General features: G+C 41.8%; 2 protein-coding genes and 1 long non-coding RNA gene across 5 annotated transcripts; 2 read left to right on the plus strand and 1 right to left on the minus strand.

Annotated features, from left to right (window-relative positions):
- The first annotated feature begins 9,297 nt into the window (after positions 1-9,297).
- SNX10 (sorting nexin 10) lies at positions 9,298-91,395 on the plus strand. 3 transcript variants are annotated; one of them, XM_024929575.4, is made up of 8 exons: positions 9,340-9,505; positions 63,528-63,574; positions 74,072-74,192; positions 78,025-78,111; positions 81,583-81,683; positions 82,094-82,192; positions 88,883-89,095; positions 89,553-91,395. In XM_024929575.4, the coding sequence occupies exons 3-8, from the start codon at positions 74,091-74,093 to the stop codon at positions 89,632-89,634; spliced, it is 684 nt and encodes a 227-aa protein (XP_024785343.2). In that variant the 5' UTR covers positions 9,340-9,505; positions 63,528-63,574; positions 74,072-74,090; the 3' UTR covers positions 89,635-91,395. The 3 variants fall into 3 exon arrangements, with proteins under 3 accessions (XP_034819724.1, XP_034819725.1, XP_024785343.2); XM_034963833.3 differs by lacking the exon at positions 74,072-74,192 and having other exon boundaries at positions 9,298-9,505; XM_034963834.2 differs by lacking the exon at positions 74,072-74,192 and having other exon boundaries at positions 9,320-9,552.
- LOC134730771 (uncharacterized) lies at positions 89,081-94,598 on the minus strand. The gene is made up of 2 exons (XR_010112731.1): positions 93,501-94,598; positions 89,081-89,630 (listed from the first exon to the last, which is right to left on the minus strand). It is a non-coding gene; the product is annotated as an uncharacterized LOC134730771 (long non-coding RNA).
- A 20,259-nt stretch (positions 94,599-114,857) lies between these two features.
- Positions 114,858-116,803, plus strand: LOC130541665 (WAS/WASL-interacting protein family member 3-like). The gene is made up of 4 exons (XM_057302741.1): positions 114,858-114,900; positions 115,172-115,527; positions 115,594-116,174; positions 116,399-116,803. The coding sequence occupies exons 1-4, from the start codon at positions 114,858-114,860 to the stop codon at positions 116,472-116,474; spliced, it is 1,056 nt and encodes a 351-aa protein (XP_057158724.1). The 3' UTR covers positions 116,475-116,803.
- The last annotated feature ends 27,376 nt before the right edge of the window (positions 116,804-144,179 follow it).

A 144,179-nucleotide genomic window follows, 5' to 3' on the forward strand; every position in this document is an offset into this window, starting at 1 on the left:
GCCAGGTGTGGTGGTGGGCACGTGTAATCCCAGCTACTCTGGAGGCTGAGCCAGGAGAATTGCTTGAACCTGGGAGGCAGAGGTTGCAGTGAACTGAGATTGCACCATTGCACTCCAGCCTTGGCAACAGATCAAGACTCTGTCTCAAAACAAAACAAACAAACAAAAATTATCCGGGCATGGTGGTTTGTGCCTGTAGTCTCAGCAACTTGGGAGGCTAAGGTGGGAGGATCACTTGAGCCTGGGAGGTCAAGGTTGCAGTGAGCCATTATTGTGCCACTGCACTCTAGTCTGAGTGACAGAGAAAGACCCTGTCTCAAAGAAAAAAAAAAAAAGAATACGACCTTCATTCAGTTTCTTAAAAGCAGGAGATGAAATTCTCATGTGAAAGATGCAGCATTTTTTTTGGGAGGCTGAGGTGAGAGGATCGTTTGAGTCCAGCCTGGGGAACATAGCAAGATCTTGTCTCTAAACAAACAAACAAACAAAACCCCCCAAAACCCCCACAGCATTTTTTTTTTTTTTTTTTTTTTTTGAGACAGAGTCTCGCTCTGTCACCCAGGCTGGAGTGCAGCGGCGCGATCTCGGCTCACTGCAAGCTCCGCCTCCCAGGTTCACGCCATTCTCCTGCCTCAGCCTCCCAAGTAGCTGGGACTACAGGTGTGCACCACCAGGCCTGGCTAATTTTTCTTTGTATTTTTTAGTAGAGACGAGGTTTCACCGTGTTAGCCAGGATGGTCTTGATCTCCTGACCTCATGATCCTCCTGCCTCGGCTGGGACCTCCCAAAGTGCTGGGACCACAGGCATGAGCCACTGCACCTGGCCACCCCCACAGCATTCTTATCAAGGATGGAAAGTTGAGACTGAGAAACTTCTGTACAGACCTTGTTAAAATAACTTTAACTGCTTCTGGGTCTTCATTTCCTTATGGGGGTTCCCATGCCATGTAAAACTTGTATTAAATAAACTTGCATGCTTTTATCCTGTTAATCTGTCTTATGTCAATTTAATTCTCCAGCGCAGCCTAAAAGAGGACAGAGGTGGAGTTTTGCTGCCCCTACAATACCTTCAGGGCTTGTCTCTTTGTGTATATAGATATATATATATATTTGTGTATATAAATAAAATATTTATAAATATTTATTTATGTACTATACTCTATTTTCTGTATAAATATATAGAAAATATATAAATATGTCTTATAAATATATACATACATATATTTATATCTTATAAATATATACATACATATATTTATATCTTATAAATATATACATACATATATTTATATCTTATAAATATATACATACATATATTTATATCTTATAAATATATACATACATATATTTATATCTTATAAATATATACATACATATATTTATATCTTATAAATATATACATACATATATTTATATCTTATAAATATATACATACATATATTTATATCTTATAAATATATACATACATATATTTATATCTTATAAATATATACATACATATATTTATATCTTATAAATATATACATACATATATTTATATCTTATAAATATATACATACATATATTTATATCTTATAAATATATACATACATATATTTATATCATAAATATATACATACATATATTTATATCATAAATATATACATACATATATTTATATCATAAATATATACATACATATATTTATATCTTATAAATATATACATACATATATTTATATCTTATAAATATATACATACATATATTTATATCTTATAAATATATACATACATATATTTGTATACCTTATAAATATATACATATATTTGTATACCTTATAAATATATACATACATATATTTGTATATCTTATAAATATATACATACATATATTTGTATATCTTATAAATATATACACATATTTGTGTATCTTATAAATATATACACATATTTGTATATCTTATAAATATATACATACATATATTTGTATATCTTATAAATATATACATACATATATTTGTATATCTTATAAATATATACATACATATATTTGTATATCTTATAAATATATACATAAATATATTTATATATTATATAGTGTATATAGAGAAATATATAGTATATATATATAGTCTGTGTGTGTGTATATATATATAAATATATATATATATATATTTTTTTTTTTGACAGGGTCTTACTCTGTCACCCAGGCTGGAGTGCAGTGGCACGATAACAGCTCACTGCAGCCTCCACCTCCTGGGTTCAAGCAGTCCTCTCAACTCAGCCTGCTGAGAAGCTAGGACCACAGGTGTGCACCACTGTGCTTGGCTATTTTTTTTTTTTTAATTTATTTTTTGCAGAGATAAGGTCTCACTATGTTGCCCAAGCTAGTCTTGAATTCCTGGGTTCAGGCCTCTGGCCTTGGCCTCCCAACATACTGGAATTACAGGCATGAGTCACCGCGCCTGGCCTGTTTATACATTGTTGAATGCACTCTACGTAACATTTGAATGGTTCAAAAGGATATGCATTAAAAAGCAATCTTCCTCTCATGTTTGCCCTTACCTCCTTATTTCTCCTCACCAAAGTTCATCCTTTCAGAGAAACTTCATACATATACATAGGTTGGTTGTTAAAAAAAAAAACTTAGTCTTGTGTATGTCCATTCACAGAAAATTGTATAAATGAGTATAAGTATACTTTCTTCTGCAAAAGTTGTCATAAAGAGATTTGGATATTATGCAACCATTTATTTAGGAAAGATGAGCTGTGCACTAAAAACAACGACATCAAAATCATGTTTATGAAGCTCTTTCCTACTCTGCTGCAGTCCTGGACTCAGTAATTTATATCTATTATTTCCTAATGACAACCCTGTTGGATAGGTACTGTTTCACAGATAAGAAAACTGAGGCTTAGAGACATGAAGTGACTTGCCTAAAGAATTTGGGGATTAGACAGAAGCTTTTCAGCGCTGGAGCCTGAGCCTTAACCACTGTACTCTACTACCTCCACATGGTTATAGACTATAATGCACCCAATATCCAGAACTAGTACCACATGTACAGGTAGTAAAGGCTATATGCAGAGCACTAAAGAAAACCAAACCCACCCAAGACAAAAAAATCCCAGCTTCTCCATGCAAGAAGATGGCTTCTCTGCTGGTCTCTTTTTCTTTGGTTGAGTGTTGGTGCCAATTATACCATACTGCAATTTATATCAAAGGCTTAGAAATTAGATGATTGGGAATGGGTTTATGTTTGATATGCTCAGTAATGGCTAAGGTTTGTTTTGTTTTTGTCAGTTTTAATCAACCAATTTATTTTTAGTTAATAAAATAAAATTCACCATTGAAACCAATGCTTTTAAAATGCAGCTTTTTTTTTCTTTTTCTTTTTCTTTTTTCTTTCTTTCTTTTTTTTTTTTTTTGAGACAGAGTCTCACTATGTCATCCAGGCTGAAATGCAGTGGCTGATCTCAGCTCACTGCAACCTCTGCCTCCCAGGTTCAAGTGAGTCTCTTCCCTCAACTGCCCCAGTAGCTGGGACTACAAGTGTGCACCACCACGCCTGGCTAATTTTTGTATTTTTTAGTAAAGATGGGGTTTCACCATGTTGGCCAGGCTGGTCTTGAACTCCTGACCTCAAGTGATCTGCCCGCCTCGGCCTCCCAAAGTGCTGGGATTACAGGCATGAGCCACCACGTTAGGCCTTAAAATGTAGCTTTTGATAATGCAAGGGCTTTTTTGTTTTTGTTTTCTCTTTCCCAGGAATGAGGTTACTTTGGTAGAGCAGAATGAGCAGGACATCACTGCAGAGCATCCCTTGGTGGTCCTGGGGAATATTGGGCAAGGTGCCTACCTCTGCTTGGGTGTGTGCACCTGTCAGTCGTGTAAAGCCAAATGAACATGTAGCAAGTCATGTGGTGATAATTCCCATTATAGACACTTTAGCATTTACAGTGAGGATTGGTCTTCTTACTTGCAACTTCTGTAAGTGATAAAATGTGAGGATGTGAGATGCCCTTAGTGCTTCAACTTTGAAACAAAAATTTCAACTACTCCTTTTTCAAATGTCTGAATTGTTACCATTTGCAAATATTTCTCTGAGTAGATTGGAATCTTGTTAATATTGAGCAATCAAATAGAAGGAAAAAAATGGGATGTTGAAACTGATAGGAGATTCCAACGATCTTTCACAAATCCCTGATTTCCAATCTTGGTGTTCAACAAAACAGTTTCCGATGGTCATTGATTTCTCTATAATTAGCAAATGCTACAAAATTGAATTCATCAGATAAACGTATAGTAATGGAATTGTGTTTTTCTTTGTTTTATAAATGGGGTTCATTTGAAGAAAGTGTTCTGATGCTAAAGGCGTTTGAAAAACCAGTAAATTGGATCACTGTAGAGAGGCTACTATAGGATTCTGAGAGTTGAGAGTGTCTGCAGGAGAATAGAACACAGAAGGTGAGTTCCACCATGATCTGGCCAAGATGAAATGTATGGATCTTGGACCTGAGTGGATCAAAGGAAGGGATTGGGTCAAAGGAAGTGCCGAAGTTAGCGTGTTTGGGGTGTTAACTGGGAGAACAGTAGTCCACTAACAAGAATAAGGAGGTGGGTGGATGGATGAGAAGTTAAACCCTTTCGTCTTACAAACAGGTAAGGTCGCTCAAAACGTTTTTCTAGTCTTTTTTGGAGAGGCGTGCATAGGTTAAATATTTTGAAAAACTATATAAGATTGATATTCAAGAGTGGTTATTTTATTCATCATTAATCTATATTTCATTCTTTTGAAGAAACAGTAATTATAATCACAAAATCAGAAATCAAAATCCAAATTGTCATTTGTTTAGATTTTTTCTTACCTCCGATTATTAGTTGCTTGACGAAAGATAAAAACTATCTTCCCTACATTGCAAATATTTCCTGTGACAGGTTTCCCAAGAAGGCAGAACCATTCATGTAAATGTAAAGGTAAAGTGTTTTTGAACACAATGTTATGTATATTATCAGTTAATTATAATTTCTGAACATCAAGTCCAGGCAACTTCCATTTTTACTCTCTGTGGATTTTGCAATTTTCCCAAGAGATGGAGGAAGGACAGGGGGTGGAGGTGGCTTTCCTTAACGTATGTAACTAAGTGCACTTAGCTTCGAGACAGGAGAGATTGGAGAAAAGGATCAAGTTATAATAATAGCTACAATTTACTGAACACTTACTGTTTACCCAGCACAAGAGCTTTACCCGGGTTATTTCATTTAAACTCCACAACAGCCCTATGAAACTGGTGTAGTAGTACATCTACCACAAATACAAGAAAGTAAAATGTTCCTGACATGCTCCCGTTACAGCCCTAAATACAAAGAACTGAGAAGATAGTCCATGAGACAAGAATAAAATATCTTTCCCCAGCATAAGGACATTATACCAAGAGAGGCAGAAATGATTATATATATTTTTTTCTTTTTTTTTGAGATGGAGTCTCGCTCTGTTGCCCAGGCTGGAGTGCAGTGGTGCAATCTCGGCTCACTGCAACTTCCCCCTCTAGGTTCAAGCAATTCTTTTGCCTCAGCCTCCCGAGTAGCTGGATTACAGGTATGTGCCACCATGCCTGGTTAATTTTTTGTATTTGTAGTAGAGATGGGTTTTCACCATGTTGGCCAGGTTGGTCTTGGGACTCCTGACCTCAGGTGATCTGCCCGCCTTGGCCTCCCAAAGTGCTAGGATTACAGGCGTGAGCCACCATGCCTGGCCTGGTCATAATTGTTTATGTGGTTTGTGTGTGTGTGTGCGCCTCCAAGAGTAGTTCTTGTGCACAGAAAATATTGTTTTGATGGTATTTTTAGAATATTTGATTTGTTAAAGTTACAAGTTTAAGAGTATAATTATTCCTTAGTTTTTAAAGTTTTCCTAACTCTGTGGAAAAAATTTTTCTTCTGCTCTCACTCCATAGTCAACATGGAAGGCTTCTGTGACCAAAGGTGTGGAAGTTTCTCCCCACACACCAAGCAACCAGTTAATTCTGCAGCTGTCACCAGCTGGGTGTTCTCCACCACAGTTCAATTCCTCTTTTTTTTTTTTTTTGAGATGGAGTCTCACTGTTGCCCAGGCTGGAGTGCAGTGGCACAGTCTTGGCTCACTGCCACCTCTGCCTCCCGAGTAGCTGGGATTACAGGCATGAGCCACCACGCCCAGCTAATTTTGTATTTTAAGTAGAGACGGGGTTTCACCATGTTGGCCAGATTGGTCTCGAACTCCTGACCTCAAGTGATCCAACCTCCTTGGCCTCCCAAAGTGCTGGGATCACAGACATGAACCACTGCGCCCGGCCCCGGTTCAATTCTGACACCACCTACCTGGAGACAGTGTCAGAGCCAACAGGTTGAGGGCTCAATCCCAAAAGATTGCCTCCTCCCACTTCTGATGACAATTGCAAGCTCCGCCCAGGCGGTTTTACCTGTGTTTCTGACTGATCAGCTATAAATTGGGGATCCCATGACCCCCTCCTTAGGTTCAAATAATTTGCTAGAGTGGCTCACAGAACTGTGGGAAACACATACGTTTATCAGAAAGATGGTAAAAGGATACAGATGAAGTGATGCATAAAGCAAGGCATGGGGGAAGGGGCATGGAGCTTCCATGCCCTTCTCAGGTGGACCACCCTCCATACACCTGTAAATGTTCAGCTATCCTGAAGCTCTCTGAACCCTGTCCTCTTGTGTGTTTATGGAGGCTTCATTATGTAGGCATGATTGATTAAACCATTGTTCATTGGTGATCAACTCAATCTTCAGCCCTTCCCCACCCCACAGAAATTGGGGAATGGGGCTGGAAGTACTGACCTTCTAATCAGGGTGTGGTCTTTCCAGTGACTAGCCCCTTCCTGAAACTACCTAGGGGCTGCCAGCCACCAGTCAACTCATTAGCATACAAAAAAATCACTTTGGAGATTCTAAGGATTTTAAGAATTTTATACCAGGAAATGGGGATGATGACCAAATACATATTTTACAATATCACACTTGATCTTATTCCATTTATAACTCTAGCAAACTTTAACAACCAAAAAGGCATTTGATTAATGTTTGATCCCATTAACTTAATCACCTCTAAACATTTTAAACTTCATTCGTGAATTTAATATATTTGTTTCCCTCGTAAAGGTCTTTAATTGTCTGATTAACAAGTAACTCAACATCTAATAAATTAAATTTATAAATGTGGTAAATCTTAAATTGTAGTGAGTGTTCCAACACTTTATTAAGTTAATAAGACTATCTTCAACTCATTAGTATCCAGCTATTAAATTACACATTTTAAAACTTAAAGTACAAGGCAAATGGTTACTCCAGTAGGCCAAGTTGTCTTACACATTAACATACACATAGAATTCCAAATGTGCCCAGATTCCTTAAAACAAAATATTAATATTTCAGGCTTGAATCTTTTACACATCTCATACTCAATTTTCAGTCTTCCCAGGATTAAAATGCTCATCTATTAAGAATTTTGATGTTTGTTTTTAAAAGCAATGTTTATGGTGATCTTCTCAGTAGGCAGGGTTTCTTTCTTTTTTTTTTTTTGTTTGAGAGAGAGAGTCTCACTCTGTCACCCAGGCTGGAGTGCAGTAGCGGGATCCTGGCTCACTGCAACCTCTGCCTCCCAGTGCAAGTGATTCTCCTGTCTCAGCCTCCCAAGAAGCTGGGATTACAGGCATGCACCACCATATCCGGCTAATTTTTGTATTTTAGTAGAGATGGGGGTTTCACCATGTTGGCCAGGCGGGTCTCAAGCTCCTGATGATCCACCTGCCTCGGCCTCCCAAAGTGCTGGGATTACAGGCGTGAGCCACCAGCCCAGCCAGTAGGCAAGGTTTCTTAACCACTGTAGAGTCCCAGTTTTTACCCAGTCCCATTGATGGTATAACAAAAATGCCACAACCTAAAAAAGGTGACCATCACTTAAGTTTCCTGGATTCAGGTTGCAAGTTACCAGTCTTAATAGGGTCAAAATTCTAACAGATATTCAAATGACTTTCAGTAGACTCTCCAAGGGTTTGTTGCTGCTTTGTCTACAGCTGTAAAGTCATGCTCTTGACAATAAGTTCAGAAAGATTTTAATTTTACAGAATCTCTTAGGATCTTAGATACATGCCGCATTTTGTTTTCTACTCAGTGTTTTTCTTTGCGGAGCATAGGGACAAGAATATAAAAAATACACTTTAATTTGATTTTCTTTCTTTTTTTTTTTGAGACAGAATCTTGCTCTGTCGCCCAGGCTGGAGTGCAATGGCATGATCTCGGCTCACTGCAACCTCTGCCTCCCGGGTTCAAGCTATTCTCCTGCCTCAGCCTCCCGAGTAGCTGGGATTACAGGCGCGCGCCACCACGCCCAGCTAAGTTTTTGTATTTTTAGTAGAGATGGCATTTCACCATGTCAGCCAGGATGGTCTCCATCTCCTGACCTTGTAATCCACCCGCCTCGGCCTCCCAGAGTGCTGGGATTAGAAGCGTGAGCCACCACACCAGCTTAATTTGATTTTCAAAAGTGATCATGGTTGCATTCACTTGTGTGTCATGACTTGGGTGCAATTTTAGGAAATTAAATACCAGTGATTGAGGGTTCAGCAATACAACTTCAAGATCCAAGATGTTAAGACACAACATTGTATATTTATACGTTTTGTTAGGGAGTTAATGTAGGTGTGGTGAACAGATGCATTTTCAGGTGGGCCTGGAATGGTCCCTGGAGGATGATCAGCGACAAGCTGTGTCTAATGGGAAAATTCATGCTTGAAAAATGAAATATTAGGCTATGCTTATTATTCTGTGTCATTCAGTCACTTAGCAGTTTAAGTGATGATTGTGGTTTCCCATGCAAACAGGTGTGGGGACCCAGCCTCAGGTGCCATTTGGGAAATGCTTTCCTCAGTCAGGTCCCTTGGCAGATCTCATTAGCTTTCCCCCCAAATGTTTTATTAAGAGACATTTCAAACATAGACAAAAACTGAAATAATTTTATATAAACACCCATAGCCCACCACCTAGATGCTATGAACATTCTGCCATTCTTGTTTATCACGTTATTTATCCGTCCTCCTCCCCATCGGCAATCCTCCCCATAACTGTGGGGTCGGGGTTAGGAAGCTTAAGGTGACTCAGGTGGCGAATTCCGAAGGGTGCTGCTGGAGCATCTCCAGCCTCAACGTCCGGACTAATGGGGGCATTTCCTCCGTAACTCAATTTCAGGAAGCAGGAGGCTAGCTCTGCAGGGTGGGGGCGCACCTGGGCTGGGCTGCGCGGAGGCGGCGGAAGCACTAGGCGCGGCGCCCACAGGCGGACTGCTGGCGCGGAGCGCGGGCGCGGGGCCGCTACGTGCGCGGGGAGCGCGGGGCTGCGCTCGTGTGCGCTCCTGGGCGCTCGCCGCCGCCGCTGCCGCCGCGCGCCTTTGAGTCAGCAAACTCCGCGGCCCGCAATCCCGGCTCGGCCCGGCCCTGCTCTGTTCTGCCCGGAGAAGCCGCCCGTAAGTGACAAGAGACCCGCTGAGGGGGCCTTCCCTGCACCGCCCAGGTGGGGACGGCGGCCCTTCTTTCCAGAGGCGCGGGCCCTTCCCGCTGTTCCTAGGTGCCCGCACCCTTGCGGGCTGGAAAGAGGTTTGGGTCCCTTGGGCTTGGAGCAGAGGAGCCGCCTCCTTTTCAGCCGAGGTGTGCCGGGCAGGGAGAAATGATCAGCTGGCGCGGTAGAGCGGGGAGATGGAGCGCGTCGATCCAGGGATTCTTGGCTAAAAAGACACCCCGGGGAGAGGGTGGGGCAGAGGTGGATTCTAGATTACGGAAGAAGTGCTGTGGCACCTCACACCAGGCCGGGTAGAAGGGGGTGGGGAGGTGGTTTTTTTTTTTTTTTAATTCATTCATTAACGTGTAGCCTTGAGTTAAGGAATTGGGAGGGGTAGGCAGGTTTATTCGTGGGATTGTGGGATTGAGGGAGAAGGCCCAGGGGAAAATCCATATAATTGACTGATTATCAGATTTGGTGACCAGGAAAGCAACAGCCTGTTTTTCAGTTCCGATGCATCATACTTTTCTCAAATTACACGGATTATTGAGGGGGATCGTCACGGAATGGGGAGCAACATGTCCTGCTGAAAGGAAGGGCTTCTATCTCTACAAGACACGTTAAAAATGATGGTATCAGAAAATTAGAACGGGGAGGAGGCTTGCACATGATCTCCATCAAACCTTTCATTTTACAGACAGGGAGGCTAAGGCCGAGGGACGCTGAGTGTTGGGACCAGGATCATTCAGCCAGATGCGAGCAGAACCAGGCCTACAACCTGGCAGGCTTCTGACTTCCACCCCGGAGTTATGTCCACCTCTGGGGCCTGGGAACTGGGTTTGGATTGCATAAGCTCCCCCTCCTCTACCGGGAGGGGGCTGGGCTGGAGGCTGAGGCCTTCGCCCGGTAGAAGCAGGGACTGCTTGGATAGTTGACCAGCTTCTGCAGGGGCTCCTCAGTGAGAGAATGGAGGTGAGGTCAGGGACTCCTGCCTTGCCTCTGCCATCACTTCCAGTGATGCCTATTCCTAAGGTAGGTACATAGCTGGACCTTCATTATTCTTAATATTATTTACTTTTTTCTTTTTCTTTTGAGACAAGGTCCTATTCTGTCACCCAGGCTGGATTGCAGTGGTGCGATCTTGGCTCACTGCAAACTCCACCTCCCAGGCTTCAGTGATCCTCCCACCTCAGCCTCCCTAGTAGCTGAGACCACAGATGCGGGCCACCACACCCCTGGCTAACTTCGGTATTTTTTTTGTAGAGACAGGGTTTTGCCATGTTGCCCCAGGCAGGTCTGGAACTCCTGAGCTCAAGCAATCCACCTGCCTCGGCCTCCCAAAGTGCTAGGATTACAGGGGTGAGCCACTGCGCTCGGCCTTTTATTACTATTTTTTAAACGAAGGGTAGACTTGAGATTGACTGATAGGGCAGTTTTTAATAAAAATACAAAAATAAAATACATTTAGAAGAAACTGTGTGAAGATGTGAAATATCAGTGATTAGCATGGACTCAACTGGTCGTCCTGTTTCTTCTGCCAGTCCGTTTCATTCTCACTTTTGATTACCATTTAACTGGGGAGGACATCAGTGTTGACAGTGGGACTTGCTCAGGCTGACACTGTGCCCCACCAGGGAGTCTGCCCTCCAGGCTGGTACACACTTCCTCTTATTTTACTAATGGGAAGGACCCCTGAGTTAGGTAACCTAAAGTAATAGAAATAAACACGTTCATTAAAAAAAAAAAAGTATGTTAATCAAAGAGTAACGTTGGTGTTCTACAGCAATTCTGCTGGGCTTTGGAGCAGTGGATATCTTTTCTCAGCCCTAGGATCACTACTTTCATTTTAAGGCTTCATTTTGCTCGTTAAGTTACTGGGGAAAATGACTTCTTTTTTCCGTTTTTAGTGACAGGGCTGTGGTTTCACAACCACTTGGTGAAAGGCAGACAACTGGTTGAGAACAGGGGCCAGTCTATGCAGATTTTCATTTCCTAGCATGGCGGAGAAGGGCTTTTGGCCAAGCTCATGGTTGACTCTGTGGGGAATCCCCCAAATTTAGCATTGTTATCTCCAAACATCTTTTTCTTCGTAATCTAGTAGGTATGAATTAGCTCTTCTGTTCTCTAAGCCCCGTTCAAAGAGGAAGGTATATAGTGTAGTGGTTAGAACTTGTGATTCCAGACCCATCTGAGTTGAAATCTTGGTGTAATAATTTTCTAAGTATAGTTTTGTTGCAGGGCACTTAACACTCTCTGAGTTGCCTTATTCAGAAATAAAAAAGGGCGATGGTAATCTTTGCCTCCCAGAACTGTTAATACAACAGCTGACATTTATCGAGCGCTTACTATATTCCAGGCATCGTGACATTATCGAGCACTTAATTATGGGCCAGGCATTGTGAAAGAGTTTTTATGTGGCAGTCTCATTAAGCATCACAACAGACTTATGAAGCAGATTCTGTTAACTGTCTTCAGTTTACCTCTGGGGAAACTAAGGGATCAGAGTATTTATGATTTCTCTAAACTCAGCTTACAGTGTTAACTACCCAACAAATGTGTGTCAGATTTCTGTTATAAGCTAATAGTTATCTAGGGCTTACTGTGTGGTAGGCCCTGTTACAAGTGTCCTAAGTACGTTAACAACCCTTGAGAATAGGTATTGTTTTTCTCCCCTTCTTCTTTTTACAGATGTGGAAACTGAGGCACAAAGCCCAAGGTCAAACAACTAGTAATGCGAGAGCCAAAATTTGAACTAGGAGCCTGGGTCTGGAATCAGTAGTAACTCTCAGCCACCCACCTGCGAACGTAAAGGGCTTAGCCAGGCTTCAGTCAAGGGCAACTCCTATTGATACTTACATTTATTTTTCCCTAAGTAACTACTCCTTGCTCCCAGTTTCTGCAGAAGAGATGCTTTTAGTTCTATAAGTGATTCAACTTTACTCAAGGCTTTGTGATTCAGTATGTATTTCTATTGTAGTCTCTGTTATTTTTAAAATCTTGTGCTAGGCCTCAGTGATCTTGCCTCTGGGGACAGGGAAATAGTCTTTATCAGATCTGTGAACCCCTTTCAAATATATGATGTCATTTTTACTTTTTTTTTTGATGCTTTTGTAGAGATGGGGTTTTGCCATGTTGCCCAGGCTGGTTTTGAACTCCTGAGCTCAAGTGATCCACCCACCTCAGCCTCCCAAAGTGCTGGGATTACAGGTGTGAGCTACTGTGGCCAGCCTGATTTCATATTCATCTGCCAAAGTGCATTATTCTGGGGGAGAGAATCTGTAGCTTTCTTCAGATTCTTACGTGGTCACCCATGGTGGAAAGAAAGTCATTATTCACCATTTTATTCTAATAATCTCATTTTACAAATGAGGCTACCAAGGCCCAATGGAGAGGCAGAATAACTTAATCTGAACTACACAGCTAATTAGAGGTAAAAACGGGACTCAAACTCAGGTTCCTGAACTTCCAGTCTCATATTCTTTCCATTATAGCCTGATAGTTCCCTGTGGATTAAGTGGTGCCAGATCAATCAATTATGAATTGCCAGAGACCCCCAGCTCTCTCACCAAGCTGTCCAATGCATGAGGCCAGCAAAGCTGCCTGGAAGTGCCTGTCAAAATATGACATCGTTTGGCATGTGATCCTGTTAGCTGAGCCACTTTACTCTGATTTGGTATGGGAATCTACAACTCGGAGAGATGTGAGCCAGGAAAAGAAAAGCTGTTTGGGGAGAAGAAGAGGAATGTTGCAGACATGCATTGGTTGAGGCACAGGCAGCCATTCAGACCTCTTGGTAGAATTGTCGTATTGGAAAGTTTTTGCTAAGAGATTTAGAAATTCAAACAAAATTCCCTGGGCCGGGTGTGGTGGCGCATGCCTGTAGTCCCAGTTACTTAAGAGGCTGAGGTGGGAGGATCGCTTGAGCCCAGGAGGTTGAGGCTGCAGTGAGCTGTGATTGCACCATTGTACTGCAGCCTGCACAACAGAATTAGACTCTGTCTCATAAATAAATAAATACAAATAACCCCCAAATTCCCTGAAGTCTGAGATTTTTGCATAGTATGTGGCTCACTGGGAAGTAAGCCATCTCCTGGCTGAAGGTTGATGCTCCAACGACAAAAGAACACTAAAAGAGTTGGGTTCTGGTGGCTCACACCTGTAATTTCAGTGACTGAGGAGGCTGAGGTGGGAGGATTGCTTGAGGTCAAGACTTTGAGACCAGCTTGGGCAAAAGCTGGGTGTGGTGGCACACACCTGTAGCCCTAGCTTCTTGGGAGGTCGAGGTAGGAGGATCACTTGGGCCTAGGAGCTGGAGGCTGCAGTGAGCCATGATCTCACCACTATACTCTAGCCTCGGTGACACAGTGAGACCCCAACTCTAAAAAGAAATAATAATAATAAGAAAAATAAGAAAAGCCTAAGAGGTAATGAGACCTTTAATAGTTTAGGCCAGACTTTTAACACGACTTAAATTTTACAAACTGATAATAATAAAGCTTACCTGGAAAATAGATTTGTACTTGTAGGCAATACATTTTTGAAAAAGAATATTGAGGAGAGGCTTGTTCAGCCAGCTATCAAAATATATCAGGTAGGTAGGACGTGGTGGCTCACGCCTGTAATCTTAGTGCTTTGGGAGGCTGAAGCTGAGGATTGCTTGAGGCCAGGAGTTCAAGACAAGCCTGGGCAACATAGACCCCATGTCTAAAAAAAATTTTAGAAAGTATATATCATTTGGGACTATGAATAGAAAGTCGAGAAATGGTTCCATTGTAAAGACAGGAATTGAGTGTATGATAAAATGGACTGTTACTAAGTCTTGGGAAAATTGCCTCTCAATTTGGAAAAGATTAGATCCCTGACTCATACCATTCACAAAAGTAAATTCCATTTAAAGATTAAATGTCAAAACCAAAATTATAAATATTAAAATATATGTAAATATAGAAGATGGTTTTAAAGAGCTTTTTGTTGTTGTTTTGAGACGGAGTCTCGCTCTGTCACCCAAGCTGGAGTGCAGTGGCACAATCTCAGCTCACTGCAACCTCTGCCTCCTGGGTTCAATAAGTTCTCTGCATCAGCCTCCCAAGTAACTGGGGTTATAGGCACCCATCATCACGCCTGGCTAATTTTCTTACTTTTAGTAGAGACAGGGTTTCACCGTCTTGGCCAGGCTGGTCTTGAACTCCTGACCTCGTGACCCGCCCGTCTCGGCCTCCCAAAGTGCTGGGATTACAGGAATAAGGCACTGCAGCTGGCCAGAAGATGGTTTTTAGAAATAACTTTGGTGTAGGAAAGACCTCAAGTTTAATAAAATTCAGAGACCATAAAGGAAAATATTGATAGACCTAATTTCATGAAAGATTATACTTCATGTCTAGTAGTTTATTTGAACATGAACTTTGGCTACATTTCCCATCTTCACAGCTCAGGCACCCCCAATCTGTCCTTCCCCACTGCAGACTGGCAGGTGGGATTTCCCCCAGGTCACCCTCCTTCCTTCTTTCCTCACATCTTTCTTCCTCTGCAGGAAACAGATTTTTCAGGGCCTTCCATACCTGCCCCTTTGTTTGTCTCTCCTTAGTTATATGTAATATTTTTAGAAATACATGTAAAATATCAAGAAACAATGGCTGCACCTCTGCCACCTCTCTCTCACCTCTTATTTCATAAAGCTGGCTCTATATGTTGCTTTACGTGTCTTAGTATATGCTTATGGATATTATACATATTATAGATATATATGTAACACATTTTTTAAAAAGTAAGGAAGAATATATTAATACCATAAACAAAGTTAAAAGGCAGATGACAGGGCTGGACGCGGTGGCTCACGCCTGTAATCCCAGCACTTTGGGAGGCCGAGGCAGGTGGATCACTTGAGGTCAGGAGTTCGAGACCAGCCTGGCCAACATGGTGAAAGCCCATCTTTACTGAAAATACAAAAATTAGCTGGGCATGGTGGCAGGTGCCTGTAATCCGAGTTACTGAGGCAAGAGAATCACTTGAACTCGGGAGGTGGAGGTTGCATGAGCCGAGATCGTGCCGTTGCACTCCAGCTTGGGCAACAGAGCAAGACTCAGTCTCAAAAAAAAAAAAAAGGGCAGATGACAAAGGAGTAAAGCAAATAGTTGCAATATCTATAACAGGCATGAACTCTTAGAAATCACTAGGAAAAACAATCCAGCAGGAATATGGGCAAAGGCTATTCATAGGTAATTCACATATATATGGAAAAATGCTTAATCTTATTAATAATCAGATAAGTGTGGATTAAAAACCATGAAACCTTTTTGCTTAGGTTTGTAATATCCAGTGTTGACGAAGGTGTGGGAAAATAGATTGTCACTATATATGGCGGAGAGCGTAAATTGGTACCATCTCTTGGAAAGGCACGTTAGCAGTATTTATAACATTTTAAAGTTTGCATACTTTCTGATCAGTACTTCCACTTCTAGGACCTTGTCCCTCTGAAATACTTGCCTACTTGAAAAAAGGAAGTTGCTCCAAATGAGCCAAAATGGAAAATGTTCATTATGCATTATGTTAGTCAGTTTGGGCTGCCATAACAAAATGCCATAGACTGGGTGGCTTAAACAACAGAAGTTTATTTCTTAGGGTTTTGGAGGCTGGGAAATGCAGGCTGATTTGTTTCCTACTGAGAGTTCTCTCCCTGGCTTGCAGACAGCCGCCTTCCTGCTGCGTCCTCACATGGTGGAAAAGGAGAGAAAGAGAACAAGCTCTTGGTATCTCTGCTTGGTGTCTCACCAGTCCCATCACGAGGGCCCCACCCTTTTAACCTCATCTAAACCTAATCACCCCATCAGAGGCCCTGTTTCCAAATACCAACACACTGGGGGTTAGGGCTTTACTATATGCATTTTGGCAGGACACAATTCAACCTGTACTGTATATTAAGTAACGAAAGCAAAGTGGAAGAACAGTGGGAGAAATACAATCTTATTTTTTGAAAAAATCTGGAAGGATGATATGCCCCTAATTGTAGACAGTCATTACCTATGGAGAGTGAGATTAGAAAGGGAAAGGGAATGGCATTATGGAGGATTTCAGCAATTTTTTTTTTTTTGAGATGGAGTCTCGCTCTGTTGCCCAGGCTGGAGTGCGGTGGTGCGATCTCGGCTCACTGCAACTTCTGCCTCCCGGGTTCAAGCGATTCTTCTGCCTCAGCCTCCTGAGTAGCTGGGATTACAGGCATGCGCCACCACACTCAGCTAATTTTTGTATTTTTAGTAGAGACGGGGTTTCACCATGTTGGTCAGGCTGGTGGACCTTGTGATCCACCTGCCTCGGCCTCCCAAAGTGCTGGGATTACAGGTGTGAGCCACTGTGCCTGGCCTCCAATTTTTTTTTCCAGCTCACTGCGACCTCTGCCTCCCAAGTTCAAGCAGTTCTTCTGCCTTAGCCTCCCCAGTAGCTGGGATTACAGGTGAGCACCACCATACCCAGATAATTTTTATATTTTTAGTAGAGACAGCGTTTCACCGTGTTGGCTGGTCTCGAACTCCTGACCTCGTGATCTGCCCGCCTTGGCCTCCCAAACTGCTGGGATTACAGGTATGAGCCACCGCATCTGGCCTATATTTCTATTTTTTTCCCCAAACTTTGAAATAATTTTAACGTATAAAAAGTGCAGGCTGTGTGCAGTGGCTCACACCTGTAATCCCAGCCCTTTGGGAGGCTGAGGTGGGAGGATTGCTTGAGCCTGGGAATTTGAGATCAGCCTGGGCAACATAGTGAGACCCTGTCTCTGTTTTCAAAAAAACTTTTAAAAAGAATAGAAAAGCCGGGCATGGTGGCTCACGCCTGTAATCCCAGCACTTTGGGAGGCCGAGGCGAGTGGATCTCCTGAGGTCAGGAGTTCAAGACCAGGCTGGCCAACATGGTGAAACCCTATCTCTACTAAAAATACAAAAATTAGCTGGGCATGGTGGTGCATGCCTGTAATCTCAGCCACTCGGGAGGCTGAGGCAGGAGAATTGCTTAAACCTGGGAGGCAGAGGTTGCAGTGAGCAGAGATTATGCCACTGCACTCTAGCCTGGGCAACAGAGCGAGACTCTGTCTCAAAAATAAATAAATAAAAATAAAACAAAGTGCCAAAATAATAATTTTTTTTTTTTTGGCTTAGGGGAGTAGAGACTGTGTCTTGCTGTGTTGCCCAGGCTGGTCTCAAACTCCTGGCCTCAAGGGATCCTCCTGCCTTGGCTCCCAAAGGGCTTAGGATTACAGGCATGAGCCACTACATCTAGCCCTAAATCTTTTATTTTTAAAGATAATAAGTCTGTTATCCTGAAATAAAATAATACTTAAAACCTGTGGGAAAAAATAACAAAATGATTTGAAGTATTAACAGGGCCCTCCTGCCTAGAGCCTCCCAGCTGAACTGCCTGGGGAGGGGGTGGTCTCTGCTAGAGTGGAAGACCTGGTCCTCTGAATTTCCAGGTGAGTGTTCCTAGTTGCCTTTTCTGCTACTTATTTTAAAAGGTTTATCCTAGCCTCCATCTCTGAAGGCAGGAGTTGTATGCAGCAAGAGTATTGCTTAATTCAGAAGGGTGATTCACCCTGGATTTCGTAGTCTTTAAGTGCTTTAAAAGAATTAGGCCGAGCATCGTGTCTCTCACTGTAATCTCAGCATTTTGGGATGCTAAGGTGGGTGAATCACTGGAGCTCAGGAGTTCGAGACCAGCCTGGCCAACATGGCGAAACCCCATCTCTACTAAAAATACAAAAATTAGCCAGGTGTGGTGGCGAGCACCTGTAGTCCCAGCTACTTGGGAGGCTGCGATGGGAGAATCACTTGAGCCTGGGAGGTGGAGGTGGCAGTGAGCCGAGATTGTACCACTGCACTCCAGCCTGGGTGACAGAGTGATACTCTGTCTCAAAAAAAAAAAAAAAAAAAAAAAGCTATCATCTCTCAGTTTAGTTGTGTTTTCTGAGTATAGCTTAAAACTAGTTATGTTACTTCATCATTGGTATTCATTGGTGTTTTCTCAGCATCACTATCCCTTCCCAAATCCCCCCAAAAACCACACACAGAGTGTATGTCTAACCAGGCTTTCTGGCATTAACAAGGCCAGATCTTATGTTACTCATTGGTATAGTTAAATGTGTATATTCTCTTGTGCTCAAGAAAGGTGGCTGGCAAGGCAGAATTTATAATGAACTACAGATGTCATGTCCTTGATTTTTTCTTTTCCCTATGCGGTCCGAATCCCTTAGGAAGATAGGAAAGGGAAGTCTTGAGCCCCTTTTTAGATTCAGGCTGGAAATGCCTACTAAATTCCTAATAGCTTCCAAGGTGCTGTGCCTTAAGCCTTGGATTCCTGGGGATGAGAGAACAAAAAAGAGGGTGAGGGGGAACCAAAGGGGGCACCAAAGGCCAAAGACAGACTTCACCCAGGACAAGTCCTGTGTCCAAGGAGTGTGACAAGGCTTTCTGACATGCTTCCAGGAACATTTTGTGTTTATTTGGCATGGCATGTTTTAGGAAGGAGATGGAAACATCTATTTAGTACTCAACCATGTACCACACACTGTCCTGGGTACTTCAGTTTACATTATCTCATTATTCCTGTGATATAGGAGATGCTACAGACATTTTCGACAATTCAGAGATATTTCATGACTTGAACAAATGGAGGAGACAGGATTTGAGCCACAGCTGTTCCCATACCCATTTTTTTTCCCAGTACTTTATTTTAAGAGTCCCACCATTGAGTTTGCTTTTAGAGCCAAAATGCACTCTCTCTGATTTAAAAGTTTTTTATTAAGGGAAAAATTTAAAAGTCATACTGGGTACATCATTAGGCATAGGACTCTGAGGTTACCACTTCTGATCCTCAAACGTAATCCATGTAGATTATAAAAGGCTGTAACTTGGGGACTGGGTCATACGTTTTTTCCCTTATACCATAGACAACCAGGGCTTTGTAAAATACCTCAGAGCATTTTAACTTTGACATCAGTGGTGTGAGGTTATTTTCATCTCCTTTTTTTCCAATCTCCTTTCCCATTTTCCATCTCAGGTGTACATTTTCCTTCTTCGTGCCTTTTTATGCTTCCTTGATTCTGCAAAGGTCCCTTTAGCATGTGGCCAAAGTTCTCTGGGTATCAGAGAAACAGAAAGACCCATCTCAAGCTGTGTGGGCCCAGAATCTTACACAGCTCTCATCAGTGTAGGGCACTTGCCCTGACGTGACCTTGAGAGCCAACTCCTTTGCAGGCAGGAGATGGACTCTACGCAGGCTGGCACCAGCAGTGACAATGGGGGCCACCTCTGCAGCCCCAAGACAACCCCACCTCAGCACTGTGTTTCCATTCACATGGTCTCCCTCTGTGTGCAGCAAGCCTCCTCTTTCACATTTTTGTACAGCTTCTCTCTTAAGCACAGTACACCTCAGCCTGGCCTACGTATTGCCCAGGACCCTCGGGTAATACCTTACTCGTCTTGTGTGTTGTGCACTCTTATTCTTTGTTTTCACCAGCGCGGCTGCTTTCTGCGGGGTGCACCCTCGGTTTCTGGTACTGCCTGCTCCCTGGTGACCACTTTTGCTGCATACCCACAAAGGCTGGGCTTGGAGTTCTGACCCCAGTTTTGCCATCTCTAGGCAAAATCTATTTCTGGCCTGGCAGGGTGGTTCATACCTCTAATCCCAGCACTTTGGGAGGCCGAGGCGGGTGGATCACCTGAGGCCAGGAGTTTGAGACCAGCATGGCCAACATGATGGGAGGGCGACGGAGGTTGCAGTGAGCCGAAATCACACTGCACTCCAGCCTGGGCGACAGAGTGAGACTCCATCTCAAAACAAAAAAAAAACAAAAAAAAAAAACCTGTTTCTGATGGTCTCAGAAATGAGAGAGAGAATGAGAGGACCCTAAAGGAAGGGAGATCAGAGGTAACACATTGATTAAGAATCCTCCTCAGCTAAAATCAGCTACTAAGAATTAGAATGCGTTAGCTTCAACTCTGTTGGTGGCAGATCCCCTAAAGTCTTTGAAAGGCTTTGTCATGATTCTTTCAAGATTTACAGTATTCTTGCAAATTCATCCCTTTGTGCTTCAGCTGTTGCTGGTTTTAAAGAAGAGAAACTTTCCTAAGTTAGCATTGGAGTTGGGGGCTTAATGTAAGGATACTGCAGACAACTCAAAGGCAACTGCTTGGAACTGCAAAGTCAAAAACTGAAGTTGCACTTTCACTCCTCTCCCAAGGCCCAAGGCCTCTAACTCCCCCTCGCTGTTTCTCTGGCTGGGGCTTCTCTACTTGCACATGGTTCAGTGTGGCCTGCCTGGCCCTGCCTGCACACGGCTTCCCATCCAAGGGCTCATTGCCCTCTGATGCAGTCTTTCAGGCTCCTCCGACCCTCTTTGTACATTTTTGTCTTCATCATGCTGAACTCCTCACCTTTCCTCTACTCATCTGGCCACTCTGCTCCATTCCCTTGCTTGTTTCTCTGGTTTCTCTGATTCCTCCAATTGACAGCTCCTTGGGGCCTGTTCTGAGCCCTCTTCTTTTCTCTATGTTTTCTCCCTAGATCTGGTTTTCCAACATTTCTGTGCATAGGAATTATCTGGAAAACTTGTTAAGGCAGATTTCTGGGTCTCAGTATTCCAATTCAGTAGTTCTAGGATGAGACCTAGGAACTTGTATCTTATTCCTGGGTGATCCAGAGGCTATGACACACTCAGGACAAGCTGGTTTCATTCTATGACTTTAAGTGTTGTTAATAAACTACTAATTCCCTGGTGTGGATATCTAGCTCTCTTGAGAGCTCCAGGTTTAGATATTTAACATTGAATTTGACTGTGGCTTCTTGGGTTTGTCACAGACATTTCATATTAACTTGCCCAATACTTGATCCTCTCCCCAGTTTTGTAAGGGCCTAACACTTACATAGTTTGGGGTCCTCTGTAAGAAAAGGAACATAGAATTGAGAATACAAAGCGAGATGTGGGAACGTGGTGGTGCACTGTGCAGATTAGGGCTTGGAAACTTGGCTTCTGTAGCCTTGGGTCATTCCTCCTCGGCTTGCCTACTCACCCCAACACCGTCTCCTCCAGCCTTCCCCATCTGAATGAAGGCCTATGCCTTCCATTTGTTTGTTTAGACCAGAAACCTAGGAGCCGTTTCTCATCTTCAGCCCACTTCTGAGCCCTCTGAAGGTCTTGCTTGATTCTCCAATTCAGTACCCCCTTGCCCCGAATCTCAGGTTGCCATTGTTACATTCCTATTAGCTTCTGATCGAGTCTCTCTGGTTCCACTTTGTTCCCCTCCAATCCAATTTCCAGAGGCAGACAGAGCAGTCTTTTAAAGTACATCAGAACGTGTCACTCCAGTCCTGCCACGTGTCCATAGAAATGGCTGAGTCTGGTGGCAGGGCCAGGGGTGTGGGCAGATGGGAGAGGGTCAGGGGGGATTACACCGCACAAGCTTGACCGTCCTGGAACCTTGAAAGAAGTGGGGGTGTGTCTGGGGAGGTATGCAAGAATTATCAACTGCACTTGTTTGTTTCAGTCCCACTGTACCACATTTCATTGGAAGAACTTGAGCTGTATAAGGCCTGTGAACACAAATGGGGATGGGTACTCCCTAATTCTTTGCTTTTCAGTGCATTCCTGTGGCATTTGATGCTAAATAGTGCAATCAAACTGTTTAATTACTTTTGGGGAAGAATCACACATTCTTTTTTAACCCCGGTGTCATCTTTTAACGCCGGGTTCCTTAATCTCCTTAGAGAGCTGATTAAGCTTGGTGAGAACCCACAGGTCCATGGCCCAGGGAAATCCAAAGCCCTGCCCAGGTTTTCTGCGAATTCCCTGGAGGAGGGGGTGGATGGGGGAGGCCTCATGTGCTTTCTTTTTTACCTTGGTGTCAGCCCCCACACAAACTCAGCCCCTTCCCTCATGGATGGAGAAATCCACCACCACTACTACCATGTGTTTTGTTAGTTGAGTGGACCTCACTGGAGTCCCCTGTGGGGCTCCTGACCTTGCATAGTCTCCTGGGTCCCTCTTTCCTCCTCTCATCCCTACCCCTCACTCCATCCCCCTCACTTGTCCGTGAGCTCCAGTCTTCTTCCTCTGTAACTATGGGTACTCCCCAGTTCCTCTCTTCAACTTACAAACCCAAGTCAAAGTACAGGGCAGAACAAAGGGCTTTATATGTAGGGAACCAACACTCCTTAGAAGTTATAAATACAAACACACACAAAAGAGTTTTCTATCACACTGTAATTATCTTCCCCTTTCTCACTGATGTAGCAGCTCTTATTGTAGAGTGGCGTTTGGAAGAGCTGGGGAGAAGATGTGCTCTTCCTGCTGCCCCCGAAGGTCACTGTCTGGGTTAGGGGGCCGGCAGTGTTACTGTAGCTCTGGGCTCTGGAATCTCACAGCAAACAACTTGGGGTCTCTTCATCAGCTTGTCTGCAGATGATCAGACCCTGAGAAACTGAGCTCTTTCTGTCTAAACACACAGGAAACTTCCTATGTTGGGAAATCAGCTTAAAGATTTACAACCAGGCACAGACCGGATGCTGCGATTTGCTAGTCACCTTGCTTCACTAGTGGTTGGGAAACCTTGAAAAACAGTGGCGTCTATTTTGAGGACTTTGCCAAACTGAGTCTGTAGACAGACACATGTCAAATGCCCTTGGATTACAGTCATTATTGCCAGCAAGTAAGAGTTTAAGAATAATAACTTTGGCATTTCACCCACTTCTGTTATTTTAAAAATTATTTATTTATTTTAGACAGAATCTCTCTCTCTCTCGCCCAAGCTGGAGTGCAGTGGCGCAATCGTGGGTCACTGCAACCTCTGCCTCCCAGGGTTAAACGATTCTTGTGCCTCAGCCTCCGGAGTAGTTGGGACTACAGGCATGAGCCACCACACCTGGCTAAATTTTTTGTATTTTTTTTTTTATGTAGAGATGGGGTTTCGCCAGGTTGGCCAGGCTGGTCTCGAACTCCTGAGCTGAAGCGATCCACCCGCGTTGGCCTCCCAAAGTGCTGGGATTGCAGACGTGACCCACTGCACCCGGCCACATTTCACCCACTTTTTAAAAGGACTTTCTTGTGTTACTTATCTTAGGCTTCTTAGATCAAGGCCAGGCATTGGACATCCGTGAGTAAATGATCCAACTCTTGCAGGGAGTGGCCACAGTGTGGCTGAGTTTCAGAGCATTTAGATTTAAAATATTCTGCTCCCTAAATATTATTATCCTATCTGACAAAAAAGATGCTTGAAGAGAATTTTTTTTTTTTTTTTTTTGAGACAGGGTCTTGTTTTGTCACTCAGGCTGGAGTGTAGTGATATGATCATGGCTCACTGCAGCTTCCTGAGCTCAGGTGATCTCCTACCTCAGCCTCCTGAGTGGCTGAGACTACAGGCACACACCACCATGCCTGGCTAATGTTTTTGTATTTTTGTAGAGATGGGTTTCGTCATGTTGCCCAGGTCTCGAACTCCTGGGCTCAAGTGATCCACCCGCCTCAGCCTCCCAAAGCACTGGGATTACAGGCATGAGCCACCGTGCCCAGACAGAAAATTTTTGTAAAGGAACAAATGCTCTGTGATCATGAGGAAGGCACCTCAGCATTTTTCATATTGGGGGTCCTGGGAAAGTCTGAGAATGAACAGTGACTGCAGCTGGCACAGTCGGAGCCAGGCACAGGCCTCCATGCTTGCTCATTTGATCTTTACAGTAGATCATGAAGCAGGCAGTTATCTCCTCTTACAGATGAGAACAATGAAGTACAGAGATGAAGTAATTTGGGAAAGGGCAGAATGTGAATTCACAACCAGGTGGTCTGGAGTCAAATGCCTCACACTACTTTTACCACTCACTGTGCTCATCCTGCTCACTTTAGGGGGGCATTCCCCTCTAAACTGCTCCTCAGCAGTGGATCTTCATGACGGAGGCACCGTGAAGGAAAGAGGGTTATTTCCAGTGAGTTGCGATGCTTTTCCTTTAGAAAAGAGAATTTCTCTCTCTGTTTAAAGGCAGAACATTAAATGTTGAATTTTTTTCTCTCATCTGCATCCCTGTATCCTTTCCTTATCTCAGCCCCAAGCTGCTCTCCAGACGCCTAAAGACTGTCTCTCCCGTCTGGATGTCCCCAACACCCTAACATGTTCCAGTTTCTTTCTTACCTCTCAAAACAGCCCCCCTTTTCCAACTTCCCCATTCTGGGAACACCAGTCTTCTTCCAGTCACCCGGCCTGTGAGTCATCCTTGACTCCCTTTTCTCAATCATGCCCTGTGTCCAAGTTTTTCTTGTTGTTTATTCATTTATTTGTATTCTTTGAGACAGGATCTCACTCTGTCACCCAGACTGGAGTGTAGTGGCACGATCTCAGCTCGCTGCAACCTCTGCCTCCCAGGCTCAAGCCATCCTCCAACCTCAGCCTCCTGAGTAGCTGGGACTATGGGTGCATGCCATGAAACCCAGCTAATTTTTGCATTTTTTTTTTTGTTTTTGTTCCAGAGATGGGGTTTTGCCATGTTGCCCAGGCTAGCATTCTTTTTTTTTTTTAATAGTCTTTATTTTTTAGAGCAGTTTTAGGTTCACAGCAAAAATGAAAGTACAGAGCTTCCCTGCTCCCCATAACCCACCTCTCCCATTATCAACATCAGCACCGTGGGGGTACATTGGTAACAGTTGATGAACCTGCACTGATACATTATCATCACCCAAAGTGGACAGTCTGTAGTTTACCTTCATCAGTCTTTTGATGAAGCTCATGGCTTGTAATTTCTCTCCCTGGCAATCCTTCCAACACCCATCCCAGATGAATCACTGCCATCATGTCAAGCTTCCACTTACTCCATCCCTGCCTTCCAACAGGATAGAAGTCCAAATTCCTCCTTTTGTTCTTCAGGGACTTCCCAATCCTAAAATGCTTACCACAGCCTGTGATATTATGCTATATATGTTGGTTTTGCCCACAGTTCCTGGCCCATAAATCCCATAGCCCTTGTTACAGTGTTTGGGTGTTTTAGGCCTCAGAAAGCAGTACCTCTTGCTGACTTTCTCCTGTTCTCCCTTCAACCTGCTCCTTTTTCTCCCCAAGGCTAATCTTCCCCTGTGTTTCCGTAAAGAAATTCTGACTTACCTTGTCTGATTGTAGATCATAAGACCCTCATTTCAGGAGGGGTTCTGCCCTTTACCCTGGGGGAAGCAATGTTGCACCAAGCGGCCCAGAAGAATCTGAACAGACAGGCCTTTCTGGGTTCCCCACTCAGTCTGTTAGTATTGGGTCTTGCCCTTTTTGTCTGATCATATTTCTGCATGGTTGCCCCTGCTTCAGTCATCCCTGTTCAATGAAGTCTGTGTAAAAGGCCCAAGAGGACAGGGTTTGGAGGGCTTCTGGAAGGCTGAACACGTGGAGGTTCCTTGGTGGTGGTGCACCTGGGGAGGTATGGGAGCTCCATACCCATACCTTGTCCTGTGCGTCTCCATCTGTGTCCTTTGTACTATCCTTTATAATAAACCAGTAATAAGTTTTGTGAGCCGCTCTAGCAAATTAATCAAACCCAAGGAGGAGGTCATGGGATCCCCAGTTTATAGCCAGTGAGTCAGAAGCACAAGCGAAACAGCCTGGGGCTTGAGATGGGCACTTTAAGTGGGGGCAGTCATTTGGGTCTGAGCCTCAACCTCTGGGATCTGATAATGTCCCCAGGTAGGTAGGGTCAGAATTGAACTGGGTTGGAGGACACCCAGCTGGTATCTACCGCAGAATTGATTGCTTGCTTGTTGTTGGGAAGAAGTCCCCACACACTTGGTCACAACAGTCTTCTATGTTGATCGATTGTCTTTGAGTAAGAGAATTAAAAAAAATGCTTTGAGTTTGAGTTTCTCAGACAGCTCTTCAGACAAACCTCCTTGTGATACTCTGCCAGCACAGCCCTCCATTCATGGGGGACTGGGCCCCTCACTTCTCCCAAACTCATTACTGCCTCTTAATCACCACAGGCTGGTCCTGTTTTCTCTGCCTGTCCTAATGCGAGCATCAAGACCTAGTCAAGCCTTGCCTTCTCCATGAAGCCTCCCCCTCCATTCTTCCCGTTAGCCCTGCTATCAGTGCAGTTCTTCTGGCACATCACAGTGAGCATTGCGTTAGAAGTGGCCTGTTTCATATCTGAGTTTGACATCTTTAGGTATTAGAACTCAAGGAGTGTTACTTAATCATCCAAAAAAAAAAAAAATCCCTCACCAGGACCAAACCTGGAACGCTCACCCAGTCGGTTCTCAGTGATTATGTATTGGACTGACTTGCCACTGTCCTCTGCTTAGCCTTAGGTGGCCCTTCATAGCTAGTGACCCTAACCAGGTCTGCCGAGTGAGTGCACTGCACTTTTCTCAGTATTACCTCTTTTCGGAAGATAAGTATTACGTCTTCAGGTATCCGGCTGTTGGCTTCTCCCGGGTTCATGTATGTGGGAAGAACTCTACCCCCAACCTTCATCCCTAAAGCATTTGAGCCGTTAGTAACTCAGTTTGGGTTGGTATTTTTCACTCACTGCGGTCTTTTAAGCATTTATTTCTAAGGGGGATGCTTGGGTGCCCTGTTGGATGTAGGGGTACCTTGTGGTGAGGGTGAGGGCTCCTCTGAGTCTGGCTGCCTGGGCCGCGATCCTGGCTTCTTCACTTGATCAGCTGCACAGCCTTAGGTGCCTTTTCCTTATTTGCAAAATTGAAGTAATAATGATACCTGGCTTCTGGGGCCCTTACCAGGATTAGATGAGATAATTCATGTTGCAAGCTTTGCACGGTGTCTGGGACATAGTAAACAATTTTTTTTGGTCTTATTGCTATTTTGGATTTTTAATGGCATAATTTTAACATTATTCCCCAGTCTCATCCTCCACAGTCCAGTGGAGTTAGTTTAGGAGGAAAGATAGAAAACAGAGGCCACTTCACTCTGCGTTGTTGCTGGCTAAATGCTTTCTTTCCTCACAAGACGAATGATTAACCATGAGTGGGCTCACAGGTGAGCTGGCCCGAGAGGCGGGCGACTGTCAACCCATCTTCCCTTCCCAGGTGGTTGGGCTGCTTAGAAACTTGATGGAGATGCAGAAATGGAGAAAACCAGCTGGAACTCATTCAATCAAATTTAATTTACTGCATATTTTCTGGGCACTGACAATATGCCAGGCACTGTGCTAAGTGCTAAAGTTATAAAGCATAAATAATTTGGGCAAGGTCCCTGCCCTCAAGGGACTTTTCAGAGGACATATAATCCTCAAGAAAATAGATTAATAGATAAATAATAAATTAATATGGACTGCGACAAAGTCCGAGGAGAAAATGAAAGGATAGAGTTCCTAGGGGAGTCTGCTTTAGTGGGTGGTTAGGGAACCCTCTTTGGGGAGGTGGCCTTTAAACCAAGATCTGAAGCTGGGAAGGAGCCACCTTGGTGAGTTGGGGGTGGGGAGCTGGAAAGGGGAGAATGTCGAGAGAACAGCAGCACGAGGGGCCTAAGGAAGGATCTGGCGAGGAACTTTTTTTTTTTTTTTTTTTTTTGAGACAGAGTCTCGCTGTGTCTCCCAGGCTGGAGTGCAGTGGCGCCATCTCGGCTCACTGCAAGCTCCGCCTCCTGGGGTTCACGCCATTCTCCTGTCTCAGCCTCCCGAGTAGCTGCAACTACAGGCGCCCGCCACCACGGCTGGCTAATTTTTTTGTATTTTTAGTAGAGATGGGGTTTCACCGTGTTAGCCAGGATGGTCTCAATCTCCGGACCTCGTGATCCGCCCACCTCGGCCTCCCAAAGTGCTGGGATTACAGGCGTGAGCCACCGCGCCTGGCCAAGCCGGGGAACTATTAATAGTCTGGTCTCTGTGAAAAGACACCTGGAGTGTGCAGAAGAGCTTGGCTGAGGGGGTGGCCAGGGAACCGAAGGGGCGAGGCTTATAGGGATTGTGTAAGTGCGTACCCCGTTATCTGGAACAGTGGTCTAACATTTTTAAATTAAATTCTTTTTATTTTTATTTTTGAGACAGGGTCTCGCTCTGTCGCCCAGGCTGGAATGCAGTGGCAGGATCTCAGCTCAGTACAACCTCCGCCTCTCGGGTTCAAGGATTCTCATGCCTCAGCCTCCCAAGTAGCTGGGACTACAGGCATGCGCCACTAGGCCTGGCTAATTTTTATATTTTTAGTAGAGACGGGGTTTCACTGTATTGCCCAGGCTGGTCTGGAACCCCTGGCCTCAAGCGATTCTCCCGCCTCGGCCTCCAAAAGTGCCACTGCACCTGGCCAGTGGCTTAAAATTTTTTTCTATCATTGACATACTTGAGAAGGCATAAGATACTCTTGTAGTGTGGGGCTGTTGCACTGTGGGGAGGGAATTGTCAGGGTGTGTGGGGTTGAAAAGAGCCCCTGGTGATTTGGACATACCTTGCCTTCCATCTCTTCAAATTGAGAAACACAGCTCTTCACAGAATCCATGGGCATCTGGGAACATTTACATCTCTTACTTTTCAATTAAATTTTGAAGGGTTATAGAGGCACACTATAGGAACATGGAATTCTGTCAATTGATGAGAACATTGGCTCAGCCCTCTGAGGCTGAGTCACTGTTTAATTGGATTACTGTGTGGCCCACTTAAATAAATACTGTTTTGGAATAGAAAAGTTATTTTATTTTGAAATTGTATGAACAAGACTTTGGAGACATCCTTTAAGATTTTCACGCACGTGGATGTTGCCCTTTTGTTGAGAGAGGCAGTGTCGAGGAGATAAGAGAACAGCTGGCATTGCATTTGTGTCTGCACCAGGCTCTGTGGCTTTGGGCAGTGATTTAACTTCTCTGGTAAAGTAGGACAAATAAGTCTTGCACTGCCTGCCTCGTCAGCTGTCATGGAACAGTGCTTTATAAATTACACAATATCAGAAAACGAAAGTTACTTCAAAAAAATTAAATTTAGTTTCTGTATATTATGGCCCATAGCACATTACAGCCATAAATTACACAATATCAGAAGACAAAGGTTACTTCAAAAAATTAAATTTAGTTTCTGTACATTATGGCCCATAGCACATTATGGCGAGGATGTAATTCATGACCATGGAACAGAACTTTTCACTGTTCACAGATGACTGGTCTCTAGAAAAATCTAAAGGAGAATATTTTTATAACTTTGGAGTAGGAGTGGTCTTTGTAAGGATGGTGCAAAGCCTGGAAGCCATAAGGAAAACCTTCATAAAATTCATTATCTAATAAAAAGTATTGGCATAGCAACCACCATAAGCAAAACAAACAGATTACAAACCAGAAAAATATACTTGAACTTTATGTTACGTATTAAGGATTAACTTCCCTAATACAAAAAGAACTCCTATGAACCAATAAGGAAAAGAACAGGAACTCTATAAGAAAATGATTGAAAGACATAAACAATTTGTATAAAAGAAAATAGTGGTGCCGGGCATGGTGGCTCAAGCCTGTAATCCCAGCACTTTGGGAGGCCGAGGCTGTCAGATCACAAGGTCAGGCGTTCAAGACCAGCCTGGCCAACATGGTGAAACCCCATCGCTACTAAAAATACAAAAATTAGCCAGGTGTGGTGGTGCTTGCCTGTAATTCCAGCTACTCAAGAGGCTGAGGCAAAAGAATCGCTTGAACCCGGGAGGCGGAGGTTGCAGTGAGCCAAGATCACGCCACTGCACTCCAGCCTGGGTGACAGAGTGAGACTCCATCTCAAAAAAAAGAAAATAGTGGCACCTAAACACATGAAAAATGCTTGCTCTTATGCATAATTGAAAAAAATGCTAATTAAATCACATTGAAATAAGCCATTTTTTGCCTATCTAGGATTGACAAAGATAAAACATTTTGCAAACGGATCATGTTAGGGAAGATACAGGAAAACAACCCACTCATTTGTAAATACGTTGCTTTGCCAATATCTTGATGATTCAGATGATCTGGCTTCATCCAGCAATTCCACTTACAGAAATTTACTCATGCAGGTATTCACTGCGTACTGTTCATAGTAGCACGAGAATGTCTTATCAGTGGGTGCTGGTGAAATGAAGTGTGTTGCATTCACATCATGGAATAGTACACAGCCACAGAAAGAGAACGAGGCTAACTAAAAACCATTTAGCAGATACCTGCCCCCACTTTTTAAAAAAAGAACATTTTATTGTGATTAGAATACTCACCAGGACACCTACCCTCTTAACAAACTTTCCAGTGTATAATACAGTATTGTTAGCCATAGGCGCAATGTTGTACAGCAGATCTTTAGAGCTGCTTAATTAATCTAGTGGACTCCTGATCTTGTTAGAACCTGTAAACTGAAGTCTTTCTTCCCGATGCTGTTGCTTCACTACCTGATGCACGTTTTTTGGCTGAGTTTGCTTAACTGAGCTTTTTGTGATTGTCTTGCCAGCATGGGAGGACCTACTATATCTGGGACTCCATGCAAAGAATATTCAGAGGAATGATATGCCTTTAAAGGCTGCCTGTTAACAAAGGGTTAAATAATTTAGGCATTAGACGAATTGGGGGCCCTGCCAAATGAGTGTGGCTAAAGTCTGTCCTTTTCCTGAACATTCATGTAAGAAAACCCCACCCCCTGTTTGTCCCCACATTCTCTCTCCTCCTAAGGATCATTGTTCCCTTGTGGCATAATAATTTAAAAAAAAAATGTGAAATTGAGCCGTCATCAGACTGGTAATGAAATCCTGAGTGCTGAAGAACCTGAATTTCTTTTTTCTTTTTCTTTTCTTTTTCTGAGACGGAGACTCACTCTATCGCCAGGCTGGAGTGCAGTGGAGGCGCGATCTCGGCTCACTGCAACCTCCGCTTCCTGGGTTCAAGTGATTCTCCTGTCTCAGCCTCCCGGGTAGCTGGGGAGGCTACAGGCACATGCCACTACCCCACCTAATTTTTGTATTTTTAGTAGAGACGGGGTTTCCCCATGTTGGCCAGGCTGATCTCGAACTCCTGACCTCAGGTGATCCTCCCACCTCAGTCTCCTTTCAAAGTGCTGGGATTACAGGTGTGAGCCGCCACGCCTGGCCCAAGAACCTGAATTTCTGACAGGTAACAAATACCATTTTCTTTTTAAAAAAGTTATTCCTTTTTAATCTTGTTAGACTGAAATGGCTTGTCTGTCAATATATTTTCAAAGGGTAGTCCATTCTTGTAAAGGACATAATGTGCCTACTGTTCAATTTTTTTTTTTGAGATGGAGTCTCACTCTGTTGCCCAGGCTGGAGTGCAGTGGTGGTATCTCAGCTCACTGCAACCTCTGCCTCCATTCAAACGATTCTCCTGCCTCAGCCTCCCGAGTAGCTGGGATTACAGGCATGTGTCACCATGCCTGGCTAATTTTTTGAATTTTTAGTAGATGGAGTTTTACCATGTTAGCCAGACTGGCAATATTTTTATATTATGACTAAGTATAATATGGGTCCTGTGTGGCTTGTTTAAAATACATTGCTCTGAAACCCTTGGGCTTTTAGTTGTTATATTGACTTGTGAATTTGCTGAGATTTAGCAACTATTTCCGTAGTATATGCAGTTCCCTTTTTTTCTAGTGGCTTTCAGTTTCATAGTTGAGTATCAAGAATATAGCCTGTGAACTGCATGGGATTCTGCATAAAGTATTTTAAGAAAAAAGAACAGGCCAGGCGTGGTGGCTCATGCCTGTAATCCCAGCACTTTGGGAGGCTGAGGCGGGCGGATCACTTGAGGTCAGAGTTTGAGACCAGCCTGGCCAACAGGTGAAACCCTGTCTTTACTGAAAATACAAAGATTAGCTGTGTGTAGTGGCACACACCTGTAGTCCCAGCTACTCAGGAGGCTGAGGCATGAGAATCACTTGAACCCGAAAGGCAGAGGTTGCAGTGAACTGAGATTGCGCCACTGTACTCCAGCCTGGGTGACCAAGTGAGACTGTCTCAAAACAAAACAAAACAAAACAAAACAAAAAAACAACCAAGGAAGGGACTAGAAAGCAGATTAAAATAGCAGGAAAAAGAATCAAAACAGAAGCCATATGTAGTGAAAAGAGTCCACCAAAATGAATCAGAAAAGCAATTTAAACAAAATGTATTAATTGGATTGGTCAGGAGTAAATAATGAATTTGTATGTTTGGGTGCACAGAAAACCCTATAGATGTGACCATAGAAATATTTGTTTACAAGAGTTGAACCTAGGAAGAAAGGCATTTTTCTAGATAACTATAATGCCATTATCATATCCTGGAAATTTAACTTTATACAGTACATTATCTAATAAACAGGGTCACATTAATCTATCCCCATTTGTCCCAAAAGTGTCATAGCTTTTTAAAAATCACAAAATATGGCTGGGTGCGGTGGCTCATGCCTGTAATCCCAGCACTTTGGAAGGCTGAGGTGGGCGGATCACAAGGTCAGGAGATAGAGACCATCCTGGCTAACATGGTGAAACCCCGTCTCTACTAAAAATACAAAAAATTAGCAGGGCCTGGTGGGGGGAGCCTGTAATCCCAGCTACTCGGGAGGCTGAGGCAGGAGAATGGCATGAACCCAGGAGGCGGAGGTTGCAGTGAGCTGAGGTTTCGCCACTGCTCTTCCAGCCTGGGCGACAGAGTGAGACTCCATCTCAAAAAAAAAAAAAAAAATTGCAAAATACTTGATAGGGTTTTAAAACTGCAAGATAGTGAATATAATACAAAATGAAGTGAATTTATATTTTCTATTAGAAAAGCAGTTTTAAAGGGGGTGCTTTCTTTTATGTAAATAAAATTGAAGCTGACAAATTTGAGATTTTATATTTTTATCAAATTTGTATTTAGAAGGTATCTTTTGCAACTTATTTGCTTTAAATTATACCTAGAGTTGGCTGGGCGCGATGGCTCACTCCTGTAATCCCAGCACTTTGGGAGGCTAAGGTGGATGGATCACGAGGTCAGGAGATCGAGACCATCCTGGCCAACATGGTGAAACCCCGTCTCTACTAAACAAAATACAAAAACTAGCCAGGCGTGGTGGCAGGCGCCTGTAGTCCCAGCTACTTGAGAGGCCGAGGCAGGAGAATGGCGTGAACCCCAGAGGCAGAGCTTGCAGTGAGCCGAGATCGCACCACTGCACTCCAGCCTGGGAGACAGAGTGAGACTCTGTCTCAAAAAAAAAAAAAAAAAAAAACCTAGAGTAAAAAAAATGGGATCTCATTTCCTTGCAGCAGATGACAACTTTGGATTCTTGGTCTAGCTTAATTAGTAAATTGCCTTAGAATCACATGATTTCAGACCTGACAGCAACCCAGGATTTTCCAGAAACCCAAGGTTATGGATGGGAACAATGAATCATTGGTGTGATTACATTATCCTTTAACCGTAATGGGTTTGCCTTGCATTAAGTGACCAGAGGGAAAGAAAGCACCTGTTCCTTAACTCTTGTGGCATTTCCACACTCATCTTCACTGAGCTTGTGCTAGTGGGGAAAACAAATGACAAACTGTAGTTCTGGTTTTTGGTTTTAAGCCTAATAATAATAATTAATGGCAGCAATTACTATGTGCTTGTTATGAGCCAGGCTCTAGGCCAGGTGTTTTATACATATTAACTTCTTTGTACCTTGTAATAATTATATAGAATTAGGTTCTGTTGTTGATCACTGTTTTATAGATGAGGATACTGAGGCGCACAGAGGGTAAGCAGGTGGACCGGGGTCACTTAGCAGGATTTGAGCCCAGGGAGGATGAACACTGGGCAGCCCATGCTTCATCAGTGCAGTGCCCTAAGCTGCTGAGTATTTCTGGGCACTTTTTTTCTCCATTTATTCATGCTGTCTGTGCAAATGTGTATGGAAAACCCATTACATACCTGATACTACTAAGATCGAGGCTGGAGATGCTAAATAAACAAGAATAGTGAGGAGCCATGCCATTTGTAATTTACGGTTTGGTGGGGCACAGACATTAATTCAGCATTTACCCAAATAAGGGTAATGATATTTTTATTCTCAGAACAATCTTTTATTCTTATGATAAGAGTTACAGAGGAAGATGATGGTACAAGGGAAGCTACCTAGGGAGAGCTGACCTTGTCGGAGGGAGTGAGAGCAAGCGCCCTGGGTAGTGAGATTGTAACCAAGATTTGAAAAGTGAGTAGGGTTAACTAGTGACAGATGGATTTGAATTCCAGCATTGCCCTTGAGCACGTTGGTCACTTTGTGGTGATGACCTTGAACAAGTTACTTTACCTCTCTAAGCCTTAGTATCTTCATCTGTAAAATGGGTGATTGTGAGAATTAACAACATAAAACATACTCAGCACAAGGCCGATACGTAGTCATCAGTAGTGGCAGTTTTTATTACTGTTGGCGTTTTCTGTTCATTTTACTGGGAACTTAGAAGAGACACTTATTTAAGTCTCTTACTCTGTAGCAAGGGCCACCAAATACCTGGGAATAATTAACTTGGAAAAATGGAAGCCTGAATGAATATTGAATATTTAATGGTGATCTTCTTTGATCTTCTTTTTTTTTTTTTTTTTTTTTTTTGAGACAGAGTCTCACTCTGTTGCCCAGGCTGGAGTGCAGTGGCACGATCTCGGCTCACTGGAACCTCTGCCTCTCGGGTTCAAGCGATTCTCCTGCCTCAGCCTCCTGCATAGCTGAGATTAAAGGCACATACTACCATGCCCAGCTAATTTTTGTATTTTTAGTAGAGATGGGGTTTCACCATATTGGCCAGGCTGGTCTTGAACTCCTGACTTCATAATCTGCCTGCCTCGGCCTCTCAAAGTGCTGGGATTACAGACGTGAGCCACCACGCCAGGCTTTCATGGTGATCTTCTAATAGGCCAAATGTCCTCGGCATCTAGGATATGGGAAAGGCCTTTATGGGACTGTTGGTTTGCAGACACATTCAGAATGGAGCTTACTTGAAAGAAATTGGAGTATGCCCAGAATATACTAGAATTTTAAGACGCAAATGTTAGATCACATCGCCTACATTTCTGATGGTAGTCAATCTTGAATAGCCAGGCTAACACATATTTCCTGTACCAATAGCCGTACACTATTTGCCCAGTGATTTTTTTTTTCCACAGTGTTTGCCGGTATATGTGGTTATTTCTTATAGCTAAGTGTGCAGGGATCCTTGTGCATCCTTTGAGAAAGGCGAGTCTTGCTTTTGTCTCTCTGGTCTGTGAAGATGTACATGTATATGCAGATATCCAATCCAGCTTTTTTATTGGAATAATATCGTTTTTTACACCTTCCATTGTTCTTATATTTTGAAGAAAAAAGTACCAATAATTCAGCCAGCGGTCATACTTATTTATTATTGTTATTATTATTATTTGAGACAGGGTTTCACTCTGTTGCCCAGGTTGGAGTGCAATGGCGAGATCATGGCTCACTGCAATCTCTGCCTCCTGGGCTCAAGCAGTCTTCCCATCTTAGCCTCCGGGGTAGCTGGGATTATAGGTGCCTGCCAAAAAAATGCTTGGCTAATTTTTGTGTTATTGTAGACATGGGGTTTTGCCATGTTGCCCAGGCTGCTTTCGAACTTCAGACTCAAGTGATCTGTTTGCCTTGGCCTCCCAAATTGCTGGGATTACAGGCATGAGCCACTACACCCAGCCCATACTTAATTTTTCTTGTATACTTCCTAAGTGCTTTAAGTACATTATCTGATTTAATCCTTCTAGTAGCTGTATGAAAGAGGCACTGTTTCTCCACATGAGATCCCTTTTTCTCCAAGAGAATATTGAGGCTTTCTCGGAGAGGTTAAGTAACTTGTTCAAGGTCACACAGCCATGAGTGGCATAGTTGGGGATTTGAACCCAGATATGAATGACTCCAAACCTGAACTCTAAACTTTGATGCTGCCTTTCAAGCTAGTTATTGAAGATGATCAAACCCATGTGTCAGTGGAGGAAGGGAGGTCTGTGTCAAGAGATTTATTATACTTCTGTGGTCATAAGAGTGGCTTGTGAACAATGTCGTGTCTGAAAAGCATTGGGAAGCTTGTTGAATTTAGATTTATTCACTGAATCAGTAGACATAGATATTGTAGCAGTATCTTTCTAGGCTATTATCTCCTCCTTGAGGAACTCTGGTATATAACAACTGAAAATTAAATATACTTATGAAATGTTAGGAGTTTATGTTTAAAATAGCATTTTTACTTCTTGCTCATTCTTGCCATTTCTGTTCTTCAGTTTCTATGTTAACTGCTTTGCCATTTTCAGGTCAACTACTGTTTGTTGCCTTAAATCTATCTGGGAGCTGCTTCAAATCCATTTGGAAGCAAGGGGAGGATACATTATAAATAAATGATATGTTCAGAGATGGGCAGAGTTGGAAAGACATTTCAGTGAGACCGAAGGCCAGTAAAGCTTTTGTCTATCAGCATCTGATACCACTACAAACATGTTGGTCTGGGCTTAGCTTGCTTCTAGACCATCTGGATTTATCTTCAGCTGAGCTAGACCCAGGAAAAAAGAAAAAAAAAACCCATTTGGATTTGCTCTGCAGTTCTTATTTTGTTTTTCTTCTAACGCAAACCCTGCTTCAAAAATTAAGTGTTGATTTTGACTGATGATAATAAAACAAAAATATAACCTGATGTGCTAGCTAAGGCAGGGGGAAATGACAAAAGCCTCAGAGAGCAGGAGCCAAGTGTTCACTTCTCCAGGACGTTTCCTTCCCTAGTACTGGTTTTTCCTAATTCAGCAAAAGAGGAAGAAAGAAGTGTGGGGCTCTTCTTTATTTTATATATCTATATGTATATATATGTTACTTGTATTTATATATTTGTTTATATTTTTAATTAATTAATTACTTTATTTTGAGACAGAGTCTCACTCTGTTGCCCAGGCCAGAGTGCAGTGGTGCAATCTCGGCTCACTGCAACCTCCACCTCCCGGGTTCAAGCGATTCTTCTGCCTCAGACTCTCGAGTAGCTGGGATTACAGGTGCCCACCAGCACAACCGGCTAGTTTTCATATTTTTAGTAGAGACACGGTTTCACCTTGTTGGCCAGGCTGGTCCCCAACTCTTGACCTCAAGTGATCTGCCTGCCTCGCCCTCCCAAAGTATTGAGATTACAGGTGTGAGCCCCTGCTCCTGGCCTATATTTTTAAATCACAAAAATAATATATAAAAAAAGGTTGTTAATCCTGGAATGTACAAAGTAAAAAAAATGAAAGCCCCCTCACCCATCCCACTTCTGTTTACCTTGGCATATATTTTCTGGAATCTTCTTTTTTTAATTTATTTTATTTTATTTTTATTTTTTGAGATGGAGTCTCACTCTGTTGCCCGGGCTGGAGTGCAGTGGTGCGATCTCGGCTCACTGCAATCTCTGCTTCCCAGGTCCAAGTGATTTCTCCTGCCTCAGCCTCCCGAGTAGCTGGGACTACAGGCGCCCGCCACCACGCCCAGCTAATTTTTGTATTTTTACTAGAGACGGGGGTTTCACCATATTGGCCAGGCTGGTCTTGAACTCCTGACCTTTTGATCCGCCTGCTTCGGCCTCCCGAAGTGCTGGGATTACAGGTGTGAGCCACCGCACCCAGCCTGGAATCATCTTCTATGCATACAAGCATGTATACACATATGTACACACTTAATGGAATCATGCTGCATATTGTTCAGCCATTTGCTGTTTCCTGTTTGTGCAGCATGGACATCTGTCTATCCCAGGATTTACAGATTCACCTCTTTCCTTTGAATTACAAGGTATTCCATGACTACATCCTGCTTTATTTAATCGTTTCCTTACCAAGGGGCATTTGGGTTATCTTAACTCTTCCAGTTATAAACATGGCTCAGTGAGCAGCTGACACATGTGGCTTTACCTCTGGGTGCTGATCTTTCTGAAGGATACCTGCCTAGAGGTAGGGATGCTGAGCCAAAGGTTATGTGAACTCTGGACTTGTCAGTAGCCCTGCGTTCGGATCAGGCTGAAAGTGTGAACATTGGCCTGTTTCAGATGGAGCCATTTCTTCTTGTGGCCATTTTCTGTTTCCATAAGGCAGGCCGAGTAGCATGGAGTTCACAGCCCGGTGTGTAGGCAGAGTTATTTGATGGGGATGACAATTTCTGCCTATTTCATCCTTTTGAAATTTATGAAGGTAAAAGCTTTTTCCTCTTGAATCTTGCTTCATTCCAGATGTACTCACAGAGAACTCTAATATGTTAAGTCTGCTCCTGGAATAAAGCCAGTCTTGGTTTTCTTTCCCACTCCCCAAGTGCATTTGTTTTCCTTCTGGATATTTTGTTCATCTTTGGACTTTGATTTACTGACAGGATCACAAGATTAGCTTTCTTTGAAGAAGACTCCTGCTGGCTTTGTTTAATTTGGTCAGTGTTGAGCCCTTCCCACTGAGCTCTTTCCTGGCCTGCCTGCCTTGGCCACGTGTTCCTTTCCAGGTCAGGTGCACTGCAGACTCTGGATGTAATGGCTTGAGCACTGACAGCTTCCCAAGGTTTTGTTCAGGCAGGAAATGAATCACATACCAGGAGGGAGTGAGTGAACCCTGCTGACTGCTGGACACCCTCCTTACTTCATTATCTTCTCCATCAGGGGCTGAGCAAATCATTAAATTTTTTCACTTTACCAGTTTTTTTTTTTCCTTAAGAGATGGGGTCTTGCTGTGTTGCCCAGGCTGGCCTCGAACTCCTGGCCTCAAGATATCCTCTTGAGTCTCACATCCTGAGTAGCTGGAACTACACACACATGCCACTGTGCCTGGCTCCCAAATGGTTTTAATATTGGGCTATGATACATATTAGGCCACAGCTTACCTTTGTCAGCTGCATTGCTCATGCCACTCTCCCATGCCTTTATTCCCCAAGTCCTTACTACCCTCCTTCCCATGATGGCAGACATCACTAATTGATCCTGTTCTTTTGAACATGATCCAGTGAGCCAGACAAGCCCTTGGGATCTTTCTTGATACCCCAGGCAGCCCGTCCTACCAGATTGGAGTTGGTACAACTAAGGGCCCAGGAAAACCGTTTCAGGATTCATACTTGAGAGGGGTTTTGGGGAATGCTGAGTGGTACCCAGATTTGTGGAATTCTTGGATTACTAAAATGTAAAAAAGAACATTGGGAGTCTTGCACAGGATTGCTAACTTTTTGCTCTTTATATGAAAGGCATTAACACCTCCCCAAACCTATCAGATCTACTCTCTGACATTTTATAAAAGAAAGAATATTTTGTCACCCTCCCAAAATAAGAAAGACATAATCTCAAAATAAAGGGGAGTCCTTTAAATTGAGAGATTCTAGCTACATAAAAAGTCCAGTGCATTGTCTTTCTTTTCCCCAATTTGTTATTAAAAACTTGGTCATAGACCTAAGTACTGTTTAGGAACCTGTGTCGTAAGTTTCAGACTGCCAGAGATTTTTTTCTTTATATTTTTACAAAGCCAAAATTTAATTCCTTGAATCCAGGTGATACTGCTTATTGGTGTTGATGTTGTGTACTCAGATGAACATTTTATTTTATTATTTCCACTTAATAGTACAAAATGGTCATTTTGCAGAATAAACAAAAAAGGTTTTGTATTCTTGGAGGTTGGAATAAAGATCTGTTCTCTTAGTGGCTCTCTTGTCCAGTGTTGGCGCATTCATTCTGCAGTTATTTATTGCCCACCTGCGATTATGTGCCGAGCACTGGGGCACTGCAGTGAAAAGCAAATGTCTCTACCCTCTTGGAGCTCACAATACAGGAAAAATAATTAAAAACAAATAAATAGTATAGATTCAGGTTGTGTTAAGTGCTGCTAAGAAGATAAAATAGTGGACCGGGTACGGTGGCTTATGACTGTAATCTCAGCACTTTGGGAGTTCGAGGCAGAAGGATCACTTGGGCCCAGGAGTTCAAGACTAGCCTGGGCAACATAGTGAGATATTGTATCTACAAAAAAATAACAAAAATTAGCCAAGTGTGGTGGTGTGAGCCTGTAGTGCCAGCTACTTGGGAGGCTGAGGTGGGAGGATCACTTGAGCCTGGGAGGTGGAGGTTGCAGTGAGCCAGGATCACGCCACTGCACTCCAGCCTGGGTGACAGAGTGAGATCCTGTCTCAAAACCAAACAAAACAAAACAAAAATAAATAAAATAGTGTAAAACTTAGGGGAAAAACTTAGGGGAAAAACGAGTTATGGTATTGCAGCAAAGATGACTTTGGAAACATGAGCTGAGGACACAGCTAAAAAACAGTCTAGGGAAAAAGCATTCCAAGAAGAGGGCATAGTAGATGCGAAGGCCCTGGGATGAGATGCACTTGGCGTGTGGGACAGCTTTTTGCTCTTTATATAAAAAGGGACAGAGAGAAGACGAGGCAGCGGAACACAGAGGAGAGGAAGAGTGGAAGGAGGCGCCCAGGAGGCGGCAGGGGTGGTTGGGGAAGAGGGGCCTTGTTAGTCATGGCAAGGTATTTACCGTTTATTTCTTTTGCAGTGGGAAGCCATTGGAGGGCTTTACGTAGAAAAGGGGTTTGATCTGAATTTTACCTTGAGAAGATCACTCTGAGTGCATGGAGAATGGATCGTGTGGGGCAAGACTGCAGAGTCATTAGGAGACTATCTTAGCAGTCTGGCTGATGCATGGTGGTAACCAGGAGTAGGGTTTCCGCAATAAAGTTGGTGATGAGATTTAGGATACATTTGGAAGTAGTGCCAACAGGACATGTATCTCCAGATAGCACCTGCCATGGTGCCTGAAGCAAATGAGTGCTCCATAAATAAGGGCTGAATGAGGGAATCCAGTTGGTTTAGAATGCAACAGAGGACTGCCATGTTCATGAAAGGAATTTGTAAAATTTCCTCCTAATAGTAATTATATTTTTGTCACACCCTCACTTAGGTTGAAATTTCTCTTGAAGTTTATATACTGCTCCTATAGGTACCTCACAAATACACTTTCTTTAAAATGATCCTGAAGCAACCTGAATGCTCAACAATACAGGTAACATCCACTCAGTTGAATAAGATAACCCCTTATCCAGAAACATGGATATTTTTGTTGTAATGAGATTGAAGAAGAGAAAATGTAGGCTTGTGAAAACACTTATGATTATATCAATAAAAAAATGTGTGTGAGAAAAAAACTGTAAGGAAGTAAAATTGTGATAATGATTGTTTATTGTGGTGGTTTATGGTTAAGGTGACCAGGAATAATTTATTATGGAAATAATGACACTTCGTTTGTTTCTGAGGCAGGGTCTTGCACTGTCACCCAGGCTAGAATGCAGTGGTGTGATCATGGCTCACTGTAGCCTCAATCATTCTGTCTCACGTGATCTTCCCACCTCAGCCTCCCAAGTAACTGGGACTACAGGTGCACATACCACACCTGGATAATTTTTTAATTGTTTTTGTAGAGATGAGGCCTCACTGTGGTGCCCAGGCTGGTCTTGAACTCCTGGCCTCAAGTGATCCTCCTGTCTCGGCCTCCCAACATCCTGGGATTACAGGTGTGAGCCACCGTGCCTGGCCTCAATCATAGCACTTCCAAGCACCGTTCAAATGACTGAGTGGGGAATGAAGGTGCTATGAATAATTATACATACTGTGATGACAAGAGAAAACCAAGACTGTCCTGAACAACCCAGGCCATGTGGTCACCCTAGTTATGGGCAATATTTTACTTCTCTGTTTTTCAAATTTCCTGAATTATATTATTTAAACATTAATTTAAATTTAAGAATACGTAAAAAGAATGATCTTGCTTTAGAATACTTGCTTTCAGAGGTCACAGAACATTTCTTTGGCTCTTTCACCAAGCACTTAAATGTCTCCTGCCTTTTAAAGTGGTAGGGATACCGTGGAGACATTGGTCTCAGAGGATGGGTGGTGTCAGAGGTTGGGGATAATCCAGCTGGGAGGCTTTGAAGCTGTGATCATCCCCCTCTGCTCTCTACCATTCTCATGAAAGAAGGGGCTAGCATAGCACCTACAGACTCCAAGATGACCTTTTTCTGTGACTAATAAGATTAGGATCCTAGTAGGTTCAAAATGTCCTAAGGATTTGCTTAGATCACTTGACAGGCCTGTTCTCCTTTGCCTTTCCCAAAGCAATGTTACAGTTGAAGGTTAGTTTGTGGGATCTGGATTTGAATTTTTTTCTACTGAAGTTTGCTATATATATATATATATATATATTTTTTTTTTTTTTTTTTTTTTGAGATGGAGTCTCACTGTGTTGCCCAGGCCAGAAGTGCAGTGGCACGATCTTGGATCACTGCAACCTCCGCCTCCCAGGTTCAAGCAATTCTCCTGCCTCAGCCTACTGAGTAGCTGGGACTACAGGTGCACACCACCACACCCGCTAATTTTTTATATTTTTGGTAGTGACGGGGTTTCACCATGTTGGCCAGGCTGGTCTCGAACTCCTGACTTCAAGTGATCCACCTGCCTCAGCCTCCCAAAGTGCTGGGATTATAGGTGTGAGCCACTGCACCCAGCCATCAAATATAAATTTGTTTGACGGATTTGTGTGTAGCTTCATGGTAATGGGGCATACAAGTGATAGTTTTATTGGCTCACATTTGAAGTATACGAAACAAAATTAGAGATTTTTTTTTTTTTTGAGATGGAGTCTCACTCTGTTGCCCAGGCTGGAGTGCAGTGGTGTGATCTCAGCTCACTGCAACCTCTACCTCCTGGGTTCCAGCGATTCTCCTGCCTCAGCCTCCCGAGTAGCTGGTACTACAGGTGTGCACCACCACACCTGGCTAATTTTTGTATTTTTAGTAGAGACAGGGTTTGCCATGTTGGCCAAGCTGGTCTCGAACTCCTGACCTCAGGTGATCTACCAGCCCTGGTGCCCCAAAGTGATGAGATTGCAGGCATGAGCCACTGTGCCTGGCCAAAATTAGAGATTTTAAAAATACGTTATGAATAGTCTTTTACAACTAAAACTGTATTAAAAGTAAATACCAAGGGGTCAGGGTGCCGATATTTATCTCCATGGACTGTTGGGGAGGTTATGCCATTTCGTTAACGATAAAACATCGAACAAATTATTTCTTCCCTTGCTTTTTTAGTTTTTCTACCTACAAAAAGGAGAGAACTAAATACCTTGGCTAAGAAAACAGTGAACACTTCCTTGTAACTGTTCACTACCTTGTGAAAGATACAGGCACTTTAAATCTCAAATAAGACAATCATGTGGTCCTGGACTAGGTGCACAAAGCCTCATGTCTGAGTCTATCGTTTCTCTAGAGCCTCATTTTCCTCTAACCTCCCCATCCGAGTCCAGTGAATCACTTCCTGATCCCACACATGGCTTGCACCTTCTTGCCTCCCTACATGGATCATATTGTACTCTGCACCTGGAACCCATGCCTCCCATATTACCTCCTTCATTAATGCAATGAAAGGTTTTAGTGATGGCCAACTGGGACACCAGAGCAAGGCTGCCTGGGTTCAAGTCCCAATTCTGTCGCTTAAAGCTATATGACCTTTGACACATTACCTGTTAACTTTTCCATTTCTCTGTTTGCTTCACTGTGAAATGGGAATAATATTAGTACCTATCATTTTTGTTTTTGTTTTTTAAATATAATTTTATTTTTGCATATTTTTTGAAAGAGATGGGGTCTTGCTGTGTTACCCAGGCTGGTCTTGAACTCTTCGGTTTAAGTGATCCTCCTGCCTCAGCCTCCCAAAGTTCTGGGATTACAGGTGTGAGCCACTGCGCCCAGATGAACTGACCATTTTTATGAGGATATATGTAAAATGCTTAGAACAGCGATTATCCTTTAGAAGCACTGTCTCTGTGTTAATTATCTTTTTTTTTTTTTTTTTTTTTTTTGAGACGGAGTCTCACTCTGTCACCCAGGCTGGAGTGCAAAGGTGTGATCGCAGCTCACTGCAACCTCTGCCTCCTGGGTTCAAGCGGTTCTTGTGCCTCAGCCTCCAGAGTAGCTGGGATTACAGGTGTGCGCCACCATCCCTGGCTAATTTTTGTATTTTTAGTAGAGATGGGGTTTTGCCATGTTGGCTAGGCTTGTCTCAAACTCCTTACCTCAGATGATCCACCTGCCTTAGCTTCCCAAAGTGCTGGGATTACAGGCGTGAACCACTGCGCCCAGGTCTTGTTAATTATCTTTTGAAGTGCAGCCCTTCCAGTAAGCATATATCCACTAGCCAACACAGGATTTGTGGCCTACTGACCTAGGTTTGAGTCTGAACCCTGCTACTTTGTGTTAGATGACGTGGGACAGTTATTCAACTTCTTTGAACGTTAGTGTCTTCATCTGGAGTGCAATATATCACCTGCTTGCTGGGCATGTCATTTGTGATGCTGTGTGAAGTGCACTGTTTATGAAGTGCCTGGTTTAGCACTTGACAACTGGTAGATGCTCAGCAAATGTTAGTTTCTTTGGTTTGCATTTGCCTCCCTTTGTAACACGGTGTTTGTTGCCTGATGCTTGTACCTGCTTGGTTGCATCTCCTCCATTAGGTTGAATATGTTTTAATTTTCTTTGTCTCTGCACATAAAAATTTTTTTGGTTTATTCATTGATTTCATCACTCATTTGTTCATTGTATTCATTCATGCATTCTTTTTTGTTTTTTTTTATTTTGAGACAGAATCTCACTCTATGCCCCAGGCTGGAGTACAGTGGTACGATCTCGGCTCACTGCAAGCTCCGCCTCCTGGGTTCACGCCATTCTCCTGCCTCAGCCTCCTGAGTAGCTGGGACTACAGGCACCTGCCACCACACCCAGCTATTTTTTTGTATTTTTAGTAGAGACAGGGTTTCACTGTGTTAGCCAGGATGGTTTAGATCTCCTGACTTCATGATCCACCCACCTCAGCCTCCCAAAGTGCTGGGATTACAGGCGTGAGGCACCCGGCCACATTCTTTTTCTTGTTTATTCAAAAATCATTTACTGAGCCACTTGCTAAGTATGTTGGGCCCTACCAATGGAATGTACCCTTCTTCCAGCTAGAGTCAAGAGTAGAACTGATGAGAGCTTGAACTAGGCCAGTGACACTGGAGGCTGAGAGACAGGAATGGACTTAGGAGGTATTTAGAGAGAGGACTGTAAGGGCTGGCTGACCAGTTGGGTTTGGAAAGGAATCAATGACAGTTTCCAGGATTCTTGCTTGAGCCACCGTGTGGATGCTGACATCATTAATTAAAATGGGCAACATAAAAGATAGTAGAATTGTCTAGGGTGTGGATGGGCAGGGAGAAGTTATCATGTGTCCACCAGCCTGGTTTGGACACAGTAAGTTTGAGGTGTGTGCAGAATGTCCGCATGAAGAGACCGCTAGGAGGTGTCTAGTTCACCCTCAAAGGCAGTTCTGATTCTGGACACCTTTGTACATGATATGGGAGTGGAAGTAGCCAAACCAGAGAATGAGTGTAGAGTGGAAGGGAAGAGGGCTGCCAGTGGCCCACTGGGGAAGTGCCCTGATTAAAGTGGAAGGCGACAGGGAGTCTGTAGCTTCTGCTAGGAAGCCACATGTGATGCCTCACCACTGAAACTGCCCATGTGCCCCACCAAGAATATGCCACTGCCTGTGCACTTCAAGGCCAGCCCTTGGGTAGGCAGTACAGAAGTGGGGAGAATGCCTTCTTTCCCATCATGGGCCTCGCTGCAGGCCCCAGGCTGCATGGAATGTCTGTCTCCTTCTCCTGCAACATGTCTCACAGAGAATTCTTCTTGAATGCATGCTATGGTTCCTCTCTCCTTGTAGCTGCCCATCCTCATTTTTCTTCCCTCCACTGGATAAGCATAAGTGAGGAAACACGCCAATACCTCCTTCCCCTTGTACACACCTCCACTGCTGCTTCTATGTCTGGACCACCATCACGTCTGGCCTGCACCATTAGTCATCTCCAAACAGGTCTCCCTGCTTCTGCTTTGGCCCCCTGCAGTCTGTTCTACACCCAGCAGCCAGAGGGATCCTGTTAAAACATAAGTCAGGTTAGGTCATGCACCTGCTGAAAGTGCCCCAGTGGCTTCCAGATTCCTCACTGTGGTCCACAGACCCGGCGTGACCAGGCCCACGTCTCTCTTTCTGAGATCCTCTCCCTCATCCCCCATACTCCAGCACACTGGTTTCCTTCTGTTCTCCAGATATACCAGGCTCTTTTGGCCTTGGCTTTGGCACACACTGCCCACTCTTCCTGCAGTGTTCCTTCCCCAGACTGTTTTGTCCCTGGTTTCCTTTCTTCTGTCAGGTTTCAGCTCAAATGTCACCTCCTCTGAGAAGCCTTCCCTGACCACCCACATATGAAGTAGTCCTCACCAAGTCCTGGTAGTCACTCTCAAAAACATCACCCAGTTTTGTTTTTCTCATTAAGCTTGTTCATTATCTTGTTCATTTATTTGCTTAGATGTTTACTTTGTGTTCTCTCACTATTATGTAAGTGATGAGTCTGCTGGGATCTTCTCTCCTGAACCCTGGATTCCCACTCAACAAGCGTTAGTTTGCTTAGTTTGCATCCTCCTCCCTTTGTAATGTGGTGTTTGTTGCTGATACCTTGTACCTGCTTGAGGAACCTGCTTGAGGAACAAGGCATCAGGCAATAATCACAGCGTTACAAAGGGAGGAGGATGCAAACTAGTAACCTGGTCATGGAGCCAGTCACAGACATGGCAGGATTTTTCTTCAGTGGTGGGCGGCACAGGAGAGAAAATAGGGGAGACAAATGTTAGGTTGATCCAGGTTCAGGGCCCTGAGAGTGTGGCAGTGGGACAGGGAGCTGAGGGTGCAGAGGGAGGGCATGTGACACAGTGGAAGGACGGGAGGTCCACAGGGAGATGGGAAGGGTGGGTCAGGGCTCTAGTGGTTTCATTCAAGTGGAACAGCCGATTGGGTGAGAATGAGGAAGTGCGATCAGGAAGGGCAGGCCCTGGTGGTCAGAGGGAACTTCTAGCCTTACATTTCATGGCCAGGGCTGTGGCCACATGGGGGTTGGTAAGCAGAGGGTTAGGTAACAGGAATGAAGGAGGTAGGCTAAGGCAAGATCCCGGAATGTTAGGGCTTTACTCATGATCAAGGCCCTCCTTGTAGGAGGTCAGGAAAAAGTGGGGAAGTCAGTGTGGAGGGGTCAGCAAAGCCACAGGCATGAGGAGCAGGAAGCTGGAGAGAAGCAGGTCTTGCTAGGAAATGAGGGGGAGGAGGTTGGTCACATTCCTAGGTTCTAGGTACTTCTTGGTAGGTTATTGTCTGGAGATAACAGTGACCAGGACAATTTGGGTTCTCCTGGTCCTGGGATAGAGGGGAGCACATGAGGGTTGAGCAGCCGGTACTTGGGAGAGTTACCAGGGAGGGGCAGGTGGAGAAGCCGGGGTGCAGCTAAGATGAAGCTGCTGAGATGGGTGTGAATTGGGGCATTTGCAGCCCTGGCATGAGTTCCCGAGGCATAGTGGAAGGAAGGGTTAGAAGAGGAGAGGGCGGAGGAAGGACGGAGTCAGATCCAGGTAGAGATGAGAGAACCCCAGAGGATGGATGTTGCTTGGAGGCCCTTCAGCCTGGGCAGACATTGTGGCTCATAGAAGGAGGGTGTTTTGGACATGAGGGTTGTGAATAAAATGGGTGAGGCCAGGCATAGTGGCATGCACCTGTAGTCGCAGCTACTCGGGAGGCTGAGGCAGGAGAATCGCTCGAGCCCTGGAGTTTGAGACCAGGCCGGGCAACATAGCAAGACCTTTCTCAAAAAAACAGAACTAAGCTGAGTGCGGTGGCTCACGCCTATAATCCCGATACTTTGGTAGGTCAAGACAGGAGGATCACTTGAGCCCTGGAATTCAAGACCAGCCTGGACAACATGGCAAAACCTCATCTCTACAAAAAAACTTAAGAATTATCTGGTCATGGTGGCATGCACTTGTAGTCCCAGCTACCTGGAAGGCTGAGGTGGGAGGATTGCTTGAGCCTGGGAGGTTGAGGCTGCAGTGAGCTGTGATCACACCACTGCACTCCAGCCTGGGTGGCAGAGTGAGACCTGTCTCTAATAAAAAAAGAGAACTAAAAAAAAAAAAAAAAAAAATTAGATGTATTAACATAAAGAAATGGGTTAGGCTTCGGGTTTCAGGTAGCATGTTTTTAAAACAGCTTTATTGATACATGATCCACATATAGTACATTCACCCATTTAAAATGTGCATACAGGCCGGGCGTGGTGGCTCACTCCTGTAATCCCAGCTCTTCGCAAGGCCAAGGCAGATACATCACTTAGGCCCAGGAGTTCCAGACCAGTGTGGGCCACATGGTGAAACCCTGTCTCTACAAAAAATATAAAAATTAGCTGGGCATGGTGGCCCATGCCTGTAGCCCCTGCAACTTGAGGGGCTGTGGTAGGTGGATCACTTGGGCCTGGGAGGTCAAGGCTGTTGTGAACTGTGTTCGTGTCACTGCACTCCAGCCTGGGTGACAAAGCTAGACCCTGTCTCAAAAAATAAATAAATAAAATAAAATATAAATAAAATGCATACAGCTCACTGGTGTTTGGTATATTCACAGATACGTGCACTTATCACCAAAGTCGCTTTTAGAGTATTTTCATGACCTCAAAAAGCAGCAACTCTGTACCTTTTGGCTATCTCTCCCCTACCCACCAAGTTCTTCTCCCAGTCCCAGTCCCAGTCCCAGTCCCAGCTGCAAGCACCCAGTAGTCTATGTTCCATCTCTGTAGACGTTTCTATTCTGGACTTTCATGTGAATGGAGTCATATGATATGTAGACTGTTGTGACCGGTTTCTTTCACTTATTGTAATGCTTTCAGGGTTTATCCAAGTTGTAACATGTATCAGAACTTCATTCCTTTATATTGTTGAATAATACTCCATTGAGTAGATATACCACATTTTGTTTGCCTGTTGATAGGCATTTGGATTGTTTCTACTTTTCACTGTTATTAATTATGCTGCTGTGAATAGTCATATACAAGTTTTTGTTTCTCTTGGATATATATACCCCGGAGTAGAATTGCCAAGTCAAATGGTGACTGTATATTTAATTGTTTGAGAAACTGCCAGACTTTTCCCAAGGGGCTGCACAATTTTTTATTTCCACCAGTAGTGTATGAAGGTTCTGATTTCTTTACCTCCTTGGCAGCATTTGTTATTATTTGACTTTTTAATTGTAACCAGACTAATAGGAGTAGAGTGGTATCTTACCATGGTTTAGATTTGCATTTCTCTGGTAACTAATGATATCAAGCATCTTTTCATTTGCTTATTCACCATTTGTATTTCTTCCTTGGAGAAATTGCTCAGGATCCTTTGCTTGTTATTGAGTGGGGTAATTTGTGTTTTTCTTATTAAGTTGTAAGAGTTCTTGATATAGTTTAGACACAGTCCCTTAGATATATGATATGCAAATATTTTCTCATTCTGTGGGTTGTCTCTGATGGTGGCATTTGAAGCACAAAAGTTTTACATTTTTATGAAGTCTAATTTACCAATTTTTTTGTTGTTGTTGCTCATGCTTTTGGTGCCATATCAAAGAATCCTTTGCCAAATCCAAGGCCATAGAGACTAACTGCTGTGTTTTCTTCTATGAGTTTTATAGTTTTTTGCTCTTACAAAATGGTATTTGATCCATTTTCAGTCAATTTTTGTATGTGGTATAAGGTAGGAGCTCAACTTCATTCTTTTGCGTGTGGCTATCTACTTGTCCCAGCACCATTTGTTGAAAGGATGATTCTTTCCCCATTGAGTGGTTTCGGTGCCCTTGTTGGGGAAATCAATTGACTAGACAGAAATAAACCTATGGGTTTATTTCTCAATTCTGTTCCTTTGATCTGTTTGTTTGTACTTGTGCCAATACCACAATGCCTTGAGTGCTGTTGCTTTGTAGTAAGTTGAAATTGGGAAGTGGGAATCCTCCTGCTTTATTCTTCTTTTTCAGGATTGTTTTGGCTATTTGGAGTCTCTTGCAATTCCTGTGAATTTTAAAATCAGCTTGTCAGTTTGTACAAAGAAGACATCTGGGATTCTAATAGTGATCGTGCTTGAATCCATAGATCACTTTGGGCAGTATTGCCATTTTAAGATGTTAAATTGTCTTCCAGTTCATGAACATGGTATGTTTTTCCGTTTATTTTGATCTCTTAATTTTTTCCAACAATGTTTTGTGGTTTTCAGAGTATACATTTTGTACTTCTTTTGTTAAATGTAATCCTAGGTATTTTATTCTTTTTTTTTTTTCTTTGAGACAGAGTCTGGCTCTGTCACCCAGGCTGGAGTGCAGTGGCGTGATCTCCGCTCACTGCAAGCTCCGCCTCCCAGGTTCACACCATTCTCCTGCCTCAGCCTCCGAGTAGCTGGGACTACAGGTGCCCGCCACTGCGCCCGGCTAATTTTTTTTGTATTTTTAGTAGAGATGGGGTTTCACCATGTTAGCCAGGATGGTCTTGATCTCCTGACCTCATGATCCGCCTGTCTCGGCCTCCCAAAGTGCTGGGATTACAGGCGTGAGCCACCGCACCCGACTATTTTATTCTTTTGATGCTATATTTAGGTAGTACTTTGATGGGAAGTTGTGATAGTACTTCTTACTCTTACCAGGTGAAGGGGTAGAGTGAGTAGAATTGAAAAAATGTTTTGTTGGCAGGAGAGAGGGCAGGGCATTTTCTGCTGTTCTTCAGGAGGTTGTGTTCTCAGGTTTTTCACAATCCTTGGGCAAGGCATCAAGGAATACATCAGCCTTCAAAGAATTTCATGCACCCAGCTACCAATGATTTCCCCCTTTTCCCATCATAATCAAAACCCTGTGTGGTGGTAAGGGATGACTGATGAGTGAGTAGCTGAAGATAGCGCCTGGTTAATACAAAGGCAATCTGATTGGACTAATTAACACTAATATTTAAATCACTAATACCACTCCCCCGGCTTCTGAGATTTATCTGCTGTTCCAAAAGATGAAAATTATTAGCACAAACAAATCACTAATTAAAAGAACCTTGGTAGCATAAGCAAAGTGGGAGGTGGGAAAAATGCTTTTGGATTTGGCCTGGGAGGTCAAGGTAGTTTTTTGTTTTTTGTCTTTTTAAACTTGCTGTATCATAGTTATATGTATTTTTGAGGTACATGTGACATTTTGATACATATGTACAATGTATAATGATCAGATCAGGGTAACTGGGATATCCATCACCTCAAGCATTTAAGGACAGTTTTTGAGGAGAGAGAATGTCACAGTACGAGTTAGGAAGCACCTGTGCCAGTGGTCATTTCCTCTCTCTCATATGCAATTTTTCACAGCTTCTTTCCTTTTATTCTGTTTAGTAACTGGGTTGCTTCTTAGTGTGAGTGAGTACAAAGGGAGGTGGAGGTCAGGGCCAACATGCACATGCAGGTATGTTCTCAGTGTCTGCATCTCAGGTAGCACTTTTTCAAAATGACGTTCAAATAATTGTGAGGTTAAAATTCTATAATTTTTTTTGTTTCTTGGATTTTAAACCCTAAATTTGGCCTACTATCAAGTTCATGACCGTAAATGGAACTTGTATGTCATAGAGATTAGCAAGTTAGTGGTTTCTTTGATTTATGTCCTATGAACCAGTATTTTTTTAGATTGCTATAAACTTTAAAAAAAGATGTGCTGTCATATCCTCTTTTTTTCTTTTGTGATGAATGGTGGAAAAACTTAAATGCAATTTTATTTGTGTTTCTAACTTTAACTGAATATCAGAGTTCTGCTGTTTTTCCATCTTGGTTTGCCTTTTCTAGTTCTAATCTGGGACTGAGGGAGACAATTTGGGCCTGGTTTGCAGATGGTTCTGCTTGCTCTGCAGGCCCTCCCCAAAAGTGTACGGCTGCCTGCCTTCAGCCCAGCTTTCATGTTTTGGTGCAGCTCTAATTTCTTTTTCTTTTTGTTTGAGTTCCTTTGATTGCCCAAACTGGGGTCACCTTCAAGCCACCTTGAGTAAAGGGATGCTTATGTTAAGGACACTGTGCACAGGGAACCTCAGAGATGCTGGACACTGAAGCCACTGGGAAAGTGGCCCCAGGCAGGCCTGCACACTTCAGCAACCAAAGCTGGCTCCTCTGATTCAGCTTGTCTGGTGGCCAATTTCTGTGGCCTTTAGTGTCTTTTGTCTACATCATGGCTCATATATACTTGTGTTATACGAGTATAACACAAGAACCTCTGGTCCCTCAGAACCCCAGCTGTGATGTCATTATCTCTCCAGTTTCTCTTTCATCACTTTCCAGCCTCCATTCTTAAAGAACCACCAAATGTAGTAATATTTCCTAGGTTCAAGTACCAGGAGGGAGCCATTGCCCAGCCCTTTCTTCTTTTTGTGCCAGGCTGTGCCCTAGGTACCCTCTAGCCTGTGGACTGACTTCTTTCGAGTCAGACATCCATCCCTGATCCTCCCTACTGTGTCTGGGGAGGGTCGTGACAGCCAGCCGCCTGTAGATCTGCCCTAGGAGCAGGACCTTGGTAGGCTCTTCCCCAGCAAATCTGGGAGGGCCCTGGCACCACCACAGATGTGTCCAGTGCAGAGCCAAGGGCATAGGTAGTATCGGGAGCAGATACGGGAAAACTTGGCACAGAACTAAACATTGAATTTAAAATAACCTCGCAGATGGAATATTCTTAAGAGATGAAAGTAAGGAGTCAGTGATTTTTTTATTTAAATAGAAAAATAGCTGAACACTGTGGGAGGAAATGAAACACAGAGTGAAATTAACTTGACTGCTGTTTGTTTTTTGTGGGGAAGGAATAATAAAAGTAACTGAGCACATTAGGTTTTACTTTCTTTTAAAAAACATGTTTTGTTCTTAAACTTTAACAAATGCACTGTAATCTTTTGGGGAAATACAGAAAAAAAGGAAGTAAAAATCAGTCATAATCCTACCACTCAGAAATGACTACTGTTAATTTTTAACTTTATTGTGCATAAGCTCCAGTTCTTATGTAAATATGTAAAAAAAAAAAAAGTGCTTTTAAAAAATCACTTAATAATACTGTTTGAGGCCGGGCATTGTGGCTCATGCCTGTAATCCCAACACTTTGAGAGGCTGAAGTGGGTGGATGACTTGAGGTCAGGAGTTCAAGACCAGCCTGGCCAACATGGTGAAACCCCATCTCTACTAAAAATACAAAAAAATTAGCCGGGCTTGGTGTGCACACCTGTAGTCCCACCTACTGGGGAGGCTGAGGCACGAAAATCCCTTGAACCCAGGAGGCGGAGGTTGCAGTGAGCTGAGATCGTGCCACCGCACTCCAGCCTGGGTGACAGAGCGAGACTGTCTCAAAAAATAACAACAAAAAATCAACAATACTGTTTGAACAGCCCCGATCATTTAATATTCTTTTATAACAATTTATAATGGCTATGAGGTAGTCTGTCATGCAGATGGAACATAATTCATTTTTTTTCTACTCCGCTTACGGACGTTTAGGTTTCCATTTTCTTTGATTGTTTCTTAAAAACACTGCATTTTGAACATTCTTTCCTGTACAAATATTTTGCACATGTAGCACTGATATTTTTTTAGATTGAGTTCCCAGAGGTCAAATTATCGAGTTAAAGAATATAAACAATTTATATTGTTGCTTTTGAAATATATGGCCAAATTATCTTTCAGAAATATTGAAATAGCTCACATTCCTACCAACAGTATTTAGTTCCCATTTCTCATGATCCTTGCCAGCAGTGGATATTATTACAGAAATTTCTAATTTTAAAGAAAAAAATATGGTACTTGTTTTTATTTACACTTCTGTTAATAGCAAGATTAAACATTTAAGTAGATTATTGACCTTCTTTCAAAAACTTTATTTTTAATTGTGGTAAGAAACACATGAAATTTGCAATCTTACCCATTTTTATTATTTTTTTTCACATGGTCTACACCGTACTAGTGTATAGACCTTACCACTTTTTAAATGTATACTTCAGTAGCGTTAAGTGTATTCACGTTGTTGTACAATAGATCTCTAGATCTTTTTCATTCACAAAACTGAAACTCTGTATCAGTAAACAAGAATGTTCCATTTCCCCCTTAAATGCTCCATTTACCCTTTCCTCTAGCCCTTGACAACCACCATTCTACTTTGTCTTTATCAATTTAATTTCCTTGAAAACCTCATGTAAGTGGAATAATAAAGGATTTGTCTTTTTATGATTGGATTATTTCATTTAGCATAATGTCCTTAAGGTTCATCCTCCTTTGTAGCATGTGGCAGAATTTCCTTCCTTTTTAAGGTTGAATGGTACCCATTGTATGGAGAGACCACATTTTGCTCATCCATTACATTTCATTGATGGACACTTAGGTTACTTCCACCTCTTGGCTATTGTGAATAATACTGCCGTGGATGTGGACCCACAAATAGCTCTTTGAGAGCCTGCTTTCAGCTCTTTTGGATGGATATCTGGAAGTGGAATTCCTGGATCATGTGGTAGTTTTCTGTAATTTTTTGAGGAACTGCTATACTGTTTTCAATAGCAGCTGCACCATTTTACATTGCTGCCAACAGAAGGGTTCCGACTTCTCCATATCCTCCTCAATGCTTTTTTGTTTTTTTGTTTCTTGGATCTATCCTAATGGGTGTGAGTTGATTTCTCATTGTGGATTAGTGATGTTGAGCATGTTTTCATATGTTTATTGGCCCTTTGCACGTCATCTTTGGAGAAATGTCTATCAATTCCTTTGTCCTTTTTTTTTTTTTTTTTTTTGTGAGACAGAGTCTCACTCTGTCACCCAGGCTGGAGTGCAGTGGCATGGTCTTGGCTCACTGCAGCCTCTGCCTCCCTGGCTCAAGCAGCCCTACAACACCAGCCTCCCGAGTGGCCTGGATTTCAGACACGTGCCACCATGTCTGGCTAATTTTTGTGTATTTTGTAGAGGTGGGGTAGTAACTTCCCAATGAGTTCACCTTGCCCGCTGCCTAGACAGAGCCAATTTATAAAGACGGGAATTGCAACGGCGAGAGAGTAATTTACGCAGACCCCGCTGTGTGAGAGACCAGCGTTGCTGTTGTTGTTTTGAGACTGCATCTCGCTCTGTTGCCCAGGCCTGGAGTGCAGTGGCGTGATCTTGGTTCACGCCATTCTCCTACCTCAGCCTCCCAAGTAGCTGGGACTACAGGCGCCCGCCACCACACCTGGCTAATATTTTGTATTTTTAGTAGAGACGGGGTTTCACCGTGTTGTTAGCCAGGATGGTCTCGATCTCCTGACCTCGTGATCCGCCCACCTCGGCCTCCCAAAGTGCTGGGATTACAGGTGTGAGCCACTGGGCCCGGCCGGATTAGAGTTTTTAAAGACAATTTGGCAGGTAGGAGCTTAGGAAGTAGGGAGTGCTGATTGGTCAGGTTGGAGATGGAATCATAGGGGGGTCAAAATGAGGTTTTCTTCCTGTCCTCTGTGCTTGGGTGGGATGGCAGAACTGGTTGAGCCAGATTACCACTCTGGGTGATATCAGCTGATCCTTCCAGTGCAGTTGCAGGGTCTGCAAAATATCTAAAGCATGGATCTTAGGTTTTACAATAACGATGTTATCCCCAGGAGCAATTTAGGAAGGTTGAGACCCTTGGAGCCAGAGACTACATGGCCCCTAAATTGTAATTTCTAATCTTGTAGCTAATTTGTTAGTTCTGCAAAGGCAGACTGGACCCCAGGCAAGAAAGGGGTCTTTTCGGGAAAGGGCTGTTACCAGTTTTGTTTCAGAGTCAAACCATGAACTGAATTCCTTCCCGAAGTTAGTTCAGCTTATGCCCAGGAATGAATAAGGACATCTTAAGGGTTAGAAGCAAGATGGAGTCGGTTAGGTCTGATTTCTTTCACTGCCATAATTTCCTCAGTTATAATTTTGCAAAGGCGGTTTCAGGATTTCGCCATGCTGCCCAGACTGGTCTCAAACTTTGAGGTCAAGTGATCCTCCCACCTCAGCATCCCAAAGTGCTGGGATTACAGGCATGTGCCCGGTCTTGCATATTTTTTAAATCGGATTTTTTATTTGTATAAATTTATGGGGTTCAAGTGCAATTTTCTTACATGCCAGGTTGCACAGTGGTGAAGTCAGGCATTTAGGGTTTTTTTCTTTGTTTTTGTTTGTTGTTGTTGAGCTTGATCTTTTTTTTTTTTTTTTTTTTTTGACAGAGTCTCACTCACCCAGGTTGGAGTGCAGTGGCATGATCTCGGCTCACTGTAACCTCTGCCTCCCAAGTTTAAGCGATTCTCCTGCCTCAGCCTCCCGAGTAGCTGGAATTACAGGGTAGCTGGGATTACAGGCGCCTGCCACCATGCCTGGCTAATTTTTCTATTTTTAGTAGAGACAGGGTTTCACCATATTGGCCAGGGTGGGGTCTCGAACTCCTGACCTTGTGATCCACCTGCCTTGGCCTCCCAAAGTGCTGGGATTACAGGCGTGAGTCACCCCACCTCGCCGATCTTTTTTTTTTTTTTTTTAAATAGTTGGTTCTGAGACTTTGATCTTGTCAAAAGAAAAAGTTACAAAAAATTTTGTTTAAAAATTAAATTGGCTTTTATTAGTGATTCATGAATCAGGGAGCACCTGATCTAAAGATTTAGAAAAAGTCTTTGCCGTTTTTATTTTAAATAATGATATAAACCGTACTTGTTATTCCTTATTTCATCATTTGAAAAAATATGTGATCCTTTCTCATTCCTTACATGTATAGTCCACAAACTTTTGGTCAGTAGTTTACTTGTCAGTGAGATCTCCCGTAGGCATATAGACCAAGCCTAGCATTGCAAATGTTTTGGCCTGTTGACCTCAGAAAGGTATTATTAAGGTATAGTATATATAAGTACTGAAGGCACAGTAATGGCTTGCTCTGTAGTAGGGGTCTGCAAACTACTGCCACCATTTTTTGTAGATAAAGTTTAACTGGAACCCAGCCATGTTCATTCAGTTAGGCATCTGTGAGTGCCTTTTCACTATGCACTACAGACTTGAGTAGGAGATGCAGAGACCCTGTGGCCTACAAAACCTCAAATATTTACTATCTGACCCTCTACAGAAAAAGATTGCCAAGTGGTACTTTATAGAATTTTATCTTTGCTTCATAGATATTTTGCATTTTATAGAAAAGGTATTCCAAGGTAGAAAATAGAGGAAGCTTTCTCCTCGAGTTTTCGGTTTGGGCAGATCTGTGTACCATGCTCTCAGGGCAGTGGGGTTGTGAAGAGATACATGAGTCTCTCAGATGAGTCTTCAGGACTGCCATGTTTCCCAGGAAGGGGATAACCCATGTGTCTGCTGCCTGTGTGTATCCAGCTGTAATGTCGCCAGCAGGTTTGAGAAATCATTCCTGTTGTTTGATGTGGTTGTGTGAGTTTATCTTTTTTCATTTGTTTATTTTAGAGACAGAGTCTCGCTCTGTTGTCTAGGCTGGAGTGTAGTGGTGCAAATAGCTCACTGCAGCCTAACCTCCTGGGCTGAAGGGATCCTCCCACCTCAGCCTCCTGAGTAGTTAGGAATACAGGTGTGCACCACCATCCCTGGCTGATTTTTTGTTTTAAAATGAAAAATTCAAACAATGTGGAAACCAAGCCACGCCCAGCTTGATTGTGAGATTTAATAATTCTTGGAATGGGCTGGGTGCGATGACTCACACCTGTTATTGAGCACTTTGGGAGGCTGAGGCAGGAGGATGGCTTGAGGCCAGGAGTTTGAGACCAGCCTGGGCAACATAGGGATATACCATCTCTACAAAAATTTAAAAAATTACTCAGGCATGGTGGCTTGTTCCTGTAGTCTCGGCTGCTAGGGAGGCTGAGGTGGGATGATCACTTGAGCCTAGGAATCTGAGGCAACAGTGAGCTATAATTGTGCCACTGCATTCTAGCCTGGGTGACAATGAGACCCTGTCTCTAAAATGAATAAAATAAAAATAATAATTCTTACAATGAAGGTAAGAGAGAAGGAGAATGGGTGGCCATTCAGGTGTGATGGGGGTTCTTCATTGGTGGAAGAGAGAGAGAATACTCTAGAGACAGCCTAGCAGAGGTCACTGGGAGACAGATATCCATATTTGGCATAACAATCTTTCAGTGAGACAAGAATTCTCTATGTGCATTTTTTTTTTTTTTTGAGATGGAGTCTCGCTCTGTTGTCCAGGCTGGAGTGCAGTGGTGTGATCTTGACTCACTGCAACCTTGGCTTCCCGGGTTCAAGCAGTTCTCCTGTCTCAGCCTCCCAAGTAGCTGTGTATGCCACCATGCCCGGCTAATTTTTGTATTTTCAGTAGAGACAGGGTTTCACCATATTGGTCAGGCTGGTCTTGAACTCCTGACCTCAAGTGATCTATCTGCTTCAGCCTCCCAAAGTGCTGGGATTACAGGCATGAGCCACCACACCCAGACCTCTATGTGCATTATTATGACAGACACATAAGGTAGCCTGGGGAGTTTGGAAATCTATACAAATCTAAAATTTTCCAACTCACCTAAAGGGCTTAGTTTTGTCAGGGAGCAATTTCTTTTTCTCTCTCTTTCTCTTTCTGTCCTTCTCCCTTCCCTTCCCTTCCCTTCCCTTCCCTTCCCTTCCCTTCCCTTCCCTTCCCTTCCCTCCCCTTCCCTCCCCTCCCCTCCCCTCTTTCTCTGTTTCTCTTCTTTCTTTCTCTCTCTCTCTCTTTCTTTCTTTCCTTCTTTCCTTTCTTCTTTCTTTTTTTTTTTTTAGGTGCAGTCTTGCTCTTGTTGCCCAGGCTGGAGCGCAGTGGCACGATCTTGGCTCACTGCAACCTGCACCTCCCAAGTTCAAGTGATTCTCCTGCCTCAGCCTCCCAAGTAGCTGGGATTATAGGCATGTGCCACCATACCCGGCTGATTTTTGTATTTTTAGTAGAGACGGGGTTTCACCATGTTTGCCAGGCTGGTCTCAAACTCCTGACCTCAGGTGATCTGGCTGCCTAGGCCTCCCAAAGTGTTGGGATTACAGGCGTGAGCCACTGCGCCTGGCCTCAGGGAGCAATTTCTGATTGGCAGCTTTGGTTTGCTAAATTATAGACAGTTGACCTTTTATCTCAAACCATACAATTGTGCTGTCGTTGAATTTCCTTCTCCCCACCAGTAAATGCCATGGCAAGTTCTAGTACCAAATGATACTTTCTCTTGTGTTATAAAGGTAGCATCTCTTAATACATTTGAATTTGCTATTTATTTTACATGAAATAAAAATAATTTATGTTAAAATTACTATTCTGAGAGCATTATGCTATTTACTGTATTTAAAATAATTATTACTTTAAAAAGTTTAAAATTAATGTTACTAGGAAAATTCAGACAATGTGGAAGTGTATAGAGCTTAGAAAATGAAATGATCACCATTTTCACTGTACAGATTTACAGTATTAGAGGTTGACCATGATAGTTCACTTGATGTTTTGGAACAACTGGTTGAAACTGCTTTCAACTTTCCCAAGTTTCCTGTTTTCTTTTTTATTTTCTTTTACTTTTATATTTTGAGACAGGGTCTCACTGTAACCCAGGCTGGAGTGCAGTGGCATGATCATGGCTCACCGCAGCCTTGACCTCCCAGGCTCAAGCAGTCCTCCCACCTCAGCCTCCCAAGTAGCTGGGACCACAGGCGCATGCTACCATGCCCAGCTAATTTTTGTATTTTTTGTAGAGATGGGGTTTCGCCATGTTATCCAGGCTGGTCTTGAACTCCTAAGTGATCTGCCCGCCTCAACCTCCCAAAGTGCTGAGATTACAGGTGTGAGCCCCCGGGGCCAGTTTCCTACTTCATAGTTGGACTTGGTCTGTAGCATCTTAAGGTGGCCAATTATCAGACTCCTATTAGATAGAACTGCAGAGTTCTGCCTGGCTGGGAAAAGCTCAAGCCCTCTGGGGAAAATTAAGACCCCAACTTTGAACCATTTGTTCACATTACAGAGTCATGGAGGTAGCCTGTGGCATTGGAAGGCCACCCTAGGGAAGCAGACTGGCTTTGGTTGCAGTGGAACTTGAGCACTTGCGCTCTTTCATAGTGTGACCTTGGGCAACTTAACCCCTTAACCCCTCTGATCTTCCGCTTTCTTACTTGTGAAGTGGGGATATTCAAATCCTCACAGGACAGTTGTGAAGTTTAATTACACAAGGAAACACAGCTATGCCCTGTTGGAGAAATTCAGTCAAATGGGAGAGACAGAGGGTATCTAAACATCATGATGCAAGCGAAGTTAATGGCACCAGGGGACTGCACAGCACGTGGTTGTGTAATGGGGCAGAGAGCCGGGGAAGTGATTTCTGTGCAGAATCCTGGCAGAGTTTGCTGGTGCCTGGAAAGGGTGAAAGTATGAGGGTAGAGGTTCAGCCGTGTGGAGCACGTGATGTGTGTGGGGAGCATGGCCAGATCCTGAGATTGTGGAACCCACCGGCTAACTTGGCTCTGGTGCAGGAATCCCATGATAACCGGACTTGAGCCGCTCCTCCTCCTGGCCTCCTCCCCTTGGCATGACCCAGGCCTTCTGTGTAGAGGGCCTTCTTCCTTTTGCTTTCCTGGCTATCTCACACCATCCTTTAGGCCTCAGCGGAAGTGCCATTTTCTCAGTAAACCCTCTCCACCCCCACTTAGTCCCTCCATTCTTTAAAATTTTGTTTTAAATGGTAAAAAACACACAACCTAAAATGTACCATCTGATCCATTTCTAGGTGTACAGTTCAGTGGTGTGAAGGACGTTCACATTGTTGTGCCATTGATCTTCTGAACTCTTTTCATCTTGCACAACTGAAACTCTGTACCCACTCAGCTGCCCCCCACCCCCTCTCCCTCCCATACTTGGCAGCCACCATTCTACTTTCTGTCTCTGAATTTTTTTTTTTTTTTTTTTTTGAGATGAGGTCTCTCACTCAAGCTGGAGTGCAGCAGCACAGTCTCAGCTCACTGCAACTTTTGCTTCCCAGGCTCAAGTGATCCTCCTACCTCAGCCTGCTGAGTAGCTGAGACCACGGGCGTGCCACGACTCCTGGATAAGTTTTTGTTTTTGGTAGAGTTGGGGTTTTGCCCTGTTGGCCAGGCTGGTCTCTAACTCCTGACCTCAGGTGATCTGCTTGCCTTGGCCTCCCAAAGTGCTGGGATTACAGGTGTGAGCCACCACACCTGGCCTCTGCCTCTGCATGTGACTGCCCTTGGTACTTCATACAAGTGGAATCATACGGTGTCTGTCTTTTTGTGACTGGCTTATTTCATTTGGCCTATGTCCTCCAGGTTTATCCCTGTTGTGTGTTTTTCCATTCCTATCACACGGTGTCCTTTCCTATCAGTTCCACGTTATAATTAGGAAGTCGCCTCCAAAGCTCTGAGCCTGCTGTGTACTCCACCGTGTGTCCTGCTTCCACCTCAGCCCATGGCACATAGCAGGAGCTCCACAAAGAGTGACTGAACAGAATCTCCAGTTCCAACCCCAGTCTGTCTTTCCAACCTAATCTCGACTGGTCCCCTCTTGACTAGCTTCTTATAGCTGCTGCAATAAATTACCACAAGCTTGATATTTAGAACAGCAGAAATTTATTCTGTTACAATTTGGGATGCTGGAAGTCCAAAATCCAGGTGGCAGCAGGGCCGTGCTCCCCTGCAGAGGCCCTAGGGAAGAATCCCCGCCTTGCTTCTTCCAGCCCCAGGGGCTCCATGGCTGGGGGCTGCATCCCTCCCCCTCCTCCGTCTTCGTCTTCACATGTTCTTCTCTGTGTTCTCCTCTCTTTCTCTTATATGGGCACTTGCCATCAGATTTAGGGTTCACTCCAGTCATCCAGGATGATTTTATCTTGAGATTCTTAATTATGTCTCCAAAGACTCTTTTTTCAAATAAAGTCACATTCACAGGTTCTGTGGATCAGGACATGGACATATCTTTATGGCAGCCACAATTCCACCCCACTACACCCTCTGAGAACCCTGTCCCCCAGCTGATCTGGCCTGGTCACGATCTCTGGACCATAGGGCACGCTTTTCACCAGGCTCTGTGGGTGTTGTTGTTGCTCCTCCGCTCCCCTGGAGGTCCTGCTTTTTTTCCTTGAACACTGAGATCCCCTGCTCTCCCATTCCCTCTCCATGGGTCCTCTGACTGCTCCAGGGGAGAGGGACTCCCTTCCTCTTGGAAAGCTTCCTGCTGCTGCTCGGGTGCAGCTCGCTTGCCCCTTCCAGAGGCCCTGTGGGGTCTCTCGTCTGCACCTCCACACGGCCCTGGAAGCGGAGCCTGTGTTCCTGCTTCCCTGTGTTCCCTGTGGTGCCAGTGACATGAGTATAGAGACTCTGGGAATACGTGTGGGGGATAATATGGACCCGGAAGGTGGGCTCAGACACATACTGATATTATCAAAGTGAAGGCAAATAGCAGACCTGCAGTCATAGTCACCCTCAGTTGTAAGAATACATATGTGTGGATATAGGCAGGGAATTTAAATTTGCTTTTTGTTTTTGGCAGGGAGCAGGTGTTAAATCTAATGAGCTTACATACCAAGTGGGTTTAAAGAACAATTGACAACCCCAGAGACATGCAGGGCCTGGAATCAAACAACAGGCTGGCTGCACTACTCAGAAGGTCAGAGTCAAGGTCCTGACTTTCTCCTGCTGAGGGCCACACCATCTCTTATGTGACCTCTGGAGTAATTTAAGTGTCACAGGAAGGGCCTGATCCCAGAAGGTTTGAGTTTCCGGTAAAAGCGTCAGGGCTGCCTCTGGTGGTGGATCTCTCTGCGCGTCTTTTCCAGCCAGCATCCCCCCGCACATGGCTTCTGCTCCCCGGCATCTCCAGCTTCCTCCCCAATTCACTAAGCCTCCAGCCCCAGCCTGACTGGCTGGCCTTGCAGTTTGAAGGTCTGTCATCATCCAGCTGCCTTGGACTCATTGGGGTCCAGACTCCTAACCCCTGGTGTGGACTGATGTTCACCTTGGTCCTGCCAGCAGGAGAGGGCAGTGTGGGAGGAGCAGAGGCTCACATGTCAGGGACTGTGGGGCCGGGGGGGCTCTGTCAGGGGATTTGGGTTGGAGGCCATGAGTGGTGTATCCACTCCAGTTTGGAGGTTCCAAATCACCCAGTGTGGATATCTTATTTTTCAGATTGATCGTGTCCTGTGCTGAAGATGTTTCCGGAACAACAGAAAGAGGTATGTCATCACAAATCCAAAAATAAATAACCCACATATTTTGATTCACACAGGTTAGTTCTTCATTCGCGAACCATAAACCCATGGGTTGCTTGAGGAGGTTTCATGAAAGACCAAAGGCCCACCCTCCTGTACCTGCTCCTCTACTCCCACCATTGGTGCCTGCATAGCCTTCATTTTGGGTTCCAGTGACTCAGCTGTGGAGCACATTCCCACCCACAGCTCGTGACTCAGAATTCTCCCAGGCTCTGCCTCCCACCCCTTGGCTTGGAGCAGTATCCATCCAGTCTGCCTTCCTGCTTTTTTACTCCATTGACTCATCCCTGAATTCTCCTTCCTTCAGGTAGCAGCCCAGGGGAATTTCTGCCATTAGTTTCAGGTTTACCCCACTTGTTGCCTGGGCTTGGTTTCATACAACACTGGCAAAACTGGCCCTTCTGCCTGCAGCCTGGCTTCCCAGGCCTCCATGCCCGCCCCCTGAGCCTCTCCCTGACTGGGAGGAGCGTAGGACAGCCCTCATGCCAGCCCCGGCTGAGTGTCCCTCCTTTGGCAGTACGCATTGCCCTGCCTGCTGTGGTGCAGTGCACATCATCACTTGGTGAGGCTGATGAAGTGGAGAAGCAGCACAGGGGCCTGTCTAGGGAGTGTGCACACACACGTGCACACACATGCACACGAGTCACACATTCATACAGTCACATGGTCCCAGCTCACCCTGCACAAGTTGAAAGCATGAAACCATTTATTTCAGAGAATCTTTCCAGAAAGTCCTTTGCTAGCTCTCACATCTTTAATTTCAGCCCTATCCTTGGCTTCACGTTCTTCTCAGCAGTCCAGCCTTGCTTGCATCCCTTAACTCTAGGCTGGGCTTCCCCATTTTCAAAGGCAGTGTTTTGGTTTGTTTTTTAACTTTTAAAAATTGGGCTAGACGGGCATGGTGGCCTGTGCCTGTGGTCCTACGTACTCGGGAGGCCGAGGTGGGAGGATTGCTTGAGCCTGGGAGCCAGAGGTTGCAGTGAGCCAAGATTACGCCACCACACTTCAGCCCCGGCGACAGAGCAAGACCCTGTCTCAAACGAAAAACCAAAAACCAAAATAATTGGCTGGGCACCATGACTCATGCCTGTAATCCCAGCACTTTGGGAGACCGAGGTGGTTGGATTACTTGAGGTCAGGAGTTCGAGACCAGCCTGTCCAACATGGGGAAACCCCATCTCTACTAAAAATACCAAAATTAGCTGGGCGTAGTGGCATGCGTCTGTAGTTCCAGCTACTTGGGAGGCTGAGGCACAAGAATCTCTTGAACCTGGGAGGTGGAGGTTGCAGTGGGCTGAGATCATGCCACTGCACTCCAGCCTGGGTGACAAAGCGAGACTCTGTCTCAGAAAAAAACCCACAAAAAACAAAAAAATTGGGCTATATTATGTATAGTAAAATGCATAAAGTGTTCCAATCTTATGTATGTAGCTCAATGGATTTTTGTCTTTTTGTTTTAGTAGAGACAGGGTCTCTCTTTGTTGCCTAGATTGTTCTCAAACTTCTGGCTTCAAGCAATCCTCCTGCCTCAGCCTCCCAAAGAGCTGGGATTGCAGACATGAGCCACTGATCATGGCCTAAATGGATTTTTATATACCTGTGTAACTACCACTCAGATCAAAGTATAGATGTTTCTGGCTCCCCAGAAGGTACTGTGTGCCCTTTTCCAGTCAGTCCCCCTCACTTCCACCCCTAGAGGTGACCTTACACAATACGTATACCAGGCATGCTTTTTTCCATCTCATTTTAAGTAATACTGAGACCAAGCTGCTTGTTCCGGGAAATACCCGCCCATGAAGTTAATGAAACTGCAAAGTTAAGGGCATAGTTCCCACAGGACTGCCCTTGTCTCCAACACCAATTGCAAGCTTGGGGCTTTCCTGAACCACCTTCAAGTTTAATAATTCACAAGAAAAACTCACAGAACTCAGAGCTATTATCCTCACAGATGCTGCTTTTTATAGAGAAAGAACGCAAACGAGAACCAGCCAAAGCAAGAGCTGGACGCATGGGCAGTCAGGTGGGGTCCAAGGGCAGAGTTTCTGGTCGTCCTCCCAAAGGAGCCATGGGCGGAGTTATCCTCCCAGCACCCATGTGTGGCAGTGTACAGAGTCACTTGGTGTAGCTGGAATGATCGCCTGGCTTCAAATCCATTGCTCTTAGAACAAAGTCAAAACACCTCACGTGGTCTCTAGCACTCTGCAGGATCCAAACCTCCTTCTTTCTCCAGACTTCTTTCCTGTGCCCCACCTACCACTCCAGTGCACTTCTTGTTCCTTATTTCAGAGCTTATTTTAGAGCCTTGAATGCTCCATGCACTCCGACCCCCATGGACTTTTACAGATGTTTTTTTCCACTGCCTGGAATAATCTCTTCCCCTAGCCTTCGTACTGTGTTGACTGGCTAACTTCTACTTATCCTTCAGGCATCGGCTTAGAAGTCAAGAAGAAGCTTTCTAAACCTTTAACTATATAAAAGATATTTTTATCTAATCAGCTCCTCAGCAGCACCCTGTAGTCAATGCCAGTTAGAAATAGAGAAGGTTTAGGTCAAGCCTTTCATATCCTAGTGTCTGGTTGTTTAGTGGAAAGTAATTCAGGTTCCACCTAATCGAATATGTAAGGACCAAATGCAGTATGACTGATTGTTTTGGAATCTAGACCAAGGGTACACTGAGTATGGAAGCACTTTTCTCTCAGTACCCACAGCAAACATTACTAATTAATCATGAGGTTGGCACGTGAATTGAGATTTATTTACCATCCTCGTAACAAGATTCATACAGCCTGGGAGTGACATCTTGGTTCTGTCTAAATGGTAGTACTGACCTTAAAATTTAGTAATTTTTTTTTTTTTTACATTTTGGGGGTGAGGAATCAAATGTAGTCTCTCTTGTTAAAACAGCTTTATGACTGTAATAAATCTAGAAAGAGGAGAAAAGGGAGTGAGAATCTCCCTTGTTAGTTAAGCATGTTCCATTTGCACATTGGTTTGAATTCCCAGGAGAGCAGTATCCGAGCTGATGGATCTTCTCCATAAAAAGGCCTTGGCATTGGGCCATTGTGAAATTAAAATGAATTCAGAGTCATTCATGCATGCAACTTTAATTTACAATTAAAATATTATGGTTACATATTTTAATAAGAATAATTAGATGGACCCAACTGAATCAACTCTTCTGTTTAATGAGACAGAACCCAGACTCCAAATGGAAAGGCAGGTGGCTGTGACAGGAAGCGCATTTCAGACAGTGTCTTTTGTGGAGCTAGGCATTTTTATTCTTTTTATATTCGAATGTCCAGAGTGAGCTGTTTGATTTTTCTACACTACTCAGGATGCTTGCCTCAGCCTTGCTGAACTCATCTTGTGGGGTGTATGAGTGAGCATTTGCTCCAGCTGCACACAGTCCCTTTCACAGAGTCGGACATTCTTGCCCAAGTGCCCGCTCCCTCCTCCATAAGGGCACTGGGCTCTTTCCTTGGCACAGGGCTCACTTGGTGTAACTAGACTGTTCCTCCCTGTGTGATGTGACCTGAAGTGTGGGCTGAAACCCCTTTTGAATGTACGTGTGCATGCGTGCATATCTCCCCTGCTCTCCTGGATCATGATGGCTGCATTCTACTTTTAGAGATTCATCCCTTTACGATAAGTGCTTTTCCCCTTCCCAAATGCACATGCTTCATACTAGGTATAACAGCAGCTTCTAGGCAACTCCAGTTATTGACACCTTAGCGATGATATATCCATCACTTCTTTGGCAGGGAATATCCTGAGTAGGACAGGCCGAAGTGGGCCCCAGAGAGTTGCACAAACCATGAGGACCCCACCACTGAGGGAGGAGATGGGGCACTATGGGGAGAGCTGGCAGGGAGGGATGTGTTGCCATTTTGGATGAGCAGCCCCTAAGGTTAATATTAATATGTCTAAGATATGCTTATGCTGACCCATGGTAATATTTTGGACTTCCTCTAGGAAAGTATGCTTTTGATATTCGGAAACTGACTGGAAACTGACTGGTCTGGAACTGATGAATATCTTTAACAAATAAATAATATTAGCTAGGATCCTGTGATGCCGGGTACTTTGATGGGAAGCAACAAGACAAAACATTTTCTCACTCCCCAAAACCTAAATTTGTTGTTCCTCTCTCCCTCCTTTCTTCTTCTTCCCTTTTTCCCCTCCCATCCTCCATTTTTCTCAGTCTCTGTTATACTCAGTTATTAAGTGTTCCTGTTTGAAAAAATAGTTAAGTTTCCATAAGAGGCAATTTACAGTCTTCTGTAAGCAAAGAAAGGCAGCTGGGAATATTGTCTTCACACATACACACCAGGTTTCAGAGAAGGCTGTTATCATTCTGAGCGCTACATTTGTGTTACAGGTACTGTGAGGACTCTGATATTTTTTTCTGAGCTTGTCCCAGAGAAAGATCTTCCTTCCTTTTTTTTTTCTTAACCCTTCTTCCAGATTTTAAAATAATTGTTCACTGCAGAACATTTTTGGAAAAGTATACAGGAAAAAATAAAACTTTGAGCTATTTCTTTCTAGTCTTTTTCTATATATATGTATATGTCATTTTTAGAAAACTGAGATCATACAGAATTTATAGTTTAATATCTCACTCTTCCAGCTTAGTGTTCTAACACATTTCAAGAAATACTTCACCAGCTCTGATTAAATTAGAAGTGGCTTAGGAAAAGAAAGAATTAGTAAACATAAATTCATCTTCGAATTGTTAAGAAATGAACAAAGAATAACTTTACAGTGGAGAAATCTGACAAACACTTCCTCAGCCAGGTGATCACTGTTAATACCCACAGTGATGTTATGTTGCTAGCATGTGGAAGTGATATCACCTGGAAGTGATAAAAATGGCACTTTACCCTCTGAAATAGGTAGCCTTCCTTCCAAAAACCTATAACACCAATCTAATCATGAGACAAACATCAGACAAATCTGCAGAATACCTGCGAGGGCTCCTCAAATTGTCAAGGTCATGAAAAACAAGGAATGCCTGAGAAGCTGTCACAGCCAAGAGGAGCCCAAGGAAACACAATGACCAAATATAATGTATCTCGAGTGGGATCCTGGAACAACAGATTAATGACATTAGGTGAAAACTAAAGCAATCAAGCAATCTGTTTTTTTTTTTTTTTTTTTTTTTGAGACCGAGTCTCACTCTGTCGCCCAGGCTGGAGTGCAGTGGTGCGATCTCGACTCACTGCAAACTCCACCTCCCGGGTTCACACCATTCTCCTGCCTCAGCCTCCTGAGTAGCTGGGACTACAGGTGCCTGCCACCACGCCCAGCTAATTTTTTGTATTTTTAGTAGAGGCGGGGTTTCACCATGTTAGCCAGGATGGTCTAGATCTCCTGACCTCGTGATCTGCCTGCCTCGGCCTCCCAAAGTGCTGGGATTACAGGTGTGAGCCACTGTGCCCGACCAGCAATCTTAATGAAGTATGGACTTCAGTTAATAATAACATGTCAATATTGATTAATGAATTGTTACAAAGGCAGCATGCTAATATAAAATGTTAATAATAGGGGAAGCTGGGTGTGGGATATGTAGGACCACTCTGTACTATCTTCATAATTTCTCTATATCTAAAACTGTTTAAAATAAAAAGTTTATTTTAAAACAAATATCATTGACATATATATGCTCACATAAAAAGATTCTGAAAGATTGTACAGTGAATAAACCAATAAACAAAATAGTATTTATAAATGTAGGTTATGCTCCTGTTTGTGTTAAAAAATTGCATAAAGCTGGGTGTGTTGGTGCATGCATGTAATTCCAGCTACTTGGCCAAGGCGAGATCACTTGAGTCCAGGAGTTCAAGGCTGCATTGAGCGATCATCAATAGCCACAGCATTCCACCCTATGCAATGGAGTAAGACCTTGCCTCTTCAACCCCCAAAACAAAAAAATACACAAGGTAGAGATGATAATAAAATGAACCCCCATATGTGTACCTACCAACCAGCTTCAACAATTTACTAACTCATTATTAACTCATAGCCGAGCTATATCCCCACCCCACCTATTTCCTCCTGCTACCACAGTCAATTATTTGGAAACAAATTCTAGATATTATATAATTTCATCTGTAAATATTTCAGTATGCATTTCTAACAAATGACCTTTTTAAAAAATGAACCACATTATCACATGTTAAATAATTAAACAATTCCTTCATATCATCAAATATTCAATGTGCAAATTACCTTGATTATTTTGAAAAAAATTATATACTTGGTTGTTCTAATTCTCTATTTAATTAGGATTCAGATAAGGACCACACATTGCATTTGGTTGATACATTGTTTAAAGTCTTTAATTCTCTCTTTTCCCCCTTTTGCAATTTATTTGTGGAAGAAATTGCATCTTTTGCCTTATGGAGGTTTTCACATTCTAGATTTTGCTGATTGCATCCTTGTGGATGCCAATTATTTCTTATTGCAGAAGAGGAGGGTTTTTTTTTCTGCACTTTTCCTGATGTGTTACAAGATATGAAAAGGTAACTCGCTGATTTGGGATACTACTTGTGTAAAGAAACTTGAAACATTGTGAGCTATTATAAGTCATGTAAAAGGCAGGTCTAGCTAAATCTCATTCACAGTTGTTTATCCTGAAGTAATAAAAGCTTTTCAAAAAATCATCATTCAGTACCACCAGAGGATGGTATTTAAACATACTCCATGCTGTAGAGTGGCAAGTAATATCCCTTGTCATATGTCTCTTATTTGTTACAGCTGTTATTAGGAAATAAAGGAAGGTTGCTTGATATATTCCTTTTGCCCTTCTATTTTGTTATTTGTAAAGAATATAGTATATGAAATGTGCTAGATTTTAGTTGTGAAATTGTTATATGGGGGTCCTGAATAGCACTCTGGTGATTAACACACTGGTAAATGCTTTTTTTTTTTTTTTTTTTTTGTGGGGGGAGACAGAGTCTTGGTCTGTCGGCCAGGCTGGAGTGCAGTGGCACAATCTCAGCTGCTCACTGCAACCTCCGCCTCCCAGACTCAAGCAATTCTCCTGCCTCAGCCTCCCGAGTAGCTGGAATTACAAGTGTGTGCCACCACACCTGGCTAATTTTTATATTTTTAGCAGAGACGGGGTTTCACCATGTTGGCCAGGCTGGTCTCAAACTCCTCACCTCAGGTAATCTGCCTGCCTTGGCCTCTCAAAGTGCTGGGATTATAGGCTTGAGCCACCACGCCCAGCCCACACTGGTAAATTCTATAATCATTAGTTGTATGGAAAAGTACCTAGTGCATTGTTGTTGCACAATATATTTTAAGTGAATGAATGAGTCTCCAGTGTAAATACATGAACATGTAAAACACTACTTTGAAATAGGAAAAAAAATGTCCCAAGAAAAAGAACAAACTGAGACAAGTTTACATTTTTATGTTAGAAAATTCTCATCAAAGCTATGAAAAATTAGTATTCACTTAACACCTAGATATTCTGCTTTATTAGCTTTCGTCTTTTGTGATCTTTCTATAATCTAAGTAAATATTTTGACAGTTAACACCTACTCATCTTTACTGTGCTACAAAGATTCAAACTATGCTATGATGGACAATTTAAAAAAACACACCTATCACAATGGCTAAAATAAAAAATAGTGATAACCCCCCCTGGAAACTGTAATAGGTATGTATGTTATATCATTGTGGGGTTAATTGTATTTCCCTAGTGGTTAACGATGTCGAACATCTACGTGCTTGTTTGCCATCTGTATGCCCTATTTGGGTGAAATGTCTCTTCATATCTTTTGCCTGTTTTCTAATTGAATTCTATTTTTTAAATAAGAGTGAGTGAATGAGTGTTTTGAGACAGGGTCTCTCTTGTTGAGGCTGGAGTGCAGTGGTGTGATCTCAGCTCACTGCAACCTCCCACCCACCCACCAGGCTCAAGCAATCCTCCCACCTCAGCTTCCTGAGTAGCTGGGACTACAAGTGTGAGCCAGTACACTCAGCTAATTTTTAATTAGTTTTTAAATGTTTTGTAGAGATGGGGTTTCACCATGTTTCCCAGGCTGGTCTTGAACTCCTGAGCTCAAGTGATCCTCCCACCTTGGCCTCCCAAGCTGGGATTACAGGAGAGAGCCACCTCACCTGTCTGATAGTTTTTTTTTTTTTTTAATATATTCTAGATGCAAGTCCTTTATGGAATGTGTAGTTTGCAAATATTTCTTCAATCTTTAATTTGCCCTTTTAACCTTATTCACGGCATCTTTTGCAAAGCAAAGATTTTTAGTTTGGTGAAGCCTAATTGATCACTTTTTCCTTATGTGGATTGCCCTTTTGAGATAAGTTGAAGAACTCTTCTCCTAGTCCTGGGCCGAAAGATTTTCTTTGATTTTTTTTTTCTAAAAGTTTTTCTAAAAGTTTTCTCTGATGTTTTGTGTTTGACATTTACATCTGTGGTTTGGTTAGTGTTGATTTTTGTATAAGGTGCACGCTTTAGGTTGAGGTTCATCTCTTGGCCTGTGGATGTCCAGTTGTTCCATAATCATTTGTTGAGAGGCTTTTCCTTCTCCTTTGAATTGTTTTTGCACCTTTGTCAAAAATCAGGTGGGCGTATTTGTGTAGGTCTCTCTCTGGGTTTTCTGTTCTCTTTCACTGATCTTCTGTGTCTATCCCTCTCTAGGACTCCATTGTCTTGCTGCTGTAGCCTTAACATTGGGAAGAAGGCTTCCTCCCACTTTATTCTTTTTCAAAAATTTTTTGGCTATTCTAAGACATTTCCCTTTCCATATAAATTTTAGAATAAGCCCATCTATGTCTTCAAAAAAAGTCTTGCTGAGATTTTTTATAGGAATTGTGTTAAACCTACAGATCAATTTGGGGAGAATTTCTCTCTTTACTATGTTGGGTCTTCCAATATATGAACATAGTGTGTCTCTGCTTTGATTCCTTTCAATAGCATCTTAGATTTTCAGCATAGAGGACCTCTGCTTTTTAAAAAATTTTGTCAATCAGTTGGTTAATTCTGAAACATTTAATATGCACTTACTATGTGCTAGTACCATGCTTGGTGCTAGAAATACAAAAATGAAATACAAAGCTTTAAGAAGCCAGAAGGACAGAGTTTGAGAAGAGCATGTTGTCTGAACTGGCATTTTAGCTAATAAAAGCAGAAAAAACTTCCCCCTCCAAAACAATACAATTACAGTGAAATTGGAAATTGCCTAATATTTATTATTAGTAAAAGAATCACGAGATAGAACATGTTTGAGAGTACAGTCTTTGGAACAAGGCAGATCTGAGTTTGAAACTTAGCTCAGACTGGTCATTTGACTTTGGGCCAGTTGCTTAAGCTTTAGAAGCCTCATTTTAAAAAACTGTAAAGTAGGATGAGAATATACTGAGCTCTGAGGGTTGTTGTAAAGATTGAAGAAAACATTTGTGAAACGGTATAATGCGTGCCACATGTCAAGTGCCCTGGTATAATACAATACAGTTATTTTTATTATTAGTTTCATCTCACTTAAGGGCTAAGGAAAAAAAAAGATAGGGTAGAAGTGGATAATGGTCAAACCTGGGGTGTGGGGATGGGGGAAAAACAGGGAACATTGAAATCAAAGGCTGATTATTATAGGATAACACAGGAATTAGATCTTCAAAGAGTCTAGGAGTCTTCCTTTAGAAGTCTGTTTTCACATGGAGAACAGCAGGGACAGTTAGTCTAAATTTTTAATTCCACTCTGCCTGGCTTTCTCATACTACATATAGTCATTAGGCCCAAGAAGTCATTAAAGTGTTTAATAAGGTTATTAAATTGACTAACTGCAGCTGCTGAAGCAATTTTCCTAGGAAATCCATATGATTCTAGGTAAGGGGCTGTGGAACTGTCCTCTGTGGCTGACAGCCTGTCAACATTCCTTTGAAGGATGGCGGGCAGTGTCGTGAGGGATGCGTCTAATTAAGAGATTAGAGGTGAACCTTGGCTTCTGGGGTGTGCTATTTGTAGCTGAGAGTATGGGGAAACTTCACTAATTCCTACTAATTGCAGAGTGGGGGAGGAGGAGACCCATGTGAATTATAGAATATTTTAAAATAAATGTACTTTTATTACTTTCAAGTACATATTTTAACTCCAACTAGGCTAACAAATTGTTGCCTGGTACAAGTCTTAGGGGACTAAGTTACTGAAGCTATCAGAAGGATTTTCAATTATTTCTACGTAAATAGGTGCTTCTGGAGTTCTTTAGGGTGCTAGAAAACAGTTTGTTCTCCCAGATCTTAAACATTGCTCTTGTATCCTTATGCTATTAATTGGCACATCCTTAGAGGAAGGGGTTTGTTAAATTAAGATAAACTTTAGACCAGCTGCTAAATAACTTGTCATTAATTCATGGAGCCCAAGAACCCAAGTAGATGAGGTTTTAATTTCAAGTGAAGTTTGATTTTCCTTTCCTGAAGGCAGTTTGTTTATTCCTGCAGGCATTTATTTATTCATTAAATGATACTAATGGAAGGCATTGGCTGTATGAGGCATTCAAGTCTTACAAGACAGCCTAAGCTGCCCTACAGGAGCTTAGCGTCTGCTAGAGGAGGCCTACAGGTAATGACAATACAGCACAGTAGGACGTGGTGAGTAGGGACTATGCCCAAGGCAATCCCAGAGACATTAGGGGCCCAGAGGAGGGTCAAATAAGTCATACTGGGTGAATCTGAGAAGGGTTCCCAGAAAAAGTGGTGACCAAGTTGCATTTGAAAAATGAATTGGAGTTGGCAAAAAATAGTAGAAGAAAAGAGAAGATTAAAAAAAAAAAAAAAAAGGCAGTAGGGTGGCCTAGCAATCCAGGCAGAGAATAGCTTAGTTGAAGGCATGGAAGTGTGAAGTGGCATGTTGCTTATGGGGACCTACTCTTAGCCTTTGAAGATAAGCAGAGTGAAAATCATGAAAGGCTGTATTGTGCTAGCTGAGGAGTTTGAACTTGAAGGTTATGGGGCAGCCTTTGAAGGATTTTCAGAAGGAAAGCAACATCATCAGATACGTGTTTTGGAGCCATTCTTGTCTTCATATGGGGAATGCACTGGATATGGGCCCAGAAATAAATTAGCAGTTCTTGCATTAATGTTGGGCAAGAGGTCCTTGAACCAAGGCAGTAGCAGAGGGAATAGTTGTCAGTGGTTCCAAGAAGAATGACTATGAAGGACTTGGTCTGTGTGGATTTGGGGAATGAGTCAAACAGAGGGGTCTAGGAGAACTGGGTTTCTAGCTGGGGTTGGTGGGAGATGCTCTTCACTGAGAAGGGGAGCAGGATGCTGTGGGAAGGGTATGGACATGGCGTGCTCAAGGGACTTCTAGGTGGATCAGGCTAGAGGCTGGATCCATGGGAGAGGTGCCTGCACTGGGATGGAGCTTTGGGTGGGGTCCATCAGCTCATGCGAGGGGGTTGAATGTGTTGGGATGAGGTCACCCTAGAATTGCAATAGTGTGCAAAGAACAACAGCCTGGGATGGCTCTCAGGCACAGAAATGTTTCAGGATGCAGAGAGGGAAGAAGTTTGCCATCCACAAGAGAATAGTGATATTTAGCACTCCAACCAAATTAAAGATTTTCAGGATTGAAACAATATGTGGAGTCTTAGTGCTGCAATGAATTTTGAGTGTGCATTTAAAAGTTTAAGAGACACACACACATACACGGTGACAAGAGATGGAGGTGAAAAGCATAGACCAAGAGCAGAGTACCTGGATTTTTGCTTCTGTTTCCATCCCTGGGCAGAATCTGCTTTATCACACTGTGATTAGGGGATATTATGGATATTTGGTTTAAAAATGGTTTTTTAATCCCTCTTATAATTTAGAATGTGCTTTTAAGAAATGATGGTTGTCTCTTAATGTGCATGAAAAAAATAAATAGAGAAGAAGAAATAATGGCTGGGGCACAGTGGCTCATGCCTATAATCCCAGCACTTTGGGAGGCTGAGGCAGGGGTGTTGCTTGAGCCTAGGAGTTCCGAATCAGCCTGGGCAACATAGCAAGACCCTGTCTCTACAAAAAATTAAAAAATTAGCTGGGCATGGTGGCACCCGCCTGTAGTCCAGCTACTGGGGGCGGGGTTGGCTAAGGTAGGAGGATCATTTTAGCCCTGGAGTTTGAGGCTGCAGTGAGCTGAGATCGTACCACTGCACTCCAGTCTGGGTGACAGAGTGAGACCCTATCTCAAAAAACAGAAAAAAGAAAAGAAATAATGGCCAAAGAGCATCACTATAGTGTTATCTTGTGTTTTTTTTTTTTTTTTTGGCCAAGTCTTGCTGTTGTTGGCCCAGGCTGGAGTGCATTTAATGGCGTGATCTTGCTGCAACCTCCGCCTCCTGGGTTCCAGCAATTTTCCTGCCTCAGCCTCCTGAGCAGGTGAAATTACAGGCGCCCACCACCATGCCCAGCTAATTTTTGTATTTTTAGTAGAGACGGGGTTTCACTATGTTGGCCAGGCTGGTCTCGAACACCTGACCTCTGGTGATCCACCCGCCTCGGCCTCCCAAAGTGCTGGGATTACAGGTGTGAGCCTCGCCTATCTTGTTCTTATTCTGTCCCTTAAATGATTTTAAAAATACACAATGAAAATATTTTAAAATAAGACTTTTTGGAACAGTAATTCATAATCCCTGTCTACTGAAGACAAGCAGTGGGACAGAAGTCTCCAGTGCAAGGACAAAGTGTTGCCCTAGAAGGTGAAACTTGATAGGGGCGAAAGTTATTTTCAGAGTGTGGTGTATTTGTTTGATTAAAAAAAATCCTCTGTGATGAAGAGTCTCATTTAATTATCTGCATGATTCAATGGAGGTGCTTTGTCCAGAAAGCCCCCGATCTCTCTTTTTCTTCTGCTCTCAAGCGTTCATAGCCTGCCTCTCAGATGTGCCCCAACAAGCAATAAGAAATGCCTGAATTCCAGCATTGAACTCCCAATCTTATCAAAAAGCTCTAATATTTAAAATCAAACTCAGTTAGCAAGTTTATGATCACTGAGTAAATAAGTTCTACTTAAAAACTTATGTGAAACATGATACTTTTTTGCTGTACATTTTCAAATTTTTAAACTAAACCTATTTAGTAAAGAGCACCTGTTAAAAAGTATTGTTTTAATTTTTTTTTTTTTGAGACGGAGACTTGCTCTGTCGCCAGGCTGGAGTGCAGTGATGCAATCTCGGCTCACTGCAACCAACGCTTCCTGAGTTCAAGTGATTCTCCTGCCTCACAAGTAGCTGGGACTACAGGCACACGCCACCACGCCCAGCTAATTTTTGTAGTTTTAGTAGAGACGGTGTTTCACCATGTTGGCCAGGATGGGCTCAATCTCTTGACCTTGTGATTTGCCCGCCTCGGCCTCCCAAAGTGCTGGGATTACAGGCGTAAGCCACTGCACCCGGCCTATTGTTTTAAATTTTGCCCCATGTTTTCTATTCTTATTATCTTTATAAAAGAACAAAATTATCTACTGTGTATGATTTTTAATATCCCTGACTTCTATGTATAACACAAAGATATTATGAAGATGAAATGATTTAATGTAGGGGAAATGTATTTTAAAAAGAGAAAAGTTTTATGTAAAAGAAGGTGTTCCTCTTTCTATTAATAAGTTATTATTGCTTATTCTCATGTGGCTGGGATGCATGCACAAAGTCAACTTCAACCCTCTTTGCTTACTTTTCCCATGAGCTTTGGTATCCTTTCTTTTTCTTCTTTTGATACAGGGTCTCGCTCTTTTGCCCAGGCTGGAGTGCAGTGGCACAATCAAGGGTCACTGTAGCCTTGACCTCCTGGGCTCAAGTGATCCACCGTCCTCAGCCTCCTGAGTAGCTGGGACTACAGGCATGCACCACTGCGCCTGGCTAATTTTGTGTTTTTTGTAGAGATGGGGTTTCGCCATGTTGCCTAGGCTTGTCTCAAACTCCTGGGCTCGAGAGATCCTTCCAAAGTGCTGGGATTATAGGTGTGAGCCACCCTGCTTGGCCTGGTGCCTTTCTTATTTGTGTCCTAGGAAGCAACTTACCCAGAAGGGCCCATTGTTTCAGTTTAGAGAGATGAAGAAAGTAAGAAATGATCACTTTTTAAATTTGAAACAAACCTGAACCAATTAAGATTAAAAATTAAAAATCAGTTTTACAGTATACTTTGTCTTCAGATAACCAGTAAAACTATCCAGAAGTGCTCCCACCTCAGTTTTGCATTATTTAAAAAATTCCATTATGTGGCAAAAGTGTGTTCTAGATTTGCTCGTGGTGCCTGATTCATTAACTTTACTTCTTGTTTTTTAAAGGATTACAAGTACCACATTGGTTAAAGCTCATTTCAGTTTTGTTTTAGTGCAGTCGTTTGCTCAGTTCTTTCCAGTCCTACTTGCAGTTCTGAAGAATATTTCTTTGTTTATGATGCCATTACAGGAATTTGTAAGTGTCTGGGTTCGAGATCCTAGGATTCAGAAGGAGGACTTCTGGCATTCTTACATTGACTATGAGATATGTATTCATGTAAGTATGTAGTCAGTAGAAATAGTAATTTTGAGGGACTTTTATGGGATACATTTTATGGGATAAAGTTGACACTTGTAAAAGTTTTTCTCATTCAAAGAACTGAGTTTGAATGATTACAACTAATGCTTTTATCTTACATGAACTAGTAAGACGGTTCCTAAAGTTGAAAAATTACTTATGTGAATCCCTTATTGTTCCTTTGTTAATATTAATATTTTAATGTTTATTGCCTTCACATGTGAAGATGTGCACGCATCTAAAATGCATGGGTAAAGAGTACTTATAGCTCATTAATGGCATTTCTTATGATCTGCTATAGCATATTTCTGGATAATATAATGCCTGATAACCTTCAAGTTTGAGAGGATATAGAGTTCTTTGGAAAAGAGATGTGTGGTGTTTTATATATAGAATCAGAAGGTGGGAAATGGATATGTGCAATTATTGTGATTAATTTATCTAGAATCTGAGTAATTAATGTAATGAGTAAGCAACTAGAAATGATGTGCCTTGCGTGGATCCTACTGTATCACAATCTCTTGAAAATGTTGTGTGGTGTGTGGCCTTCTGTGACCATCTTAAACAAGGGTAAGCAAACTTCTCTGTAAAGGTAGTAAATATCTTCAGTTTGTGGGCCATACAGTTTCTGTTGAGACTACTCATATCTGCTGTTGCAGGTGAAAAGCAGCCACAGACAGTGCATAAATGAATGAGCATAATTGTATTCCAATAAAACTTTATGTGCAAAGACAGGTGTCAGACCAGATTTGGCCCTCAGGCTGTAGTTTATTGGCCCCGATTTTGAGGATAATACTCTTTGCATCTAAATCAGATGCATATCATCAGATGCAAACTAAATTAGTTCAACTGGGGAGCATAGCAATTGACCCAGATTGTATCCGTGACTTCATAGCACAAGTGAAGTAAAATTTAGCCATTATTTAATCTTCCCATTGTAAATAGCTAACTTGGTATATTGGACACCCAAACACCAGCTGTAGAACTTTTCTTTTTTTAAATTCTCCTTTCTTCTCTTTTTTCTTTGAAGTTTCCCCAACTTTGAAAATAGAAGAAAAACTCAGAACTGCTTTTTTGATTGTGTTGTAAAGCCATTCCAGGATATGCCATGTATTTTGATTCTGTTTTGGTTTTACTTATAAGCTCACACTAGAGTTTGCATTCTGTGTGGAAAATTATGACTATATAAGAATAAGCATTTGAAGTAAAATGAAATAGTTTTAGTTGCCTTCTAACTTTCTGTAAAAAAATTGTGCGTCCTTATCACACACTTCATGATAGGCATGAAATTTAATTATTCCCAGGAGTTAATGAAAGTATAGATTCTGCTCTGCTCTATAAATAGCCTGATGTAAATTCAGAAATCTCCATCTGGAGCCAGAAATGATGGGTTCCACAAATACTATTTGATGGTGTCCTGGCACTTTTCTGAAATGCTAATAAATTGACAATGGATAAGCCTTGGCTTGGGGGACAGCAAAAACAAGCAAATAGATTTATTAGAGGAACTTAATCAGTTAGTGATCTCAGTATCCTCTAATCTTGAAGAGACTTCCACTTGTCATACAATTAAAAGTGGATGGCAGAGCTAGGGAGTTCTGGTTGGCTTCTCTTAGTTGTTAACCCATAGAGCTTTGGAGGTAGAGAAGCTGGTCTTTAACTTGTTTAAATTAACCTCAAGGGAGATGATGTCACACAACTCTGGGATCTTAACGTTTACTTGGAATTTTAAATTAGTAGACCCTAGAGCTGGGTAGCCATCATAAATACTCCCCTGAACCTGCCCTGCAAATGAAGGACTTATGGATGGACCTTAGTCTGGTGTAGGTACCAGGTGGATTTTTAGTTATTGACAACCATGGTGGTTGTGAGCAGAGAAATTAAAGGGAATTTAAATGGACCCAGCCTGTGTGTGAGATGTCAGGAATCCCTGTAGTGGTCTGGGATTCTTTAGGGAGAGGGTACTGGGAAGATAACCTGCTCAAGCCTTGTTAGGGGACTAGTTCTGGTATAACATGGTCTGCAAACCTAGTCCCCAAGGAGCACAGTAGAGTGAGGCCCTGGTGTGTTATAAGTCCACCCACAGGATGTTATTTGCCACAAACTCCTTCCAGCGGGTTTTGCTGCCATATCGTTAAAGATAATGGGATTTAGACCAGTGGCTACCTTGGGGATAAGCCTTTTAACCTGTTCTGAAGTTTTCTGAACTTTACAAAGCATAAGCATACCAGGAACCATGTCATATATTTCATGAGAACAGTTTGAGAGCTAATGCAAATAATTACTTAGATTTCCCAAGGAAAACAATCGCTGGGCATATTAAGTGATAGAATAATAATTTTTGAAATAGTACTGATCTTGGGGGTAAAAAATTGTTTCTCATTTAGATTAGAAAATCGGATTTTGAAATACAGAGACTAGAGATACTCATATTTTCAAAAATCAGGAGAAACAAATATTTTGGTAGTCGCTTGTTTTACTCAAAGGAGAATATTTACTCTCGTCTTATGTTTACTCAAAGGAGAATATTTACTCTCGTCTTATGTTTACTCAAAGGAGAATATTTACTCTCGTCTTATGTTTACCCAAAGGAGAAGCATTGTGGCTGAGCTTAGCATGGGGACACCATCGGTGGCTTTTTCCAAGTCTGCCTTAGGATAGCTGGAAGGAAACCAACACTTAGTAACTAACAGTATTATTAATAGATAACATTGGTCAAGTGCTTATTATCAATCCTCACAACCACCCTGTGAATTAGATATATACTAGTTCATCCCATTTTAGCACTGAGGAAACTGAAGTTTGAGTGACTTGCCCTGTAGCAGAACCAGGACTGGAATTCCGGTCGGCCTGTCCTCTATGCCAGATGCTTATCCCCACGTACCACGGTCATTCTCTGGCTCGGATGGACATGCTCCCTCTCACATACAGTAGAGAAGGGAATGCTGTTCTCTAGGATTTCTGGTGATTTGTATGATCTGCAGGGTGGCCATGTCAAGGAGATGAAGATTTCTGCAATGTCTCATAAAGGGTCATGAGGAGGTGTCTCTAAGCCCCAAAGGCTCCTCCAGCTTACGTGGATGGTGGTAAAATGCAACGGATGAACCTGAGCTCCTACCTGTCATTTATATGTTAGGATTTATTTTTTATGATTTATTCTTGAAAGCAGTGCTCACAGGTGAGTAGGAGGCTCCTTCAGGATGCAGGGAGTGGCCAGGTCATACCTCACCCTGGGGCAACACTGCTTATTTCCATCATCCTGGCTGTCTTCAGGGCTGTTATGTTCCTGGGTTATGTGCAAGATTTCAGAGTACTGGCATAAATATAAATATTTGTTTGGTGGTTTAAATCCTATTTAGAGTGAATATTGAGATCATATTGTGAATTATAGATACAAGAAAGGCATTTTTTTCCTCAGGTAAGACTCATTTTTCTACTTTTTCTGTACAGACTAATAGCATGTGTTTTACAATGAAAACATCCTGTGTACGAAGAAGATACAGAGAATTCGTGTGGCTGAGGCAGAGACTCCAAAGTAATGCGTTGCTGGTGTAAGTGATTTAGAGTATACTGTGGAGACTTTGTCATTATATTCAATATTTAAAATTGACGTTCATTAAGATATATAAGATATGAAGGATTTTTATAGGCTTTTGCCTTGATTACAATATGTAGCTTTACTTTCTTAGCTACTGCATCCGGATTTAAAATTTATCACTTAAATTTCACCAACTTTGATGGGTATAGGCCATGAAAGGCCTCAGAAATGTTTAAAGATGGGTTTTTCTTTAAGCTGACTTCCTCATACCCTTATTATATAACTATATAATGTATAATCATAATTATAGAATAACTGTGTGATAATAATCATCATACATAATTTGCCTCCACTTTGAGGGATTTCTGTAACAGAAGCACCTTGAATTAATCATTTAAAAACCTTTTTTTTCTTTCTCCTAAGACAACTGCCAGAACTTCCATCTAAAAACCTGTTTTTCAACATGAACAATCGCCAGCACGTGGATCAGCGTCGCCAGGGTCTGGAAGATTTCCTCAGAAAGTGAGTGTCCAGAAACTTCTGTGGCCAGACAAGGGGTGTGAGCAAGTGCTTTACAAGAGCTGCATGGTGGTGTGGGGAAGAGTGTTCCTGTTTCTGAAATGCAAATAATCTGCACTAGAGCAAAACCCAGTGGCCCATTTCCTATATTAGAGCACCATCTTGTGGCTCCCATCATCTCGTACATATTTGGGACCAAGTCTTCTAGAAAGAAAACAGTGAACAAATTGAATTAAATAACAAATATATGGTCCTTTAAGCTGTCAAGCAGATCTAAATGACATGGGCGTTTAGCTGACAAAAGTAAAAATTTGCCAGGAAACAAATATGCCTAATTATCAAAAGGCACTTCTTAAAAACTGTCTTTGTTTACAATGCTTAGAATTTACAGACCAAAATCAGCTCAGTAACGGGCTGCTAATATCCTTCTGGGTTCCTCTAATGGTTTAACGCTGATCTTTGAAGGGAATGTTTATAAAGGAGTATTTGGTGGCGTGTGAACAGTCTCAGTGAGTTATTAACTCTGGATTACTCTGTGATGGTGGGTATTGCCGTTACAGCTGCCTGAGTTCACACTACCAGTGATTTCCCTCCCCCGATCCACTCTCTGGAATGCTGGAATACCCAGAATGCTAGAGGCCATATAGCACACTGATTTACACCTAGACTCCGAGGCCAGGCTACCTGAGTTCAGATTCCTCGCTCTGCCACTTACTAGCTGGGGGCTTGGGCAGATCATTTACCTCCTCTGCCTGTGTCTTCCCATCTATAAAATGGGGTAATCATAGTACCTACCTCATAGGGTTGTTGAGAAGATTAGACAAGTTAGTGACTGTAAAGCACTCATGACAGTGTCTGGCATGCAGTGTGTGCTATCTTCGTGTTGGCTGTTATTATCTTAATGCACTTAGACATGAGACAGCTTTTGCTTTCCTAATTTCCAATTTTGTAGATAAGGAAACAGGCTGAGTCATATGACTACTAGTTACTGACAGGACCCAGTCTCCCGAACTGTTTCTTTTTCTAGTAGTTTCAGGATCTGAAGTCATCTCCTTTGGGGTTCACTAAATAGGACCTTAGAGCTAGCCTGAAATAAATATACTGCCTCCTCCCCATTTGGCTCTCTCATAAAGGGTTTGGATATTAAGTATGCACATTAATATTAATATTTATTTCTATTAGATTGACTTAGTGCCTTTTCTTTGAAGGTGTCCTAGAGGCATACAGAAAGATCCAAGATTATAAATTGAGGGAGAGTGGGCCAATGAAGAGAAGCCAGAGGAATAAACATGGCAAGAGACCAGAAGAACTGATTAGCAGAGCCAAGTCCTCTGAAAACATTTCATTGTATTTTTTGGGGGTATCACAGGCATGGCAGGACAGAGACCTGGCCAAGTTTTTCCTGCCCTTTCCCCTAGAGGAGGCCTCTGATTTTAATTGTTGTCTCTATGAGGCCCAGGTGGCTGATGGCCTCTCCCCTGAGATGTGGTTCCTGCCACACAATTCTACAGAATTGCCTGTCACTCTAGTGTAGAACATGTTGTCCTCGGGGAGCTGTGGCATCTTGTCTTCTGTAGGGAAGTCTTATTTCAGGTCAGAAGACAGCACGTACCTCTGAATTATATTGCTGGTTAAGTGCAGGGTATGTGTTTTTGACCAGAAATTACTTCGTTGTTTTGAACACAACCTTTCTATCCACAGTTGATCTACCCAAATTAATGACCCCGTGAGTGTCATTCAGCCATAGTGGGGTTATGCTTGTGCCAGGTTATTTTTGCATAGTGCATGGTTTGACTGTTTGCTGGTTGTATTTGATGCAGATGTCATAGTAGAAAGTATCCTGGTTCAGGAACTCAAGGAGCCGGGTTCTAGGTCTCCCATAATCATGGTTCCTGGTTTTTTTTCTAGCTGCATGTGAGCCTTGGAACAGTCACTTCATTCCTTTTAAGCCTTTGTTTGCTATAGAGTGGGATAATATTACCCACACATAGCCAACCTCACTGGGTGGTTGTGTCCTACAGATGAAAAGGACTTGAAAAAAATTCTAAAAACCATGCAGCGATCCTTCATTCAATAGATGTTTATTAAGTGAATGCTTTGGGCCAGGCTGCGTGCCACGGACATAGGACTGCACAGAATGAACAAGTCCTTGTCCTGACACTTCCATTCTAGGGGGAGCACTGTGTACATATCCAGGGCTACGGCTAGATTCATTAACACTGAATCTGGATTGTCATCCGATTGGATTGTCAAATCATGGAATTGGCAGGGGGTTCTCTTGTGATATCATTTGTCCCACTGTGGTATGTGAACATTTGTCTACAAGTTAATATTTCACTTTAAAAATGAAAGCTGGTGCTTCCACACAGCCTAAACCTGAAGGAAGTGAGGAGTCAAATACCACAGGGCTGGCTTCACGCCTGAACTGAGCTCTGCGGCCCCTGCTGACCCTCCCCAGCCTCCCTTCTGTGTCCCTCAGATCTGTGCTTGCCCGCGTTGTGTAAGGTAATACCCTCCATGTCTTTGCCCCTGGTGCCCCCTCCCCTCACCCAACCCGGGTCCACTTTAGGGAACTGGATGTGATGTGCACCTTGGCACTGTGTCTTGGCCCCAGTTTGACATCCTCTGAGCCCCCACTGGTTACCTGTTAAGTAGGGCCAGCCATCAATAGCCTGTACCTTGTTTGTAGAGGAATTTTAGGAACCACAGCATTAAAACATGGAAACATGCTTGTATTGTAGGTTTTCAGCGTGTATTTTTAAAGCCTGGTTTTCATGTGAGTTTTGAAGTTATGAACCAGAAGCACTAAATATGTTCAAACCTTTTGAAACCACAATGTCTTTGTATATGTGTATATATACCTATTTTTCTTTAAGGTCATTTGTGAAATGATACATATGTAATAAGAAAGTACTGATCTTTGTAGAGGAATTAGAAAATTGTTTCTTTGACTAGGTGCCAAATAAAAATAATTTCTACCATTTATCGAACACTTTCTACGTGTTTGGCATTTTACATGTTTTAGTCTCAGTACTAAAAATCTTAGGAGTTGGGTATTATCTCAGTTTTATAGATAAAGAAATTATAGGAAAGATGGATGTACTATATGAATCCCAGAACCTGGAAAATTTAAAATTAGCAGTACTCTTAAATGCTGGCTAAATTTGGTATGATTGTGAGATTTTTCAAATATATTCATTTTTCTTCAGTCTTAACTATAATCTCCCTTTTGTATTCTTGCCCCTGAGTAGTTATAAACTTAAAGTCCCTTCTAATAGTTAGGAAAAGAAAGTTATAGGCTAAAAAATATAAACTCAGTAAGTCTCTAACTATGAAAAATGGAATTCCTACTAATTTTTAGGTTTGAATGGGATTTTCAATTTAGGTTTGAATAGATTTGTTCATGACTGGGAGCCGCTTCCCTTCTTTACTGAATTCATCCCATTAATACAACTACATTTACCCTACAGTTTAGACTTTAGTATCATGGTTTTGTATTTCTTCAAATATTAAGGAATATTAAAGATTTTTTACAAAAGGCTAGTATTGAACCATGACAGCTAGTTTTACACACACATGATTTTTATGTCTTTGTGTTCAATAGAGGGCACCACAGCATAGATCATGAATGTCTTCAATGAAGATTTGTAGGTTTTATTTTTTCTTATAGTAAGAGCTAAACAGGCTGAGTTAATTTTTTTTTTCTACATCAAACTGCTAACCTTCCATGTACTATGCAGATATGTATATATATCATTGTATTGGGTTCAGCAGACCCAGGACATCCTTAGTTAGGATGAAATGATTTTGCATAGCTATATATTCTCAGCTAAACCAGCATATAATACATCTAATAAAATCATGTTGAGGAAAACTGCTTTTCAGCTGTGTCCAGTTTAGGGAAAAAAAAATAGATTTTGCTTTGTTTAGTCTAAAACTGTTATGGGGAAAGGAATAACTTCTGATTTGCACTATAAATATCTTTCTAGAAATTCTTTTAAAATCCTAGAGGCTATTTTTTATTCCTTTTATAAAGGTTTGAAAATCATATACTTTTTAAATGGAGGTTTCTACAAATGACATTTTATTGACTGTTTTACAAAGTACTCTTTATATTAGGTTTGAAATTGATTTCGGGCTATTAGATTTGTTTGTGGAAAATATGGCACAAATATGACTAAGGAAAAAATAGTATTTAATATTATGATGGTGGCAGTCGCAGCCCTCTCTGATAGTAAGCCAAATAGTACTCAAAATAAATTAATTATGCTCACCTAACCAGATGGGAAAACACTCTCACAAATTTTCATTTTAAATTTCAGAATGAACTATCTGACTAAAATAAGCATATAAATACATTTAAAAATTATTTTTGCTTATTTAAAACTCATGGAGTATGGTGGCATGAATTTAGCCAGAGAAACAGAGGAGATTCCAAAAACCAAAACTGTACCTAGCCGACTCACTGGTTTGAACTCTAGGCCTGGGGGAGTGTTCAGATGTCCCCTCCCCAGCCACATCTTTCTCGCTCTTTGGAATTGTGAGCTGGGTGAGCCTGGCTCCTTCTCTTTTCATCTGTGTGTCCTCCAGATGGCAGTATTGAGCAGAAAAAGAAAACGCTGGGAAATAATGAGTCTAATGTACAGTAAAATTGGAAATTGAATTATAGCTCAAGAAAAAGGACAGTAGCCTTGAGGTCCCGATCAACCTGGACTCTGATCACTTTTGTTTGCTGTACCCATGTGTTAAGTTACTAGCAAGTTAATAACAACACGTGAGTGGTTCAAGGCTCAGTAGAATTGCTTCAGACATGAAATAAAGCTAAAATGAATTTGTGTCCAATATCATTGGCATTAGTGCTCATTACTTTTGTGGTGTAATGCCTCAAACCATCTAAAATCAATTTTAAAGATTACCCATTATTTTATAAAGAAAATAAAACACATTTCCAACAGAAACAAAGCCACGAGTACAATCCCATGAACAGTTCCTTGTACTTATGGCAGGCAGGAAACCACTGACAAAGGCCACAGGAAACACTCTGCTCAGACTTCACAGACTTCATGATCCAAGTTCATATTAATGGATTGTTGCTCTATAACTCTTCTCTTAATCTGAAGTATTTAAAAACAAGAATGGTAAATATTTGTAAATGTAGAAAATAAATCTCAAAGAGTAGTAAGAGGGATTTACTACTTAGCTACTTGTACTTGGTAAATTAATCATTATCATGTGACTTGGTCATCTTTTGGGAGGACCCAGGGCGGAGGACACAGAGGGAAAAAGAAGGATTTAGCTGCTTTGCTTGAGGTTTTGCCTTTTAAAAAGCACAAAGGTTTTACTTTTCCTTCTAATAGGCCAGTAAAGAATATTTTCTCAAACTGTAAACCTGCTGAAGCAAAGGGGACAGCTAGATTTTGGTTTTAATACTGTGCATTTTTAGGCATTTTTGCCTTTGTTAAGAAATAATTGTTTTATTTTGTAGAAAAGGACTTGGTATTATAATGACCTTGGATTTTCACTAAATTGATATTAATGGCCAAAAGAGATTTACTTTCCTTATTACTTGTTTAAACAAGCAGAATATAAGGTAAGGTTCATTTGGTCTGAAATACATGATCTATTTTTCACAGATTGTTAATATCGGAAAAATCTTATGTTGGACAAAATTCTACTTGGGTTTCAGTGTGTTAGTTTTGTCCCCTGTATCTGGTCTTAGTGTCTCCTCTTACATAATTATTGAACTATTAGCAGAGACTAAATGATCATATGTCAACATCTTTGCTAAAAGATAAACCAGTTTTTATTTAAATATAAAGGTATACTTTGATTTGATTTCGTATTCTAAGATGTGCATTTCAGAGAAAACACATTCACTAATATGAATTTGAGCATCTATAGATTTTGCTACAGGATAGTTTTTAATCTTCCATGTAGTTCTGATGCCCTGGTTGAAATCTGTTCTGTCTTTGTAAACTTTGATCTTAAATGTGGGAAGAGCAGTATGTATTCATCACAAAATTATCATATTTTAATTATATATATGGTAAAGTTGGCTGGGATCAATTTTATTTGGTTGCTCATTTTGACAACACAGATTCAGTGCTCCTAAAGATTTTGGAGAAATTTACAGTTAACCTTAAGTATTAAAAAAAGCCATCTCTCTCATGAGCTGTCGTAAACATGCCCTTAAGTATATAACTATACTTGTAAAGTTTTAAAATGTAAAATATGCTGAGAATTGTATTTTCTTCATATAATTTTTAATAGTAGTTGAAAGTTTTGATGTTTCATGACAGCCTATCCCATAAAGATCACTGAATTGACATGCTGTTGGCAGTAAATTTTTTAAAGTAGAGTAACTTTCTATGACTATATAAGCAAAATATTTCCATAATTAACCCACATGGTAATAACAGATGGGTAAATTGAAGAAATGTCCTTGAAGTTATTCTTTTAACAGATGTTCTTAACTATTAGCTTCATGTTTTTACCCACCTAAATTTCCAAATAATTGAATAAAAGTTAACATATGCTTTCCTCCCCTTAATGGGCAGAGCCCATAATTGATACAAAGTTTACCAGAGTAGAGAAATTACCTTCAGTGGTACATTTCTAATGTTTTTCTTTCTTCTACCCTATCACTGACCATCCTGTTCACCAATTATTTTTCCTTTTTTTTTTTTAATATAGAGTCCTACAGAATGCACTTTTGCTTTCAGATAGCAGCCTTCACCTCTTCTTACAGAGCCATCTGAATTCAGAAGACATTGAGGCGTGTGTTTCTGGGCAGACTAAGTACTCTGTGGAAGAAGCAATTCACAAGTTTGCCTTAATGAACAGACGTTTCCCTGAAGAAGATGAAGAAGGAAAAAAAGAAAATGATATAGATTATGATTCAGAAAGGTATTTCCTTGCATTTTGATTTAATGTATATGTATTTATATAATACATAGTATGCACATATGCATGTGTATAGATATATATACACACTTCACTTTTTTGTTGATGTAATACTAAGATAATGAAAAAATTAATTGACTGAGATTTTATTGAGCTGTGACAGCTCATCATAGTAGTCTTCACACACACCTCCACACTGAATTAATGAATGCAGTAGAAATTCAATTATTTGCATTCTGATTATGTGACTTTCATTTAGTCAGACTTGAATTATTCGCGTTTAAATTATCTAGCTAAAAAAATATCCAACTGCACTCCAAATGGCTAATTAAAAGTCCAAATTTCCTGTCTCTCTTTGTGACTGGAGATAATTAAAGTTCTCCTCTGTTACTCAGGCTTTGAGTGTGTTGTGAAAACCAATTTCCTCTTTTTATTATTTTCCCCCTCTCTTCTTTTCCAGTTCATCCTCTGGGCTTGGACACAGTAGTGATGACAGCAGTTCACATGGATGTAAAGTAAATACAGCTCCGCAGGAATCCTGAAAAATAATTCTAATGTTACTATCTTAGGAATAGCAAATTATGTCCAGTCATAGAGAAGAAAGCTTCATAATAATACATTCTTACCTAAAGCTCACTGTCATGATGTTAGGTATTTAAATTCTTAAAGATGTTGGGTTGTTTATTAGTGGTATTTTTATGTTGTCTTATTTTAGGTAAGCTTCTGTGTAAAGCTAAAAATCCTGTGAATGCAATACTATCCTTTACAGGCAGACATTATTGGTAAACAAGATCTTGCCCTCCAATGAAATGACTTACATGTTTTAAAAAACCTAGTTGGTTTTATTGAATTTAAAAAGATAGGTAACTAAGTAGCATTTAAAATCAAGATAGAGCATTCCTTCTTGTATCAGTGGGGCAGTGTTACCGTAAACACGGTGTATATGTTGTTAAACCCTATGAAGAGTAACAGTGTAGACCAGACTGCCTCTCTCAGACATGTGGCTGATATTTTGTGGATACCTCCCCTGCACTGGCAAAACACTATGCTTTTGGGTGTTAGACTGAAATATTTTAAGAGTATTTAACCTTTCCAGTATTCTGTTTCACGCTTAGATGGAAATGTATCTTATGAATAGAGACATATTAAAATAATGTTTACACCTTAGAAAAAACATAGATAGTGCTAGTAATATTACTTATAATTGCAATATATAGATTCAGAAATACATTTTCATTGTCCAAAATCAGCTTCAACAAATGGTTTCTGGAGACAAATAATTTGTTTTCATTATCATTGTATAATCAGGTTAATGATTTATTTTTTGACTAAATGTGCAATTTCTTATCACTAGATAACTTTCAGTATCAGTGGTGGTTACTTATTACTTAAATCAGAGGAAGGATTTTATAAAGATTAATAAATTTAATTTTACCAATAAATAGTCCCATAATTTAGAAAAGGATGTCGACTTGCTAATTTCAGAAATAATTATTCATTTTTAAAAAGCCCCTTCTTTTAAAGCATCTACTTGAAGATTGGTATAATTTTCATAAAATGTCTTTTTTTTTAGTGTCCCAAAGATATCTTAGATAAACTATTTTGAAGTTCAGATTTCAGATGAGGCAACATTTTCTTGAGATAATTACCCAAGTTTCATCCATGTTGAATGGTACAAAATATTTCTGTGAAACTAACAGGAAGATATTTTCAGATAACTAGGATAACTTGTTGCTTTGTTACCCAGCCTAATTGAAGAGTGGCAGAGGCTACTACAAAAAGCAACCTTTTCATTTTCACTAAGAGTTTAAAAGCTATTGTATTATTAAAAAGTCTTTACAATGCTTGTTTCAAAGAACCAACAGAAAAAAAAGCTAAGAAAACTAAGAACTAACATTAAAAAAATTAAATTTAGAATAAGAATGATTTCTTTAATTTGTCCTTTTTTTTCTTTGGTCTAAAACATCATTAAATTTTTGTAAATATTTTGATTTAATGTGTCTTAGATCCTCATTATTTTAATACAGGAAAAGAAAAGATTTAGTAATTTCTTACCATGCTACTATGTAAAGTTCATGCCATCCAGGCATTTAAGAGCGATCCTCATCCCTTCAGCAATATGTATTTGAGTTCATACTATTTCTGTTTTACAGCAGTTTTGAAAAACACATACTATGCCACCAATTGTCATATTATTTTTAGATGATGTAACATAGCCATCAAAATTAATATTATGTAATGCCTAATACTTAGTATGTAAATGTCATGAGATCATTTTTACATTAAACGTGAAAAAAAATCAACTTTGCCGGATCACTTATTTTATACAAGAGAATATATTCTGCCTTAGACCCAAACTCAGTGTTTTTTATTTTTTATGAGGAAATTTGGTAAAACATGGTTTAATATTAGCTATAGTTGTACATATTTGAGGCTTTTAGCCTTGGTTTAGTTGTTTCAGTGTCCACACACTGGCTTCTTAAAACTGATTTCTTGCAGCTGAGATATTTAGATGAACTTCAGTTCCCAGTGGTTTTCTTGCTTTGTCTCTTATTTTTCTCTGGCATATTTTTTATAAAGCTTTCTTTAGGAAAAAGAAAATAATTACTGATGTAGCTAACTTGAATAGATGTTTATTTAACACTATTTTTAATGTGACTTAAATGTAAAGAATTCTAATCCTGGATTCTTTATGATTACAATACAGCAAAACTGCATTTTCCCTGGCTAATTCTGAAAGGGTAAACTATTCACCTATAAAGCCAACTTACGTGTTTTGTTGTAGAACTAGATTTATATATAACCCAAAGGTGTCAACAGCACTGAACGTCAACAACCTGTTACTTCGGCTTCTTATAAAGTCTCACTTAGAAGAAAGTTACTTAATTCTAGTTAAAATTTCAAGTTTTAAAAATTACTAGGGACAAACAAGTATTTATTTTTAAGCAGATACTATTCCTTAAGATATTAAGTATCTTGCCAGTTTTTCAAACCTAGTCTACATTTTATTGAATAATTAAATACAAACAAGTGATATGCAGTATAAAGTAAAAGAACAAAATTTCTTTTATGACAATTAAGAAGTTAAACAACTTCATTTAGCCTGGCCACAATCACCGTTATATCCAACAGTAAACTGGACGTTGTTTTGAATTTGGTTTGTATTTTTTGGATGCCTTAAGGATTCATTATTATTGAGCTACTGTGGTACCAATAAGGTTTTCAGTATTTGAGCTATAAAAGACAACCCCTTTTCATTAGAGGCCCCTTAACATTTTAAAACGAAAATAACAAAGCTTATTCTGTTTCTAAATAGTCTTCCTCTTAATATTTAAATTACTTAGCTGGTATCCTGTGAATACAAGGCAACATCTTTTCAATGAAGGAAACAATTTCAGTACAATTTTGTGTTTTTGTTTGGAATATAGACCTTTTCTTAGTTAATTATATATAAACACATTTTCAAATACAAAATACTGTCTGAAATTAGTTACTGCAATTTGACATTCAAAGCATAGAATTTTCTTTGCAAATAAAGGTCATAAGAAATTAATAATTTTAATAGAGTGGAGTTCAAAAATTTCAGAAGGATGTAAATAAGCAACAACTTCTTTAACATTTGCTATATACACAAAGGACTTTGGTTCTATTCTTTGCCATATGCATCTTACAAACGAGTCACCATTGTCCCTTTTTAGCAGACACAATTGCACTTCACTCCTACTGCAAACTTTTCTAGATCATGAGCAGTGCATTGGACACTAATTTATTTTAGCTGCGCAAACTCTGGTAGTTAATGACCCTTTCTCTTTCTCCAAAATTCCAAAGACTTCTTTTCAAAAGATATAGAGGAAAAGAGAAAAAAAAAACCATTAAGCTACAATTTCCTGCTGAATTTAAACTCTGGTCTAAAGACACTATGTAAATGGCTTATGCTAAAGAGGAAAATACCCTTTCTCCCCCGACGAGAAGTGTAGATTCATCCAACCCCACACCGCTTGTCTTTGCTGCTAGAGGCACAGCACGGGCATAACTTGTGGTTGTGTTTTTTGCTAGTTTCTTACCTCTGGGCCTTCTTTACAGCTTTGCCCCCCACCCCACTGGCGGTGGCGCTCCCGCGGCTGCACCCTCGGCCGCCTGTTGGCTGCGGCGCCTCCGCGGCCCGCGCGCATCCCCCGCGCTGCGTCCCGCACACGCGCGCTCCCGCCGCGTCCCGCCCAGGCCGCTCCGCCGGCGGCGGCGACTGGGCTACAGGTAGGGAGCCAACCGGCCTCGGTCCGGTAACCCATGGCAACCGCCCTGGTAACCCATAGCAACTGCGCGGCGGAAAGAAAAAAAAGAACCCTGGTGGGCGGGGGGGCGGCGGGCGGTGAATGGGAACAACGACCGCAAAGAGACAGCGATTTACCGCGCGGGCCTGCGGCTCCCGGCCGCACCTGCTGCAGACGGCCCGCGAGGCCCCTTCCCGCGCTACCGTGACGACTCTGGCTGTTGGGGAAAAGAGCAATAAGCAGAAAGCCCTCGTGCAGAGGGGCTCCGGGCGGTGCACTTGGGTGTGGGAGGCTGCCTTAAACGCCGATGACCCTCCCGGCCTCCGCGTGTCCCGGCTTCCAGGGCCCCGCCAGGCTGGAGAGCGCGCGTGGAGAGGGCCTTGCCGCCTGGGGGTTGGTTGAGGGGCGGCCGCGCCGGGGCCGGGGCTGGACTCCAGGCTTTGTTCTGCAGACGCTCGCCCCCGGCCGGAGGAGGGGCTACACCGTGCTGCCCCGGCCCGGTGGGGCCCGGCCCCCGAGGGTCCCCGCGAGCGGACGCGGTGGGGCCGGGCAAACTCTACGTGCCCTGAATTTTGTCATCTGCACACGCATCGCACACATTAGTTAACCCCTTTCCCTTCTAGGCCCCTGAGAACCTAACCTGCCCGGCGGGCGCGCGGCTGCATTAACCTGCCCCCTTCCGTCTGGAGAGGGAGGGGGCGGTCGCGCCTGGTGGTAGGACTGGGCTACTGGGGAAGAAGTGCGTGTCTCCAGGTCCAGAAAAGGGCCTGGATCAGGGTGCTCTGTGTGTGTGTGTGTGTGTGTGTGTGTGTGTGTGTGTGTGTGTGTGTGTGTGTGTGTGTGTGTGTGTGTGTGTGTGTGTGTGTGTAGGTGGGTGATACAAGTTTTCCACCCGCTTTAGGCAGAGGACCCGTAAGCGGGACTGTGTTCTAGTCCCCGGAAAAAGCGCGCGGCCTGTGACACATCAGGTGCCAGGCCGCCGGAGGACAGAAGGGGGCGCTGCCGGGCCAGTGCGGAGGCTGCAGCCGCCCACTGCAGAACGCGCCCTTGGTTGGGTCTGGCGAGCTGCCCGCGTAGTGGAGTGGTGTTAGGGCTCCCAAGTAGAAAGAACCTGTTCCCTACGTAGGTGTCGGTTGTACTTAAGAGCATCATTTGGTCGCTCGTGTATTCGCAGAACCCATAGCCTGCAATAAGATGGTTCAGGAAGCACAACCAGAACCGGTCCCATTCGGTACCCAGCAGCTACGTGCATACAAGTCCACAGAGACATGTAATGGGGTGGAGGGACCACGCTAGGAATCTGGAGGTCACACATCCAGGTCGAGTTTTAACTAGCTGTGATTCCAGGCACATTGTGATGTTATAAAAAGGAAAAGATTTGGCCTGGATGATTATGAGGTCCTCAATCAGACCACTCTCTGTAGGTGTGTTACAGTGACAAATACAAATAGCAAAGCCATCTGGAATACCTTTTTTTTTTTTTAAAGCCAAGGCCTATGCAAATATAATATGCACACGCTTCTGAAAGATGATTAGATCAGCAGTGTTTAAGATACCCCATATTTTTACTGGTAGACAAGAGAAGCCGGCTATGTAGAGAATCCTATTTTAATCCTTTCATAAACACAAGAATCTTAGATCTTAGGGAAACTTGGCTTATTTTCACAAATATGCACGTTCTGGGTTCCACTGCTTATAGAGGACCCGGTACTGGGGAGCATGTGCTCTAAAACCTGTGTTTTAGAGGTAAAACACAGGTGCTGACCTGCCCTGGGATCCGTGCAGTACAGTCCCAGCTCTCTGCATAGCGGTGTACTGGGAGCCCTGTGCTTTCGTTTAAATTTTTTTTAAACAAAAGCAATTACAGAAAAGTGCAAATTTAACGTGTGACATTTAACATTTTGCCGTGGCAGGCAGCCTCCACTTAAATGGGGCCTTTCTGCAGAACAACAGGAGCCAAAAGGCCTTGTGTCATGGAGTAATGTAAGACACAATCTGGGCTGCAAACGCACAATGAATCGGGAAGGATTTATGTAATTAATTGACCAGTCTTAACCTGTTATCGTGATGTAAGGAATTTGGAACTCATTAATTTGGGCTCTGACAGATTTCATATTAGAGCTGGCAAATATGGATTGAGCCTCTTATTCTTGTAGCAGCTGGAATTTCCATGACAGTGAGGCTTAGTGAAGAAGACCTATTGCTGGAGTCAAACTGCCTCTTGCTAATCAGTAGCCCTGCTCTGTATTAAAGGGATAATGAAAGAAAAAAAAAAAAAAGGAAAAAGCATATTGCCTAGTTGGGGGAGTGGAAGGGGCTTGTGTTCATTCTGCTAGTACGTGGGTTGAGCTCAAGCATTTGTAGCTGAACCAAACATTAATTGCAATCATAGAGTTAGGTGATTTCTCAATACCTTGAGAGAAGAGAAGGTAGAATGGTGTCAGGGTCAGGTTTGATATTATCCAAGTTAAAGAGGGATTAAAAGACAGAGCCTCTGAATTTCATCTGTGTGCACATAGAGACTGTATGAAGAAAGAAGTAGAAGTCTTACGAGGGGCAAATGGGAGTTTTTTTGGTAATGTCATATTCATAAATGAGCGGTTCAGAGCCCTGAAGGAGAGACTGCCTTTCTCAGGAGCCGCTTCCTGACTCCTGGTGGGAGCTCCCTAGTGGACCCCATGAAACCCAGCACTCACATAATGAGCGTTTAATTGATAATTTAATCTGTGTCCTCTTCAAATTTTATGATGTTTACTGAATCACCCATTTGGAAATGTCCAGTTTCTTCTTTGAGATTGTAAATAAACTCAGTAAAAGTTTAACTTTCATTTTTTTTCCACCCTTGACAATCAGAAAATTGCTAGGTTCAAAAAAGGTCCCAGAGATTAAACAAAATGGTTTTTTTTTCTTCCTTCACAATAGTTTTCCCTTATTGCTGTACTATGTGATAAGGTTAATATAACAGCTGCCATACAGATCATTAATACCGGGAGATAAGCAAAGTTGCATGCTGGAAACATTTGCAGGGTATCATTTGCCTTCTTCTGCTGATAAAGAAGCCTTAGGTAACAAATACAGATCACAGGCACTGAATATTTAACTTTTTAGACAGAAATCCCAATTGATCTTTCCTAATATGTTATTATTCATAAATACTCTTTAAAGTTGGGTACTGACTGCTCTCAAAATATGATTTTCTAAAAAAAATTTGTATGTTACCTACCTTTTCAAGTTTACAGTCAAACGTAATTTACTTTTTAATATGACAAATAGTTATAACTCTTGCAAAAACAAAGATTTCCATGCCCCCCTCTTCATTCTTATTTTTCTTTTTTGAAAATTGTCTTAAATTCAACCAAATTCCAAAGTAAAGAATTTTCCTTTTAGTTAGTGATAATGGGATTTGACCTATCAATGAAGTGCTCAGTATAAGGATTTGTTTTTGATTATCTTGTTAACAAGTGATTTCTTTAGTTTTGGCTCTATTTAAATGAATGCATAAAGATAAATGCTAGAAATTTGCATCAATATATTAATGTTATCCTTCACACTGAGAGCAAAAAGGGAGCTAGTATTTGTTATTGGTAGTATTATTTCAGTGAGAAGGCAATGAGGATAAACAATTGATACCAGCAAGACTTGGATAACTAGTATAAACCATGACAAGGGCGATTAATAGTGTATATAAACACACTTCAAGTTTGTATACATGATCTCAGCTCTCACCTAGTGATTTCTTTGTATTTTTTTAAAGGGTGATTTGTAAGTTGGCAGTTACAAGGCTATCAACTCATGTGCTGTGTGTACTGTTTATATATTAGAGGTATGGAATAGACATACTGAAGTGTGATTTACCGGAGAGAGTGTTGATTTGGAAGGATGTCTGGTGAATCAGGTTCTGGCTCTGTGGCTGGCACGTACCCAAAGGCGGTTCCCAACCTCTCTGGACCTCAATTTCCTCATCAGTACAATGAAAAGACTGGATACAGAACATCCTAAAGGTGTTCCCTACAGCGCTAGTTCTGAGGAATGCTAAGAAGTTTACTAAATGCTAATAAGTTAAAAAAAAAAAAAACCAGGATGGAGGTTTCCATGGCCAGTTACATTTTGGACACGTTGGGCTAAATAAAGTTTAATATTAATTTTTCTGCAGGACTTCTCAGTGACTTTCATATGGTAATATTCACTGTGAGGTCAGCACGGTGGCTCACACCTGTAATCCTAGCACTCTGGGAGGCCGAGGCAGGTGGATTGCTGGAGGCTAGGAGTTTGAGACCAGCCTGGGCAAGGTGGCAAAAACCCATCTCTACAAAAAAAAAAAATACAAAAATTAGCCGGGTGTGGTGGCACATGCCTAAGTTCCCAGCTACTTGGAGGGCTGAGGTGGGAGGATCGCCCGAGCCTGGGAGGTCAAGGCTGCAGTGAGCCGTGATCATGGCACTGCACTCCAGTCTGGGCAACATAGCAAGACCCTCAAGAAAAAAAATTCACTGTGAATCTCTAAGTGTGTGTGTGTGTGTGTGTGTGTGTGTGTGTATGCATCTCTGTGTAGGGGTACTGTGCACAGTTTTCCTAAACTGATTCAAAAAAGAAAGGGTGAACAGTGATCCCTTGAATCTATAGTACTTTGGAGTCCTTCTGAAAATGATTAAGGGCACTTGCATTCACACTAGGTGTTCTTGAGGCCAGGGTGCAAGGAACATGGGATATCATTAAATGAGAACGATTCCCCTTCAGAGAACAGTTTCTACAGAGAGGCAGGGAGTATGGTACTAAGTTTGTTTGTTTGTTTATTTATTTATTTTTGAGACAGGGTCTTGCTCTGTTGCCCAGGCTGGAGGGCAGTGGCACAATCATGGTTCACTGCAGCCTCAACCTCCCAGTCTCAAGCCATCCTCCCACCTCAGCCTCCCAAGTGGCTGGGACTGCAGGTGTACACCACCACACCTGGCTAATTTTTTTTATATTTTTGGCAGAGACAGGGTTTTGTCATGTTGCCAAGGCTGGTCTCAAACTCCTGAGCTCAGGCAATCGTGCTGGGATTACAGGCGTGAGCCACCTTGCCTGGCCTCTCAAACTTAAAAGCCTCTGTTTCTTTCACTCTCTCTTCTCACCCTACCAGATGCTCCTTGACTTATGATAGGGCTATGTTCCAATACATCTATGGTAAGTTGAAAATATTGTAAATCAAAAATGCATTCAATATATCTGACCTACTGAACATCCTAGCTTAGCTTACCTTAAACATATTCAGAACATTTACTTTAGCCTACAGTTGGGCAAGAACATCTAACACAAAGTCTATTTTATAATCTAGTGTTGAATACCTCATGTAATTTATTGAATACGATACTGAAAGTGAGAAACAGCATGGTTGTATGTGAACTTGACGTACTATTTCTACTGAATGTATATTGCTATCATGTCATTGTAAGTCAAAAAGTCATGAGTCAAACCACCCTAAGTTGGGGACCATATACAGTCATGCATTGCTTAACAATGGGGACATGTTCTGAGAAATGTGTCGTTAAGCAATTTTGTTGTGTGAACATCATAGAATTTACTTACACAAACCTAGACGGCATAGCCTACTAAACACTCTGGCTATAGCCTAGTGCTCCTAGGCTACAAACCTCTATAGCATGTTACTGTACTGAACGTTGCAGGCAGTTGTAACACAATGGTGAATATATGTGGTCTAAACATAGAAAAGGTACATTTAAAATACTGTATAAAAGATAAAAAATGGTACACCTGTAGAGGGCAGCTCCATGATACTCATGGGACAACAGTCGCACATGCAGTCTGTTGTTGACTGAGATGTTACTCTGCAGCACATAACAACGTATCTCTCTCTATCCCATTCCTCTTCAGCTTCTTTCAAACTCCTGACTTTAGCCTCTTTCTGATTTTCCAGACCCAGCTCACACTGGCTCTTGTCTTTCTCCCCCTTTTCTTTAACCCTCCAGATCTGTTCCTCACTGTTCTCCCAGTAGCTCTCAGAGTAAATCTGACACGGCAGTCCCTGGCCCTCTCGGCTCCTCCTCACTCGAATTCCAACTTTTGCAGCCATAGCTTAGGAACTAGTCTGACAAAGATGGGATTCTCCTGAGGAGTCTGGGGTGGGGGGCATTGGGGCAGAGGGGGTGGAGGTAGGGGGAGGGAGAGGTAGGGGAGTGGAGGAGGGGAGGGAGAGTGGAGGGTGGGAGCAGATGGGCACACCAGCTGTCACAGTGGTGATCAGAGACAAGCCTGCAGTCTAACCCTGTAAAAGGTTTTCCTGAAACTCCTGATTTTGTTTAGTAGTAATGAACACCAGCTTGCATCCAATTTTTGTTTTCCTCTTTGTTGGTCTACCTACCAAGTTTATCCCCTGACCTTCAGGGGACCTCACCCCAAAGCCACTGTGTGAAAACCAACCTTATTTCTAAGAATATTTCTAAGGTCTATGACCTTCTTTGGTAATCCATGACGAGGATTAACCACTCTTTTTAGAAAACCATTTTGTCCACATGCCTCACGCTCCCATTAAGTCCAGTCTATGGGCAGATCACAGGCCTCAGGATAAATGTGTAAGGAGGCCTTGTGCAAGGCCACCAGGGAGGGAGGACGCAGTGGTGCCCTCTAAGCACGTTGACATACAAAACTCCTGAAATGCTGTGTAGAACTGTGCCGCATTTGGAGAGGGGAAGATAAAATGTGTCTGTGGGTTGGAGTCAGCCTGCAGGGTTTATAACACAACTGTATTTTATATTTTTTGAAAAATATTAAGTTTTCCTGAACCTTTTATTTTCTAGTTGAATTAGCATTTCATCCTAAGTTTTGCTTTAATTTATGGTTCTTTTCTGAATCAAAGGTTTGTACATAGCTGTGTTAAATAATGACCTCCAAACTCAAATGTGAAATTGGTGTAAAGGTTTTGACAGTGAGTTGTATTGTGAGCAGTTTAATTAAAGTTGTCTTAGTGGAGTCTACTTGTTTCTGTAGTTGGTGGTTCAGCCTGACCTCAAAACAACAAAAAATGTAAACATAGCAAACATTTCTCGAGCTCTAACATTGTGCTGACCTATAAGAGAGCCAGAAATAAGTAAAGGTTTGGTGAAGCCAGGTAAGATTATTACTGCCTGTTAGAGTAGAGGAGACGGTTTGAAATAAAATGGAAATAAATAAGGAGCTAGAGTCACCTGGACAACACTGTAGCTGTAACAAAGACACCCCAGATGGCAATGGCTCCAATGAGGGAGAAATCAATTTCTCTTTCAGGTAACTCTCCAAAGCAGGTAAGCAAGCCCTGCTCCAGGGGGCCGCCCAGGGACCTGGACTGGAGGAGTGGCTCTGCCATCCTCAACACGTGCTTTCCCTGATTGCTCCAGTCAGCCCTCTTTCTAACCAGGATAGGAAAGGAGAGAACATAACTGGGGAAAGCACCTTTTAATTTTTTTTTTTTAGACAAGGTCTCACTCTGTCACCTAGGAGTGCAGTGGTGCAATATTGGCTCATTGCAGCCTCGACCTCCTGGGCTCAAGCAATCCTCCCATCTTAGCCTCCCAAGTACCTGGGACTACAGGTGCACACCACCATGCCTAGCTAATTTTGTCTGTTGTAGAGATGGGGGTCTTGCTATGTTTCCCAGGGTGGTCTCAAACTCCTGGGCTCAAGCATTCTTCCTCCCATCTTAGCCTCTCAAAGCACTGGGATTATAGGTGTGAGCAATCATGCCTGGCATAATTTATTTTTCTTTTTTCTTTTTTTTTTTTTTTTTGAGACGGAGTCTCACTCTGTTGCCCAGGCTGGAGTGCAGTGGCGCACCTTGGCTCACTGCAACCTCTGCCTCCCGGGTTCACACTATTCTCCTGCCTCAGCCTCCCGAAAAGCTGGGACTACAGGCACCTGCCACCATGCCCGGCTAACTTTTTGTATTTTCAGTAGAGGCGAGGTTTCACCGTGTTAGCCAGGATGATCTCGATCTCCTGACCTTGTGATCAGCCCACCTCAGCCTCCCAAAGTGCTGGGATTATAGGCGTGAGCCACCGTGCCCGGCAGCGTAATTTATTTTTCAATAGAAATTTTCAAACATACACAAATGTAGGGATAATGCAGTATAAGATATTCCCATGCGCCTATCACTGAGCTTAAACAGTTACCTTTGTATGGTCAAACTTGTATCATTTATATCCCCCAAATATGTCCCCCACCGCTTCGCTGCATTATTTAAAAGCAAATCTTAGACATCTTTAAGAAGATGATCTGGAAGTTGTACACATCACCACATCACTTGGTGAGAACTCAGTTACATGATCGCACCAGACACAAGCAAGGCTGGGACATGTCTCTAGCTGGGCAGCCGTGTACCCAGGAAGAAGGAGAGAATGCCACACTTGGGATTACAGGATTTGAGGAGGTAGCCTTGAAAAAGGCCATACAGGTTGAAATCACGTGGCCCAGAGGAAGATCAAGGACATTTCTACACTGTAGTCAAATCCAACGGATGCCCAGTGCATACTGACACCTTGTGAGGGCTGCAGTGCAAGTCTTGAAAATCTTATGCACTCGCATTTTCAGCAAATTCAGCATTTGCCAGACAAAAACAGAATAGCAAGATGAAGTGGCTTAGAAAGGCACTACTGCTCTTGCTCTTTTTCTCACCTGTGTAAACTTAGCTGAGTTAATGATTTTAGAGGAGAGAAAGTCAATATATGTGTAAATTATGAAGATGGTTTATCTGCTTCTGCTGTTGGAAACCTGTCTTTTAAGGTGCTATAATGTGTATGTGTATTTTAGACTTTATGTATTTTCCTGTAATAAGAAGAGAACAAGACATCACAGAACTTAAAATATGCAAAAGAAGAAATAGTTTACGCTAGTGTAATGAATCAATTCATGTTAAAAACATTTATTGAGCATGTACTATATTTAGAAGATTGAGCTGGGTACTCCAGCAGATAGATGATAACAAACCTTCAGCCCCTGTTCTTGGAAGCTCTCAATCTGAGGGCAGACAAACATGAAAACATCTAACTATAATGCAAGACAGAATGAATCAGGTGCCATAGTTGGGTGTAGTGGACATCCATTATCTTACCTGCCCAATATCCATTCTCTTCCTACAAGACCCTTGGTATTTCTCAGGGACCACCCCTCTCCACTCTCAGTCCCTGCGGTTTGAGTGGAGCTGAGTCAACCTTCATCCCCACAGGGGGGTGTAACCCAAGTCTAGTCAATCAGAGCAATTGTATTTTCCTGGCCCAAGTGATGAGTCGTTCATAAGTGGTCACATGCCCAGTCAAAACCAATGACCTTTGTGCTACTGCTGAGAAAAGAAACTCTTTCCTCCTCTGGGATGGCTGGATAGGATGAAAGCCTGGAACTCTGGGAAGCTCATTATTGCCACTGCCTGAAAATGGAGCCCACACCAAAGGTAATTGAGCTGAGAGATGAAATGAGTGGGTCCTGATGACATCTTTTAAAACTGTCGGATATTTCCCATGTCAAGCACTGCAGTAAGCATATCATTCACTGTTTTATTCATTCATTCGCTCACTTGCTGACTTTACCTGCGCAGTTGCATTTAATCCCTATACGGTAGTTCCCCAGCTGCTTTCTGAGGTCTCAGCTACTGGCCATCCACTGCGGTCCAAAAATCAGTGAGTACAGTACAATAAAATATTTTGAGAAAGAGACCACATTCACATAACTTTTATTACAGTATATCGTTATAACCACTCTATTTTATTATTATTGTTATTAATTTCTTAGTGTGCCTAATTTATAAGTTAAATGTTATTATAGGTATGTATGCACATATAGGAAAAAACATAGTGTATACGTGGTTCAGACTATCTGAGGTTTCAGGCATCCACTAAGGGTCTTGGAATATACCCCACTGGATGAGGGGGGACTACTTTAACATTAATAGAAAGTGGGTACCATTATTCTCATTGTATAGATGAACCTACTGCTAATTAATGGAAAAGGCGGGATTGAACACAGAATCAGATCTGTTTCTAATACCCTATATGGTTTCTCAAGGAGAAAATAGCTCTTATAAAACCAATGTATTCTCTTAGCACCTAGAATACAAGAGTGTATTCACTTAGAAGGGGCCCCTTATATATTTCTTGACGGGGTGCATATTCATGGTGTAAAGAATGGTGGTGCTGTTACTTAGAGTGGGAAGCACAGGAAGAGATGCAGGAGGAAGAGAAGGGGAGGATGAATTCAGGTGCAGCCAGGATGTGGGTACAGGAAGAGATGATATGTCCAGAGGTGAAAATGTGAGGTTGGAATAGGGCGAGAGGTAGAGAGGAATATTTAGAAATTTTCTGAGAGGAGAATTGATGAAGGACATCTTTCCACAAATGTTATCTCAGTGAGGCCTTCCTGGACCCCAAATTGCAATCTCCTTCTTCATTCCCTTTTCCTTACCTTCCCCATCTCTCCTCCCTGCTTTGTATTCTCATAGCATCAATCACCTGTATCTAAATAGATATCTGTTTGTTTTTATCTATGTCCTCTGCATCCCCATGACAATATAAGCTTTATTTGAGGAGGGAGACAGGCTGTTGTTCACGGTGGTATCCCACATGCCTAGACTAGTGCCTGGCACATAGGAGGTGCTCAAAGTATATTTGTTGAATTAATAAATGAAGGAGTGGAAGTGAGTGAGATTGCTCACTGATGGCAGAGATACAGAAGGGTAGACAGAAGACCTCAGAAGAGGAGACCCTGGAAGTGACTGAGACAATCTAAGAGGCAGAAGACAAATCAAAGAGCCATTCCCAAGAATAAGGAAAGCAGAGGGCTTCCAGAGCAGCACAGCCAGCAGGGTCAAACGTTGCTGAGGAGCAAAATATGGCCGAGGCCATTACATCTTTGGTAATGTTACACAGCATCATGGTGTGGAGGCTCTTGGGATTCAGAGTTAAGCATGAGGGTTTGAATTTCAGTCCTGCCATTTACTAATTTACTAGTTTAGTAAATTTGAGTAACTCTCTAAACTTTGGAGGCTTGGTCTGTTTACCTATAAAATGGGTATAATACTGACCCTACCTCAAAGCATAATTTTAAGGATGCACTGAATTATTATATGTGAAAGACATGTATATGTGTGAATTATTACCATTATCAGTGATTTGCAGTGGGTAGAATAAATATCTACAAATAAAGGAAGTCATGAAAAATTTTGATAAACCATTATTGTTTGGGAATAATTGATTTCAAGACAAAACAAAATACATGATGATTCTCGCTGTCATTTTCAAACACTATGCATATATATTTGAAAGTGAGCATTTGCATTTATGAATTTGAATTTGGGGCATTTTCTTTATCAGGACTGTTTCCGGCTTTTTTATACCCCTTCTTACTTAGGCTATTTATGCAAATGCACAATCCCAGACAGACAAGAGGCAACATTTCAGTTCTCTGTCAATTAGGTTGGAGAGCTGCATGCAACCATTCCCTTCCTTCCTCCACCCCCCTCGCAAGCCAATCTTATTTTTTACCCTTTGTATCAGAATGTTGCATATCCCAAGTCTTTCTAGAAAATCACTGATTTTATTTATGCATTAGCCTTTTATGTTGTAGGTTTTGAGTTAGATTTAGTCCTGGTGGCTGAAAGTTCAACATTTTCTGAATGTTTTCCCCAGAACCACAACCATATTTGGCAGCAAAGAAGCTGGAGGGATGAATAGACTTCCATGTTGCTTGGTTGTAGATAGGGAGATGCTGGCAGAAATTTGCAAGCATTTGCATATATACAATTGTCTGTGATGTTTGCTTCCACTTGTGCTCTCTTTCTCTGCCCTCTGTTCTCTTTGTGCAGTGAATTACTAATACAAACACAGATAATGAAATTTCTGATCCCAGACTGCAAAGCAAATGCACATTTTGGAAGGTATCTGGGGAAAATGGATAGGTTCTTTTGATCTTGTTGCTTTAGCCAGACAAGGAAATAAGGAGAAAGTAATTACAGGGACTTGTCTTTGAAGGTAGAATGAGTGGCACTGACAGGGTTTCTTTTCACAGAATCTTGTAGAAATGCTATTTTCTTGTTAATACCAATAGGTATTATTCCTGGAAATAGAGTTTATGTATTAAAATGTGTGTTCAGCAGATGGGACACCGTCCACAGGAAGCAGAACAAGTTCTGTCCTTGTGGCTACAGGACAGAGTGGATCTAGGGGTAGGTGAAATTTGTCCCCAGGCTTGAGGCATTCCCCAGGGCAGCCATGACAGTGCAAATTCTAGAGGTGGAGTGAAAGTGCATTTGTCCCTGAAAGCATCCTGTGGTAAATCACCGCTCTTGCATATTCAGAAGTCATCAGTTTCATAAGCAGAAGCGTGACTCTGTTGGGCAACTGGAGGTGGTAACTCAGTGGCTCTGATTAGGTGGCAGTGATATCAGGAATGCTCAGCTTGCCTGACTTCAGAATATGTTCCTATTAGCTATCAGAAAGCTCCCTGGAGAAAAGAGCTGAAATGCAACTTTAATTGGCAACTTTTTAGGGTAACAAAGAACATTTTCTTATACCTATCCCTGTGGTGGACCTAAAGTTAATACATTGGTAAGTGAGCAATTCGAATTAAGTCCATGCTTTCTTAAACAAACAAGTAAACAAAGAAGTTTTAATTGTCAGTGTACTATGTACTTTATGGCACAACACGATCACCTTTGGTTTAAGAAATGCATATCGGCTGGGCACGCTAGTGCATGCCTGTAGTCTCAGCTCCCTGGGAGGCTGAGGTAGGAGGATCGCTTGAGTCCGGGAATTCAAATTCAGCCTAGATAATATAACAAGACCTTGTCTAAAAAAAAGCATGCCAATTCTTTTCTTCTTTTAAAATAGTTTTGATTTTACCTATTGTTGACCTTTCATCATATATCATGTGGTAAACACCAATTCTGTTTGTCTGAATAGGTTTCTAAACAACTTAAGCTTGTGCTGACAGCTTGTATAAAAAGAACAAATATTTGTTTTTTATTTCATGCAAATATCGCATGCTGTCAAACAAGACGGGCTTAAAGAGGCTAGGATTTTGTCTTTCATAGCTCACTAAGGGACAGCTAATCTATAGCAGAAATAATTTTAAATGTAGAAGTGCAGTGTGGAAAATACAGACCTCCCCCGGTTGAAAAGATGTTAGTAGAAAAAAAAATTTAGCTGAAAAAGGTTATGAAATGCTTATCTTGTTAGACAGCTTAAAATATGTTGGGAATAGAATAAAAAAGAGAGAAATGGTTTACAAGAAAAAAGACTGTTCTAACAGCTATTACTTTACTGGAAATTAGTTTAGTGACATTAAAACTCTTTAAATAAACATATATGAAATGATATAACTTTGTGTTGAAACAAGGTTAAGTAAAAAACTGAAATAGCATTATTGTGGATAGAGATCAAACCCTTGAAATTACGGATATTAAGGAACTCATTGGGCAATCACTGGGTTCTTTGCTTTCTTTTCATTCTTTCTTGGCATATCCTTTATGGCCCATAATGAGGTAGGTAGAGATACATTGTTATAGCTGCAGTTTAGTGGCAGAAAGTGAATGAAAGAAAATTTCTCTTAAAAATGAGAACAATATTCATCCTAATGATGCTGTTGGACTGTCCACTATGGAGATTTAAACTAGCATATGAAATTCATTTACAGATATAATGGATACCAATCTAAATATGAAATAGTCATATGTATGATATTGCTTCTGTTTGGATTCCTGCTGTCTGCCATTCTAGGTGGGATTGTGGATGGATTTTCCCCTCTCACTCATTTCCTGTTCCACAATGCCTACTGTGCAATATTACTGGGCTATGTCAGCCACCTAGCTACCTTCCTGGTGTGACCGCTGTTCCTACTTTCCTTTATACAATGAAGAATTAACTGTTCAGGTACTGTCATCTGCCTTATCCAACACACTTTATAACACAGGGAGAGAATTTTAATAAGACCTCCAAGGGGCCTGTTGCCATTTTTAGAGAGAAGGTTTCCTACAAAGGAAGTGCATGGAAACTCCCAAGAGAAAGCTAAAACCCCCTGCTGAGAGGAACCCGTGTCATCCCATTTTATTGTCTACCTGTCACCACAGCCCTTGCATCATTCTGACAGGCTGCTCTTTTCTCTTGTAGCCAGTGCTGCTTAATGTCATTTTCTTGGTTGAACATCTTTATTTCTGACTTGTTACAAACCATTAACTAGTTTCCAGGTTTCAATGTCCTGGCTACTTTTGACTAGTAAGTCATTTGGCATAACAAGGTTTCCCTTTATCTTCTTGCTAAAGAAAATCTCTACAAGAAATGATCAGTGTTCCAATTTTTATGAATCCTAGCAGATAGGAAGTGCCTGTCATCGGATGCGAGGTATCTTTTCTGAAAGCATATTCTAGTTCATATAATAGAACTTGACAGACACACTGGGTAACCATTACACTTTCTGTAGAAGGCTTGAAACAATTTAGGTGAAAAGAAGAGAATTTTACAAATATACTTGCCTGGGATGGTTTGAAATAAACATAACAGCATTGTTTATAATTAGATTTCTTACATGAAATGTTTTCACACATAAAATTTTTAAAATATATTTTGAAAAGCATTCAGTAGTTTAACAGTTGTCAGTCTCTATAAACACACTTTTCAAGGGCTAGTTATTTGTAGTATTGCTAAAATGAAGACTGGCTGCTTTGGACAATGATTTAAAAATAATATATATAGATGTGTGGCTTGATGACATATTGCTAAAGCATTAAAAAAACTTAGACTTTAGTTTGCTTTGTATAAAGCTACTCAAACATGAAATTAATATAACTAATTTTTAAAATTACTCTATTTTATTAAAGTTTCAAAAATGTACTTTTATTTTTTTCAAAGAGATGGGGTCTCACTCTCTTGCCCAGACTGGAGTGTGGTGGTGCTATCTTAGCTCACTATAGCCTCAGACTCCTGGGCTTAAGCAATCCTCCCACCTCAGCTTCCCAAGTAGCTGGAACCACAGGCGAATGTCACCACGCCTGGCTAATTTTTGTATTTTTAAAATAGAGGCAGGTCTTGCTATGTTGCCCAGGTTGGTCTTGAGCTCCTTGGCTCAAGTGATCCTTTCATCTCAACCTCCTAAAATGCTGGGATTATAGGCGTGAGCTGCCGAGCCCAGCCAACTTTTTTAAAGAAATGAACTTAAACATCATGAGCATATATGTTAATGTAATGTTACATTATTTAAATCCTAAGTAAGAATATTTATTTATCCTTGCCTAATTAATGGATTAACGATATTTAACGATCAGTTACTGACCCAGCAACTCCACTTCTAGGACTCTATATTAGTGAAATAGTTGAGGAAGTGCATAAGTATGTATGTTCAGTATATGCGGCATTGTAAATCATGAAAAATCTGAGACAGCTTACGAATATATTAATAAGGGAATGGATAAATGAGCCAAAGGACACCTCTAAAGTGGAACACTACATTGTTGTTTAAAAGTTGAGCTACAAATGTATGTGCTGATGTGGGCGGTGTCTTTGATATGTTGTTGAGTGGAAAAAGCAGCCTGCAGCAGTGTGTGTAGAGTGTGAGACCATTTCTGAGTATAGTGGGAACTCTCTCTCCCCACCTCCTCTGTCTTCATAGGAACACAGAAAACAGTCTGGAAGGATACACACCGGACAACCTTTGAGTGTGAAGGCATGGGGGAAATAAGACGAAAGACCTGATCTTTTGCTTTATATACCTCCATATTATTTGAATTTAGCTTCTCCAGTGTTTATGGACACTATGAGTTAACTTGACAACCTGATTAAATAATTTAAAAAGGAAATTTCATGTCACAGAAAGGATTGGATGAAAAGAGATAAATGTAGCTACTTGAAATTTCTAACAAAGAAGCGTGGTTTCCTTCCATTCGGTTAACTCTGGCACTCAAAGAATTTGTGTCTCTCTATGAATTTTAACAAATAGAACCTCAAAATCTGGGCGCATATGCTGTCAACCCAGAGTCTATGTCATCCTGGGAGCGGCTGTGGTCCTCAGTTGATTTCTTGGTGCTGTATTTCAAATCAGCTCATAAATTATTAATAGTACATGTGTAGGTCAGAGACACACTAACCCTGACAATCATTTCATAATATTCTCTCTTTAGCATTAGAAGAGAAGAGAAGGGAGTAATCAATATGCAACATCAGAGGTATATTTCACATAGATATGATATAGGCACTTAGAAAAAAAGAGTCAGATCTTTACAAAAACCTGTCAGCCTGGCATTAATCTTGCATTATGAATAATGTGGCTATCTATGAATCTTTAATATTTTTTAAATGATGAAATTGTATTGTATCCTCTACCAAAGCAAATTTGATAAAATGTGAGAATAGTTTGATCAATGAAGATGTTGATATATGTGAATAAAAAAATTTAAAGCTAGCTCATTAAAGTGCAAAAAGCAACAGCTATACTTTGACCTCAGTGTAAATTTTCAGCCCAAATTGAGTTTTACCGTTATCCATAATGTCATGGAATTATTTTTTAAACAAGTTATAAAATAATTGTTTGGTTAAAACCATTATCCCACAAGACATCTCTGGTAATATACCACTAGCAACCAATTTGGTATTGGCTTCTGGTTTATAATAAGACCATCTTTGAGAATTCCTAACAAACACTTAGATTAATGTTTCATATATAGGATACAGCAGTGCTCATGAAAGATTACAAATCCAATGGCTTTGCTAGAAATACTGTTACATTTTTCTTTCCATGAAGTAATCCTGGAATAATTTGTTCCAGTTTAATTTTCAGTGAAAGTAAGAAAAGTAGATCAAGAATTTTGCTTACGAAATTTGCCTAATGAAGAAATTTTAATCAGTGCTTGTTGAACTGAAGATAAAAATATAGTTTGTTTCTACAGATTTGAGGAGAATTAACATGTATCTGATTGTTAATATTTGATTCTTGTTTAATTATTTATTATATCAAGGAATGAATCTGTCAAGTAAATAATGAAATGCGTACATGCAGCATATGTAATTAGGTTAGGTGCATAAATCCAAAGTGTTCACTTTATAGTTGTCAGTGCAAAATTTATTAATAATGAGAAATGTTAAGTGAAGAAAATTCTTAACACAGTCTACTCATTAGTGCGGATTACAGCAATTGTTGGCTGAAGAAAAAGAAGGCTACAAATAGTCATGGTTAGGCTTCATTTTCTTAGTTGTCTTTTAATCGTTTAAAAGTATTAGTGAATTGGAGCACATTGGTTTCTCTTTTTAGAAATGTATGATTTGAAACAGGAGTTGTGGATTCGAATGCATGCTGCCAATGGAGTAATTCCACACTGAAAAAATACAGACCTCAGGGTTTCTAAATCCAAACAATTATTTAAGGGGGGAAATTCAATTAACATTTGAGAAGAAAAACCTTCTTTTATGATTAAACTGTCAGATTTGAATCTGAAGATTCAGCTTTAAATTCACTGTGAAGGTGCATAGACAGGAGGCGATGCATCACCTGCTGTCTCCTCTGTTTCCCCCGCCTGCCCCAGCTCAATGGGGACAGAAAGAAGCACCTTGTCAAGTACCTTCCGTGAACCCCAGGTTTGCCTGGGCTGCTGGCACAGGTGATGAAACAGGGATTTGAGGAGACCTCAGGTACCTGGGAATGAGACTTGATGGGATCTCTGGGTATGTTGGCGTGGAGATTACAGGGACCTGGTTGAGTGGGTGCCACCAACTCCATATTAAAGAATCTGACTCATAACCTGGTTAGAGTTAGGTCTGTACTTCATGTTAATCATTAATACCAATGTATGGTCTAAGGGGCAACCAACCAGAAACAAGATAATGAGATCCCACTGTGTCACTAACTAGTCTGGTAACTTCCAGAAAATTCTCTAAATTCTAGGGCCTTAGTTTCTTCACCTATCAAATTAGAGGACTGTCATTCTGGCTTTAAAGGTCTATGATTCACAGAGATGGTATTGGAATACATCAGATTTTGTGCAAGCAGTTCCATGAGTGTCTTGAAAAGAAAGGGAGAGTATGATGGTACGAACATTCATCATCTGACCAGGTATTGTTCAGAGACACTTATACATTTATTAGAAGATGGAAGATACAATGACAAAAGGAAGTCCATGTGGTATTTTAGTAAATGACATGACTAAAAATGTCTTACTAAGGGAGTGTGGGCTGCCTTTCCTCAGCAGTGGGGACCAGAGACATTCGAGTTAGTTACCGTGTATTGACTCCAGATAAATGACATGACTTAGCCACTACTTAAGAACTTTCTTACCTCATATATATATATATTTTATATATATATAATTTAAATATATAATATATTATAAATAATATATATATTATTTATATTATATAATTTTTATATAATATAAATATATAAAATATATAAAAATATTATTTATAATACATATATAAATTAAAAGAGAACTAGAAGGCCTATTTAGGATAATGAAGTGACATTACGAAACAAAGACTACATGTTACAATTTTCCTATCTGCCTTCGAGAGGGGAATGACTAATAATTTTATCTTCAAACATTTCTATGATTTACACGTTTTCAAAGAGGAATATTCTGATGGTGAATAATCCAGTTATTACATTATTTGCTAAATTAAAATAATTATTTGCTATTCTCCTGACTTAATTCTCAGATGTCTACAAACTAAAGAACTTAGGGCAAAAATGGCTTAATTCAGTCAAGAATTCATATTGTTAAAGGAAAAATCCTATGTGGGATCCATAATATGGCCAGTTATTTAGTGGGGAGAAAGCAAAGCAAAAGAGCAAATATTTTACTGCACCCTAAGAAAATATCAATTGGATTCAGCCAAGCAGTTTGCTATCGACTAAATCAATATATACCATTTTTTCAAACACTATTTTTTGGTAGAAAGAACCAATATAAGAATAATCAAAGTGTGATTGGTTTCGATCTTCAAATAAAAAGCCATCATAAGTCGCTGATACTGGCCAGGCGTGGTGGCTCACGCCTGTAATCCCAGGACTTTGGGAGGCCGAGGTGGGAGGATCACCTGAGGTTGGGTGTTTGAGACCAGCCTGGGCAACATGGTGAAACCCTGTCTCTACTAGAAATACAAAAATTAGCCAGGCGTGGTGGCATGCACCTTTAATCCCAGCTACTTGGGAGGCCGAGGCAGGAGAATTCCTTGAACCAGGGAAGCAGAGGTTCCAGTGAGCTGAGATCATGCCACTGCACTCCAGCTTGGCCTGGGCAGCAGAGTAAGACTGCATCTCAAGAAAAAAAAAAAAAGAAAAGAAAAGTTGCTGATACTTTTAGTGCCTACTCAATAGCCATCCTCCCTTATTCCTTATTCCTTGGGAGCTGCCCTGTCCAGATTCTAGAGAAAAAATAAAAAATTTTCTAAGCCACTAAGCTTTGGGATAGTTTGGCTACAGAAATTGATGACTGGGAAACTGACTAAAATTCAGCTTTTGTTTTGGCATTGCCTGTCCTGTCAATTCCCTGCTCTCCTGCACAGCTCCCCTTACCCTCAAAATAATTCAAGGCTAAATCCTGATTAGTTGTCAATTCTGATAATCTTGCCTCTCTTGCCAGTGGTAGTTTAGAGATAGTCGTGTGCCCTGGTTCTGGCCAATGAGAAAAGATCTGAGGGATCTTTGGTATAATTTCTCCACTCTTAAAAAATTTGAGAACAGTCAACTTTTTTGGCTGGCCTTTGCCATGTCTTAAAGTGATGCCTGGAACTATGGCAGCCATTTTGAGACCTTGAGGAGAACTAGCTAAGGACAAGGTCAGCAAGCTGAGGATGGCAGAGTTTCAGAAAGACGAGAAAAACTTGACAACATTAAACATTTTTGACCCACTAAATTAACCAAACTTAGCATCTGCTACCTTGGGACTTCCTACATGAGATACTACATTTTCTTCATTTTTAAAGCTACTACAGACAGGTTTTCTATTACTGAAATCAAAGTTATCCTAAGAAAAACAAGCAGCATATGAAGCTTTATTTTATCACATCTGACAGAACAGCTCAGCCTTAAGTTGGGAGTAAGATTTATACAATTCTGCTGATAATATTTATTACTCATTTTAATTGTTTGCATGGTAATATTGAAGCCCCCCAACTGTTAGGAAATGTGCATTATTTTAACAATACTGGGTATCAGTAAATAAAATATGCTAAATATTGCTGAAAATAAACACTAAGTAACTCAATTTGTGTCATTATATGTGAGGAATGGGAAAAGCTTCTTGGAAGAGGTGATATTTAATCTGGACTTGGAAAGATTGGTGATATTTGAACAGTTGGATATGAAGTTCAAGGGCATTCTAGAGAATGTCATGGGAAAGGAAATGCAATAGCATGATTTGGGGATGTACTGTAGTAGACAAATAAGGCTGGAGGTGGGTTAGGTGCAGATTGTGGAGGGTCTTAAATGTCTTGCTAAGGGAGTGTGGAGTGCCTTTCCTCAGCAGTGGGGAACAGAGATATTTGAGTTAGTTACTGTGTATTGATTCCAGATAAACGAATAAAGCATATAGTATGTATATATTTTTTGTAGTTTTTTTGGTATATTTTCATGAAAAGTGTGTATGATTTTAGTGAAACCATAAAAATCCATTTTCATTCCAATTTAGATTCTGTTTTAAAGTAGTTGCCAAGGAAACTAGTAAGTGACTGGTTATGCCCGATTTTCCCTAAGTTCAAAATTAGATGCAAATTCTTCAAAGAGACTACTTGAAGGCCAGTAAACATTTCAAAGGCAGTCAAGCTCAGACGCCTGGGTGTGTGGGTGCAGGATGGTTAGAAGGGGGGTTCTGATGTTCCTGGAGGGAAGAGATGCCTTGCCTGTGTAGGCAAAGAGCTACTTTGAGGGAAAAAAGCTGAATGAGTTAGAGGTGAGTGCCCAGGAAGAGAAGCTGGAAGTGAGAGGTTCCACTGAAGTGCCTAGAAACAGACACTCTTTAATGGAGACAAGACCAAATTTCTGGAGTTTTCCTTTGTTTACATCTTTATATCTTGTCTCGTTTCAAAAAGGAGTTAACTTTAAGTATGTCGCTGAATAAACACGAGGCAGCATGACTCCATCGCAGGTAGAGATAGGACTAAAACATGATTCTCCTAAACTTTAACCCTGGAGTTAGCTCACTTAATCCTGTAAATCTCTGCAAAGACTAACTTTGTTCCCTGGCTCCTCCGTGGTTGCCAGGTGGTGGATACACATTCTACAACAGAAGAAACTGGAATCGCTAGAGGTGTCTTTTTTTAGGGCAAGGAAGCATTTCCCAGAAAACCCCAACAGATGTCCCCTGGCTTGGCCTTGGCCAGGACTGGTCACATGCTCTTTTCTAAGCCAGTGCCTGGGCAAGGGAAGGGGTTGGTCGTAACCGATTTAGACTACTTAGGATTTACTTCTGGGCCAAGGAGAGGGAGGGGGTGAGGGAGGGGGTGAGGGTGGGGGTGGGGGCGGGGGACTGGCCCGGCCTAAGATGGCTGGGGGTGATGCGGTCGGGGGACAAAGGAGTGCTGGACAGTTGTGTGAGCTGTAAGAAGGACCCGGAAAATACTGCAGAGTGATTGAGAGTGTAGAGGGGCCTGGGTTCTCATCTGTGCTCCCTCCCACCTTAGCTGGGTTATGCTGGGCACCTTGCAAGGCTTTGCTAAGCCTGGGTTTCCAGAAGTGCAGTAAGATCGCTGTGATAAACATGTAGGTAAAGCAGTTGGCATAGTACCTTGCATAGAATAGTCCTCAGCAGATGTTTACTACTGTCGTTGTTGCTATTAATAAAAGTGACCTAGCTCCTCTCCTCGAGAAGTTCACAAGGGGCCCAAATGTGACAGGGAGAGCTATCAGAAGGCAGGAGGTGACTTCTTGCCAGGGCGCAAGCCAGGGCAAGAAGAGAGGCGCCGTGAAGCCTGCGTTCCCTCCCGCACGCGGCTTGCCTCGGTGGCCACACGGGGAGCTCAGCAAGGCCCAGGGTTCGGGAGGCGGGTCCTGCACAGCGACGCAGCCTTGTCCCGGTGGCCGCAGGCCTGGGGAGCAGGGCGCAGCACAACCGCCGCCCGCTTGCAGGCGAGACGAGAGCGGGGCGCCGGGATGCTGGCGTCCAATTTAACCACCAGGGCGCGCGGGACGGAGGCCGGGGGTCCCGCTTTTCCGTCAGAGTTCGCGGTCACGAGTGGAACCCACTGAGCACTCTAGTTTCCTGGCATTTTCATGGCAGTAATTGGATGACAGAGTCAAGAGGCAGGGCCTGCGCCGACACTGACTAGCAACGCGTGGCCTCTGAGCTGCGCCCGGCCGCCCACCCCTTCCTCCTCCCGCACCGGGCCCGCTCCCCCTCCCCGCCCGGCTCGGCGGCTGGGGGGTGGGCGGAGCCGCGGCCGGGCAGTTCATTATGTTGGACACGGCGCGTCTGCGCCTCCGGCCGCCGCGGCTCCCGGGGCCTCCGCCTGCAGCCTGCGGCGGAACGGGGGCAGGCGGCTGAGACAGGCGAGCTATTTGCATTCCCCGGCAGTCATTTTTATATGCGGAGGTAATGAAGTTGTCAGCGGCGCCCCGAGTGTGGCAGAGCCTGATATTCAAATCGCCCTGCCCGCTCCGCCTGCTCCCGCCCGCCGGTCCCGGGAGCCCCAGGCTGCGCGCGCCCGCACCGCATCCCCGCTTTGCCCCGCGACCGCGCGCGCCTCCTCGTCCTCCCCCGCGCCTTTGTTTCCGTCTCCTTCTCCTTTCCCTCCTCTTTTGTGTCGGGCCAGACTCAGCCCCAGAAACCAGCCACCCTGCCGCGTCCGACTGCCAGGGATCCCTCACGCCGCGAGGTGAGCTGGTGGCAGGTGTGGGGAAGTTCGCGGGTGCAGCTAGGCCGCCGCCCTCGCACTCGACGCCACGCCCGCCCCCTCTTTCCTTCCCCAGGGGCCCCTTGCCCTCCCTTCACCTCCGTCTCCAAGAAAGATGACCTAGTACTGCCATTACCGTTTGGGCCTAGAGGAGTTTTCGTTCCTCTCTCCGAATGCATATTTGTGGTCATTTTTTATGGTTGCAGAAACCCAATACACAGCTATTCTGTCAGGCTGCCGAGAAAAGGCTGTTCGGTAGTTGCAGCCCTGGTGAGGCAATGAGGCAGAAAGGTGGACGCACCTGCCTGGAGTGGTTGAAGGAAGGCAGTGAACATCCACGCTCCTGGGGTTGGTTTTCCTGGGCCTCTGTAGCTGTGCTGCTCACTGGGGCAGCCACTGACCACAAGAGGCTGCCGAGCGCTTGCAGTGTAGCCAGGCCAGACCAGGATGTTCTCCAAGTGGGAAATACACACCCCATTGTAAAGAAGACTGTATGGAAAAAAGAATGTGAACTGGCTCATTCATCATTTAAAAACATTGATTGCATATTGAAATGATAATATTTTGGGTATATGGGGTGAAATAAAGTATCATGAATTAAATCTTTTTTTTAAATGTGGCTACAAAGAACATTTAAATTTACACATGTGGTTCACATTATATCTCTGTGGGATTGCACTTAAGACCCAACGCCACCCATCCTCTAACTCTGCCCTCTCACCTTGCTCTACAGGTACTTTGAAACAGGGCAGGGATGGAGGGAAGGTCCTTGTATCTTAGGGATCTAATGCCCAGGAAAATAATTAGGAGGTGTTTGGGATTATGCTGAAAACCCTGACAACACTGAATAGCAGATGTCTCTTTCTTTTCCCTTTGTTCACTGTAAAGAAAAACTTACACTCCCCCACAGCCATGCCACAATTCCATGGACCAACCATTCATGTGTGAAGGTGAGCCTCTAGGAGTGTTTTGTGTCTTTTAGGAGTTATTTGTGGCACACTAAACTTGCTGACATGCCATTTAGAAAAGTGAATACTGTGTACGCACTGTAACAACTATTCCATAAGTATTTTTGGTGTACACTGTTCCTCAGCACTCACAGGCTTCGGAGTAAGGGCTCCCGGAGTATGCATTGACACGATGGGCTGCAAATGATCCGGGCCTGGGGAAGTCCCCGAGTGTGCATTGATTCCACACACGGCCACGGCTCCTACAGGGCTTTTATGGTGCAGCTCGCCAATGATCCGTGTGTTAAAGACTCCCCAAATACACACTGACACGATAGACTGGAGTTGTTTGGGTCTATCGTGGCAATGATCCGGGGATAATGGCAGTGTCTTATACAATTTCACTGAGATTGGAGTGCTCATGGTCCTAATGGCAGAACCGGAACTGCCCCAGTTAAGTCCCACCATGGCGCCCAGTAAAGGGTGTGTGGGTCTTTGACCTTCTGCTTCATGACACTGTGGCATCGCTAATGTTTACTGATATTTTAACTAACATAATTGAGTTAGCATTTTTTCCCCCTGGAAATTCATTTTTGTAATTCAACACCTGAATTAGGGAGTCCATCTAGTGATGGTTTCATTTGGTTAATCATAAGCTAAAGACCTAGGAAAGGTCATTCTTAAACCTAAAGTGTTTTGGGAAGAATAATCGTGGGAGATGCATATGAGCTTGAGACAGAGTTAATATGGAATAAATAACCTCAGTCCTGAGAAAACCTAGTTGGCTAGGCTGAAATAGACAAGATGAGAAGGTGGAAAGAAGACGTTTTTAAAAATAATGAAAGTAACATATTCAATAAAAATAATTCAAACACTGTAGAAGTGTATGAAATAAAAAACAGAATCCTCCCACTCCTTCCTTCCTTCTTTCTATACCGTTCACTGTTACAAGCACTATTAATATTTTTGTATATTCTTCCAGTAACTTAAAATCACATGCAAATATATACAGTCATGCATCTCTTAATGATGGGAATATGTTCTGAGAAATCCATCGTTAGGCGATTTCATCATTGCACGAATATCAGAGAATGTACTTACACAAACCTAGATGGTGTAGCCTACTACACACCTAGGCTATATGGTATAGCCTATTGCTCCTAGACTACAAACCTGTACAGCATGGTACTGTAACAGAATACTGAAGGCAATTGGCCAGGCACTGTGGCTCACGCCTGTAAATCCCTGCACTCTGGGAGGCCAAGGCTGGCCTTCAAGACCAGACTGGCTAACATGGTGAAACCCCGTTTTTACTAAAAACCCCAAAATTAGCTGGGCTTGATGGCATACACCTGTAGTTCCAGCTACTCAGGAGGCTGAAGCAGGAGAATCACTTGAATCTGGGAGGTAAAGTTTGCAGTGAGCAGAGATCGTGCCACTGCACTCCAGCCTGGGCAACACAGCAAGACTCCATCTCAAAAAAAAAAAAAAAAGGAACACTGTAGGCAACTGTAACACAATGGTGAGTATTTGTGTATCTAAATGTAGAAAAGGTACAGTAAAAATACAGTATAAATGGTAAAAAAAAGAAAAAATACACCTGTATAGGGCACTTACCATGAATGGAGTTTGCAGGTCTAGAAGTTGCTCGGGTGAGTGGAGTGAGTGGCGAGTAAATGTGAGGGTCTAGGACATTCTATATGCTAGTGTAGGCTTTATAAACACCGTACACTTAGGGTACACTAAATTTATTTTTAAAAAGGTAATTGCTCTACAACATTGTGATGGCTATATTGCCACTAGGCTATAGGAATTTTTCAGCTCCATATTAATCTTATGGGTCCACTGTTGTATATTTGGTCCATTGTTGACCGAAATGTCATTATGTGGTGCATGACTGTATATCATGTGTATACTCTTTGTTTACACAAATGGGTTAATGCTGAATGTTACTCTTCAACATCTTATATTTTCAATTAATAATACAGTCATGTGCCCCATAATGATGTTTTGATCAGCAATGGACCGCATATACGATAGTGGCCCTGTAAGATTACCGTGGAGCTGAAAAATTCCTATCGCCTGGTGATGCCTTAGCCCTTGTAACATCTTAATGCAACACATTAGTTGTGTGCTTGTGGTGGTGTCAGTGTAAACAAACCTACTGCGTTGCCAGTCATTTAAAAGTATACCACATACCACAGTATGCCACATTATCAAGTACATAATCCTAGATAATAACAATAAACAACTATGTTACTAGTTCATGCATTTACTATACTATTTATTATTATTTTAGACCATACTTTCTACACATGCATACACACATATTTATACACACATATATACACATATATGTATAAAAGTTAACTATAAAACAGCCACAGGCAGGTCCTTCAGAAGGATTCTAGAAGAAGGAATTTTAATAGAGGAGATGGGGCCGGGCATGGTGGCTCACACCTGTAATCCCAGCACTTTGAGATGTCAAGGTGGGTGGATGACCTGAGGTCAGGAGTTCAAGACCAGCCTGGCCAACATGGTGAAACTCTATCTCTACTAAAAATACAAAAATTAGCTGGGTGTGGTGGCAGGCACCTGTAATCCCAGCTACTTGGGAGGCTGAGGCAGGAGAATCGCTTGAACCCAGGAGGCAGAGGTTGCAGTGAGTGGAGATCATGCCATTGCACTCCAGCCTGGGTGATAAGAGAAAAAAAAAAAAAAAAAAAAAAAAAAATGAGATGGCAGTTCCATGCACTGACAACCTTACAATGGGACAAGATGTGGGGATGGAAGACAGTGATATTAATGATCCTGATCCTGTGTAGGCCTAGGCTAATGTATCTGTTTGTGTCTTAGTTTTCAACAAAATATTTAAAAAGTAAAAACAATAAAAAATAAAAATTTAAAAAATAGAGAACAGCTGATAAGAATAAAAAGGAATTAAATAATTTTGTACAGCTATACAATCTGTGTTTTAAGGTACGTATTATTACAAAAGAATCAAAAGGTTAAAAAAATTAAAAATTTTATAAAGTAAAAAGTTATAGTAAGCTAAGTTTATTATTGAAGAAAGAAAATAATTAATAAATTTAGTGTGGCCTAAGTATACAGAGTTTATTTATTATTTTCACTTTTTATTTTTTTGAGATGGGGTCTTTCTATGTTACCCAGGCTGGATTAGAACTCCTGGGCTCAAGTGATCCTCCTGCCTCAGCCTCTTGAGTAGCTGGGATTACAGACATGCATCACCATTCCTGGCTAGAGTATAGAGCTTATAAAGTCTATAGTAATGTGCAATAATGTCCTAGGTCTTCACATTTGCTGTCTACTCATTCACTTACTCAGAGACACTTTCAGTCCTGAAAGTTCCATTCATGGTAAGTGCTTTATACAGGTGTACCATTTTTAATCTTTTTTTTTTTTTTTTTTGAGGTGGAGTCTCTTTCTGTCGCCCAGGCTGGAGTACAGTGGCGCGATCTTGGCTCCCTGCAACTTCTGCCTCCCAGGTTCAAGCGATTTTCCTGCCTCAGCTTCCTGAGTAACTGGGACTACAGGTGCGTGCAACCATGCCCAGCTAATTTTTTGTATTTTTAGTAGAAACGGGGTTTCACCATGTTAGCCAGGATGGCGTCTATCTCCTGACCTCGTGATCTGCCAGACTCGGCCTCCCAAAGTGCATTTTTTATCTTTTATACTGTATTTTTACTGTACATCTCCTATGTTTAGATACACAAATACTCATCATTGTATTACAATTGCTACAGTATTCAGTACAGTACCATGCTGTACAGGTCTGTAGTCTAGGAGCAATAGGCTACACCATCTAGCCTAGGTGTGTCATAGGCTCTATGATCTAAGTTTGTGTAAGTATACTCTATGATGTTTGCACAATGATGAAATCACCTAACGACACCTCTGTCAGAAAGTATCCCTATCATTAAGTGATGCATGACTATTGAACTTTACTCCTTCTTAGCACATTTAGATCTGTGGTGTCCTTTTAAATAACTGCATGGAATTCCAGGGTATGGATATAACAATGTTTAGATGTATGCTATTTCAATCATTACTGCAATGAATATCCTTATAAGTCACATTTGGAAATTTGTGCAAGTATGTTCATAAAATAAATTTTTAGCAGTGGAAATGGAGCTAAAAAGACGTACATTTAAAATGTTGATATATATTGCCAAGCTGATCATCTTACACACCGACTAACAGTATGTGTGCTTAGTTTCCCACTCCAGGCTAACATGACGTTTTATCGTGGAAGACACTTCTAAAGTGTGACAGTGAATTTCCCGCCGATTTCTCTGCATAGCTTTATGGGGAGAGTCCAGTGCTGGGGACAGTGATAAGTTCAGTGAACTGCAGAAGCCAGACTACAGAGTAGTAAGTCCTGTTAGCCAAGATAAAACAATGGTTGAGCTACAAATCACACTGAGAGCAGATGAATTTTGGTAATAACCTATCAACCTGGGAGAATCAGAATTAGAGCACATTAAGTCATGATTCAGCAAATATTTATTGTGAGGTTATAAGCAACTCCTCCACTGAATAAGCCCCTTGAAAGCAGGAGCTTTGGCCTCCACAGAATTGTAGAATGAGGCCTGGTTGAGAGTTGTTTTTATTGTTGGTGTTGTTTGTTTGCTTAATTGGCCACTTCCTGTGTACCATGTGCCTGGCTCTGTGTAAAGCCGGGGATTCAAGATGGCTGACATGTTATTCTTGGTTCCAGGAGCTCCGGGTAGGAGAGAGTGGGATGTAAACCAGTCTGAAAAGTCACATAGTACAGGCAAAGTAAACATTGAGCAACTGACTTGCACGGAGTACATAAATTTCCCCAAAGTTCAATATTTGAGCCGGGTCTTGGAAGATGAGTAGGGAATGATTTCCAGATTAAGGAAGGACTTTTAGACAGAGGAAACCACGATGAAAGAGGTGGAGCTTTGTGGAATGCCCATGTGAATGGCACAGGGGTTGTGTGTCAGGGAGAAAGGAGAGCAGAAGGGCATGTGCTTCCTACTTACACGGTGCCAGGAGTGTAAGGGAGAGACATAGGGAAGGAGTGGGTGTTCCCATTCAGGCTCTATATCTGAATTATAGTGGGGCACTGGTAAGCCATGAACATCCCATAGCTTTAATGTGCCTCATTTGTAAAATGGCTAGATCATTTCTAATATTTTTATCAGCTCAAAAATCTTTTGGCTTTTGAGCCACAGGACTTGAACTTGCCTGAAAGGTTTTTATCTTCCAATCTGCATACTGCAGAGCATTGTGTGATACCTAAGAGTGTTCCTTTACTATGGTAGTAAGGGGCTGCTTATAATTTGCTGGAACTAACAACCAGGGGCACTTACTTGACCTCAAATACTTTATACGCCTTTTGGCAAAACAGCAAAAGAAGTACAAGAAAATAAAAGAAAAGAAGAGAAGAGGATACTAGTAAAAATGAAGAAAAGTGAAAAGCGGGACATAGGAATCTTCTGGTAATTACTCTTTATATGCAGCTGAATCCTATCTCCACTCTTGAAGTTGAACAGACGTTGCTTAAATGGTTTCTCTGAAGTACATTGCAGAGTTGGATGTCAAGTGTCCTCTTTCTTGGGATTCACACGCTGAATGAATTTTATTGGACTTGATAAGCTTGCCATCATGTCCTCCTCTGTGGCAAAGGGAAACATTCTGACTGAGGCAGTGTCTAAAGATAGAGAGAACCCTGGGACCTATTGATTAGAGACCTCCCTTCAAGCTGACACCAGTACTGTTTGAGAATTATTACCAAGCCCACCTTGCCCAAAAGAATGAAGGACTTATTTAAAGTTTGTGCTGACTTTCAGATGAACTATACATAGTTCCCCCAATTTTTAGACTCAGCCTTTTCCAAGTGGTATTTGAGGCTATCTAGAAGCAAACAAAAGAAACACAAACAGATAGCCCATAAGACCAAACATGTGCCATCATAACATCTCTTGTGACCAGTGACTCACCTAAGATGAGGGAGTTTGCTGAATTTATTGAATTATTGAAGAAGGATGCCTTGCCAGCCCTGTCAGTCACTAGAGTCTTGGATTTTACAAAGGAAAGCGAGAGGTCTAAGAGGCTCTGCTAAAACCTCCGAGAGTCAAGCCATCTGTCCCACATTGATATTGGGGATTTCCAAAATAGCTTCCTATGAGATCACCTTGCATGTGGAATCCATGGCAGACACCTCCAGGGGGACTCCTGATGGAACCAAATGTGATATTTTCATTGGCATGGAGCAAGGACTGGCCGGTGAAAACAAATTTCTGATTTCCTCGGAAATTCAAGGGTAGCACAGGGTTACTGATAGTATGACAAGAGAGGGCTCTTACTGTGTGGGTGAGCAGGTGCCAATCCCAAATTACTGTCAGGATTTTGGGGACCTGCCGTCTTTGTTCAGACAGTGGAATTCTTCATCCATGATTCACTCCCAGATACTCCCAGAGTAAAGATTGTTTTGGAAGAATGGTCATTGTGAAAGAGCATATCCCTCTACCAGTATCAAGAGAGCTACTGGCAGAATATGTCATACATATCATTGGGTGTCAGGAAACTTAAGTATTTCTATGTCAGTAAAGACCAGGAGACCCAAAAGTACCCATGTGGAGCCATACGCACCAGATGAAAGTAATGATGGTTGATAGTCCCCAGCTGGCGAGACATTTTCCTGGCCATTTACCAAGATTATTGAAACTAATATCACAGTAGTTGTTTAGTTGATATTTCTGGAGCTATGCTGCAGTTGTGGAGTTTGATTCCTTCTTGGAAAAACTTAGGAAAATATTGGATCAATCAGAATTAGAGTTCCAAAAGTGTTTCTAGGCTTATGATCTTGCAAAGTAACTGGACCGTATCCAGATGCTCAATAAGGACCGATCAAATGAATGAGTGAAGAAGGAAGAAAGGAATGACCTAATATTATATAAACAGTAAAATGGCTCCAGAATTGTTTTTATCTAGTTTGATGGTACCTGTAAACAAGAAGAGAAATGATTGTAAGCCTAAACATGTAGGTGATAGGATTTAACTACTTTTCACCAGAAGTTGTAAAAAGAGAAAACAAAGAAAAAAATGATCAATTTCTAATCTTTCATGTCCTTTGAAAAACACAGTCATAGGAAGATCTCTCAAAGTAAACTGCATTTAATTCTGGAGATGTTATCAATTAACTTGAAATCATAAGTTTTGAATCTAAAGAGATAGCTTTGAATATGTCACATATATACCTAATGAACTGTACTAGTGTCTCAATATTTAAAGCCTGTGAAGCTCCTAACATGGAGGTGGGAATGGAGAAGAAGAGCCCAATAGACACTTGCAAAGGTCATTCCAAGTTTATGAAAAAATCAGATTGTTGAAGTGAAGCAGGAAGTTTCCAAGAAAGAATCAGATTTTCTTTCTACCTGATAAAACACATAACATCTTTGGCAAATGAAATTAAAACTGCACACGAAAGATTGAGTTCCTGTAAAAGTCACTTAACTGGGAAAGACACAACCACATATTTTATACCATGGAGCTGCAGAAAGTTCAGTGTCATATCAAATAATTGTTTTCTCAGCACAAAATGTAAGACATCTTGAGGATGAAATTTCAAGACAGTAAGTTTCATTTGGCATCAACATTTTAGCATCCGATCTTAAGGGACCCCCAAAACTGTAAGACAGAGAAAGCAACTATTAAGTGGCCAATGTAGCTTCTTTAAGAAGCACTGGACATTTCTTTCTTCCTTATTTTTAAAATTTAGATTCAGGGAGTACATGTGCAGGTTTGTTACATGGGTATATTGCAGAAGCACTGGGTATTTCTGTATCTGGTAAATTCAGAGATAGTCTCCCAGTGTACTTTTTTTTTGCAGGTTTAAATATCCCATGATTGAATATACTACTACAATAATTTTCAAAGTGAGGTTAGCAGATTTGATACATCAAGATGCTTGTTCAATTTCAAAGACAAATTTTTCTACCCTTGAAATCAGCAGTAAAACCTCCCTGGGCGATTCTTTTTTTTTTTTTTTTTTTTTGAGACAGAGTCTCGCTCTGTTGCCCAGGCTGGAGGGCAGTGGCGCGATCTCAATTCACTGCAAGCTCCGCCTCCCGGGTTCACGCCATTCTCCTGCCTCAGCCTCCTGAGTAGCTGGGACTACAGGCGCCCGCCACCACGCCCGGCTAATTTTTTGTATTTGTAGTAGAGACGGGGTTTCACCATGTTAGCCAGGATGGTCTAGATTTCCTGGCCTCGTGATTCGCCCGCCTCGGCCTCCCAAAGTGCTGGGATTACAGGCGTGAGCCACTGCTCCTGGCCCCCTGGGCGATTCTTAAGCACATCCAACTTCGAGAACTTTTAGAACTTTGATTAGGGTTGTGATTGTAGATCTAAAGTTCTTGGTTAGTTCCTTTAAATATTGGGAATTATATGCTGGAGGAAGTAGGCATGGTTAAACAAATATTTCTTTTTAAAAATTAAAACAGCCTTATTATTTTTCTCTATAGAAAAATGGTACATGCTCATTATAAAAAAATAAAAAATGTTAGCATATAGAGAAGAGGCCGGGTGCGGTGGCTCACGCCTGTAATCCCAGCACTTTGGGAGGCTGAGGTGGTAGATCACGAGGTCAGGAGTTTGAGACCAGCCTGGCCAACATAGTGAAACCCATCTCTACTAAAAATACAAAAATTAGCTGGGCGTGCTGATGCGTGCCTGTTAAGTCCAGCTGCTTGGGAGGCTGAGACAGAAGAATTGCTTGAACCCGGGAGGTGAAGGTTGCAACGGGCTGAGATCACACCGTTGCACTCCAGCCTGGGTGACAGAGCAAGACTCCGTCTTGAAAAAAATAATAATAAAAAATAAATATATATATATATATATATGAGAAAGTATTTTATATACTCTTTTTAAGATTAGTGATATTAACCCTTTAAAATCATATTTGTTGCTAATATTTTTCTCAGATTGTCATTTGCTTATTTTTTTAACTATAGTTTTTATGAAATAAAATTTTATGAAATAAAATTTATCAATTTACATTTTTATGAAATACAATTTATGAAATAAAATTTTTCTCTTTTCATTTCTGGCCTTTGACTTAAGATAAGAAAGACTGTTACTTCCCTGGGTAATAAAAATCTTCATGTGTTTTTCTCCTATACTTTTCCATTTTTCCAATCTTTATATTTAAAGTGTTGATCCCACTGGAATTTAACGCAGTATAAATAATAAAGCTGGGATCCAGCTCTATTTATTTTGTCCAAATGGCTAGCTAGTTTTTTCAAGATGATTTCTTTTTGTTATGTATGAAGACCATTTCCCATTTCTTGAATAATTTATCTTATTCCCACTGATGTAAAATGCTACTTTGATTATGTACTAAATGTCTAAACATACTGTCTGGCCCTACCATGGCAATTTGGTCAGTCTGTGTATTTCTGTGTCAGCACCATACATTTTAATATCTCATTACTCTTATGTTTAGAATTTTCTTGGCTAGCTATTCTTGAATGTTTATTCTTCCAGATAAGCTTTAGAATTATTTTTCAAAGTTTCAAGAAAGATCCTGTTGGGACTTTCATTAGAATTACATAACTTATACAATATATGTTTACATAAATTTATAAATTAACTTGGGGGAGAATTGGCTTTTTTGCAATTTTGAGTCTCCTTATGTGATAATATAAGAAGAGACATGATTTCTCAAATAGCTCAAAACTTTGTTGAAACCTCCTTCTCTCTCTCTCTCTCTCTGTGTGTGTGTGTGTGTGTGTGTGATCACAAATAGATTTTGCCTGTTTCTTGTAAAGTTTATTTCTGGGAATTTTACAGGGTTTTGTTGGCTTATGATTAACCATATGGTTCTAAGGTATGTGCGTAGACCTATGTGTGGCCTAACATGTAAGCCTGGAGCTAGATTGCTGTGGTTTTAGGGAATTGGTATGTGATAGAAGACTGTGTTTTAGAGATAAACCCAAATGGATCTTTAACGTAGTTTACAAGTTGCCATGAGGCTTTGGATAGATTCTTCTTTCTAAGCTTCTTTTCCCACATGTGTACAATAGGAAATCTTGAAGGGATTTGTAAGCATTGAATTGTCTAACATAGCGCTTAGCAAATAGTGGGTCATCAGATATGGGAGCAGTTTGAAGGCCAAGTCAGTCTCAAAATTCCTTGCAATGTTGAGATTCCTTGATGCTTTCAAAAAAGTATTTATACTTGGCAGAGTTTTAAAAAATGCTTGTAATAAAAGCACTGTTCTAATAGTGCCCTCTCCCCTCCTCTGATGGCATATTTGATGTGACAAAGAGAGCTCATGCAATGACTGTCTTGTTCTGAGCACCATCACTGCTGAAAGGTTTCATCTCAGCCACATCGCAATGGGGGGCCTGGTTCTTTCTTCTTACACTGTTAATTAATGGTCGACTGGGGAATTAGGGGAGGGACTTCAATGTGTTAATGGCTTAGTAAAGTACATCTGAGGCACTCAGACCATTTGGAGTACCCAGTTAAGAATGATTTGCCACGTACAGGAGAGCTGAAAGAAGACGTTCAGGAACATGGGCATTCAGCTAAACCAGTAGTTAGCCCCACACTTTTAACGGCGTAATCGCCAACATAACCATTTCAGCATAATAGCCTTTTAATCCAGAAACAATTACTTTGGATAATAAAATAACACTTTAATTTGCTTGACACAAAATTTGACCTATGTGGATCATATAATGGTGAGGTGAGGGGAAGGGGAGTCTGTTGACTTCTAAATACATTATAAAGCGACAACACATAATATACTTCAGGCCTGGAGTGCTGTAAATGGCTTAGCAGAAAAATAAAATGATCCGGATCAGCTATCGCTTTGGAATTTATGAAATACTTCATTATTTGGGTATTGGTTTCCTTAGGAAGGATAGCTAAACCTTGAAGTTGATGCATGTTGATTAAATTTGTTCATTTTGAACACCTACTATGGGAAGTGCTATGGGTGATACAATCAGTCAGCACACTTTTACTGAGTAAAAGATAATGCTGTTCCCTCAGAGGGTGATGTAAATCACATGTGTTGCTTCACTATAGCAATATCTTTTTTTTTTTTTTTTTTTGAGGTAGGGTCTCACTCTGTCACCCAAGGCTCACTGCAACCTCTGCCTCCCAGGCTTAAACGATCCTCCCACCTCAGCCTCCCGAATAGCTGGGACCACAGGTGCACGCCACCATGCCTTGTTAATTTTTGTATTTTTTGTAGAGATGGGGTTTCACCATGTTGCCCAGGCTGGCCTCGAACTCCTGAGCTCAAGTGATCCTCCTGCCACGGCCTCCCAAAGTGCTGGGATTATAGGCATGAGCCACTGTGCCTGGCTGCGTATCTTTGTATCTAGCTTTTGGCCATTGTTAGCTGCTTCTGTTTTGTTTTTAATTGAATTAATTTTCTTAAACGTTTTCAAATTCTTTTGGGAAGTAGATGAGTTTTAAATCCTAAAAGGTTCCACATATACACCTACTAAGTGGGTGAGTGAAATAGCTAATCTATATTCTTGGTATAGGCGAGGACTCTCGTTTTTTCATTTGGAAGAAGAGCTGGGACCAGGCTTGAGAGACTTGTGCTATATAATATCAGGGATTCCAAAAAGCCTCATCTTGTGCCTGATTCAAAATACTATGCCTACTGTATAGTGGATAGTTAAAATCTGACAATTAATTCCTGTCAGCTAACTACATCTCTCATTAAATTCCAACTGTTTCCTGGGAAGTAGTAAAGGTTACTGGCCATTTACACCTTAGTAAGAATGAATTTATAACAGCTTTCTTAAAGTAAGTAAAGGAGATATTATTAAGTACTAAAAAAAAATGCAGGCTGCTAGCTAAAATAATCTACCAATTTACGATTAAGGATAAGATGGTTTATAAAGTCTTTTCTTGAAAGTAGATTTTGATGTATTAGAGATGGGATCATACTGGATATATAATTTTGTATGTTAATCTTGTTTTGTATTTAACATTATAGCATAGGTATTTTCTCATTAAAAAGTCTTTGATACTATCCCTCTGTTAGGGACTGAATTGTGTTCCCTCCAAAATCCATATGTTGAAGCCCTAAGCACAAATGTGACTGTATTTGGAGATCGTGCCTTTATGGAAGTGATTAAGGTTAAAGGAGGTGATATAGATGGGGCCCTGATTCGACACGATTTGTATCTTTCTAGGAAGAGACACTAGAGAGACACTCAGCTGGAGTGAGAATACACAGGCATCTTCAAGGTAGGAAGAGATTCTTCACCAGAAACTTCCCGTGCTGAGCTTCGATCTGGGACTTCCAGAATCGTCAGAAAGTACATTTCTGTTTATAAATACCAGTCTATGGTATTTTGTTATGGTAGCCTGAGCTGACCAATATACCCTCCAATGGCTGCATACTATTCTGATGAATGCCCTGACTGGAATTATTTTTCTGTTCTCCCACTGTTGGACAGCTATTGGTTTATAACATGGAAGATACTGTTAGGTCTGTGAACTACCCTTTTATAGATGGCTTTGCTTCCTTTTTTCCTTTGGATTTTTGAAAGTTGGGCTTTCCTTCTCTGAGATATGCCTGTGCATAAAAACAGTCATCATTATTAAGGGGGCTTCTTGCCTTTTCAGGATGAGGGGTCTGCAGGTTTAAGTATCCTAGATCAGGGCTGTGCAAACTGTGGTCTCTGGTCTCTGGGCCAGTGCCCGTCTGTGAACAATTTGCTACTGGTCCACAATGAGACAAATACAGAAATCACGAGGAAATATTTAGAACCCTTCATAGCAATTTGACATTGCTGTAGCATCCAAGAAGTGGTCAGGGGATGGTCTTGTAGTGTATAGAACAGATCAGGTCATGAGTTTTACATAGTGGGACTCTGTGGGCATTTTAGGATTCTGATTCAGCCCATGTAAATTGTAGAAAACAAACAACTGGTTCTACACCCGAGATGTACTGAGAAGAGTGGAGGATGCACGAAACTCCTAAAACCTTCAGAGCAAAGAGTGCAAATAGTAGTTAAGGGACAGATATGGTTGAAACTCCAGTGCTGCCTCTTATTTGCTTTGAGACCTTTGCCAGACTACTAAAGCTCACTGTATATTGGTTTCCTCAATTGCAAAAACAGGAGTAACAATAGAATTAACTTCATAATATGATCCTACAGAGAAAGGACTTGGCATATTGCCTGGTATGTATCAAGTGCTCAGTAAATAGAAGCTACCATTACTATGTCACTAAACATCATGCAAGCAGCAGTTTGTGGAAGGGTTCCTTTATTTGTTATTATTGCAAAACCCAAAGCTCTTGAGTGAAGCAGCATTCCCCTCTTTTTATCAGCCTATTTGTGATCCAGGAGCTTGTGTTTGTCTTCTACAGAGGTTGGGACCACATCCCTTGCAGGGCAGCCTGGATTAGAGGTGACAGGCCAGGAAATCACAGACCCTTTGGAGCACCCACTCCACTCCTTCCTGCACTGTCACCAGCTCATCAAAAGCTCTGTTTATCTCACAGTTGCCAGATGTCTATCTTTTTGAGGTTGTCCTGAATTTTATTGCCCTGTCCTGTTTACAGTCCTCATGGGCACACAATGGCCTGAGCCCAGGGAGAAGCTGTATATCCATGACGTGTCCTGTCAACATCCTGGCACACTGGGACCCCCATTCTGCTACTCCTATTGACCCACTCCCTACCTTGCAGGCTTGATGGAGGGGGAGAGCAGAAAGAGGGTCAGAGCTGGTGTTTGAGGATCTGGATTCTTATCCTGGCTCTGCTGCTTATGGCCCCTCAGCCCCAGTGTCCTCATCTGTAGAATGGGGACTGTAACACCAACCTCACTGTGAGTATGGTGACTGAATGAGAGCCGCTGAAAAGTGTTCTAGTGCATAACACATGGAACTTTCTTTCCATCCTGCCAGCACTGATCTTCTCTCTGCCTCTTAGTGCTGTGCTGAGTGTGCAGTAGTCCTCCCTTATCAGCGCTTTCCATGGTTTCAGTTACCCATGGTCAACCTTGGTCCAAATTCCAGAAATAAATAATTCGTAAGTTTTAAATCATGCTTCATTCTGAGTAGCATGATGAAACCTCAAGCTGTCACACTCTGTCCTACCCACGATGGGAATCATCGCTTTGTCCAGGAGAGATGATTGGGGGACCGTAAAATAAGGGTTCCTTGAATCTCATTTTGCCTTATTTCAAGGAACTCTTATTTTACTTACTAATGTCCCCAGAGTGCAGAGCAGTGATGCTGGCATATTCTTGTAGTTGTTCTATTTTATTTTACTTATTGTTGTTAATTTACTATCTTTAATTTATAAATTACTGTGCCTAATTTATAAATTAGACTTTATCATATATATATATATATACAGAAAAAACATAGTATATATAGGGTTGGCTACAATCCCAGGTTTCAGGCATCCACTGGAGGGTCTTGTAACATTTCATCTGAGAATAAGGGGGACTACTCTACAAGGCATTGTACAAAGGGAATTCCTCACTAGAATATATGTTCCATAAAGCCAGAGATTTGTCCATTTTATTTGTTGCTCTATCCCAAGTTCTAGAATAATGCCTGGTGACAGTAGATGCTTTACTGACATATGTTGAACAAATTAATTAAAATGAGTTATACACTCACATTTCTTGATGTCTCCTTTAGGATATTTTCAGCTCTAAGCAACAGAAAACCCTGACTCCAAAGAGGATATTGATTATTCCATAAACCAGAGAAGTCTGGAAGTAGAGAGGTTCTGTGGGTGGTTAGTTTGATGGCCCATAAGCATCATCTCTAGCCCAGGTCCTTCCCACCTTTCCACCCTGTCCTTCTCAGGCTGGTTGCCCTCAGAGTCATAAACAGTTGATGCAGTTCCAGGCATCACATATAGACAGTGACATCAGGTTGAAGCAGAGAGAGACTCTCTCTTCCTTGTGTATCTTTTCAAGAATGTAGAAATCTGTTCCCAAAATCCTCTACTTGATTTTTGTTCGCTTGCCTATTCCTGGTTTAGGCAATCACAAGCTTGGCCCAGTAAGGATTAACCCTGAGTTACGTGTGGGAAAGTTAATACCTAAAAAGATTCTGGCCTTTGTCAAAAAGGAAGAAGAGAGGGCAACCAAGAATGTCAGATCCACCTACTCTTTGGAGTCTTAGAAAAGAAAGAGCCAGGAATGGTGGCTCAGGCCTGTAATCCTAGCATTTTGGGAGGCCAAGGCGGGAGGATTGCTTGAGTCCAGAAGTTTTAGATGAGCCTGGGCAACACAGCAAGACCTCATCTCTACAAAAAAATTAAAAAATTAGCCATGTGTGGTGGTGTGAACCTGTGGTCCCAGCTACTTGGGAGGCTGAGGTGGGAGGATTGCTTGAGCCCAGAAGGTTGAGGCTGCAATGAACCGTGGTCATGCCATGCACTGCAGCCTGGGCAAGAGAGCAAGACTCTGTTTCAAAAAAAAAAAAAAGATTAAGCAAAAATTAAACTTGCTTAATTAAGTATGTGTGTGAATAAGTAAATGTTTATGTTATATGCAAATAAAGAACTGGGAATAATAAGTGTAGAAGGAATTGCATTTTGGGAGTTGGGGGAGAAAATACACCCTTCCCAGCTGCCTGATTCAAGCCCAAATGTATTTAGAGTTGACAACTGGCTAATAAAAGGGGGTGCTTAAATGCAAGATGACGTAGCATAAGTTATATTTGCAGTGCTATAATAGCTTATGGATTAAGTTGGGGATTCAGACCCACCATAACAGTTGCAGAATAATCTCATTAATGCATCTCCTAATTCATTGCATGTACTAGTTCACTTGACCAGGCTAGTTGTTTACTCTGGTCTTTTCAAGGGAGAAATGGTTTACAAAGGAAACAGATAGTCCAAGTAGGAGTACAGGGAATGGGTTAAATGATTTTTAATATTCTGGCTTATCAAACCTCATGTGCAAAACATATCTATTTATTTAATCTAGCCCCTGGAACCTATCCTTGGCATACTTAATGGCCTATGGTTGAAGGCACTACATGCATTTGGAATTAACCACACCAGTATAGTCTAAAATACTTTGAAATGCAAATTCCCTTAATTTGGCCATTACCCTTCCTGCAGTTAGTTTGAATTTCTGAGGTTTTCTGGAATCTCCAGACCTCAGGGTACTTGGTAATCAGACCACAGGAAGCCTGTCCTTGTTTCTGGTGCTGCTACTATGACACTGTTGAGGTTCAGCTGTGGGCCCACATTTAGTGGAACCAGCATATGACACATCAGATGCCAAGCGTGAAGCCTGGGTAACCAGACTGCCTGTGTTCACACCCCAGCTTGGCCAGTGGTTATTTGTGTAAACCTTGGGTAAGATACTATCTCTCCATGCCTCAGTTTCCCATCTGTAAATGGGAATAATAGTAGTACCTACCTTATAGTGTTGTTGTGATAAGTACTTGAATTAGTATACATTAAGTTCCTGAAACAGTGGACAGTACCGTAATATAACATGGTTGGTATTTATTATATTATAAAAATGTTTACTATTTTAATAACATATCATATATATAAATTTGATATAAATAAATTGAATCATACATATTATGATTCAAAGGAATTGTTTAGTCAGTTATGATTAAGTGTGTGGCAAGTTGGCCGGGCACAGTGGCTCATGCCTTCAATCCCAGCACTTTGGGAGGCTGAGGCGGGTGGATCACAAGGATCGAGACCATCCTGGCTAACACGGTGAAACCCCGTCTCTACTAAAAAATATAAAAAAATTAGCCGGGTGTGGTGGTGGGCGCCTGTAGTCCCAGCTACTCGGGAGGCTGAGGCAGGAGAATGGTGTGAACCCGGGAGGCAGAGGTTGCAGTTAGCCAAGATCACACCACTGCACTCTAGCCTGGGTGACAGAGTGAGACTCCGTGTCAAGAAAACCCAAAAAAACCCAAAAAAGCCCGTGGCAAGTCACTTTCTTTCCAGGTCCCTAGAAATGCAACATTTTTTTCAATGCCCAGGGAAGTTTTGCCCAGCTTGCCTCTAATACAGCAGCCATATTGTAGCAGAGGCATTGTTTTATGGGTTGCAACATTTAAATAAAAACTTATTAATTAACTACTCAATTCCTTCTGAGGCAGTTTGCAATGGTTTTATTTCAATGTATACTGAAGGGCATTCTCACTTCTGCCTCCCACTGTGTTAAACATAACAGATATTGAATATACACTTATAGCATTGAACTAAGATAAAAATGTTTGTTTAGGCTTGAACCTAGTTGACTTAACTTCTATCATTTGTTTAGAAATTGTCATTTCTTTGCTTTAAGAGCTGGAAAAATTGCACTAAATAGCAACCTATTTAGACATTTTAAAATACAATTCTTCTGCATGAATTATCCCTATAGAGGTCCGGATGTGTCTGAGTTTGCCAATGAATCGAGTCACACTCTATTTGTGTTGATGGATTCCAGGCTTTAACACTCTAAGGCTGTTCTTCTAATGTAGGTGTGTGTCACATGTTGTGTTATTATCCACATAGTTCTGAGCAGTGTGAATCATATGGATATTGGAGAGGTACTTTTTTTTATCTCCTATATTCAAGCTGGGAGTGAAGGGAAAGCAACTTACTTGCTGTCAGTTCCTGGAATTTTTTCTACCCATGCAAGCAGTAGGGCATTGTCTCAATTTATGTTCTACTATTGATGGAGCCCCTACCCTGAACTTTCTGGGAAAAGCCAGGAGCTTACTCCTAGGAAGACATCAGGATGAAGGCTCATGACCAGCTTAACATGGCTCTCTGGCATTTCTATGAATCAATCCTTTTATTGACCCCAACCAGGGCGAATTTGAAAGCAGGATCCTTTCAAAGCCCTGGCCCCAAGTTATAGTGCACCCAATTTCTGACTTTATATTCCTATCTGTTGTAGACTTTCCATGCTTTCCTATAGTGCTTATCACAAAATCAGTTGTCCTTTGTGTTTCTTTTCCTGAGTATTTGCAGGAATGAGTCAGATCTTGCTTGTAATATATGGGGAGCCTGGAGGAAAATGGTGTTACTTTACGAGCCAGCCAACAATTCCTTTCAGGGAGGAGACTGCCTGCCACCTTAACGGAAGCATTTGGCTATGAAGATAAGGCCCTCAGGAGATAGCCTGGACAGTCTGGAGCTAGACTGAGAGAGAGCACACTACTCTGTGGAAGATGTTTACAGGAATTTGGGGGCGGGTGGAGAGCAGAAGAGAAATAAGAGAGGAGAGGGTTGAAGTGAGTGAGAAGGCAAGATGGCGGCAGACCCTGGGACCTAATGAGAGCCTTAAGCAGATGGAAAGACTGCGCTTCACGAAAACTGAGGGGTTTTCTGGGGGTGGAGGGATAAATCAAGTAAAAGGGTTACATTCAAAATCTAGGTTGGCATGGGGCAGCTATGGGAGACGAGAGACAAGTGAGGTCAAGAATCCAGCCAAAAGAAGCCACTGGAGATAGGGAAGTGACCATGAGAATATAAGCTGTCAGGAATTCTCAGACATCTAGGGGAAGACATTGGCCCTTCACAGGATGTGGGAAGGAGGCTTCAGCCAGTTTTTGTTTAAACCTCAAAGCAGAGAGTGATCTCAGCTGATAGCTGTATTATACATTTGTAGCAGGAAAAAAAGCGTTTTTGAGTTAACACATTTTTGGAATACTGTTACAGAGATGAATGAAACCTTAAAGTAAATTTTATGACTTACGTGTCTCATAAAAAGAAAGGCGTATCAGCAGCGTTTAAAAAAAGTTATTTTATAGGATTTTTTTATTCTAATGGATAGAGATTGTCTTTGGAGAATATAAATATTCTAAAGATTGAATGAAGTTATCTGAAGCCACATAGACATTAATTAGAGTTCTGTAATTAGAATTATAGTTATAGAAGCTTCTTGCTGCAAAATAGAGGGTAATATTTCAATATTTCAGGTTTACTGTGCTGTTGGAGCACAGTACCTGATGCATTTTCATATACCATGGCTTCAATAATTCTTTCTAAATAAGCATTTTGATAGATATTTAATAGCTTTAAAATTAATGTTGGGGTAAAACCCATTTTTATTTGTGCTCATCCCAGCCCTCCTTCTCTCATAAGCAGCCTGTCTGCTTTCTGCGCACAGAGCCGCCCAAACCGATGATGACACTGAATCCAATCAGAAAAGCAGCATAAAGATGAAAGGTCTTACCAATGAGAAGTGAACTTGCTAAAGTACACCTTTCAATGAATTTGGACAAAACTGAAAAATGTTGTTGATATCAGATCCTTAGGCTGATTACTGAAGCGTTCGATTTTTCAGCATGTCAATTCATCACTGTCTACCTGGTTATATTTAACACTTTCTCCTGTTTCCAGCATGTCTGCTGAGACAGGCAATTGCTGTCACATGATATCTGCCTCTCAAGAAGGTCAGCAGACCATTGGGAGGCCGTGGTTTCTGTCCTCCAGCTGCCTTGATTCTTTCTCAGGTATTACTGACAGCAGATGGAGCCTCAATGTCTTGCAGGATCTAAAATATTAATAAGATTAGGGCTTTTATCCTTCAAACAGTTTAGCCTTTCCTTTTAGAGGCTCTGCACAATGTCTCATCTGTTAATTTATAATACTGGCTCTCCAGGAAGACCTGACACCACTTACGGATACCAAAATACCACTTTGCCCAGAGTCCCTCTTTTTCACTTCGTCAGTGTGCTGGTTCACGTTTTAAATCACGCTCATCTTTCAGAGACATTTGGAGGAGTTTAATTCCAGTTTGAGATGAGAGGTCTTGGGGTGCGTTTTAATAAATATTTGATGGGAATGCTAGCCTTGGGGGGTCATTCTTATTTACAAAATTAGAGATGGCATCTCTGAGGAAAGCTTAACTTCGTGGAAGAGGCGGTGTTTATAAATGCGCACAGCACTCTCATGCACGGGGTGGCCGCCACTTTTCAGAACACAGTAGTTATCCACGGTTCCATTTTTAGAAGCAGTGATTAAATTGCAGAGCACTGCTGTGTAATACCAATTACAATAACCATTGTCGATTCAATTGTCTTTTTTTTTAATGGAAAGCAAAATTCACTTTTCTGCATATAGCCTACAAAAATACATATATCATATGGTATGCAATTTAGATCATTTTAAAGGGCTGTAATGGCATTAGTTTAGATATCCCATTCCAGTCAGGCAATGAGCATCAATTTTGTTAATTAAGAATTTTAGGCTCTGTAAATTTATAGTACAATTACAATTTACTTCATATTGAAGAGGGTCTTTACCCCATGCCACCATTAGAAAAAGTCCACTTATATTATTTGCTGATGATTTCACAGGCAGATAAATTTCACAGGAAGCATTACCATTTCTTTTTTTGCATTGAAATTTCTTATTGAATGCCAATTGTCAGCAGAATGCAACCATGAAGACTTTTGACTTAAATTTTTCTCTTTTCTTTTCTTCTTTCTTTTTTTTGCTAAAGAAAAAGCCAATTCATCAGGTAGGAAAGGACTGCTTTTCGTGGTCCCAGGTCCTGCCAGAGACAAATGACTGTAAAAATTTAAAATCAATCATTAACAGATTAGCTGTTGGTCCAAAGTAAATAGCAATCAGCTTATTAAGCATCAGGCAGAGTGAGATAAAGGGGAAGAGTTATTGAAAATGAGGATGTTGTCTGGGGCTCTGCTTGTGGGGTAGCACAGGAGGAGGCTATTGCTTTGTGACTCTAATTACAAATGGAAAACAAGGTAGTTGGCTGAAAAAGTTGAATCCCTCGTTGTGTTAAACAGAGTCCTGTGGTTTTCTGTTCTACGTCATGGCTTTATTCACCTTGATTAGCATGGAAGTTGGTTGTGCTCCCCAGCTGTTCTCCTCTTTGCCTTCTAAGCAAAATCTGTCAACTGCTGTTCACTCAACCCCGCAAAGCAGCCCAGAAACAGTGGCTAAGACTCCTTAGTTTCAGGAACTGGACATTTCTTACCCCTTTGCACTAGTTCACATCTCATTATTGGTTAGGTTGGGGTTGTGAAGCGAAGGGATGGCTCATTAGCTGCTTCCCTCTAGGTTCAGATGTGTGAGCTACTATTAGACAGATGCCACAGTAATAATTGTTGCAGGCAAATTCCACCAATGAGTGCTAAAATCAGTGGTGAAGGTTTGAGGAGAAACAGGATATTTGCATAGCTTCAAAGTATCTTTCCCAAGATATGTATTAATTACAAAACAAAAACACTACCATTACAATGGTGAAACCCAACAGATAGCCCCTTAACCAAGTGATCAAGGTTAACTTCACTAGTAACCAGATGGTGTCCCCCAGACCCCCGGCCCCTTCCCCAGACACGATGCACTGAGAAGGGCACACATCATTTTTGTGGCGTTCTTACTAAAGATGTATAATCTCACTCTAGTCATGAATAAACAGCAGACAAACCTGTTCTACACACTAACTGGCCAGTACTCTTTCAAAGTGTCAAGGTCATAAATGTCAAGGAAGACTAAAGACCTGGTACAGACTGGAAGAGACTAAAGAGACAAAATAGTGTGGGATTCTGGATTGAATCCTACAACAGAAAAAGGAAGTTAGTAGGAAGCTGGATGAAAGAAGTTAGTAGAAAAACTGGTGAAATGCAAATGAAGTCTGAGGCTGAGTCAGTAGTACTGTACCAGTTAAATTCCTGGCTTTGGTAATGATACTCATATAGTCAGGATGCTTTGGCTCCTCCAAATCTCATGTTGAAATATGATTCCCGGTATTGGAGGTGGGGTCTGGTGGGAGGCGATTGACTCATGGGAGGGGATCCCTCATGAATGATTTAGCACCATCCCCTGGATGATGAGTAGGTTCTTGTTCAGTTAATTCATGAGAGATCTGGTTGTTTAAAAGACTCTGGGACATTTGTCTTCTTTTTTTCATGCTCCCACTCTCGCCATGTGACACACTGGCTCCCTGCCTCACTCCGCCATGATTTTAAACTTCCTGAGGCCTCACCAGAAGCAGATGCCAGCACCATGCTTCTGGCAAAACCTGCAGAACTGTGAGCCAATTAAACCTCTTTTCTTTATAAATTACCCAGTCTCAAGTATTTTTTTTTTTTTTTTTTTTGAGATGGAGTTTCACTCTTCTTGCCCAGACTGGAGTGCAATGGCCCAATCTCAGCTCACTGCAACCTCTGCCTCCCGGGTTCGAGTGATTCTCCTGCCTCAGCCTCCCGAGTAACTGGGACTACAGGCGCATACCACCACGCCTGGCTAATTTTTGTATTTTTAGTACAGATGTGGTTTCACCATGTTGACCAGGCTGGTCTCAAATTCCTGACCTCAGGTGATTCACCTGCCTGAGCCTCCCGAAGTGTTGGGATTACAGGCGTGAGCCACCGCTTCCACCCTCGAGTATTTTTTTAATAGCAATGCAAAAATGGCCTAATACAGAAACTATGATTGTGTAAGATATGAGCTTTGGGAGAAGCTGGGTGAAGGAATACAGAACTGTCTGTACTATTTTTGCAACTTTCCTAAAGTTATTTCAAGATAAAAAGTTAAACAAAGGGAAAGATGCACTGAAAGAAAAAATACTGCATAAGCTCCAGAAGCTTCTACTGCAGAACCAAGCGTGTAGTCTGGGTTAATTTGAACTTTTTATCTTACACAGTTATGCTTGATTTTGGCCAAAGCTTGAGTAAACCATAGCTTTTGATGGAAAAACAAAACAAAACAACTTTTCTTTGTGTGGGGTCCTTCTTCACAGTTTCTTATTGTGAATAACTTCTTTATTGATAAGTGCATTCAGTAAGGCAGGCGGAGACAATCCCAGTTTGTGGAATGTGGGATTCCAGTTTGTGTGACTTGCATTCCCAGTTTGTGTGAATTATACTATGTTAGTTATTCTCATGCATCTGCAGGCTGGCCAGGGTCGTCTCTGCTTCATCCTGCAGGTCTGGGTCTGCTCTTTCTCAGACCAAGGAGCTAAATGGGACATAGTCTTCTCAAGGTGAGAACAGAAACTCAAGAGGGCAGGCGCCACTACACAAGCACATTGTAGCCTAAGCTTGCGTCCTGCCTGCTAACATCCTGTCAGTCCAAGCAATTCACTTGACCAAGCCCTAAAGTCAGGGCGGTGGGGATGCGGTACATTTGTTTGTTGGTATATCTAATCTAGCATAATACTTCTGGCCTATGTTGCCTCTCTCTGGCCTGCTTTCTGGGCCCTCTTTCCTTGCTTAAGTGCAGATATTGAAAGATTGGCTTGCCCCAACTGATCTGATTCAGTTTCACGAGGGCTATGACTGCTTGGTGGTCTCCCAAAGTGAGAATGCTCCCTCCACAGTAAAAGTGGGGTCTTAGAACACTATTTTGCACACTGAGGTGTTATAGAATTGTTTTGAGACACCCCCCCCTCAGTTCCTACACAGGTATGTAGACACCATCAGCTTAGCTGAGGCAGGTGCTCCAGGTACCAGGCCTGCCAGTTTTCCAAGATCACCACTCATGTCTGGCTCTCAGGCCCTCTGCAAAGAGTGGCTTGTCCTGCCAGACCCCATGCCACATGGCGAACTCTCTCCTACCATCTCTCATCTCTCTCACAACCTGGCTTCTGGCGCCTTGAGACATGTATGCAATTGTCTGACCAACAGCTATGAAAACAAAGTTCAAGTTGATTGACTTGTTTGTTTGGTTTTTCCCCAGGAGGTTCCTCAGCTCAGTTCCTATTTACATTGGTGGCTGTAAATAGTTAATTCTCAAGAGACTTAGTCCTCTGTTCCAGACAACTAGTGTCTTGAAGTAGAGAGAGTATCTTACTTATGGTCTATCCACTGCAGTGAGTGGCCCCAAATAGTATACATTGTCAAAAGGCATCTGTTGAACAGAGATAAAATTCTGAGTCCTTCATAATCTGACCCAGTCTAATTTCCCTGGACTCTCCAACATTTCTCTCCACTAGACATTGTCATTTTTCTCATTGTCCCTCAAGTCCCGTACCATTTCTAACCATTGCCACAACTTCTCAGTGTCCTGGTTGCCCTCCACTCCACTCAACCCTGGTCGGCTGTCAGGGCTCACCTGGAGCTCACCTGCTGCAGGAAGCCTTCCTGAAACTCACTTACTGCAGAAAGGCTTCCCAGCCACTCCTGCCTTTGATGAACTCTCTCTTTTTCTTTTCTAATTTTAATTTTTTTAATTTTTATTTTTAAAAAAATTTTTTATTATACTTTAAGTTCTAGGGCACATGTGCACAACGTACAGGTTTTTATGTATGTATACATGTATCATATTGGTGTGCTGCACCCATTAACTGGTCATTTACATTAGGTATATCTCCTAATGCTATGCCTTCCCCCTCCCCCCACCCCACAACAGGCCCCAGTGTGTAATGTTCCCTGCCCTTTGTCCAAGTGTTCTCATTGTTCAATTCCCACCTATGAGTGAGAACATGCGGTGTTTGGTTTTCTGTCCTTGCAATAGTTTGCTGAGAATGATGGTTTCCAGTTTCATCCATGTCCCTACAAAGGACATGAACTCACCCTTTTTTATGGCTGCATAGTATTCCATGGTATATATGTGCCACATTTTCTTAATCCAGTCTATCATTGATGGACATTTGGTTCCAAGTCTTTGCTATTGTGAATAGTGCTGCAATAAAGATACATATACATGTCTCTTTATAGCAACATGATTTATAATCCTTTGGGTATATACCCAGTAATGGGATGGCTGGGTCAAACAGTATTTCTAGTTCTAGATCCTTGAGGAATCACCACACTGTCTTCCACAATGGTTGAACTAGTTTACAGTCCCACCAACAGTGTAGAAGTGTTCCTATTTCTCCACATCCTCTCCAGCACCTGTTGTTTCCTGACTTTTTAATGATCGCCATTCTAACTGGTGTGAGATGGTATCTCATTGTGGTTTTGATTTGCATTTCTCTGATTGTCAGTGATGATGAGCATTTTTTCATGTGTCTCTTGGCTGCATAAATGTCTTCTTTTGAGAAGTATCTGTTTATATCCTTCGCCCACTTTTTGATGGGGTTGTTTGATTTTTTTCTTGTAAATCTGTTTAAGTTCTTTGTAGATTCTGGATATTAGCCCTTTGTCAGATGGGTAGATTGTAAAAATTTTCTCCCATTCTGTAGGTTGCCTGGATGAACTCTCTCTTTTTCTATACTCCCAAGCATAGGTAGTCTCAACTACTATTGTACTTACAGTTATTCTTTTATTTTGTTTTTCTAACTCCATACATAATGCAACAACATAAATTACCTTAAGGAATTTATTAGATTGTAATGTCTTTCTGGTTAGGGCCCAGGTCCAACATTGCTTCTGTATACTGCCTGGCCAGGAATAAGATTTTAAACACACAGTAAGTAGGTACTCAAGAAATTCATAATCAGTTTCAAAATTTAAATCACAAAATAAATCATTTGCTACTTCCCAAATTAAATAACAAATAAACTAGGAAGGAAATAATCAGAAAAAAGCAGAAGATATAATCTCTATGTGCATATAAACTGTTCTTAAACATATAGTAGCTTTAAAATATGTGCAACTATTATGTATTCATATTTTTTTTAAAAAGCTAACCAAAGAAATAGTAGCTTTATATTTGAAAGAATATTGGGACTTTGAAGAGGAAAAGTACATTATTCACAAAGAAAAAGTAATCCTGGATTTATTTTTGTCAGATGATGAATCAATGCTAACTATTCTCAACTCTTATCTAAGCATAATAGTAGTTTCTATTTTCCCAGTGTTTTGTAGCTTAGTGAGGGCAGACATCACTATCTCCCTCCATTTTGTAGAAAGATAAGGAGTTGCTGTTCAGAGCATGTATATGCTTTGCCCAGTGTCCCCAGCTGCTAAATGACAGAACCAGGCCTAAGTTGTCTTCTGGCTTCAAATCCACGGTTCTTTCCACCACATGTTCCAACTCTCTGCTCATTGAGGATGAATCCTTTGTTTCATTTTCCTGGGGTAATTATGTGGCTTTTGTAAAAGATCCATCACTCTGAAGATGAATTGAACCATCAGGTAAACATTTAAGGAAAGTAGAGGAGCTAAGTTGGAATGTAAGTAGATGCCTGGCATTATAACTGATGGCGTAATTACTTCCCATAACGTGGAGCACCAATCACAGAGTGGGTTTAATAGACAGAGGCTCTGAAGTATTTACAAGTATGGATAAAGTGACTGCCCTTCATCAGTTCAAGCAGGCGCTGGAGTCCGCCTTCCACTGTTAACTGGGACAGTGTGAGTATTTCTGGCCCCAACTGGCATTCAGATCCTCTGCCACCCCTATGACCTGCCTTTGTAGCCTTTTCCCCTACCACTTCCCTTTCCTCATTTTGTCATCCAGCTAAACGGGGGTACCCAGTTTTTGTTCTCCAAACGTAGCCCCCTTTTTCTTGTCTCTCTGACTTGGCACACCTCCAGTGACATTCCTTTCCAGGGTCCAGCTCAAATGCCACCCCTGCTGTGAGGCTGTCCTGTTTTCCCAGCTGGACCTGGCTCCCTTGCCTCTAAATCCACAAGCACTTTCTCTCTCTGTACTTCTCTGATGGCCCTCACCATGCACTGCCTTTATGGTAATAATCATGCTTTTTTACTTTTCCTTTGAGACTGCAAAACCTTAAAAGAAAGTTTATCAGACCCTAGCGTAGTGCTGGCACATGGCAATTCTCAGTGTCAGCACTCGCTGGGAAAGTGACTGATGAACGCAGGAAGGAGCATCTCACCTACCTGGCTAGTGGGGGTGATTTCAGACGGATCTTTTTGTCCGCCACAGCATCACCCTTAGTGCCCTATGTATAGCAGGTGCTCAGTGTGGCTCTGTTGAAAGAAAAAAAAGCTTGTGTGGATGAACAAAGGCATAAAGAGTGGATGAACAAAGAATGATTGAACAAATGTCTGGGATACTGAGGTGGAAAATCAAGGTAAACACAAGTCATGCCAGATACCAGAGTCTCTTTAAAAAGAGTCTCTTTAAAAAGAGACTCTGGGCTGGGCGTGGTGGCTCACGCCTGTAATCCTAGCACCTTGGGAGGCAGAGGCAGGC

This window comes from Pan paniscus, chromosome 6 (assembly GCF_029289425.2).
Source record: "Pan paniscus chromosome 6, NHGRI_mPanPan1-v2.0_pri, whole genome shotgun sequence".
In the NCBI taxonomy this organism is placed as follows: Eukaryota; Metazoa; Chordata; class Mammalia; order Primates; family Hominidae; genus Pan; species Pan paniscus.

Excerpts from the sequence above, each read along its gene's own strand:
- SNX10 (XM_024929575.4), top strand. The coding sequence starts at position 74,091 with ATGATACTAATGGAAGGCATTGGCTGTATGAGGCATTCAAGTCTTACA. Across the intron at positions 78,112-81,582 it reads ACTATGAGATATGTATTCAT|ACTAATAGCATGTGTTTTAC; the intron begins GTAAGTATGTAG and ends TTTTCTGTACAG. Across the intron at positions 89,096-89,552 it reads ATAGATTATGATTCAGAAAG|TTCATCCTCTGGGCTTGGAC; the intron begins GTATTTCCTTGC and ends CTTCTTTTCCAG.
- LOC130541665 (XM_057302741.1), top strand. The coding sequence starts at position 114,858 with ATGCGGTCGGGGGACAAAGGAGTGCTGGACAGTTGTGTGAGCT. Across the intron at positions 114,901-115,171 it reads GCTGGACAGTTGTGTGAGCT|TTCACAAGGGGCCCAAATGT; the intron begins GTAAGAAGGACC and ends CTCCTCGAGAAG. Across the intron at positions 116,175-116,398 it reads GGGATCCCTCACGCCGCGAG|AAACCCAATACACAGCTATT; the intron begins GTGAGCTGGTGG and ends TTATGGTTGCAG.